Below are 144,179 nucleotides of genomic sequence, written 5' to 3' on the forward strand. Positions count from 1 at the left end.
TCCGCCCCCTGGAGCTGGCCAGCCAATAGACGGAGGAAGGCTCTGCTCCACACCTCTCTTCCTCTAACCAGCCACAGACGCAGTGTTTACTGCGTGTAGCCACGCCCCATAACTCCGCCCACCGCCAGTCATGCCTGGAGTTACCGTAGATGCCAGGCTGGATGTTGCTGCTGACCTCTGGCCCCTTACTTCAGGAGATGGCCAGTCTGTGCCCCCCTGCATCCCCCGATGGACAGCAGAGCGGGGGAGAGAAGAGAGAGATAGCGAGTGAGCTTCAGCCAGAGGGACAGTCACACGAGGGTCAGAAGCACCAGCACAGCAGTATCTGACAGGACGTCTCATGTGAGCAGACAGAGCTGTGTGAGACGGCCCCCCTCCTGATGACAGGAGCAGAGACACAGACACACTGAAGAAGGTAATAGCCGCTGTAAAGTTCGTGTGTCTGCTGCACAATGAAGACCAAGAAAAGCCATGTGCACTGAAAGTCGTGGTCAGCTCTATACTCCCTCCAACCCCCAACCCACAGGTCATAACAAAAGTCCACATAAAACACACCACAGCTAAAAGCAAAGAAGACTATGTGGAAAAATGGAGGAGTGAAATAAAACAGTCACAAAAGCTAACCATATGCCAGTCTCTACAAAGAGAATATAAAATGGCCCCATACCTAGAAAAGCTGCAAAACTCTCAAGAGAGGAAAATCCTGAGTGTCTACAGATTGAGTGCTCACAACCTCGAAATAGAGTCTGGGAGACACAGACAGACGTACAAACCCAGGGATGAAAGCCACTTCCTATTACACTGCCCCAAATATACTGCAACCAGGGACACTTACTTTAAGAAATTGTTGGAACTATTCCCAGACTTTCTCACAATAGAAGATGAGAGAAAAACATATATCCTACTGGGAGAAGATGAATCCACAGTGACAATCGCTGCACACTATGTCACAGAATGCCACAGACTGAGAGGAGCATAACAGAACTGTAAACCTAAAAATGTCCACAGCCTGCTTAGCCATTGTCCCCCTACCCCACCCCCTCCCATGTCCCCTATTTCCCCTTGCTTTGGCAATACCTGTAATGAACTTTGGTTATGCCAATAAAGCTATCTTTGATTTGATTGATTTGTGTCTGGCTGCTCTGTGTAATTTCCCTGCTGGAATCTGTTCCCATATACTCCATCTCCCTCCCCCTCTCTCCCTCCCTCCTCTTGTATTCCAAGTGCTTCAACATGCCCCTTCAAACAGGACCACCTGTGGTGAGACACAGCTGTCTCTCACTCATTAACCTCCCTGGCGGTTTATTAAAATCCGCCAGGGGGCAGCAAATACGTTTTTTAAATTTTTTTTTTCTCATGTAGCGAGACAATGTCCCCCCAGCCCCTCCGTCCCGTTCACAGAACGGGATCTCTTGGAGGGCTTCCCCCGTCGCCATGGCGACGGGGCGGGATGACATCATCGACGTCGTGACGTCAAAGGGGAATCCGATCCACCCCACAGCGCTGCCTGGCACTGATTGGCCAGGCAGCGCACGAGGTCTCGCCTGGGGGGGCCCTGCATCGCGGCGGGTAGCGGCGGATCGGCGGCGGCGATCGGGTGAGACACGCAGCAAGCAAAGTGCTTGCTGCGTGTTTTTAAAAAAAAAATATTCAAATCGGCCCAGCGAGGCCTGAGCGGCGACCTCCGGCGGTAATGGACGTAACAATGCGTCCATACCGCTAAGGAGGTTAACATCTCCTCCATTTTCCAACATCTCTCCCTCCTCTACTTATTTTCTTTCCCACTCTCCCTTTCCTGTACCCAGGGGTGCCTATGAAACGCTGCCCACATTACGATTATTTTCTGGTGATAGATTGCTGCATTGCAATTATTTTCTTGTGATAGATTGCTTCATTACAATTATTTTATGGTGAAACATTGCTGCATTACAATTATTTTCTGGTAAAACATTGCTGCATTACAATTATTTTCATGGAGGGGGGGGGGGGGGGGGCACAGATTTTCTCGCCTGGAGTGACAAAATGGCTAGAGGCGCCCCTGAATGGGGCCCTAAACTTCTTTGGATTTAATACCTCTAGTGATTTGATTTTCAGCTCTAATCTTTACCAGCCTAATTTTGTAACAACTTTTATTTCACTCCTTCTAATTGCTTAAGGGTTACTGATGTAAAAAAATAAACTAAAAAAAAATCAGTTTAACTTACCTGGGCTTCTTGCAGCCCCCTGGAGTCATCCTGTGCCTGCACTGTCCTTCTGAGGCCCTCCAGTGAGCATCAGCGACCACTTGAAACCTGGCCAGTCGTCATCAGTCTGAGGCTACTGCGCATGCACGGCCTTTTACCACACACGCCCTGATTGGGCTGCCACTACCAAGAGGGGGGTTAAGGGTTAGTTGTTAGGTACCATCAGGTGGAGAGGTTAATTCTTAGACACCACCAGGGGGGAAGGGGGGCGTACATAGAGCTTTGGTGCACAGGGCTTTTTGGCACAGGGTGAGACGAATGATGGCTCCCCCTGCTGCTGCACAAATTTGGTCACAAGTCGGAGGGAGAGGTATTTTGGGTTCCGGCAATCGCCAGATCCCCACATTACCTGTGCACTGGTGCAGACTATAGCATTACTGCTAAAGCCTCACTAAGCTTCGGTGCTACGTGGCATGTTCCAAAAAGCCCTGCTTCGGAGAGGGGGGGGGGGGGTTAAGGGTTAGTCACCACCAGGGGGGAGGTTAAGTGTTAGATACCACCAGGGGAGGGTTCTGTGTAAGAGTAGGGAGAGTTTAGGTCATAGAAATATATTGGTAACTATTCCCAATATTTTATTATTTGAATGAAGTGGTAGAATATCGGTAAATGTACAGATATCCTAATACCACTATCCTGCGCCATTTTAAACAAGCACCTTATTCAAATCTATGCCTGTTAATCACCAAAACAAATATTATGTTGTGATCACTACTCCTCAGATGTTCTTGAACCTGGACATTTGATACATATCTGATCTATTTGTGATTACTAAATCCAGCACACTTCTAGGAGTAAGGCCTGGAACCCACTGGAGCGATTTTGTGAGCTCAGCTATGTTAATGGATGGGCCAAATTCCACTGGAGCGATTGCGATTACCAAAACACAGGACATGCAGCATTTTTAGCGTTAGCGTTTAGCATTAGCGTTTCTGCAATGTAAAGTATATAAACGCTGGCATAATAGCTTATCAAAACCTACACAGAGACATTTTGCTAGTGTTTTGAAGTTACTGCACACTGTAAAATAATTAAAATTAATTGAAAGGACCAATCAGAATTAAAAACCCTAATCGCTACACAATCGCTAGCAAAAACCTTGCACTTTTTAAAATTGCTGCCAAAAACGCTCATGAAATCGCTTACAAAACGCTCACATAAAACGCTAGCGATTGCGATTAGCGATAGCGTTTTGTAGTGGGTTCCAGGCCGAAAACAGAAAGGAACACCAAGAGCCCAATATAGTGTAGTATGTAGTATAACCAGGTCATGGAGAAAGACAAAATATGTGCTGTTATATTCACAACTGTGGGTTACCTCAAAAACAACCACTGTATAGGTGGGTGGGAAACATTAGGACCTGACCCCACTCAGATTAAGAAGTTGCTCACTGTATATAGGAGACAAGGGTTAACACCCCTCCACCGAGGGTGGAATCGAGAATGTAGCAGGGATGTAACAAAGGCGCCAATAACAGGATAACAAAGTTCAAAACCGTTTACAAGAGGAGGGAGTGGTGGACTTACCTCCCCAGTAAGTAGACACTGAATTGGTTGATTTAATAGTCAACAATGAGATGTATTTATACACTCCACAATGCAATGTGTTTTGCAGGATTAAACCTGCTTCATCAGGCAATAACAGGAGCAATAACTAGTACTAGTCAGTGTAGCTGCCAAGCACCTCTTTAGCTGCCAAGTAGCTCATCCTCTGTAGTTGGTTCAGTTACAATTTGAGTCAAGTAACAGTCCTGTAGTGTTGCCAGAAATCTGCCACTTTTACCAAATGAGTAGCCTCAATACCCCAATTAGATGTCTGGATAGTTGAAATCACCCATAACTATAACCTCACTTTTACTTGCAGCCTCTTCAATCTGCTGTAGTAGTTGCAGTCAGTGGCATTCCTACCATTAGGCGCAGGGGGGCGTGGCACACCGGGTGATTGACAGCCAGGGTGTGTCGCCACGACCCCCGTGGTAGGCAGAACAGGAGGTAAAGTAGCGCTATAAGGAGGAGCAGCGGCAAAATATCCCCCCCCCCCTCACCTGGGTCCCTTCCTTCAGCGCTTTCTACCTCCAAAATGTGGCAAACATATCCCCCCCCCCCCCCCCTCACCTGGATCCACTCCTTCAGCTCTCTCTATCTCCAAAATGCGGCAAACAGGCAGGCCGGCCGGGCTAGGAGGAGAATAACTCACCTCACTTCCGCGTTCCAGCCGTTGGAACGCTGCGTTGCCGTCACGTGCCACTTCTGGGTCTTCAATGCCGCCCACTGTGCTACCTTATGAGTGGAAGCACAGTGACCGGCATTGAAGGCGGAGATGTGGCACGTGACGGCGACGCAGCAGAGGAAAAAAAAACTCAAAACCTACATGGCCCTGTGTGAAAAAGAAATTGCCCCCTGAACCTAATAACTGGTTGGGCCACCCTTAGCAGCAAAAACTGCAATCAAGCGTTTGCGATAACTTGCAATGAGTCTTTTACAGCGCTCTGGAGGAATTTTGGCGCACTCATCTTTGCAGAATTGTTGTAATTCAGCTTTATTTGAGGGTTTTCTAGCATGAACCGCCTTTTTAAGGTCATGCCACAACATTTCAATAGGATTCAGGTCAGGATTTTGACTAGGCCACACCAAAGTCTTCATTTTGTTTTTCTTCAGCCACTCAGAGGTGGATTTGCTGGTGTGTTTTGGGTCATTGTCCTGCTGCAGCACCCAAGATCGCTTCAGCTTGAGTTGACGAACAGATGGCCGGACATTCTCCTTCAGGATTTTTTGGTAGACAGTAGAATTCATGGTTCCATCTATCACAGCAAGCCTTCCAGGTCCTGAAGCAGCAAAACAACCCCAAACTATCACACTACCACCACCATATTTTACTGTTGGTAGGATGTTCTTTTGCTGAAATGCTGTGTTACTTCTACGCCAGATGTAACGGGACAAAAAGTTGAACTTTTGTCTTGTCGGTCCACAAGGTATTTTCCCAAAAGTCTTGGCAATCATTGAGATGTTTTTTTAGCAAAATTGAGACGAGCCTTAATGTTATTTTTGCTTAAAAGTGGTTTGCGCCTTGGATATCTGCCATGCAGGCCGGTTTTGCCCAGTCTCTTTCTTATGGTGGAGTCGGGAACACTGACCTTAAAGAGTAACTGTTAGCCCCCAAATTGAAATTTAAAACACTATTGCAATGTTTTATTTATTATATAAGTGAGCCAAAAAGCCAATGTACAAGTTAAAAATCAATCTAATTTTGTTACTATCTAACCTTTTCCCCCAGCTCCGGATGCAAGCCGCATATCAGATACTGTAGCATGCAGAGCATGCCTATGTCTGGCCGACCCCCCTCTCCCCCCCAGGACCAGGTGCCAATATATTCTCCCCACCGCAGCTGACCGCTCTGACACGGAGAGAGCGGCAGCACTTCCAGAGCAGCACCGCAGAGCAGCCAGCGCCGTGCATCTCTCTCACATGTGATTCTCTCACATGTGACTCGGCGGCGGCTGCTCTGCGGTGCTGCTCTGGAAGTGCTGCCGCTCTCTCTCCGTGTCAGAGCGGTCAGCTGCGGTGGGGAGAATATATTGGCACCTGGTCCTGGGGGGGAGAGTGGGGTCGGCCAGACATAGGCATGCTCTGCATGCTACAGTATCTGATATGCGGCTTGCGTCCGGAGCTGGGGGAAAAGGTTAGATAGTAACAAAATTAGATTGATTTTTAACTTGTACATTGGCTTTTTGGCTCACTTATATAATAAATAAAACATTGCAATAGTGTTTTAAATTTCAATTTGGGGGCTAACAGTTACTCTTTAATTGAGGCAAGTGAGGCCTGCAGTTCTTTAGATGGTGTCCTGGGGTCTTTTGTGGCCTCTCGGATGAGTTTTCTCTGCGCTCTTGGGGTAATTTTGGTCGGCCGGCCGGCCACTCCTGGGAAGGTTCATCACTGTTCCATGTTTTTGCTGTTTGTGGATAATGGCTCTCACTGTGGTTCGCTGGAGTCCCAAAGCTTTAGAAATGGCATTATAACCTTTACCAGACTGATAGATCTCAATTACAGTACTTTTGTTCTCATTTGTTCCTGAATTTCTATGGATGTTGGCATGATGTCTAGCTTTTGAGGTGCTTTTGGTCTACTTCTCTGTGTCAGATAGCTCCTATTTAACCACTTGAGGACCACAGTCTTTTCGCCCCTTAAGGACCAGAGCCTTTTTCTCCATTCAGACCACTGCAGCTTTCACGGTTTATTGCTCGCTCATACAACCTACCACCTAAATGAATTTTACCTCCTTTTCTTGTCACTAATACAGCTTTCTTTTGGTGCTATTTGATTGCTGCTGCGAGTTTTACTTTTTATTATATTCATCAAAAAAGACATGAATTTTGTCAAAAAAATGACTTTTTTAACTTTCTGTGCTGACATTTTTCAAATAAAGTAAAATGTCCTATACATTTGAGCGCGAAAGTTATTCTGCTACATGTCTTTGATAAAAAAAAAAAACATTCAGTGTATATTTATTGGATTGGGTAAAAGTTATAGCGTTTACAAACTATGGTGCCAAAAGTGAATTTTCCCATTTTCAAGCATCTCTGACTTTTCTGCGCACCTGTCAGGTTTCATGAGGGGCTAAAATTCCAGGATAGTACAAATACCCCCCAAATGACCCCATTTTGGAAAGAAGACATCCCAAAGTATTCAGTGAGAGGCATGGTGAGTTCATAGAAGATTTTATTTTTTGTTACAAGTTAGCGGAAAATGACACTTTGTGACAAAAAAAAAAAAAGTTTCCATTTCTTCTAACTTGCGACAAAAAAAAAAAATGAAATCTGCCACGGACTCACTATGCTCCTCTCTGAATACCTTGAAGTGTCTACTTTCCAAAATGGGGTAATTTGTGGGGTGTGTTCACTGTCCTGGCATTTTGGGGGTGCCTAATTGTAAGCACCCCTGTAAAGCCTAAAGATGCTCATTGGACTTTGGGCCCCTTAGCGCAGTTAGGCTGCAAAAAAGTGCCACACATGTGGTATTGCCGTACTCAGGAGAAGTAGTATAATGTGTTTTGGGGTGTATTTTTACACATACCCATGCTGGGTGGGAGAAATATCTCCGTAAATGACAATTTTTTAATTTTTTTTACACACAATTGTCGATTTATAGAGATATTTCTCCCACTCAGCATGGGTATGTGGAAAAATACACCCCAAAACACATTATACTACTTCTCCTGAGTACAGCGATACCACATGTGTGGCACTTTTTTGCACCCTAACTGCGCTAAGGGGCCCAAAGTCCTATGAGTACCTTTAGGATTTCACAGGTCATTTTGAGAAATTTGGTTTCAAGACTACTCCTCACGGTTTAGGGCCCCTAAAATGCCAGGACAGTATAGGAACCCCACAAATTACCCCATTTTAGAAAGAAGACACCCCAAGGTATTCCGTTAGGAGTATGGTGAGTTCATAGAAGATTTTATTTTTTTGTCACAAGTTAGCGGAAATTGATTTTAATTGTTTTTTTTCACAAAGTGTCATTTTCCGCTAACTTGTGACAAAAAATAAAATCTTCTATGAACTCACCATACTCCTAACGGAATACCTTGGGGTGTCTTCTTTCTAAAATGGGGTCATTTGTGGGGTTCCTATACTGCCCTGGCATTTTAGGGGCTCTAAACCGTGTGGAGTAGTCTTGAAACCAAATGTCGCAAAATGACCTGTGAAATCCTAAAGGTACTCATTGGACTTTGGGCCCCTTAGCGCAGTTAGGGTGCAAAAAAGTGCCACACATGTGGTATCGCCGTACTCAGGAGAAGTAGTATAATGTGTTTTGGGGTGTATTTTTACACATACAGATGCTGGGTGGGAGAAATATCTCTGTAAATGACAATTATTTGATTTTTTTACACACAATTGTCCATTTACAGAGAGATTTCTCCCACCCAGCATGGGTATGTATAAAAATACACCCCAAAACACATTATACTACTTCTTCTGAGTACGGCGATACCACATGTGACACTTTTTTGCAGCCTAGGTGCGCTAAGGGGCCCAACGTCCTATTCACAGGTCATTTTGAGGCATTTGTTTTCTAGACTACTCCTCACGGTTTAGGGCCCCTAAAATGCCAGGGCAGTATAGGAACCCCACAAGTGACCCCATTTTAGAAAGAAGACACCCCAAGGTATTCTGTTAGGAGTATGGTGAGTTCATAGAAGATTTTTTTTTTGTCACAAGTTGGCGGAAAATGACACTTTGTGAAAAAAAAAACAATACATATCAATTTCCGCTAACTTGTGACAAAAAATAAAATCTTCTATGAACTCATCATACACCTAACAGAATACCTTGGGGTGTCTTCTTTCTAAAATGGGGTCACTTGTGGGGTTCCTATACTGCCCTGGCATTTTAGGGGCCCTAAACCGTGAGGTGCCCCTTAGTATTAGTACCTAATACTAAGGGGCACCTGTAGCTACCTGTGATGGGCAAATGAAGTAAGGGAGAAGTGACAGCTGGGCCAGTTCGGTGGGGGTTTGTAGGTTCAAGGAGGACAGTGTGTCAAGAAGTCTCGTGTGCCAGGACATCTGTGCCTATAGGCTCCTGTGAGATAAATCTGGGCCTGACTTAAACATAAAATGTGGTGGTAAAAAACTGTAGTGGGTAAAGAGTAAGAAGGTATGAAGAGAGGTAAAGCGAGGTTTGATGTGAATGTAGTGAATAAGATAAAGAGAGAAGGCCGGAGAGAATGGAAGGGGGGTGGAAGAGATTGAGTGAAGTGAAGATGGAGAGAGTGACAGGAAGAAGAACGGTGGGGACTGAGATTAAAAAATAATGTATGGATTACACCACAAAGTTTGTGTTCTTCCTCCCCTTTTGTGCCTGTTCTAACACCTGCTTATAACACCTATGCTACTTGTCTCAAGCCCCTCAAGCATTTGTATAAAAATATCTGCTAAACCAACTTACCCCTTCCTTACCAGCAGTCTCTGGCCCCATAAGGAACAGAGACTGCTGGTTTGGAAAAAAAAAACGTGCTTGGCGAAGTCACGCTGCATTGACCCACGGCTACTGCAGTTCACCTGTCGCCATAGCTTTACTCTGCCGTCCCTATGATAGCAGAGCTTGCTGAACTGGTCAGGAGCCAATTTCAATGGCTCCTGACCTTGTCATCAATGTGAGCCAATGTGATTGGGGGCTGCAGCAGCGAGAGAGCGGCACAATTGGTGGTAGCGAGCGGCAGGGATGATTGAAATCTACACCCTGGCTGGAATAATGGGTTCCAAATAGGGCGTAGGTTTCAATCAGCGCGGTCTGAAGCGGTTAAGATCCATTGCAATTAAAAAAGCTATATGTGTTTCAGGTTTATTTCACTGTGTTCTGTTTGGACAACAGTTCAATACTCACATGGCTTTATCTTTATTGTTGAGTACCCTGATATTGTTATTCCTGAATAGAGATGGCTGAACCTCCAATTTTGGGTTCGCGAGCAACTCCGCAAATGTTTGCGAACTTGCGAACGTTCGCGAACCACCATAGACTTCAATGGGGAGGCGAACTTGAAACATTTGAAAAAATTATGCTGGCCAGAAAAGTGATGGAAAATACGTTTCAATGCATCTAACACCTGGAGGGAGACATGGTTGACTGGGATAGATGTCAAAAGTCCCGGGAAAAAAATGTTAGTTTTCACACAAAGCAGTGGGGCAGAAATCACATTCAATGCTAAATTGCAGGCCTACACTAGTGCATGTGTATACATCAATCAGGGAGTGTAATCCTTCCTCCCCCTCCGGAGGAGTAGGATCTTGTCTTGTCCAGGGATTTGTAGGATGTCAAAAGCACGCTCACATACATTGGCCAGGAATCAAACCCAGGTCAACTGCTTGGTGGGCAGCTGTGCTCACCACTATACTACCAACACTACAGGCTGAAGCCAGCCTAGCTGGCTTGGGAAGGATGAAAAGCTAGGTGGCCATGCAACCATTCCTGCTAACCTAAAGCTTACTTGTGTCTTACAACACATTGGCTTAAGACTTTACCAAACCCAATGCTCCAATATGGTGAAGCTTCTCTGTTTGCTGTTTTTTTATTTTATTTTTTTTAAGTGTGGTGTCACAGTTCACTCATCTCTTCAACTACAAGAAAGGCCCAGGAGTAGCCTTAGCTACCGTAATATCTATGTTACGGCAGGGCCCTTATTACACTTTCTCTTACAGGGCTATGGAAACCATTTTGCCCATGCGATAAAGCTAGGTGCAAATATGAAATCATGCCTAGCAGAGGATGGTTTCGATCCATCAACCTCCATCAATGTAACTATTTCAACTAATGTACCCTTCTTAAACTTAACCACTTTGTCCTCCTTGACGTATAAAAACGTCAAGGAGGACAGGCGCGCTCCCGCGGCCGATTGCGCGCGTGCACGCGCACTCCCGGCCGCGGAGTCGGTAGCCACGGAATCAATGTATCAGGCTATGGAGCCCGATCATTGATTCCTCTCCCCCGCTGAAAAAGCGACAGCTTCTCTCGGAAGCTCCGCTCTTTCTGAAGCTGTGTCCCTCTAAGCGTACATTGTACGCTTAGAGTGACGTCATGTAAAAAAAATCGAGATTGCCATCTTGTGGCCAAAAAGTAAAACTACAAGTAAATACCCAAAAACATTACAATACACCAATATTTCCCCAAATAAAACACTTTTATATCCCACCCTCCCAAAAATGCCCACATAAAATGTTTAATAAAAAAAAACAAAAAACATTACTATTAAAAAAAAAAAAAACACAAATATTTACCTAAGGGTCTAAACTTTTTAACCTCCTTGGCGGTAATCCCGAGCTGAGCTCGGGGTATGCCGCCGGAGGTCGCCGCTCAGGCCCTGCTGGGCCGATTTGCTTTCTGAAAAAATCAGCACACGCAGCCGGCACTTTGCCAGCCACGTGTGCTGCCCGATCGCCGCCGCTCCGCGGCGATCCGCCGCGTGCAGCGGCGAAAGAGGGTCCCCCCAGCCGCCCGAGCCCAGCGCAGCCGGAACAAACAGTTCCGGCCGGCGCTAGGGGCTGGATCGGGCGGCTCTGACGTCAGGACGTCGACTGACGTCCATGACGTCACTCCGCTCGTCGCCATGGCGACGAGGAAAGCGAAACAAGATAGGCCGCTCATTGCGGCCTATCTTGTTACTTTCGATTGCCGGAGGCGATCGAAAGTACGCTTCCGGAGTGCCCTCTAGTGGGCTTTCATGCAGCCAACTTTCAGTTGGCTGCATGAAATATTTTTTTTTTAATTTAAAAAAAAACCCATTTCAGCCTCCCTGGCAAAATAAATAGACCGCCAGGGAGGTTAAATAACTATGTAAAGATGAAATATTTCTCTCAATTTTTTTTTATAAGCTTGTAAATAGTGATGTATGCAGAACGGAAAAAATGCTCTTTTATTTCCAAATAAAATATTGTCGCGATACATTGTGATAGGGACATAATTTAAATGGTGAAATAACCGTGACAAATGGGCAATAACAATACGTGGGTTTTAATTATGGAGGCATGTATTATTTTAAAACTATAATGGCCGAAAACTGACAAATAATGAATTTTTTCATTTTTTTTCTTATTCTTCCTGTTAAAATGCATTTACAGTAAAGTGGCTCTTAGCAAAATGTACCCCCCAAAGAAAGCCAAATTGGTGGCGGAAAAAACAAGATATAGATCAGTTCATTGTGATAAGTAGTGATAAAGTTATAGGCTAATGAATGGGAGGTGAACATTGCTCGGATGCATAAGCTGAAAACGACTGAGATGTTAAGTGGTTAAAGATTGTATACGAATGTAAGCAGACTGCAGAGTGGCGCAGCGGAAGTGTGCTGGACCCATAACCCAGAGGTTGATGGATCGAAACCATCCTCTGCTAGGCATTATTTCATATTTGCACCTCGCTTTATCGCATGGGCAAAATGGTTTCCATAGCCCTGTAAGAGAAAGTGTAATAAGGGCCCTGCCATAACATAGATATTACGGTAGCTAAGACTACTCCTGGGTCTTTCTTGTAGTTGAAGAGAGGAGTGAACTGTGACACCACACTTAAAAAAACCAAAAAAAATAACAGCAAACAGAGACGCTTCCCCATATTGGTGCATTGGATTTGGTAAAGTCTTAAGCCAATGTGTTGTAAGACACAAGTAAGCTTTAAAGAGACTCTGTAACGACAAAAAGATCCCCTGGGGGGTACCCACCTCGGGTAGGGGAAGCCTCAGGATCCTAATGAGGCTTCCCACGCCGTCCTCTGTCCCACGGAGGTCTCGCTGCAGCCCTCCGAACAGCCGGCGACTGTGCCGACTGTTCAATTCAATATTTACCTTTGCAGGCTCCAGCGGGGGCGCTGTGGCTGCTTTCGCTCCGAAGGAGGCGGAAATACCCGATCTCAGTCGGGTCCGCTCTACTGCGCAGGCGCCGGAGACTTGCGCCTGCGCAGTAGAGCGGACCCGACTGAGATCGGGTATTTCCGCCTCCTTCGGAGCGAAAGCAGCCAGAGCGCCTGCGCAGGAGCCTGCAAAGGTAAATATTACGTCACCGCTGTACGGAGGGCTACAGCGAGACCCCCGAGGGACGGCAGACGGCGTGGGAAGCCTCATTAGGATCCTGAGGCTTCCCCCATCCGAGGTGAGTACCCCCCAGGGGACGTTTTAACGTTACAGATTCTCTTTAAGTTAGCAGGAATGGTTCCAGGCCAGCTAGGCTGGCTTCAGCCTGTAGTGTTGGTAGTATAGTGGTGAGCATAGCTGCCCTCCAAGCAGTTGACCGGGGTTCGATTCCTGGCCAATGTATGTGAGCGTGCTTTTGACATCCTACAAATCTCTGGAAGACGAGATCCTCCTCCGGAGGAGGAGGGAGACGGGAGCTGTTGTGGAGTGCTACATAAGGAATAACAATCAGCCAGGAGCAAGCTAACAAGCCTACAAGAGCCTAACTAAGCTTTCCTTAGCAGAGTCTGTCAGCAGCTATCCCTTCACTGATTACTGTAGGCAGACAAGTGAGTAAAACGGCCGGAGAACCTTGCCTTTTATAAGGGGGAGTGGGGCTCCAGGAGTGAGTGTAGTCTGATTGGTGACAATGTGCCTGCTGACTGTGATGTAGAGGGTCAAAGTTGACCCCAATGGAGCATTATGGGGGCGAACCGAACTTCCGCAAAAGTTCGCCTTCGCTGGCGAACGCGAAACACCCAAATGCCTGGAACCGTTCGCGGGCGAACTGCACTGGGAGCCCTTGGGCCAGTGGGGCACTGAGGGGCTCCCCCCTCAATGGCAGTATTAGCTATTTATTGGTCCTGTGTTGGTAATGACCACTTCTATAGATGCTTTTAATAGTGGTAATTATGAACAATCTTTTCCTCATCCATTGCTTGCACCTTTAATACTGCAGATGTCCTTGGCAGGTTTTGTTATGCCATATGAATTTATCTGTACAGAATGTTATTGGGGGGGGGGGGGGGGGGGCAATATAAAACTTGCACTGGGGCCCAAAGATCCTTAGCTACACCACTGCCTGAATGAGGGAGGCTATGACTCCGAGCTGCAATTGCTATGCGGGTGTATATAATGCAGAGATAATGAAAAACCATGGCACTCCATTCCGGGAAAGGTAGTCATGCAACAAGACTGCACTCACCCTCCCAAGCTGTTGAACCATTACTGCAGTCTGGATGTGCTCATGGCAAAGTCTGAGAAGATCAACATGTTGACAAACCAGCAAAAAAAGATCTGAGCACTGTCCAAGCAAATCCAATTTATTGCAGTTGTGAAGGTCATAACAGAGTGCAGAGCCCACACACTTATATCACCAAGTGGATGACAGATGGGTGGGAGCTAAAAAATGCAGACAGACCGGCACTACAGCCGCACTACGGCCGCTTCCTGTCCAACAGGATGCTTGTTCGCTTAGTGGTCTGGGTGGATAATGGCCATAGTGCCTGTCTATATGTACTTTCAGTCCACACCCTATGAGCCATTTACTGTGAAATATTATGAAATAGAGCATGAATCTCATTGATGTCGATAAACAGGTGTCAGTAAATAAACGAATGCTGTTATGGCTATGAATTTAACTACATAAAGCAGATCTTTAGTAGGTGGTTCCTATTCACATTTAGAATGGTGTGTTTCAGGAAGGGAGATACCAAAAGCACTTTAGTTTCATGCAATCTTTCCTTCCGCTTACATTGTCAGAAATGACTGACTGGCTCATTGCTAATAGAGATTTTTTTGTGCACACAGTTATCTGTGCCCATTTATGAAAACACAGATGCCACAGTCAATTGAAATATATTTGCCATTGATTACACAGATATATTATATAGAGATATGAGAAATCATTCAGTAAATCTAGTTCATTCGAGCTGAGAAGCTAATTAAGAGAAGAAAAAAATGTCAAACCTGACAAAAAAATCTTAAATATCACTAAAATGTTAAATATTTTGTTTGGTCTGAATGCATTTATTCTGAATCTGTAATTAAGGAGCCCATCTTCTGTGTGAGTCAGGTGACATCTGTTGTCGGCAAATTTTAGGGGACGCATTTCACATCGGTGCAGGCACAGCTTTTTGCAGAAGTGATAAATATTTTAAGGTTGCTCTGACCACCTGGGCAGGTCAATTCAATCTCGATCTGTGAACTTGCAGTTTCAATACAGCATTCACATGTTCTTTCCATTTTCATTGAGGTACTTGAAAACCTGCATGTAAACAATAATGATATCAGATACGCAGAAATGCAGAGAGAGTTTTTATCTTACCACTCAGGAAACTGACTACCGATGACTTAACAGGACATTCAATCTGCTCACCTTTATGTAAATTCTACTAAATTAGGTTTTGCAATGGTGTTATTAATTACAGGAACATTTTTAAAATATCAGATCCCTATGCAGGCAGACAGATTCACTATAGGATAGAAGTCAACCTGGTATGTAAAAAATACATTTTTGATAGACCCCTTGGCTTTGCATTGTTCTGCACACCAAATAAGGGCTCGTTTCATTTTGGAGATATTCAGTTACTGCTATCTCCAAAATGAATGGCTGGGCCAGCACTATCATTAAGGCAAATGAGGTAATTGCCCTAGCATCCCTCTGTGCGCCAGACCACTTAGGCAATCTCTTCCGACTGCTACTGAGTCCCCAGGGCCCCTGCACAATGAGTGGCTACATTGTAATAACTCACCAGCCTCTTCTCCATGACCCGGCACAAGTTAATTATGCATAACATGAGCTGCATGGAGATGAGGGCAGCAGGGCGGAAGACAGAGCACAGGCAAAGCAGCGCACTGGATCAGGTAAGCTACCGTATTTCAATGCAGCCACACATCAAGAAGGGTCCCCATGGAGCAGTTGGAAGTAGACTACCCAGTTGGGGGGGACAGTTTGTTAATAGCAGCGGGCTCATGGGCCCCAGGGGCACCTGTGCCGCTTAAATTAGTCCTGATGGAATGGTTCATTCACAGCCTGCATCAGAAGTAAAAAGGGACAGTAGTCATCATTATGAGTTGGAAAAGGAGGAGGATGAGGAAGATGATGACCATGAGTAAAAACCATTGACATTTGGGAGGACAGCGACAGAGGTGGCGAGGCAGCACATATGGTGTCACAAGGCCGATTCCTGAAAGATTTCATGCTGAAATCGATTGGAAATCGTCCGTGGGTGTATGAGCAGCCAAAAGAACTCTCTCTGACAAGTGATTCCAGTGGCCAGTGCAGCCCTCTCATCTCCCGTGCAGCCCACCCTAGTAAAGGCTTCCGCTTCTGGTGGTGCCAGCCTCTGTTTCCTTTTTGAGTTAACTATATTAAACACAGGGGAGTGGAAGAAACATGAGGGGGGGGGGGGCAGGAGAAGACACATGGGGCAGGAGGGGGAACAGGAGGAGACATGGGGGGACCAGAAGAGGACACAGAGGAAACAGGAGGAGACATGGGGGGCCAGGAGGGGACACAGAGGGACAGGAGCGGTACAGAAGGAGACAAGGGGAGGCAGAAGGGAACACAGAGGGGCAGGAGGGGACACAGGGAGGGCAGGAGGAAACACAGAGGGGCAGGAGGAGACACACATGGAGACAAAGTGGGACACACAGGGGGACAGCAGGAGACACACAGGGGGAGCAAAGGAGGACATAGTGGGACACACAGGAGGACAGAAGGGGACACACAGGGGGAGCAAAGGAAAACACAGTGGGACACACAGGAGGACAGAAGAGGAAACACAGGGGGAGCAAAGGAGGACACAGGGGTACAGAAGAGACACATGGTGGACAGAAAGGGACACAGAAGGACACACGGGGACACAAGAGCGAAGCAGGTTACTTCGGCGCACATCGATCAGCGCTGAAACTGGATGCAGTCATAGCACTAGTGCTATGATGTGCGCCCCGTGCAAGAGTAATTTGGGGATCCGGCACTTGCCAGAGCCCGAATTACATCTCCCTCTGAGTTTTTACAACTCAGAGGTGGAAAATTATTTAAAGCTGCTTGGGAGATTAGCGAGAGCAGGGAGAGCCATCATTCGGCTAAACCTGGGTCCAACTCACTAGCGGCCAAACAATATGTACGCCGCAGGAGGACAATGGTTAGGAGAGACGCTCTACAAGACACTCAATTTTTTGAGAAGATCCTGTATACAGTGGCTTGCAAAAGTATTCGGCCCCCTTTAAGCTTTCCACATTTTGTCATATTACTGCCACAAACATGAATCAATTTTATTGGAATTCCACAATGATAGACCAATACAAAGTGGTGTACACGTGAGAAGTAAAACGAAAATCATACAGGATTCCAAACATTTTTTACAAATCAATAACTGCAAAGTGGTGTGTGCATAATGGACTTTGGATGGGCCATTCTAACACATTGATATGTTTTGTTTTAAACCATTCCATTGTTGCCCTGGCTTTATGTTTAGGGTTGTTGTACTGCTGGAAAGTGAACCTCCACCCCAGTCTCAAGTCTTTTGCAGACTCCAAGAGGTTTTCTTCCAAGATTGCCCTGTATTTGGCTCCATCCATCTTCCCATCAACTCTGACCAGCTTCCCTGTCCCTGCTGAAGAGAAGCACCCCCAGAGCATGATGCTGTCACCACCATATTTGACAGTGGGGATGGTGTGTTCAGAATGATGTGCAATGTTAGTTTTCCGCCACACATAGCGTTTTGCATTTTTGCCAAAAAGTTCAATTTTGGTCTCATCCGACCAGAGCACCTTCTTCCACATGTTTGCTGTGTCCCCCACATGGCTTATGGCAAACTACAAATGGGACTTCTTATGCTTTTCTGTTAACAATGGCTTTCTTCTTGACACTCTTCCATAAAGGCCAACTTTGTGCAGTGCACGACTAATAGTTGTCCTATGGACAGATTCCCCCACCTGAGCTGTAGATCTCTTCTGATCAGCGCTCTCCTTGTTTGGCCTGTGAGTTTAGGTGGATGGCCTTGTCTTGGTAGGTTTACAGTTGTGCCATACTCCTTCCATTTCTGAATGATCGCTTGAACAGTGCTCCGTGGGATGTTCAAGTCTGTGGAAATCGTTTTGTAGCCCAAGCTTGCTTTTAAATTTCTCAATAACCTTATCCCTGACCTATCTGGTGTGTTCTTTGGACTTTATGGTATTGTTGCTCCCAATGTTCTCTTAGACAACCTCTGAGGCTGTCACACAGCAGCTGTATTTGTACTGACATTAGATTACACACAGGCGCACTCTATTTAGTCATTAGCACTCATCAGGCAATGTCTATAGGCAACTGACTGCACCCCACTTTGCAGTTATTTATTTGTAAAAAATGTTTGGAATCATGTATGATTTTCATTCCACTTCTCACATGTACAGCACTTTGTATTGGTCTTTCATGTGAAATTCCAATAAAATTGACTCATGTTTGTGGCAGTAATGTGACAAAATGTGGAAAACTTCAAGGGGGCCGAATACTTTTGCAAGCCACTGTAATATGTGTTATATATATATATATATATATATATATACACACACCATATATATGTATTTATTTATTTTTTATTATTATTTTTTTTCCCTGATTTTTCCAGAGTGTCTTAAATTTTGGAAAATAAAGTACACAGACTGACAAATTTTATGGACAGTCCGGTCTTTTTTAAAAAAAATATGTTAAGTAGAGATTCGATTATATACACACTATCCTTTGTGGAATTTTACATAGAATATCTATATTTTACTTACTTGCTTAAACTTGGACAAAATCCATCACAATATGAAATGGAGATATTAGCACTGCAGCCGTTCTGTGAAATTACAGTAAATTTTGATTGCACCAAACAGGATTTTGGAGCTGAAATTTTGAAATGAAATTCTTTATTATTAACTACAACATAAAAGCAGAGCTGTAAGCTTTTTTTTTCTAAAGTATTTTAGATACACATGTGCTAGTTATACAGCAGCATTGTGTGGTAAGATTTTGCACAGAGAAGGGCAGTAGTGGAGGGTTTGCAGCAATAGGCATGGGGAAGGTGGTAGAGCTGCAGAGAATAGAGACAGATTTCCTGGTGTATGACATCTACACACTGCCGCTGGCAGAAAGTGTTTGTAGAATATGTGGGGTTGTGTACAAAAAACTGCATAATAAATCACTATAATTGAATCTGTGAGCTCTGTCTGATCTGTGCCAGGGTGTGCCTTCAGACAGGCCATATGTTAACACAGGAGGTTAAAGGAAACCAGAGATCACATGAAGTAAATATTTGATTTTATATACAGAAGACCCAGACTGGACGCGACTGAGCTGATGAGGGGGCTGATCGCGGATGAAAGGCAGACCGCAGCAGGATGGCGTGGGACTCACATGTGCTTATGGGGCTGCAGGAAGCCCCGGGTAAGTATCAAATCTATACTTCTTGTGATCAATGGTACACCTCGACCCTGCATATATTTCCAGCAAACTAGGAAGTAACTACACTGCAGCATCTCTGAGGAGTTCTGTAAACAGTAGCAAAGAAATGTTTATCTGTAAAGCATATTATACCGTTGCTTATCTGTTAGAGCAGAGTAGAAGTCCTGGGTTTAGGTCCACTTTGGGCAGAATTCCGTGCAGTCTTCTCATACAATGAGTAGAGCAGAATGCAATATATGACATCAGGGGTCGAGTGGGGCGTGGACGCGGGTGGACGACGTCCACCTGCTATTTTCAGAAGACGTCCACCCTAGCATGTGTGGAGGGAGAGAGCGCAGAGAAGAGGGATCGGTGGGCACAGCAGGGAAGGGGGGACGCCCCCCCCCCTCCCTCACTCTCTCCCCCAAGAACTAAAATGTGCGGGGGGCTGGCCGCAGGCGGGAGTCGGAACTTACTTCCATCTCGTTCCAAGCGCTGGGTAAGTAGTAATGTCCGGTTCATTTGAGCCGGTTCTTTCCTTTGAGTTGAGTGATCTGGCTCATCACACTGAACCGAATCAGTTCAGTGGATGAGACAGGAACTGCAGCTGAACACAGTGTGCTGCTGCAGTTCTTGTCGCATCCACTGAACTGATTCGGTTCAGTGTGATAAGCTGGATCACGCAACTCACAGGAAAGAACCGTCTCAAATAAACCGGACATCGCTACTTACTCAGCGCTTGGAAGGAGGTAAGTCCTGCCGCTGCCAGCACCCTGCAAACTTTGGTTCTGGAGGGGGAGAGGGAGGAAGGGGGAAGCCCTGAGGGGGGAGGAGACATTCCCCGCTGTGCCCACCAATCCCTCTTCTCTGCGCTGCCTCCCCTCCTTGTGGGGACATCTGGCTACCTATTCTGGGGGCACCTATAGACCTGGCTATATTGGGGGCACCTATAGACTAGGGATGATCATTCGGATTCCGCGGAAATGAAATTTCCGAAATTCCGATCGGAAATTGCATTTCCACATCAGAATGCGGAAAACGGTAATGAAAGTGCGGTAGGTGGATTTCCGCCGGAAATCGCAGAAATTTCTGCCGACTTTAACATCGATTTTCTCAAAAACTATAAGGTCTTTTTGAAAACTTTTTTTGCATCTTGTTCAAAAGATTCAGTTTAATAAACCCTGAAAATGTGGTGTTTCTAGGACTTACGGGGGCTTTGCTATTAACCGCTAAAGTCGGCGGATTTTTACTGTATTGTAAAATGCAGAAAATCTGCATCTGCCTATTTTCTGCATTTTACATTACAGTAAAAATCCGCCGACTTTAGTGGTTAATAGCAAAGCCCCCGTAAGTCCTAGAAACGCCAAAATCTCGGGGTTTATTAAAACCGAATCTTGTGAACAAGATGCAAAAAAAAAAAACTTTTCAAAAAGACCTTATAGTTTTTGAGAAAATCGATGTTAAAATCGGGCGGAATTTCCACGATTTCCGGCGGAAATTCCGCATTGGAATGCAGAAATTGGTAGTGGAAAGCGGAATCGGTAATTGGCAATGGCGGAATGCGGATTTACCGCGGAATCGGAAATTGGCATTTCCGACCATCCCTACTATAGACCTGGCTACATTTACTGGGGACACTAATACACCTAGCTACATATACTGAGCACATCTATACACCTGGCCACCTTTTCTGGGGACATTATACACCTGGCTACCTATTCTAGGGACAACTATACTCATAGCTACTTATACTGGGGACACCTAGAGACCTGGCTACCTATGCTGGGGGTACCTATTTTGGGGGAACTGCTGTCAGATTATCTGTATTTTCGAGGAACCGCTGTTAACAGATTAAGTGTATTTTGGGGAACAGTTGCAAGATTATGTGTATGTTAGGGGAACGGCTGCTGCCAGATTACGTGTATTTTGGGGAACTGCTGTCAGATTGTGTATGTTTGGGGGACCACAGCTGCCAGATTACATGTATTTTGGGTGTTACGTGTATTTTGGGTGATCCGCTGCCAGGTGTCACGTATTTTGGGGAACTGCTTCGACATTGTGTGCATGTTGGGGGAACTGCTGCTGCCAGATTGTCTATTTTGGGAGAACCACTGCCATATTATCTGTATTTTGGAGAAACTTCTGCCAGATTACGTGTCTTTTTGGTGAAATGCTGTCAGATTACATCTAATTTTGGGGGATACACTACGGCAGAGCTCAAACTTCCCCGGCAGACCTTTTACAACACAGTTAAAGAGGAGCTGTTAGGTATAAGGTCTCAGAGAAAATAAACACATATATCAGTAGCTAAAGATTGGCTGTACTTACATTACATATGCATTTCACTGTCCACGTTTGTACTTCACAGAATTTTTATATAGTATATGCAGAGATTGATGCTCCTGACTGCTCATGGCAGGTTCCATGTTTTTCTGTCTATTATGAAGCCAATTGTGTCGTCATGTCCTGCCTGCTTCCTGATCACAGAAAAGCTCGTACTGAATAACACAGTGTGCAGTGAATATTAATTAGCCATGTGGCTAGGAACAATAGCTGACTCCTGCAGTGTACTCTGCCCGGAGATTTATCAGTGCTACGCGCTGGACTGATTACAAGCTGCTGTAACGTCTCATTAGCAGCCGAGGGGAGGGCCCCAGAATGCTCTGCAGTATAGTATGCGGCTTGCGTCCTGCTTGGGTCTAACAGCTTTGCTGATAAGCACACATCAAAGGTAAGAGAGATTTTTATCTTCACTAATGCCTTTTTGGCTTCCTTCTAAACTGTTTAACACAGGAGAATAGAGGTTTAAATTAGCTTCTGCAGCCTGACAGTTACTCTTTAAGGTCATGTATATTTGGCCCCACCCATGTCCATGCCTACAATATGCTTGACCACACCCATTTTTGGCGCACCGCAGGGGATTTTCGGGCGAGTCCACTCACCGCTTTTCCCAGGACAGACCCCTGTATGACATGCAATGCATTACCCTCTACTCATAGTGTGTAAGACTATTGCATTCAGCCCTTAGTGTGGTTCAGCATAGGAAAATGCACTGCACAGTGTCAAACGATGTGTGACATTCCCATTATTGCTATATATTTCAGTGAGATGTGAGATTGCACTGCTGCAAACATATTTGTGCATTTCTGTGTCCTCCAGTGAGAACGGGCCCATAGACTGTTGTGGACAGCGTGCTTAATATAAATATTACCTTTGCAAATGGTGCAGCAGCCATCAGGTGTAGTTTCCAATTGTCCCTGTGAAGAAGAAGTGTTCATTTTGTAAGAAATATAAAAGCATTAAAATATAAAAGCATTAAAGATGTTTTCTTTCAGTTTTCAGTCTCACTATTGTGACTAGTTTGTTACAGTGCACCCACATTCATTTTCTATGAATTTGTTTTTATATAGTGAGCCAAAGACAAGAGATTTTAGTTGTCCAGTTCAGCTAACCATGTAATGCCTTTCTTGGAATGAATTAGTCATCTTCTTTTGCAAGGAACAGTTGTTTGGACACATAAAATCTCTGTTCCACTTAAAGAGACTCTGAAGTCTCCCAAAAATGAGGTTTTTACTTTAAAAACCTCATTAACATTATTGCCCCTCTTAAAACACTGCAGAACCGTGGCTGAAAACACCCTCAATCACCCTTAACTCACTCCTTACTCGGCTGGCAAAATCCATGACTTTCTTGGTCGTGGATTTTGCTGCCGCCTCTATGCGCGTCAATCAGCGCGTATCTCCGCCTCTCCGCCTCCCTCTCAGTGAAGGAAGACTGTGAGGGGAGGGGGAGAGGCGGCGATCCACACTGATTGATGCGCATAGAGGCACAGCTGCTCTGCCTCTATGCGGAAGGAGCCCGCAATGTACCCCCGAGAGTTTGGGGTGATTGAGGGTGTTTTCACAATAATGTTAACAATAATGTTAATGAGGTTTTTAAAGTAAAAACCTCATTTTTGGCAGAGTTCAGAGTCTCTTCAAGGCTGGGGATGAAACTAATCAATGGCCATACTTCTGTGCTCAGCAAACAGGAGAGGAACGGACTCTGCAACCTTCCAGGGCTGGGGTACAGTAGGACAACAAGCAAGCGGGGTGGTGTGATTGACTAGCAGGGAGCAGAGATTTAGCAGTGGGGAAAGGATGGGAAGGTTTGGTAATAGTGTACTGCATCCTGTAGACGTGCTTTATGCAACAGTTTATCAATGAATTTATACTTTCTTAAAGAGGATCTGTAATAAAAATAACCTCCCTGGGAGATACTTACCTCAGGAGGGGAAGCCTCTGGATCTTAATGAGGTTTCCCCATCCTCTAAGCCATACAATGGACCATGTATACTCATATAGCCCAATCTGTGGAGCCCCACACGGTCCGGGCTCCACAATCTGGGAAAGGCTGAATTCCTAGGAGGAGGAGGGGGAGTTGCATACCCTACGCGCGAGGGTGGTCCTGTAATTAACCATAAGTTCTTACCTTTTCTTAGTCCCTCGACAGTATCCTCGGAAATGATTCAGAGCTATATCCTGTCGAAACCCGAACAATGTAAAACGCTGCTCACATCAATTCCTCCTCTTACAACTGACAAACAGCGCTGCACATGTTGCTCACATTTCCAGCCCTGGACTTGCTACACCAGTGCTGTCCAACTTCACGGGCATGGAGGGCCACTTTTTTTTTCAGACCCCATGGTAGAGGGCCGAAGGTTCTTGCTAAAGCCGCAACACCCCCCCCCCCCCCCCCCCCTCAGGAAAAAAAATGCAATTAAAGGACAATTAGATTGGCAGCACTTTCCACAAAATGCAATTTAAGATTTTGGTGAAGTTGCGTGGCGCACACGGCGCGCCAAAAACCATGGGGGTTCCGTTGTGAGTAGCCGCGCCGAAAAATGGGTGTGGCCATGGACCAGAATGGCCAAAAATGGGTGTGGCCACGAGTGGAGACAAATTTACATGAACTTAGCAATGTGGGACATTAGATTAGGACAGTGGTGGCGAGCCTTTTGGAGGCTGAGTGCCCAAACTGCAACCCAAAAGTCACTTATCTACCGCAAAGTGGCAACAGCAATTTAAACTACATACAAACGTTTTAACTCATACATGAACATTATGGAAAATCCAAGTTGAAAATAAACTCTGAACATAAACGATTTCATCCATCCTACTCCTGAAATTTTTTTTTAGAACCTCCCAGTTTTATTTTCCGTTTTAAAAAACTAAAAAAGGTTTAATGCTATTGTCTCATGATGATGATTCAGCTTTTCCATAGTCTCGCAGTTCGCAATCATGTGACCCCCAACAAGACAAATTCAGCAATCATGAGGCCCCCAACAAGACAAATTCAGCAATCATGAGGCCCCCAACAAGGCACATTCAGCAATCATGAGGCCCCCAACAAGACAAATTCAGCAATCATGAGGCCCCCAACAAATCATGAGGCTCCCAACAAGACAAAATCAGCAATCTTGAGGCCCCCAACAAGACAAATTCAGCAATTGTGATGCCCCCAACAAATCATGAGGCCCCCAACAAGACAAATTCAGCAATCATGAGGCCCCCAACACGACAAATCCAGCAGTCATGAGGCACATAAATAGAGAGCATTTCACATAAATGGGCAGAATGCCCCTTTAATATGGTAGACACCTCTCACCTGGCTTCTGTATTCTCCTCTACTGGCTGCTGTGCCTGGCTGGCCTGGCAATAGTGTTTTTGGCCAGATTGGTGATGATGTGTGGGCTGAAAGGCCTTGCGGTGCTGCTGTGGCCGGGCTGGCAGTGATGCTGTGGTGTGGCCGGATGAGGTAGTGATAGGTGCCCCCCCAGTTAGATAGTGACAAGTGCCCCCCCAGTTAGATAGTGACAGGTGTCCCCCCAGTTAGATAGTGACAGGTGTCCCCCCAGTTAGATAGTGACAGGTGCCCCCCCCCCAGTTAGATAGTGACAGGTGTCCCCTCAGTTAGATAGTGACAGGTGTCCCCCCCAGTTAGATAGTGACAGGTGTCCCCCCCAGTTAGATAGTCACAGGTGCCCCCAAGTTAGATAGTGACTGGTGCCCCCCAGTTAGATAGTGACAGGTGCCCCCCAACTTAGATAGTGACAGGTGCCCCCCAGTTAGAGTGACAGGTGCCCCCCAGTTAGATAGTGACAGGTGCCCCCCAGTTAGAGAGTGGCAGGTGTCCCCCCAGTTAGATAGTGACAGGTGCCCCCCCAGTTAGATAGTGACAGGTGCCCCCCAAGTTAGATAGTGACAGGTGCCCCCCAGTTAGAGAGTGACAGGTGCCCCCCAAGTTAGATAGTGACAGGTGCCCCCCAAGTTAGAGAGAGACAGGTGCCCCCCAAGTTAGATAGTAACAGGTGCCCCCCAGTTAGAGAGTGACAGGTGCCCCCCAGTTAGAGAGTGACAGGTGCCCCCCAGTTAGAGAGTGACAGGTGCCCCCAGTTAGAGAGTGACAGGTGCCCCCCAAGATAGATAGTGACAGGTGCCCCCCCCCCCAGTTAGAGAGTGACAGGTGTCCGCGTTACCTCATTGCAGTGCTGCCCGCCAATGCCTTCTCCTCTGTCCCCGCTGGGTTAGCGCTGCCTCACAGCTCAGACCTCACAGATCGCGGCGACTGAAGCAAGCAGAGTGCGCGCATAACACCCGCGCGGCAGAACGTCACATGCGGAAGTGACTGATTTCACTTCTGCATGTGATGTACTCCGTGCGGGTAATATGCGCACTCTGTTTGCCTCAGTCGCAGCAATCTGTGAGGTCTGAGCTGTGAGGCAGCGGCAGCGGGGACACAGGAGAGGCCACACAAGAGGGAGCAGGCATGGCGCCCATAGCGCACGCCATGCCTGCATCACGGGGAGAGGAGCGGGCCGCAACAGGAGGCCTGGCGGGCCGGATGTGGCCCGCGGGCCGCCAGTTGGACAGCGCTGTGCTACACTAAGTATAGTAAACCCCAGAGCAATGGCATTCTGAACTCTTCTGCAGAATGTTATTTTGCAGACTTTAACCAATTCAGCCTGCAGGTGGTTTCACGTTAAGGACTGAAGCAATTTCCCCCTGTTAGCGCTTCTCCCATTCATTCACCAATAATTTTATCACTACTTATCACAACGAAATGATCAATATTTATTTATTTGTTTATTTATTTATTTTTTGCCACCAATTAGGCTTTCTTTGGGAGGTACATTTTGCTATTAATTATTTTATTCTAAATGCATTTTAATGGGGATAATAAGAAAACAAATAGAAAAAAAAATCATTATCAATTTTTGGCCATTATAGTTTTAAAATAAAACATTCTACTGTGCATAAAACGTACACATTTTATTTGTCCATTTGTCCCAGTTATTGCAACGTTTAAAATATTTCCCTAGTACAATGTATGGTGCCAATATTTATCACTAATTACAACCCCATATAGGCAAAAAATAACAGTAATATACCGTCACAACATACATATTAAAAAAGTTCCTAAGGTAATTATTTATGTATTTTTTTGTTAAACTGTCATTTATTTTGTGGGAAAATTGATGTGCAATATTGCGCTAATTAACACAGGACCAGTGGATATATGGCAATTTGCACTATTTGAGTCGCTCCTCTAACCCGGCTGAGGGGTGTAAAGGTTACTGTAGAAAAAAAAAAAGATGGAGAAGCACTCCATAGTGCATTAACCTTCATATTCTGCGTAATATGGTGGTGTTTTATAAATACAATAAATAAATGAATTAAATAAATAATTGTAATGAACTGCCGGCGATTTCCAGTCAGTGCACACCGCGTGCGCTGAAGCAGAAGGAAATCGCCACAATCAAAGAAGCAAAGTACCCAGTATAGATTTGTAGAGGAGAATTCCAACCAGCAGATGGAGCTGTGGAGTACAGAGGAACAAGTCCTTTGTACAGCCACAGATGCCAGATTGAAATTGCACGATTAAGCAAGACTGGGCAACAAAGTAACAACTCAGAAGAAAAAACAGAGACAGACAATATGAATGTCTACCAATCTAGTCACCACCCTGCGACGGTAGACATATCACATCAGAGCAGACCAGAGTGAGAAAGCTAATCGCAAGAGAGGCGATTGCTATCAGCAACACAAGACTGAGCAAAGACAGAGCATGAACTGAGTAAGGAAGACACAGCAAATAACCACAATCTGAACGCCAAGGAAAATAACAAATGAACTAGCTAAACGCGGTCACCGCACGTTATGCGCAACAGTGACAAAACGCACCAACCCTGACTAACAAATGAACACGGAGAACAAAGACAAACAAATAACGCGAACGCTTGCTAATTGCTTGTCCAACACCAGACAACAGCAAGCGTTCGTTCCAGACAAAACAGACTGAAGGAGTAACCAATAGCAACGGCAGCTAAGGTTAAACTCCAAGATACAGACAAGCGAGATCCACCACCTCTAGAGCTAGGGCAAATGCGATCTAGGAGCAGACCGAACGATTCACTGTCAGCCACCGCAGGTGACAGTACAATCGCAAGGACAGGACGAGACAAAACAGGAATAAACAGTACAAATAATACACAACCTGACTGCACTAGAAGGAGTGCACTCCTCAATAATTAACTACACTAGAATATTCGCAACAAGATATAAAAGAGGCTGAGGCTCCAAGGTTAATCTCACCAGACAGAAACCATGTCAAGCAAGGAATTCTGGGAGGAAGTGACACTTATACTGGAAACCTTCAAAGGAAGCAGACAAGCAGCTTGCAAGATAAGTAGATGCAAATCAGTCAGCCATGCAAACTGACAGAAAGGCCTCTTTTCCCTGGACTGAACTATGCAACCTGCATAGGAAACAAAACTGTCCAGGGAATCAAGGCCAGCAGAGCGGATTCTGACAATAATATTCCTTTAAAAATGCAACATTAAAAACACTTACTAGGCAGTATAGTACAATGAGCTTCTAAGGGTAAAACCCTCATGGTGTCCTTTCGGGGCAGCCTGTTCCTCCTGTGTGGCCAACAACAATTGGTTGTCCCAGATGTCATATGGACTGCATGTGGCTCCGTCGGGTAAGAGCGTGTGCCAGTAGCCTCACTTATTACGCGTTTCGGCGCTCTGCACCTTTGTCAAGTGGGCTACTGGCTGGCATACAACACTTAAATAGGTAAAACATTAATAAACATTATTTTTTACTTTCGGTTTTATGAATCAACATGCCTCGTGATTGGAGGCATGTTGATTTATTCAAAGGGGATCGGTTGGCTCAGGGGAACACGCGTTCCCCTTCCTCAACTGATCCCCTGTAATAGCCTCTGGGACTGAGCTTGCACCCGCTGGGAACGAGCACGCAACCACTGCAAAACCAGATTGTCTCTAACTTGCTCCTAGATATATCCGTCCAAATAGGCTTAAAGAGACTCCGTAACAAAAATTGCATCCTGTTTTTTATCATCCTACAAGTTCCAAAAGCTATTCTAATGTGTTCTGGCTTACTGCAGCACGTTCTACTATCACCATCTCTGTAATAAATCAACTTATCTCTCTCTTGTCAGACTTGTCAGCCTGTGTCTGGAAGGCTGCCAAGTTCTTCAGTGTTGTGGTTCTGCTATGAACTCCCCCTTCAGGCCCCTCTATGCACACTGCCTGTGTATTATTTAGATTAGAGCAGCTTCTCTCTTCTCTCATCTTTTACAAGCTGAATAAATCGTCCTCTGAGCTGGCTGGACTTTCACATACTGAAGAATTACAGACAAGGGCAAAGCTGTTTGCAGGAAGAAACGAGCAGCCTGAAACTTCAGTGCATGAGAGATGCAGGGGGAAAGAAACACACAAATGATCTCTTGAGATTCAAAAGGAAGGCTGTATACAGCCTGCTTGTGTATGAATGTATTTTCTATGTGTGGACATACTGTACATCAATCTACTTCCTGTTTTGGTGGCCATTTTGTTTGTTTATAAACAAACTTTTTAAAACTGTTTTTAACCACTTTTAATGCGGCGAGGAGCAGCGAAATTGTGACAGAGGGGAATAGGAGATGTCCCATAACGCACTGGTATGTTTACTTTTGTGCGATTTTAACAATACAGATTCTCTTTAAGTGGTTAAAAAACATTTTTACTTTGAAGAATTAAAAATGGATTTTCTCACAAACTACAAGGTGTTTTTGAAAAAAAATGTTTCTGACTCTTCTCCTTTACATGCTCTGCAAATTTGGTGATTCTAACATGTATGGGGCCACTGACATCACTTTTAAAAACCATTATAAAAGTACTTGTGTAAAATACATATTTGGGATGAATATTTCAACATTGATCCCCCTCCGCTATGTCACTGTCCGGGTTTTTGGACACTTTGAGATTGAGGGGAATACAGAAGTGGCCATCTGTATTCACTTATAAACAATGCCAGTTGCCTGGCTGTCATGCTGAGCTTTTGGCTTTAGCAGGTTTACAAATCACACTGTAATGAATAGCGGAGATGCCGCCGCATGGGCAAGCGGCAGGGCGGCCATCTCCGCGTTCCAGCCGGAGGCTTCTGCCGCGCGGCTACATGCTGCTGGTTCGCCTGGTCCTTCTAGTGCACACAGGGTGAGAGCTACACGCGCGAGCGCGCCAGGCGACGGGTCCTTTATGCTAGCAGAAGATTAGCTGACTCCAGTTATGCTCTGGATTGGCTGAGTGACTGGGGCGGCACTGTGGAGCGCTTTTGGTATATATAGGACTTGCCTTTCAGTTGCTAGTTGTCTGCTGTTGCGAACATTTACGTGTGAGCGCTCAGACCTGAGGCAGATCCCACAGTGTGTTAGAACCAGCCGGAGCTGGGAATTCACACTGAGTCAGATTCCGTTGATAGCTTTAAAGTACTATTGCTTTATTACTGTTTATGTGTTAGACTAGTTCCCAGGTGTTGAGACCAAGGACCTCACACCTAAGACTAGGAGATTGCTACATTGTTACTGTTTATGTGTTAGACTAGTTCCCAGGTGTTGAGACCAAGGACTTTACACCAAGACCAGGAGATTGCTACATTGCTACTGTTTATCCGTTAGACTAGTTCCCAGGTGTTGAGACCAAGGACCTTACACCTAAGACTAGGATTGTTAATATTACTGTTACCTGTTATGATCTTTGGCTTTCCAGACTACTCTCCTGCTCGCTGATTCGGTACTTCCGCCCATCTGATTATCTGTTGCCAACATTGCCTGTACCTGGATACCGAATCAGTCTTCCTCCTCCTCTATCTGTCAGTGTGTTACCGACCTGGATTGTCTGACCTTTCTGGCTGTCACCTAGCCCTTGGGTAATCAGCCTTACTGTACTATCTGTGACACTTGCTCTTCAGGTGTTTACTAGCTGCAAGCTCAGGCCTGTGGTCACCTGCTCCTCAGGAGACCATCTGCCAACACAGTCAGTGGGTCTCTACCTCTCTAAGGTCCACTGGCTGCAGTACAGTCTGATTCCCTGCTCCTCAGGGAATCACTAGCTGCAGACCAATCATTGTCATATTACTTCAGTCAGTGATCCCTGCTCCTCAGGTATCCACTGGCTGCAGTACAGTCTGATTTCCTGCTCCTCAGGAAATCCTCGGCTGCAGGTCTATCAGTATCACTCATTCCATTACATATCATCCTAGCAGTCCAGCCGGTGATCCCTGCTCCTCAGGGAGTCATCTGGCAGCACAGTCAGTGGGACTCTGCCCCTCAGAGATCCACTGGCTGCAGTGCAGTCTGATTCCCTGCTCCCCAGGGAATCCTTGGCTGCAGTAGTATCTGTATCTCCCGCTTCTCGGGAGATAACCTCTCTGTTTACTGTTGCACCAAACACAATACCACATTGGGTGTCCTGTGTCTAGCTATACCAGTATTATTGGTGATTCTGCAGATCACCACATAATCAGGTATAGCATCTGCATTATTGGTGATACTGCAGATCACCAATAATCAGAAAAATCTTTGTTGCTGACACCAATTGTTACACACACACCTGCGACTAACATGCAGCCAGTCGGGTCCAACCAGAGTCAAAGCATCTGATCTGAATGTTCATTCTGGGCCTGTGAGTGAAAGAATTAGAGGCAGAGCATCAGCACTGAAGTTAGGAAGCTGGCATGGTCTATTATAAAGATGGCACCCTCCGTATTCCTCTCTAATCAGGTCCCCTTAAATGCATCTTGGCCATATTAAAGACATAGTACAACGTGGACTTAGGAGGATACAGCTAGGAACATGAGATTGGAAGAAAGACTTGGGAGTACGTTTACAAAAGGTTAATAAGTTAAGCAACTATATTCAGTGCAAAGCATCAGGAAAGGAGCAAATATTCTAGAGCAATAAGAACCCAGTCATGCTTGATATAAAAACTTTTTTTTTTTACCCCTAGGTCTGTTAAAAAGAAAAAAAAATACATGAACCATGTATGAAAGGACCACCTGTTAAAGGATACCCGAGGTGACATGTGACATGATGAGATAGACATGGGTATGTACAGTGCCTAGCACACAAATAACTATGCTGTGTTCATTTCGTTCTTTCTCTGCCTGAAAGAGTTAAATATCAGGTATGCAAGTGCTTGACTCAGTCCTGACTCAGACAGGAAGTGACTACAGTGTGACCCTCACGGATAAGAAATTCCAACTATAAAACACTTTCCTAGCAGAAAATGGCTTCTGAGAGCAGGAAAGATGTAAAAAAGGTCAATAGTTCATAGATTTTAGCTCTGGCATACTTCAATGAATGTGTCATTGAGAAAAAACAATAAAACATTTACTTAAACTTAAAAAGTAAATTTAAACATAAAATTAAACTGTGGAATATCTTCAAAAGTCATTTTTAGAAGAAGGAAGATAGATACAATTGTTTATTTCATTTGTTTATTTTCGCCTTGGGTGTCCTTTAAGAAAGGAATTCCTCACAGTAAGTGTAATTAATATGTGAAATAATATGTACAAGGGGTTTACCTTTACCTTGTGCTCAGGGAAAAGGGAATAATCCTCCCTCCCACCCAGATACTTAGAAGTAGGACCATGAGGCTAACTTTTGGGAAATCTGGACACCCCTTTTAATAAAAGGGGGGTTCCCAAACATTTGCAACTCCCCAGTTGAATTGAAAGTTGAAAATTTCCTGAAAGTAAAACTGTAGTCTCTCAAAGAAAAAACTTAGATACTTACCTAGGTAGAAGAAAGCCTCTGGGCCAAGGCCCTCGGACAGTTCATAGTCACGCTCCCCGTACTGCACCTGCACCTGCGCAGTAGTACAGAGCTGCTCTTAGACAAGCGGCTTCTGATCATTGCGCAAGTACATCCAAACTCAGACAGGTGCAGAGTGGCCATGCTTGTTTATGAAGGAGAGCGAAGCCACAATATCATATCCAACAAGCCCTTGTCAGATATGTTCAGAGAGTCCCTACGTGGCAAGGGTGGGATCAAGGAGGAAATGGGAAGCCTTTTGGCTATCTAGATCAAACAAATCACATGCTTCTCCATGAGTTCTCCTAGACATGACCATCACTACTGCAACTGCCATAGCTTCAAAATATGGCCGTTGCGTGCCTCAAGGGTATGGCATGTGACTGTTTGTTCATTGTGGGTTCTGAGGGTATTGACAGCAGAGATGTAGCGAACATCAAATTTTCAGTTCGCGAACATCGAACGCACATTTTCGTAAAAGTTTACGAACAAACTGTTCACAGCGGGCTCCATAGACTTTAATGGCAGGCCAACGGCAGGGTATGTGGAGGGGAACAGTGAAAATGAAACCAGTGAAAATTTTTTTTCAAAAAGACCTTATAGTTTTTGAGAAAATCAATTTCAAATGTATCCTTCTGACCGTGGGAAAATTAAACGCCCGCCGACTTTAGCGGTTAATAGCAAAGCCCCCTTAACCACTTGCCGACCAGGGGATTTTTCACTGATCGGTGCTGCGTGGGCTCTGCCCGCAGCACCGATCAGGAGTGCAGCAGGGCGATCAGACTACCCCCTTTTTTCCCCACTAGATGTCCTGCTGGGGGGGTCTGATCGCCGCCGGCTGCAGTTGCTTAGCTCTTCAAAGCCCCCCTCCGCAGCGTTCTCCGCCGTCTCTCCCGCTCCCTCCCTCTCCCTCCCCCTGTGAGCTGCGCAGGATGGATTTCCGTCCTGCGCATTGAAGGATAGGCTTCAGCCTATCATATGCCGGCGATCCCCGGCCAATCAGAGGCCGGGGATCGCTGATCTGCCTTACGGCGCTGCTGCGCAGCAGCGCCGTATGATGTAAACAGCGGGGATTTCTTCCCCGCCTGTTTACATTTTTCCGGCGAGCCGCGATCGGCGGCTCTCCGGCTGTTCACGGAGACACCCTCCGTGAACTGACATGGAAAGGCCACTCGATTAACCCGCAGATGACCAGTTTACGCCAATCGGCGTTAGCTGGTCGTCAAGAGGTTAAATGCCAGAAATACCAAATTTGCAGGTTATGTTAAGAAGAAAAGTGGGAGCAAGGGGAAAAAAAGCCAAAATTCGGTGTGGAGTCGGTTGCGTGGGTCGTCAGAGATCTTTAATCAAGGTAGCAAGTTAGAGGACATTGGCGTGGGACCTTTTCTGAGGATATTGGCATGGGAACATTTTCTTAAAGGCACAGGTAAGTGTTTCTGGTTAATTAAGATTAATAAAGGACTTTTTTTGTTTTTTTATTTCATTTAACCCTTTATGGAAATGGGTAGAGATGTCGCAAGCGGTTCGCCTGCGAACGGTTCCAGGCGAACTTTGGGGGTTCGCGTTCGCCTGCATCAGGCGAACTTTTGCGGAAGTTCGATTTGCCCCATAATGCTCTATTGAGCAAAACTTTGACCCTCCATATCACTGTCAGCAGACACATTATTGCCAAACACACTGCTCGAGGCCCGCCCACCCTCCCTCCTCCAAGCAAGGTCCTTATACCATTTGACTCAGTTGTCTGCCTACACTAATTAGTTATAGGACAGCTGCTACACACTCTGCTAGGGAGATTTTAATTAGCCTCTTGTGGGTCCCCTCCTCCCACCTCCCACCTCCCTCCTAATGGTTAAGGGCTCTGCCTCTGACACAGGAGACCAGAGTTCAAATCTCAGCTCTGTCTGTTCAGTAAGCCAGCACCTATTCAGTAGGAGACCTTAGGCAAGTCTTCCTAACACTGCTACTGCCTATAGAGCATGCCCTAGTGGCTGCAGCTCTGGTGCTTTGAGTCCGCCAGGAGAAAAGTGTGATGTAAATGTTATTTGTCTTGTCTACTTTTTCTCTTGTATTGAGCATAAATGGTAAATTTTAGGCCAGCTTCAGTTACTACTGTTGTGGTACAGTGGTTAGGGTGCTTGCCCACCACGCAGTGAGACCCAGGTTCAAATCCCAGCCAATGTGAGTTGACTTTTATGCTACAAATCCTTAAAGGAAACCTAAACGGAGAAGGATATGGATTTTTCCTTTTAAAATAATACCAGTTGCCTGAATCGCCTGCTGATCCTGTGTCTCTAATACTTTTAGCCACAGCCCCTGAACAAGCATGCAGATCAGGTGCTCTGACTGAAGTCAGACTGGATTAGCTGCATGCTTGTTTCAGGGTGTGATTCAGCCACTATTGCAGTCACAAAGATCAGCTGGACTGCCAGGCAACTGGTATTGTTTACAGGAAACATCCATATCACTCTCAGTTAAGGTTCCCTTTAAGCAACCTAATGTTTCTATTGCATTGAGCATACATGGTAAATTGTAGGCCAGCTTCAGTTACTACTGTTGTGGTACAGTGGTTAGGGTGCTTGCCCACCACACAGTGAGACCCATGTTTAAATCCCAGCCAATTTGAGTTGGCTTTTATGCTACAAATCCTTAAAGGGAACCTAAACGGATAAGGATATGGATTTTTCCTTTTAAAATAATACCAGTTGCCTGAATTGCCTGCTGATCCTGTGTCTATAATACTCTTAGCCACAGCCCCTGAACAAGCATTCAGATCAGGTGCTCTGACTGAAGTCAGACTGGATTAGCTGCATGCTTGTTTCAGGGTGTGATTCAACCACTATTGCAGTCACAAAGATCAGCTGGACTGCCAGGCAACTGGTATTGTTTACAGGAAACATCCATATCACTCTCAGTTAAGGTTCCCTTTAAGCAATCTAATGTTTCTATTGCATTGAGCATAAATGGTAAATTTTAGGCCAGCTTCAGTTACTACTGTAGTGGTACAGTGGTTAGGGTGACTTGCCCACCACAAAGTGAGATCTGGGTTCGATTCCCAGCCATGGTATGATGTAAACTGGTTTTTGAAATAGTATAATTCCCTGGCAGATGAGACCCTCCTCCCTCCGGTAGGAGGGAGGAGGGAATAGGTAGAAGGGTACAAGGGTAGGAGGAGGGAGGAGGGGACCCACAAGAGGCTAATTAAAATCTCCCTAGCAGAGTGTGTAGCAGCTGTCCCATAACTAATTACTGTAGGCAGACAACTGAGTCAAATGGTATAAGGACCTTGCTTGGAGGAGGGAGGGTGGATCCTCCAGCAGTGATGTGTATTTCACTCAATCAGGTGTGCCTTCAGGTATTAGAGCTCTTGAAACATGTTTTCTATCATTTTTCCAGCCAGTAGAATTTTTTTAAATTTTCAAAGTTCGCCTCCCCATTGAAGTCTATTGCGGTTCGCAAACTTTTTCGCGAACCGAACCTTTTGCAGAGGTTCGCAAACAGGGTTCGCGAACCTAAAATCGGAGGTTCGCGAAATCTCTAGAAATGGGTAAGGGGTACTCATTTCTCCTGGGAGGGGATGTGGGCATCTGGAGTTCCCTTCTTAAAGGGGTCTCCCAGATGCCACCATGAACCCCCCCAGGGAATTGTCGTCCCCACCTCCTCCTGGGGCACCGGAGGTGGGAAAGAGCCCCTTGTCCATGGATTGGACGGGGCTTCAGGGGGGAGGGGAAGGCTTGGCTGCCCCTCCCCCCAGAGCCCCCCATACCATGGACCCATGTGGGCTGGTATAGCTCAGGGTGCGAAGCCCCAGTTGGCCGGGGCTCCGCATTCTGGCTTTTCCAGTCTGCATGGGTGACGTGGGGTTAATTATGCTGGGTGGGGGGGGCACGTAATTTTTTCCCCACTCTCTGCACATAAAAAAAAGGAAAAGAGTATTTTTCCCACCATCTTTTTAACATATCCTGCAAATTTGGTGTTTCTACCATGTAAGGGGGCTTTGCTATTAACCTCTAAAGCATTTAAAAGTATACTTTTTTCCTTTGAAATTTTAAAATTGATTTTCTCAAAAAGTATAAGGTCTTTTTGAAAAAAAACAATGCCCCCTTGCCTCCACTTTTCTTCTTAACATCACCTGCAAATTTGGTGTTTCTGACATGTAAGGGGGCTTTGCTATTAACCGTTAAAGTCAGTGGGCGTTCACTTTCCATCAAAGTCTATGGTAAAAATGTGAACGCAATTATTTTTCAAAAAAAAAATTGCGTTCTGGGTAAACAGCCAATGTTTGCAGAACACTGCTGTTTCGCTAGAAGGAAAAATGGTAGTGCGACACTCCCATTCAAATATGCAGTGGAGGGGAAAAAAAAAAAGCAATAAATACTCTCACCACCTCTGGCTGGATCTTTGCTGTCAATCACATTTGGGACGTGTGCTCCGTGAAGTCAAGAAGACCAATTGTCTCTGTGACCAAGTGTCTCTGTGACACGAAACGGCCATCGCTCTCTGCCGTCTTTACCCGCCACCCACCTCCTCCACCACCATTGCCTCACAAGTTGTTTTGTCACCATGAAGACCGCTATAAGGGATCCAATGTGAATGATATATCACTGCTGAAATAAACACGAGTAACAGAGGACGGAAGGTGCACGTATTTTCTTTTCTCCAGTATATTGGTTTGCAGAACACTGCTCACTGGCGAACTGTTCGGGCCATCTCTAATTGACATAGATACATTATTCTTTGGATATGGTGTTGGATCATTTATAAAAAGTTAAGTGTAAAACGTGTTTTTATTTAAATTCATTTTTCTATTTATTTATTATTACTTTTAAATCTTTGTGAGAAGGGATACTTATTATGCAACAACTCCTATACTTCCACCTTGGAAGAATGTTGAGGGGGATGGATTTTGGGGTGTCCCCTTATTATTATATTCCATCATCAATACGTGTGTAGAATATTATGGACCATGTGTGTTCTTTTTGCTTTGGGGCAGGGCCCCATGCTAGCAAGATCCGATCCCCCTAGGCAACATCGGAGTTCAAGTTCAAGTTAAAAGTGTTGTGAAGACCCCATAAGCTTGTATACTGTCACTTGGTATTTTAAAAGTTGCACTTGGTAAAAAAAAACTATTTTTAATTAAAGCAACCAAGGGAACAACTTCTGCAATAAGAATGGGCGTAGGAAGGCAGTTAAGGCCAGGCAGGTGTTGGTGGTAAGGGAGTCTATAATCAGAAGGGTGGATAGGGCAATTTGTCAAAAAGATTGTGCATGCTGTACTGAATGTCGTCTCCTGGAAGAAGCATGTAGCTAATCTTGCCAGATTTGTTTGTCAGAAACACCTAATCTATATGCATGTTCAAGGGCTATGGTTAAACCTAAATGTATTTACAAAGATTTTTAGTGAGGGTGAATGTGCATGACTACAGTTGCACAACTGCTGATTTCATAAATTTACAGCATTTTTGTATTGTGATATGACCCAGATAATACCTGCAAGCTTTTGTCACCTAATAGCTGTAACATTTAAAGGGAACCTGAAGCGAAAGGTATATGGAGACTGACATATTTATTTTCCATTTTGACAATACCAGTTTCCTGATCTCTGTGGCTGCAGTAGTGTCTGAGTCACACACCTGAAACATAAACCTCTGATCCGCATGCTTGTTCTGAGACAATGGCTAAGGCTAGATTCATAGTGGTCAGTTGCATAATGCACGTATTATAATGAGTGTGAACTGCAATGGAAACTGGACATAGACTGTAATTCAAAACCTGCATGCAACAAGTTCGAATAGTGCAGTTACAATGCAGTACTGAGAACAGGCCCATGGAATTGTATGTGCAGTGAGTTGACATGCAGAATTATTTTCCAACGCAACTGAACACTGTGAACTAGCCTTCAATGTATTAGAAGAGGAGGATAGCCAGGCAATTTGTATAGTTTAACATTAAATAAGTACAGTGTATATATCAGCTTATATATCACCATATCGCTCTCACTTCAGTTTCCCTTTAAAAAATGTAGTTCATGTATCCTTGAATAGTTTACTTGTCAGTTGTTGTCTAGCTTTAGGAAATTAATCATGTTTGTTTATATTTGGTGTAAATGGATTATTTATCAGGAATGTGTGCATGAACTATGTTTATTGGATGTATATAAATATAAACTCTAAACACAACTTACAGATTCACAGTCTTCTTCCTGGATCTGAGGACAAGCCTTTGTTGTAACCTTTGTGATAAAGTTATTTTTCATATTTGCACATGTGTACTCTGTGCAGCTGTCTATAATCAATTCCCCAGGCTAAAATCAGAAGAAACAGTAAAGGAGATATTTGAATGAATTAAGCAAACAACAAATCATGACTTAAAATTAAACAGCATCACAAATACAGGCACTATGTAAGAAATACTATACAATAATTCCAGAACAGTTTCTAAACAATGCTGATCTCAGAAAAAAATCTTAGTCTTCACCACTTTGCTTTCCTAAAAACCTTCCTGGTCTACATGGTGCAAAGCTATACAAATTGTTACACTGTGACAATGACAGAGAACAAAAAAATGTTAAAATGGAGTATAGGCGGATCTCTAAAGATGATATATCAACAGTTAAGCAGCAAAGATTTTAGGCCCCGTTCACACTGCACGCGTTTCCAGCCGCGTTTTGGAAACGTGTGCAGGAGGCAGACACGCACGACATCAGACAGTGCATAGAGTGCACTGTCTGATGTTCACACTGCATGCGTTCCAGACCTGTGCTGTCCGGGAACGCATGCTGCACGCATTTTTTGTAAAAACGCGTGGCTGTCCCATTCACTTCTCAGTGATGGGATCAGCCACGCAACGCACACAAACGCGGATGGCGTGCGTTCGCATGTGTTGTGTTCCTCACGCATGGCCATCCACGTTTGTGATGTGAACGGGGCCTTATTCAGCACAATAGACAGTGTTTCATTGAACAGCACCCACTTCATCAGGTTAGAATGAGTTTGAATAGCGGCACATATATGCTTGAAACGCTTCAAGCCTGAAGGGCAGAGCAGTTAAAAATGGAGCAAGATGCGTCCTGTTGAAAAGGGTTTCCGATAAAATAGCAGGCGACCCCAGCGTCTTGTACTTTATGGAGTGCTCTTTTCAGCAGGAGGCCAGTGGATAGTGTTAGGCAATGGCGGGGGGATTGGAGGGGGGTGTCTTTAGTGTAACATCTGTATGTGTATGGGAAGGGTTAGTGTTAGGCATGGAGGGGAGCTTAGTGTTAGGCATTTGGGGTTCAAGGTTAGGCACCACCACGGAGGTCTTAGGGTTGGCTATAGGTAGAGGGAGGGCTCTGCGTAAGAGTAGGGTTAGGTTGGGTCATAGTAAAATATCTGTAAATATTACTAATATTTTATAATATGAATTACGTAGTAGAATATATGTAATTTTAGAGATATTCTACTGACGGCTATTTCCTGTGCCCTTTGTAATGGGTGCCTGTGACATGCTAAGAAAAACGCATACACATATAGTGCTAGCCCTAGTAAGAAATTATCTGAAGTCCCTTTATATTTCCCAGTATAGCAAGAGTTAAAAAAAAAAAAACTGAGTTGTTATCTATGCAAAAGAACTTGCCGACAGCTTGTCAAATTCAGTCCAGTTTCCAGAAAAGTAAATAGTAGCTAAAAAAGTAATATTTGTAAGGGAGAAGGGAGATAATATGGTTTTATTGCAGGAAAGTTCAAAGGACTATTACTTCTGTATCTGTTTTAACTTAACCACTTAGGGACTGCAGTCATAAAACCCCTTAAAGAGAGTCTGAAGCGGGAATAAATCTCGCTTCAGACCTCAGAGTTAGCAGGGGCATGTGTGCTCCTGCTAAACCGCCGCTATCCCGCGGCTTAACGGGGGTCCCTGATCCCCCATATCCCGCTTCCTGGTTGGGGCAGGGCTAACCGCCGCAGCCCTGCCCCACGCACGTCTGTCAGCGCGTATCTCCGCCTCTCCCCCGCCCCTCTCAGTCTTCCTTCACTGAGAGGGGCGGGAGAGAGGCGACGATGCGCCGCTGACAGACGCGACTGGAGGCAGGGCTGCAGCCGTTAGCCCTGCCTCCAGGAGCGGCCAAGTCTGCGACCAAGTGTCGCAGTGGGGGGTTTGGGGGTCAAGGGACCCCCGTTTAGCGGCGCTATTGCGGCGGTTTAGCAGGGGCACACGTGCCCCTGCTAACTATGAGCTCTGAAGCGAGATTTAATCTCGCTTCAGAGTCTCTTTAAAGGAGTTGTCAGGCAAATTTTTATAAAATAAACGCTACTTACCGGGGGCTTCCTCCAGGCCCAAGCTCCCAGGACCTCCCTCGCCGCAGCTCTGCCCGCAGCCGTTTGCCGGAGTTCCGCCCCCGGCCACCGACGATCACATCAGAGCGACCTGGAGGTCGCTCTGTGCTGCGCCTGTGTGATCGTCGCTGTCCATCACCGCCACGTGGGCCGGAGCGGACTGCGCAGGCGCAGAACTACTGTGCAAGATTTGCAGATGCTTATACCCCTGAACAGTCAATTTGAGGTATTTAGTTTCTAGACTACTCCTCATGGTTTTTGGCCCCTAAAATTCCAGGGCCATATAGGAACCCCACAAGTGACCCCATTTTAGAAAGCATACACTCCAAGGTATTCCGTTAGGTGTATGGTGAGTTTATAGAAGATGTTATTTTTTGTCACAAGTTAGTGGGAAAAAAAAACAATAAAAATCAATTTCCGCTAACTTGTGACAAAAAATAAAATCTTCTATGAACTCATCATACACCTAACGGAATACCTTGGGGAGTCTTCTTTCTAAAATGGGATCACGTGTGGGGTTCCTATACGACCCTGGCATTTTAGGGGCCCAATACCATGAGGAGTAGTCTAGAAACCAAATGCCTCAAATTGACTGTTCAGGGGTATAAGCATTTGCAAAGTTTAAAGACAGGTGGTCTATGAGGGGACAAATTTTGTAGAACCAGTCATAAGCAGGGTGGCCTCTTAGATGACAGGTTGTATTGGCACTGAAGTCCTGGAAGCGCAGGATGTTCTCAAATCGTGACCTGGACATGGCAGCAGAGAACATGGGCATGTGATGTATTGGGTGCATAGACCAATAAGACTGCAATACGTTCTTTTTGACTAGACCCATGTTAAGGAGAAGGCCCCAAAAAATGTTACGTTCGGAAACTTGGAGTGGCTTCCACGGAAAAGGGTGGGCATAGTAGCTTCTTGGATTGGCAGTTGCGTATTGTGTGGCATAACGGTTGGTCTCAGCCACAATTAAGTCGTACCAGCAGTGATCAGAAAAAAAAATTCTGTCACTGCGGTGGGGCGAGTGAGGGTTTGGCCGGGTGATCAGAAGCCCGCAGGGGGGCAGATTAGGGCCTGATCTGATCGATAGGAGTGCTAGGGGGTGACAGGTGGTGACAGGAGGTGATTGATGGGTGTCTCAGTGGGTGATTAGAGGGGAGAATAGATGCAATCAATGTACTAGGAAAGTGATTGGAAGGGGGTCTGAGGGGGATCTGAGGGTTTGGCAGAGAGATCAGGAGCCCACACGGGGCAAATTAGGGCCTGATTTGATGGGTAGGTGTGCTAGGGGGTGACAGGAGGTGATTGATGGGTGTCTCAGGGTGTGAATAGAGGGGGAATAGATGCAAGCAATGCACTGGGGAGGTGATCGGGGGTATCTGAGGGGTATCTGAGGGTGTGGGCTGGTCATTGGGTGCCCGCAAGGGGCAGATGAGGGTCTGATCTGATGGGTATGATGGGTAGCAGTGACGGGGTGATTGATGGGTGATCAGTGGGTGATTAGAGAGGAAGACAGATGTAAATAATGCACTGGGGAGGTGATCAGAGGGGGTCTGGAGGGCTATCTGAGGGTGTGGGCAGGTGATTGGGTGCCCTCAAGGGGCAGATTAGGGTCTGATCTGATGGGTAGCAGTGACAGGTGGTGACAGGGGGTGTCGGGGTGATTGATAGGTGATCAGTAGGTGATTACAGAGAATATATGCAAGCAATGCACTGGCGAGTTGATCAGAGGGGGTCTGGGGGGCTATCTGAGGGTGTGGGCAGGTGATTGGGTGCCCACAAGGGGCAGATTAGGGTCTGATCTGATGGGTAGCAGTGACAGGGAGTGACGGGGTGATTGATAGGTGATCAGTAGGTGATTACGGGGGAGAATATATGCAAGCAATGCACCGGCGAGTTGATCAGAGAGGGTCTGGGGGGCTATCTGAGGGTGTGGGCGGGTGATTGGTTGCCCGCAAGGGGCAGATTAGGGTCTGATCTGATGGGTAGCAGTGACAGGGGGTGACGGGGTGATTGATAGGTGATCAGTAGGTGATTACAGGGGAGAATATATGCAAGCAGTGCACTGGCGAGTTGATCAGAGGGGGTCTGGGGGGCTATTTGATGGTGTGGCGGGTGATTGGGTGCCCGCAAGGGGCAGATTAGGGTCTGATCTGATGGGTAACAGTGACAGGAGGTGACGGGGTGTTTGATGGGTGATTGATGGGTGATCACTGTGTGATTAGAGGGGAGAGCAGATGTAAACAATGCACTTTCGGAGGTGATCTGAGGGTGAGTCTGCAGGCAATCTGAGGGTGTGGGCGGGTGATCAGATGCCCACAAGAGGCAGGTTAGGGTCTGAGCTGATGGGTGGCAGTGACAGGGGGTGATTGATTTGTGATTGACAGGTGATTGACATGTGATTACAGGGGAGAATAGATGTGTACAGTACACAGGGGGAGGGGGGGTCTGGAGAGGATCTGAGGGAGTGGTGGGTGATCAGGAGCCCCCAGGGGGCAGTTTAGGACCTAATCTAAAAAGTAGCGTTGACAGATAGTGACAGGGAGTGATTGATGGGTGATTAGGGGGGTGATTGGGTGCAAACAGGGGTCTGGGGTGGGCAGGGGGGGGTCTAAGGGGTGCTGTGGGCGATTGGGGGGCAGATCAGTGTGCTTGGGTGCAGACAGGGAGGGCTGCAGCCTGCCCTGGTGGTCCTTCGATCACTGGGACCACCAGGGCAGGAGGCAGCCTGTATAATACGCTTTGTATACATTACAAAGCGATTATGCGCTTGCATTGCGGCGATCCAGGGGTTAAAAACCCGCCGGCGCTTCCGATCGGCTGGCGGGTTAACGTCGCGGGTGGGCGGAGCCTATTGCCGGCGGATGCATGCGCATCACAGCACGCGATCCCCCGGCCAGCTGGAGACCCAGGACCCGACGCCAATTGGCGTTACGTGGTCCTGGGCATGCCACTTTGCCGCCACACTTTAGCATTGTGCGGTCGGCAAGTGGTTAAAGAGGAGCTTTAGCAAAAAGGGGAAAAATAAATCAATACACTGCAAGTGAGAGGTTGAAAAATAGAAGAGAGATCAAGAAATGATTGATAATCACCATGTAACTTGTTCATATTGTTTGATTCACAATCAGCCTGCAAGTAATCATCTTTACTACTGGCAGACATGAAAAAAACAGACATTATCAACTGATATTATCTATAACCACACCCCCTAACAATGCAATAGGCTAAAAGTTTTTCTTTATTATTTTTTTACAGATATACATATGTACAGGGGGAAATACTGGTTGCTATGCAGTTGGAAACAGATGTTATTTCCCACAAGGCAACAATGTTCCCACAGTGTGATGTTAGGGCTTAGGTCCTCACATCACATTGAAGGAGAGGTTTCACCATAATATCAGCCATACAGACGTCCTTGATGATCTATTCCAGAAAAGGATAACGATTTCTCATGGGAAAAGGGTTATCAGCTACTGAATGGGATGAAGTTCAATCCTTGATTTCCTCTTTACTACCGTGCGCTTTACATACCGTATACAACGCACGGCTGTCAGTTCTCAGCTGCAGCGCCTTTTATATAAGGCGCTTGGAAGCTGCAGCCACCCACCTCCCCACCGATCGTATCCCACAGGACCCGGCAGTACACTGTAGCCGGGTCTCCTGGGTAGTAGAAGAGCAGCCAATTGCCGCTCTGCACGCCCTTGTTCCTGTCACCTGATCACCGTGATAATGTGATCACTGCTGTCATAACAATGGTAGAAAGCTGCACGGACATCTGTCCGTGTGCCTCTCCCGCGGCAGTATTCTACGGGACCCGGCTCTGTACTGTAGCCTGATCTTGTAGCTAGCAGCAGAACGGTCAATCACCTGCTCGGGGGGGATTCACATGATCACAGTAATTATGTGATCACTGTGATCATACTTGAGCTGCAGCCGGCTGAAAACAATCTATTTTCTATAGAAAAAAAAGTTAAAAATAAAAATATAATTAGAAAAAAAAAGAAAGTGGACCTGAACTCTTGCAAAGGACAGACGGAAAACAGAGAAATGCACCCTGTATGTAGAGAGTTTAGCCTGTTAATTCCCCCTCATTTGTGTCTAATCACAAGCTGTAATTTGATCTCGCCCCTGTGTCATCTGACTGCCACGGCAGAGGTGAGAGATAAGCTCATTTGAAAGCTCAGGCTGTTAACAATATGTCTTCCAAGAAAGCAGGAAGTATAAACACAGCAGATTTATTGCAGGATTTGTATCAGCTGTAACAAAGAAATGCGGGTACTCCCTGCCTGACAAGTCCTGCAACGTCCCCTTAACGAAGGTCGTCAGTGATGCCTCTTCCTGCCGGCAGGTGTGCACGACGTCATGCGACGCTACATGTCAGGAGCGAACGAGACTTAAAACGATCACTGTACTTTGCGCGGGAGTCATCAAAGATCTTGGCGTTCAGAACTGCCATGACGGTTGTTATTGCGGCGCAACTCTAAGTTAATGTGGTACTGCGCCTGTACCCACATCGCAATATCGCGGAATTGTCCGCTCGGCGCTGAAAAAATCATCGGTCGTTGGGAAAATGGTGACATGGGTACATAAGCTTTAAGGTTATTATGCTGTCGCTTATCTTTTAGAGCAGAGAGGAAGTTCTGAGTTCAGGTCCGCTTAAAACAAAATTGAAATAAAATAAGTTAAGCCATACATCAGGCAACTTGGCATCAGATTGACCATACAATTTGATTATTATAATCGAATCAGAAGAAAGTTGGTTCCGCCAAGTGTATACCCGATCAATGATGCGACCACTTCCTTTTGAAATTGGTCACATAAATCGGTCGGACATGCTGCAAGATGTCGGGCCTTCGCTGTCTGTCGGGTGCACGGTGGTAACAGCAAGCGATATCGGGACGAGCGACGAAACACCCGACCATGGGAGGGCAGCGTTGGGATAGCGAGGCATCGGATGTGGCATCACAAGGCCAATTCTGGATATATTTCAGCATGAAATTTATTGGGAATCGGCCTGTGGTGTATGTGTAGGCAACATATTTCTCTCTGATCAGATAATTGCGCAGGTGCTGCCAGGCGCAGCGCGTCCTTGATCGGGCGTCTGTGGCTAGGAGCGCTCTGTGCATGCGCATTAGGTAGTTGTAACATAGTGCGCACACACAGAATTGCTCCCGGCTGTGGAATCATTGACGAGCGTCGCCAGGCAGCGCCTGCGGAATCCACACTGACCCTCCGACAAGGAAGTGTGTTTGTGGGGTTGGTATACAGTTACCCGGGGGGGGGGGGGGAGGAGACTGGGGTGGGGAGGGAAGCGGTGGGCATGAATACACATGCTTGCTCCTCCTGTTTTTAAATCTATATTTGCGCAGAGTTATCCTTTTAATTTAAACCCCTTGCCAAATACATTTGGGGATCTAGTTTTGTAGCTGGGGTTATTTTGGGGATATCGAGGGGTCTCGGTACCTTTGCACCACTATAAAAGAAGTACAGTGCAAAAATTCTGCTTCGGATTTTCAGTCCATGGAAATGCACTTAGTCGATTGTGGGCCCCCCAGTTCTCCAACAATTTCGACTGAGGAATTGGTATTTGGTATTCCCATTCACAGGAGACGTTGAGGAATATGTTTTAGGGTGTATTTTGTGACATTCAAACAGTATAAGTACATTATGTGCTTTCAAATTAGCATGTTTGCTCCCCAAAAATGAATGTTTACATGCTACTCCATTTTTCCCAATCAATATGGAGAAAAAACTAGAAGGTCAAATCTCTAATTATACCCCTTGTTGAATATGTTGGGGGGGTGGGGGGTCTAGTTTTCTCGATGGGGTTATTTTGGGGGTATTCAGGGGTCTTGGTCATTTTGCACAAAGTTCTGGCAACTGAATGGAGGAAAGGGCAGTCTTCAAAAAGGCTATGCATAACTCTGAACAAGATGAAGCTGATAGTGTGTGATTGTTTTGAAAAAGCTATTGGTTGGCCACCAACTGGTAGACAGTGGAAGTCCAGGTCAGTCAAAATCAATGCTGCCACCAGCAGGTAGAAAATGGCAGTGCACGTTTCCTGAAACACCCCTCATCAGACCAGAGCATGAAGGGATAGAAAAAAAAACTTATGCCCATTGTGGTACCAACTTTTTGTCAGTAAAAAGATGATTAAAGGTAAAGAAATTATATAGTTGGCTTTGAGTCTTCTTGATTGAAATTAATATTACACATACATTTCAGTTCCTCAAGGTACAACTAGTGATTCTACTGCTATAGTATTTTGATCAAGTGATGACTGCAAGTGACCACAGATCGGTCACGGTTTTGTAGATGATCTGAAAAAGCACCAAATGGCAACCCTCTTTGGTTCCATTCAGTGAACAGATCTGAAACAATGATCCTAACATACACAGCAGCAAATAACTTGAAATAAAGTCCCATAAAACTGCTAACTCTGAAAACCCATACACTTTTTAAGGTATATAGCTGTTCTTATAATACTGTATGTGGTTACAGTTTCAGGAATGATAACGTGGGGCAGCCTACAGCCCCGATCTGCAGACTGACTAGACTGGCAGTAAACTAGCCCTATAAAAGGTTATATAAGAACCCAATTTAAGTGTATGAAAAAGATAAAAGTCTGGGCCTTCCATTCGGTTGGTGGGGGTGGGACAGCTGGTGGGAAGGGGATATTGAGTTAAGGTAGGACTAGGGTACAATGTGAAGCCCTGAATTTTACATGTATGTAGAACCCAAGAGGACTTCTAAGGATTCTGATTGGAGCCCCATAAAAGACATGACACTGCTGAGCTTCATATAGTATTTTCAAGATTTGCTATAGCTTTACAGACATAATGAAGTAAATTCACAAAATTTCTCATAAATGACTTATTTTTCCCCTAATAAAAACAACCTTTTGGCACATTTACAGGCAAAATAATCACTCAAAGTAAGTTGTTCCTGACTAACAATTTCAATATCACTTTTCTTACCTCATATATATACAGTATATATTATTTTTTTGCTCTTTAAGAGTTTTAAAATGTAACATAGATTAGAATCTAATCTATCATCTAATCTAATCATTAGATGAACATTTTTAACATGAAAACATTTTAATAAGTGCTTTGTATAAAATGTAAGTGGAATAAAGTTTTTGTGTTGTTGTTGTGTAATTTATATACACCAAGTACCTGTACAGTGAAAAGTGTTCCATTAGGGGCAACCGCAATACAAGATACTCGAACACATGATCCGCAGCAGCCACTTGTAGGTTGTTCATAGACATAACCCTATAAAAGAATTAAGGAAAAATTAACAATGATATATAATTTAAATGCATACAATTCTTGAAAACCATATTTCAGCAATTGGATGAATTGAGAGTATGGCATAATGGTGTGGATATGTTTGTAGGTATATACATTGTAGAGTTATAAGCCTGGAACTAGGTGCTTAATTGGTTTAGGCAATCAGAAAGCCTCCACATCTGGGGTACCCAATTGAGAGGATAGATGCATTTACACAGAAAAAAAACAGGATGACAAGGGAGACCTTTTCTGTGTAATATTACTGGCAATGTACAAACATAAAGGCCTAGTGCACACCGGAGCGTTTCCGCTGCGGTTTGCGATCTGCTTGCGGGTGCGGATCTGCTAGGGTAATGCATTTCAATGGGGTGGTGCACACCAGAGCGGGTGGCGTTTTGCAGAAACGCATACTCCCGGGCTGCAGCAGATTTTGGATTGCGGATGCGTTTCTGCCTCAATGTTAAGTATAGGAAAAACGCAAACCGCTCTGAAAAACGGCACTTCAGAGCGGTTTGCCAGGCGTTTTTTGTTACAGTAGCTGTTCAGTAACAGCTTTACTGTAACAATACATGAAATCTACTACACCAAAAACGCTACACAAAACCGCAAAACGCTAGCTGAAACGCTGCAGAAAAATAAGAAAAAGCGTTTCAAAATCTGCTAGCATTTTGCGGATCTGCTAGCGGTTTTTGGTGTGCACCAGGCCAAAGAGCTAAAATAAACTAAAACTCACCATGGAAAAAAACCCAATACCATTCAAAACAAGAGATATCCATATAGCATAGGTCAAAATTTTACAAATTCCATACAATGTGTAATAAAGTAATCTTAATGGAGCAGGGACATATCCCAATTAAAATCAATTAAAAACACCAAAACCAGTGCACGGCAGTAGTTGTAGGATTAAAGGTGATATAAGAGTATTGCTGATAAGGTCAATACAACCACGGTAAGCATAAAAATACAAACACAACTATCGTACTAATTACAAAAGAGATATGAAAATAAGAAATAATAAGTAAGTTAGTGAGACTGAACCAAATATGAAGCACTGCCTCTCTACCTTGGCATTTCTGAATTGAATGTTTTGGGGGTATGTCACTGTTCAATAAGGATTTCTTTATTACACATTACATAGAGTTTGTAGAATTTTGATTTATGCTATATGGATATCTCTTCTCTTGAATGGTAATATTACTGAGATGGAATGTTACTGAATTTTAAATGGGGTAAAGGGAAGCATAGAATATTGAAATAAGTTGTGCCACATTGGCTTTCTCCCAGGAGATACTTTTTCATCTTATGTACAATAACTTTTCAACACCTAGCAATTGAAAGAAATACTAAAAAAGTAGGTAAAAAGTATCAAAGTTATTCTTAAGTATTTTCTTGCTTTCCATGGGCTTACAACTTATTTTTTTGATAAGGAGTAAAAACATCTCCTGGGAGAAAACTGAGGAGAAAAAGTGAATTGATAACCAAGGGTATAATGGGCTCAATTCTGGTAGCTATGCAAGGTGATGTAAACAGCAGTAGGGAAAATACCTCATTCGTTGTTTTTTGTTTCTTTGTTAAATTCTGATACAGTTTCCCGCCAACTGCCTATGTGCGCTAAACTACCGACATGCAGGGGGAAACAATGCGGCACTAAGTAGCAAACAGTGAGGTATTTTCCAGACTGTTATGTGCAGAGCCCACCCGATCCTTCCCCCACACCCGAACATTCCCTCCCGACGCCCAGCCAGTGTTCCAATTTCGCCCCCGCACACTCCCTTCCGATGGCCAGCCACTATTTAACTAAAATAACTGAAAGTGCTCCGATACCTAAAGCTGCCGCTGCCACTCAAACCCCCCCTCCTCTCCCCCGCTCGATTCCCTTATGTGCTGTGGAATGGGCATCCACAAGACTACTCACCGTCATGGCTTTCCAGCATTGATCGCGCACCCTCCTACTCCACTGTTCAGCTCCGGGCTACTGTTTACCATACCGGGGACGCGGCTTGATGACGTCATTAAGCCGCGTCCCCCGGTATTGTGAACAGCAGCCTGGAGCTGATCAGCAGAGGAGGAGATGAGGTTCCGCGATCATCGCAGGAGAGAGAGAGGGCCACGGTGAGTAATACGAGTCCTGATCAGTTGTACAGAGGTGCCGGGGCTTTCGGAGGGGGCAACGGGTGGAAGTGGGAGGTAGCGGGAAGGTTGGGGAAAGGAGGGAGGAGCACTCATATCTCTCAGCAGGGGATAGAGAGGGGGCAACCGGAGGTAGCTGGACGGGGGGGGGGGGATGAGATTGGCAGCAGATTTCCCCACAAATTTCCCCCCAGCCACTCATAGTGCTGCAAACCCCCTCCCGACCCCCAGCCTCTCATGGTGCTGCGATCCTCCTCCCGACCCCCAGCCTCTCATGGTGCTGCGATCCTCCTCCCGACCCCCAGCCTCTCATGGTGCTGCGATCCCCCTCCCGACCCCCAGCCTCTCATAGTGCTGCGACCCCCCTCCCGATCCCCAGCCTCTCATAGTGCTGCGACCCTCCTCCCGGCCCCCAGCCTCTCATGGTGCTGCGATCCCCCTCCCGGCCCCCAGCCTCTCATGGTGCTGTGATCCCCCTCCCGACCCCAAGCCTCTCATGGTGCTGCGACTCCCCTCCCAATCCCCAGCCTCTCATGGTGCTGCGAACCCCCTCCCGACCACCAGCCTCTCATAGTGCTGCGACCCCCCTCCCGACCCCCAGCCTCTAAAAGTGCTGTGGCCCCCCTCCCGATCCCCAGCCTCTCATAGTGTTGCGACCCCCAGCCTCTAAAAGTGCTGTGGCCCCCAGCCTTGATGTTGTTATAAGTAAAAGTGCTCAAACCCTCTTCATTTCTACCCCCCCCCCCTCCCGCCACCACACCCCGCACAATCACACCGGATCCTCGGTGTCGGTATCGGTGCTACTACTCATCTTTATGGCTCTCTCCTGTTATGAACGCGCACCCTCCTCCGTACATCTTTGCCCAGAAAATACATGCAATCATGTCGGCAGATTTGCCCAGAAAATACATGCAATCATGTCGGCTGATTTGCCCAGAAAATACATGCAATCATGTCGGCAGATTTGCCCATAAAATACATGCAATCATGTCGGCAGATTTGCCCAGAAAATACATGCAATCATGTTAGCAGATTTGCCCAGAAAATATATGCAATGATGTGGAAGATTTGACCAGAAAATACATGCAATCATGTGGCCAACCTGGCCAGAAAACACTTCAATCATGTAGCAGACCTGGCCAGAACAGTCAATACACCTGCTAATATAAATTAAATAAAAATTTACTCACCTGAAGCCGCAGCAGACCTCCTGTCCCGGCCTCTGTCCGGCGCGCAGCTCCCACGATCCTCTGCAGCCAGCCAGCAACTGAAACTCCTGTGCTGAGAGCAGGCCTACGGGAAAATGGCGCCCAAAGCCCTGCATTGCAGACTCAGTCTCCAGAGCAGGGCTTCGGACGCCATTTTACTGCCCTGCTCTGCCGCTTTTGGAGCTGCGGGCTGCTGCCGTCAGTGAACTGACACAGCGTCTATTAGACGCCGAAAATCAGTTCACGCTGGGGGTGCTTGGACAATATTAGGGGGTGCTTCAGCACCTAAACCACCCCCCTGGCACCGCCACTGCCCCAGTATAGCTAGTATAGTTGCCCCCAGTGTAGCATAGGTGCCCCCAGTGTAGCATAGGTGCCCCCAGTGTAGCATAGTTGCCCCAGTGCAGCATAGGTGCCCCTAGTGTAGCATAGGTGCCCCCAGTGCAGCATAGGTGCCCCCAGTGCAGCATAGGTGCCCCCAGTGCAGCATAGGTGCCCCCAGTGTAGCATAGGTGCCCCCAGTGTAGCATAGGTGCCCCCGGTATGGGGGGAAGCTTATAAGGTGGGGTGGCGGGGAGGGGGGCCAGGCCACCCACCTACCTCACCTGGGTCCCCTCCTTCCGGCGCTTTCCCCCCTCCTAATTAGCAGCAGCCAGCAGCTTAGCGAAGCGGGCGGGGAGGACTTACTCACCTGCTCCTGGTGATGGCGCACAGCGTCATCCTCACGTGACGCTGGTCTCCGACTTCTCTCTCTGTCGCTAACTGTGCTTCCGCAAATCAGGAAGCACAGTGGGCGGTGGAGAAGGTGGAGACCAGCGTCACGTGACGATGACGCTATGCGCCATCGCCTGGAATGCAGTAAGTAGGTGAGTAAGTCTTCTCTGCCCGCTCCTGCCCGCTCATTAGTGATGGGAATTCCGGCTCTTCTCAGAGCATTGGCTCTTCTGAATCGGCTCCCATTAAAGAGCCGGCTCTTACGGCTCTGAATCGGCTCTTCAATAAATATCACTGGATACCACTCAGAATCGGAGTAAAAGCCCCGCCCCCGTCTCCATGACAACTCCAAACTGCTTCTCTGAATGGGGCAATCCCTCCTGCTACTGCTCTGCTCCGCCCCATACACTCCTACAAGCTGGAAGAGGAGGACTACATCTCCCAGCATGCCTCAGCGCCCTTTATTTAAGAGCAAAGCAGAGCTCTGTGGGGCGGCTGAGGCATCGGCTCTTTTAAAACTGAGAGCCGGCTCTTGCCGTTCGCAGCACGTTCGCGAACGACCCATCACTACCGCTCATCTAGCTGCTGCTAATTAGGAGGGGGAAGCGCCAGAAGGAGGGGACCCAGGTGAGGGATGTGGGGAGTACGGCCCCCCTCCCCGCCGCTTTCCCCGCCACCCCTCCTTTCCGTGTTGCTTCCCCCTCCTGTCTTGCACAGGCCTCTGTGGGAGGCCTTGGTGACACCCCCTGGGGCGCCCGACACCCGGTGCGGGGCGCCCCATGCCGCCCTATGGTAGGAACGCCACTGGTAGGCTCCACCCACTTTTCTGAATATTACCTACTTACTGCACCAAGTGCAGTATAAACGCGGCTGGGGAAAACTTCACTTGAAGTCCCAGGGCCGTGAATATGCATCAGCAGCAGTGGGCGGCCGCCTATCGTTCCCCCCGAGTGCTCCTGCGCTTGCTACCGTCGCCACCCGTTAGCAGGGAGATGCATGAATGGGAACGCGAGTTAATGAACGCCGGCAACTTATTATTAAATTAATTATGGGCTATTAACTACATAAAATGTTGTTACTTCCATTTTTGTCATTTGGCACAATTGCCCAGAGGTGTTCTCAGCCCCCACCATCTTCATAGTTACAACAACAACAACAAAAAAGAAAGAAAATGTTCATCAGCCCATCAGTGGTGAAAAATAATTTAATATAGACTGCTACAGATTTTATCAATAGTCACAATATACAAGGTGGCGCAGCAAAAAACAGTCTGTCAGCCTGCCATGAGCGCTAGTTTACAGGAAGGTGCTGACCATCCTTGTCCCTGTGTGCCTTTTACTCTCCCTGTGCTCTGTGTGTGCTCCCTATGTTTACTGAAGCCTGTGCCCAAGTGCATTTGTTGCCATATGGGACATGCAGCAGCCAGTTCAGGTAGACATAGGGTTTAATAAACTCAGAAAGTATACACAGAGCGAGTAAGAGGCACACAAGCATCTTCTTGTAAACTAGTGCAGATGGGCCAGTGTTTGCTGATGAAACAAGATGTAGCATTTCACTAATCACTAGTCTGGGGAGAGCTTAGGAAAGGACAAAGTTCAAGGCAACTTACAGCAACAGATGGAAACATGCACATTATATTCAAATGCATCCACTTCTTGTTTAGTGTTAATGAAAAGGAAATATAAGTGGGCTTGATTATGCGTCTAGCTATATGGAGTACTTACCAGGGAACACTGATCGATGCAACTTATAGCTACACAATTATGTCTATTAAAACCAGTGTCTGGGTCCTTGACATCTGCGCATGTGCAGTTCAGGCATAGTGACTCAATTGTTGGGATAACTTGACCAACCTGTTGAGGACAAGAAATAATAAGGAACTGTTTTCATTTTTGCCAGTTTTATTAAAAAAGATGTTTAAAATGCTTAGAAATGGAATATTGTGAATCATTTGTTATAACTCAGTATTCCAATCATAAATATTATAGTGGATGTAGGACTAAAATGGAATGTGTGCACAAGCACTTAAATGGTACTGCTGCAATCAGCAATACCTATACAGGAGGAGCTCTGGCACTGGAGGAGCAACTGCTGCTGCCAAAGACCATTATGTCAAAGGATATTGCAAAATATATAAGTAGAACATGATGAGCCTCCTCCTCTGTCCTGCCCATTAGAATGCCAGTACACCACTTCAGCACTACTTATCCATGCACCACAAACCAGTTACTGCTTCCATTCTGGCTGCGCTGATCTAAGTCAGCAATGTATGTTCTGTTTTCAGCTCCCGATTCCATGAATCTCATCTAAGCATAGCAGACAGTCACATACAGTACATGCATTTTTAAGCATGCAGCATCAATTAGGCTGTTCTGGTGCTGAATCACTGAAACGGGTCTGCAAAGGGGCCTCAGGCAAATGGTATATAAATAACTGTGAGCTGAGTTGTGATGCAGTCAGTGGGCATTTATAAAAAAGGAACATCACTCTGCCACTTTCAAACCAACACAGCAGGCCTTTTTTCAAATTGTATAAGTCTTTAATTAAGATAGCAAAAAAAGATGCTTCTTCCAAAGATTTGCACCACAACTGCTCCAGAGTGTATAACAGGGAATGAGCCCCTGATGAGTCATTATATGCCAAAACATGTAGGAAGGAGCCTGTAGGTATGCTGGTGCTGGGGACAAGCTTGTGGTTATGGCGGCAGTGATGGGATGGAGGTGTGCTGGCTTGAGTGCGCAGTACAGCGGCACAACGCTGCTCCTGTAACTTCAACTGCCCCGCTGTAAAATAAAAGTTGGTTTTGGATTAAACATTGTGCCAGCCTCCATATTTAGGGATGACTGAGGTTCACCATAACTTACCAGGTCATTCATATTCATTGAACAAGTGTAATGAATAGCGGAGATGCCGCCGCGCGGTCTGGCGGCGGGGCGGCTGTCTCCGCGTTCAGACCGGCGGTTTCTGCACAGCAACGTGTCTGGTTTGCCTGGGCCTTCTAGTGCACACAGATGGAGAGCTGCGCACGCGCCAGAAGACAGGACCTTTATGCCAGCAGGAGAGGTATCAGCTGATCAAGACGATCAGCTGATCTTCAAGGCTAACAAAGAACAGTAGTCCCCTTTAAATACCGCACCACTCCAAAAATTGTAATTAGTTCATCAACTTTATTCAACAAACATAAAAGCACTTAAAACCAATGTGAGCAGCCATGTAATAATATTAAAATAACAGTCCATGATTAATGAATAAATAAATCTCCACAAGATAGTATCAAAAAAACAGTAATGCCCCTGAATGGATATAAAGTAAAAATATTGATGTAAAAATCTACCCTGCTAAGCAAAAAAGTGATCCAGCAACAAGGACAGTGAAAAACATGCTAAAAGTGACCATAGTGCTTGAAGAAGAAAGACCAGTACCAACCAGATAAATTGAAAGTGATACAGTGCATATAATCAGCGTAATAACGCTGTATATAAGGTGCAATTAGCCACAAAGGTGCTGCGTGCACAAAAGAAAAGGACAGCGACTAGCGCTGAGAAGGGAGCTAACGCTTACCAGAGGATCTGAGTGTGGAGATGAACTACCATGGCATACCAAACCTGCCAGGTTTGGTATGCCATGGTAGTTCATCTCCACACTCAGATCCTCTGGTAAGCGTTAGCTCCCTTCTCAGCGCTAGTCGCTGTCCTTTTCTTTTGTGCACGCAGCACCTTTGTGGCTAATTGCACCTTATATACAGCGTTATTACGCTGATTATATGCACTGTATCACTTTCAATTTATCTGGTTGGTACTGGTCTTTCTTCTTCAAGCACTATGGTCACTTTTAGCATGTTTTTCACTGTCCTTGTTGCTGGATCACTTTTTTGCTTAGCAGGGTAGATTTTTACATCAATATTTTTACTTTATATCCATTCAGGGGCATTACTGTTTTTTTGATACTATCTTGTGGAGAATTATTTATTCATTAATCATGGACTGTTATTTTAATATTATTACATGGCTGCTCACATTGGTTTTAAGTGCTTTTATGTTTGTTGAATAAAGTTGATGAATTAATTACAATTTTTGGAGTGGTGCGGTATTTAAAGGGGACTACTGTTCTTTGTTAGCCTTGTATATTTAATTTGTTCCTTTCTGCACACTCGTATAATATTTCCCTTACTCTTGGGGAATGGTTGATGGTGCTTGCCCATTTATGTTTTTAAAGGATCAGCTGATCTCAGCGGGACTCCTGATTGGCTGAGTGGCTGGGGGCTGCGCTGCGGAGCGCTGTAGTATATATAGACCTTGCTTGTCAGTTGCTGGTTGTCTGCCGTTGCGAATACTTACGTGTGAGCACTCAGACCTTAGTTAGATCCTACAGTATGTTAGAACCAGTTGGAACTGGGAATTCACACGTAGCCAGATTCTGCTCTTGATGTTTACTTTGTCATCACTGTGTTATACTTTAGATCAGTTCCAGGGTGTTGAGACCAAGGACCTCACACCCAAGCATAGGATTACCATGTTATTACGGTGTTATACTTTAGACCAGTTCCAGGGTGTTGAGACCAAGGACCTCACACCCAAGCATAGGATTACTGTGTCATTACTGTGTTATACTTTAGACCAGTTCCAGGGTGTTGAGACCAAGGACCTCACACCCAAGCATAGGATACTGTGTTATTCTTTAGACTAGTTCCTGGGTGTCGAGACCAAGGACCTCACACCTCAGACTAGGATTGTGTTTGATATCTGTTATGACCTCTGGCTCTGTTGACCTCTCTCTTGCTTTCTGATTCGGTACCTCTGCCTATCTGTCTACCAGTTGCCAACCTTGCCTGTACCCGGTTACCGAATCAGCCTTCTGTCTCTGTACCTTATCTGCTCGTGTGTTGCCGACCTGGCCTGTCTGACCCTTCTGGCTGTCACTCATCCCTCGAGTGATCAGTCTGTCTGTACTACCCGTGACACTAATCCACCAAGTGACAGTTAGCTGCAAGGACCTCCTGCTCCTCAGAGAGTCCTCCCTGCAGTTCAGCCAGTGGCCTCTACGCCATAGGAGTCCACTGGCTGCAGTACAGTCTGATTCCCAATCCATCTGGGAATCCTTGGCTGCAGTACAGTCTGATTTCCAGTCCATCAGGGAATCACTGGCTGCAAGCTTATCTCTATCTTAAAGAGATAGTCCCTGCACAGCCAGAGGCCACCTGCTCCTCAGGTGGTCACTGGCTGTAGTGGTATCTGTGTCTCTCGCTCCACGGGAGATAGCCTTACAGTTGCACCAAGCACGTACACTTCATTAGGTGTCCAGAGGTTAGTCATACTTGTATTATTGGTAATTCTGCAGATCATCCATAATCAGGTATACATCTGTATTGTTGGTGATACTGCAGATCATCAATAATCAGATACTCTCTGTGTGCTGACACCAATCGTTACAACAAGCAACTATCCCGTGAGTGTAATCATGGTGGGAGGAAAGAACGTTGATTTCTTCCTGGTAGTGGCACATCCCGGGGAGTGCTGTGTTGTTATGCGGGTTATAACTGTGTGCACTATTTGCGGTGTTTAATATTTTTATGCTTTTTAGGGTGATGCCATTGTGCTTTAGAGGTAGAGACTTTTTTGGATTGCAAGTGCAGCCTGCTTTTTGGAATGTTATAACAGGGAATGACTTTTGCAACATAAGTCAAATGAGACACCACCACCACCTCACCCTCAGCACTCACCCTCCCTTAGCAACTGATCTTCAATTAGATGAGTCTGCAGCACATTGGAGTCATTTAGGCCGCCTCCAGCCTTCAAGGACTCCCTTTGGCTGCTTTTGCTTGACAAGCTTTCACAAAATCAACACACCTCCAAATAAACACACTCAGGCCTCCATATTTCATTACTTTAGCCACTATTGCATCACTGCGGAAGTCTGAAAGTAACGCATTGTTTACTTTGTGGCAAGTTGGCGGCCGATTGGGCACTTCCGATGCAACGCAGTAAGTGTGCTAGGCTCCATTGCTTTGCATTGCCATTGCATTACCCTGCAGTGAAACAGGGTAACACGATGCACACTTGCAACAGTGTAAAAGGGGCCTAAAGAAGATATTGTCTAGACTACGTTATATGCTAGTCTAAAACGTTGAGTTTTAAAAGCATGCTAAAACGTTTATTGGGTTGGAGACTTACAGATGAGTTTTGCAAGGGAATCTAAGCAAAGGGGAGAGGCTCATGAGAAGTCTTGTATATGCAACAGTGAGGAGATGATTCTAGCTAAAAAAAGAACAAGGGTGAATATATTGGTTGAGGTGGTATCTGGAAAACGGGTATGAGATGTACAGGGGAGAATTTGGAGTGTATCGACTGGTTCTATTCTTCCTTTCTCCTCTGTATATCTCATATCTAGGTTCCAGATACCACCCCAACTGCCATCTTCACATTGTACGCAATCATCTCCTGTTCTTCACTAAAGACACCTCTCACACTTGCATATACAAGACTTTTCATGCATCTACTTATTGGTAGCCAGTGAGAGCTTGGCAGAGAGATGCAGCAGTTGAAGAACTAGAAGAGAGGTGCATAAGTCGAGTTGCCGAGTTCAGTATAAAATAGAGGAAAGCTAGTCAGTTGGTAGGCTACTACAGAGCAGGTGTTACAATAGTCAAGGCAAAATTTTATTATGCCATGCACTAGCATTTTAGGAGTGTTAAAAATGAAATTTTTCACGATAGTGACCCTTTAACCTGGGGGGAGGGGCTTGGAGAGGTGGCATGGAAACCAGCACAGCATAGCCCACACACAACCTAAAAATTTGCCATTCATCACTGTGAGTGCTGTCAGCGATTTCTGCTGGTTAGTTGAAACTGCCGGTTATTTGAGTTCCGGATAAGCAGGACTCTACTGTACTTCCCATTTACAAAAAGAGATAAAAGTTGCGGGAGGAAATTCCAGGGAAGGGGAGTTGCTTTGAGTTGTTCTTTATACGCAAATACAAAAAGGTTGTTCTAGTGGAGGGTAGGAGTAATCCATGCCTAGAGATGAGGTAGTGGGAGGGCTGGGACCTTTTGGCCTGGGGGGACAACACAAACTAGAGGCCCGTTTCACGCCATCCCCAGCCCAAAGCCATATCTTTCTTGTGTGCGCACTCACTCACTCACTCACACACACACTCACACTCTCTCTCTCTCTCTCTCTCTGATGCCTAACTCCATTTCTCCGCACAATCTGTGTCTGATGCCTAACCTTAAAGGAGTTATCAGGCTTTTTTTTTTTATGAAAATAAGTGCTACTTACCCAGGGCTCGTCCAGCCCCAAGCTCCCAGCATGTCCCTCGCCGCAGCTCTGCAGTCAGCTGTTCGCTGCCGCTGCCTCCCAGCCCCCGGCGATGACGTCAGGCCGACTGCGCCTGTGCGAGCGGCGCTGTCAATCACCGCCACATGGACCAGAGTGTACTGTGCAGACGCAAAACTACTGCGCCTGCGCAGTACACTCCGGTCCACGTGGCGGTGATTGACAGTGCTGCTCGCACAGGCGCAGTACAGGCCGACATCCAGGTCGGACTGGTGCCATCGCCGGGGACTGGGAGGCAACGGCAGCGAATGGCTGACTGCAGAGCTGCGGCGAGGGACATGCTGGGAGCATGGGGCTGGAGGAAGCCCAGAGTAAGTAGCACTTATTTCATTAAAAATGCCTGATAACTCCTTTAAACAACCCCCTCCCCCCCCCACACACACCTACCTACCTGGTGATGCCTAACCCCACTCCTGCCCACCCACCATACAAACTACTTGTCTGACACCTACCCCCCCCCCCTTCCAACTACCTGTTTGACAGTGCCTAACTGCCTGCCTCCCCCCTCCCCTGCCGCCAATCACACCACAAGAAGAAAAAACGTTCCCCCTCAGGCCAGGGTCAGAATGGGGATGATTATCACACAAAAAAAAACTCAGAGGGCACTGGCCTGGGCAGAGAATTGAATTTGACAGCAGTAGCAGGCAGGCAGCAAAGTGTGAGTAACTCAGTGACAAGAAGGGAGAATAAGTACAGAAACAAAATTTATAAAAAAACACCTTCTCCTCTAGCGACCTGGACCCGACCTCCTCTATCCTCCTGTATCCTCAGTCCTACACCTCCTCCTCCTCCACAGCAGCAAGCAGCTATAGGTGGCATCTCCGACTCCCAGCCCCCCGAGTGTCCGACTCCTCCAGCCAGGACAGCCAGCCACTCGTAGCCGCAGCTCCAGGCCCCCAGCCCCCCCAGCACAGAAAGCTGAAGAGTGAGACAGCTCACTCTGACGACACCTCAGGCACAGCAGCACAGGGTAGGACTGTGTCCGACTCCTCCAGCCATGCAAGCCAGCCACTCGTAGCCACAGCTCCAGGCCCCCAGCCCCCCCAGCACAGAAAGCTGAAGAGTGAGACAGCTCACTCCGACGACACCTCAGGCACAGCAGCACAGGGTAGGACTGTGTCCGACTCCTCCAGCCATGCAAGCCAGCCACTCGTAGCCACAGCTCCAGGCCCCCAGCCCCCCCAGCACAGAAAGCTGAAGAGTGAGACAGCTCACTCCGATGACACCGCAGGCACAGCAGCACGTTGCGGGCGGCAATGGCTCCAGGCGGGGGGCGGAGTCAAGCAGGGTCAACCCACCGGGCCGGAGAGGACCTAAGCTATTTGTGTCCTTGTGCCGCTCACATCCACCGCAGGCGCAGCCACGCACAAGGGCACACCACGGCCGGCCGCCTCAGCCCCTTCTCTGATTGGATACTTCAACTTGCCTGGAAATATCGCGCGAGGTTGCGATCCCTACTTCGAACCTGTCACCTGTGGTATGTCTGCGGCCGCTGCGTATAGCAGCGGCTGGCCCTAATTACTTAAGATTCGGGCGGCCCGGGGGGCAATTGCCCCCCGTCCCCCTGGGCCAGTCCTCCCCTGGGGTGGAGTGGTTATTAGACGTCATCAAGAAAATGTATGGATGGGACATATTGTAAAGACCTGTGTAGTTTTGCATTAGAAGATTAACCTTAAAACATTGAACAGCTGTCTATGGACAATGGATAGGAAATCTGACATAACTGTGGCAAGTTATTTTTCTTCTAGACACTCACATTTAAAATGCACATGTATAATCTGTGTGAATATGTTGATAGCTATATTCCTACCTGGTATACCATCTCATTAGCTATACATACATCCATGGGTCCTGTTAGGGAGACAATATGATGTTTATTAGTGCCGTTTATAATTCTTTTTTTCTTTACAGGTGGTATATAAGCCAACATCACAGCCCTTACATAACATACAGTGGTAGGGTTGAACGTTTGTGAATGCTTTACATTTTTCTGGGTAGTGTAATCCATTTGTGCACAATCTAATGATTGCTGATTAGAGATGGTCATGTAACCTTTTCCAACTTTATGGGCAACAACTCTTTTCCTGAAGTGCTCACACAACTCCTATGGTCAAGCTACGACACATCCAAAAAAGTGCCATATGTGTGAACAGGGCAGGGTCGGACTAGGACACTAAGGGCCCACCAGGAAACTTTCAGAAAACATTACATAGTCACACACCTCCAGATAAAATAATTAAGTAGCAAGGTGCCTTACAATGAACAAAATAAATAGCCAGGAGCATCAAAATAAAATAATTTAGTAGCCAAATGAGCCCTGTATACATAAATTAAGTAGCAATGTTCCCCAGAAAACAGAATTAAGTAGCCATGTGCCCATATATATCAGTATTAGGTAGCCAGTGCTGGCTGAGGAGGGCTGGGTGCTTTTCTAGGTGATACTGCCAGCAATGCAGGATGGCCTTAGAGTATGCAGGGCCTGAGGCAAGTGTCATATGAAGGGCCTAGAGCCTGAGTATAGTTGCCCCCAGTATAGGTAGCCAGCTATAAGTGTCCCCAGTATAGGTAGTTAGATATAGGTGCTCCCACAATAGGTAGCAAGTTATAGGTGTCCCCATTATAGGTAGTTGGCTATAGGTGCCCCAATATAGGTAGCAAGTTATAGGTGTCCCCAGTATAGGTAGCCAGGTCTATAGGTGTCCCAGATTAGGTAGCCAGGTCTATAGGTGTCCCCAGTATAGTTAGCCAGGTCTATAGGTGTCCCCAGTTTAGGTAGCCAGGTCTATAGGTGCCCCCAGTATAGGAAGCCAGGTCTATAGGTGTCCCAGATTAGGTAGCCAGGTCTATAGGTGTCCCCAGTATAGTTAGCCAGGTCTATAGGTGTCCCCAGTATAGGTAGCCAGTTCTATAGGTGTCCCCAGGGTCGGACTGGGACACTAAGGGCCCACCAGGAAAGTGTCAGCCTGGGACCCACCCCCCCCCCCTTCCCCGTGGCACGGGATCACCCCCACATTTTGAGCTCACATATGCATGTACACCAGAAATTTTGCACTATATAAATACATCATTTGTTAGGACATTAGATTATGGTAGGGAATAGATTGTGAGCACTTCTGAGGACAGTGCAGGGATACAGACACGTGATGCGCACAGCGCGCCGCAGCAAAACAAGAGTGGGTTTCACCATGCACTGGAACACGAGAGTGGCCATGATGGGTCATTGGCACTGTGTCTCCATAATTGCCGGCAGCTACCCCATGTAAGGCTCGGGGTTATCGATCTGAGGTGTGGATTTCCGGCCCGAGGCTGACTCGGGATTACTGCTAGGGAGGCTAATGATTACCACTATTCGAAGCATCAATAAGTTGATCAGACTGCACTCCAATAATTTCCATATTAATTAAAAAGACACATGATAAGACACAACAGTGACGTTTCGGAGGAATGCGTCCTCCTTTCTCAAGCTTCTATCCGTGTCTACACAAAATACTGAATCACAAACTCTTTATATATACATAAACTGGAGAATTAACCAATCATATGTCAGCGCCAAATTATGGCGACCAATCCCCTCCCGTCTCACCTGCAGACCTTGTGGGGAACTGCTTCTTAATATGCAAAAGGACATGCGCACACATAGACATCTCATCCCATGTGACGGGGCGGGGGCGAAACTCCCGAGCGCCACACGCATACCCACCCGCCGACCAATGGTAGAGAGTCAGTAGATGACATCACCCACAGGTCACGCCCATCGAAATACGGCGGACCTAATGGGGAACTGGCTCACTCGCGGCTGACGAGGCCGCCGCCCACTGGTCTGACGTGCTAACTCATGTGAGATAAGATGTCACTCGCTCACGTGATAGCTAGTATACGTATCGGCATCTCAGGCACGCCTTCCGCCCCGCCACATAGCAACGGAGCAAGCACTCACCTAGCAACCAGAAGATAAACAGAGCACAAAATAATCATGTTAAGGAACATGACAGGCCAATTCAATTTTTATAAAAACATCATGGGGACACAACAGGAGGAGACTCAAATAACGACCTCCGTCAGTACAATAAAGATGCGCGTAGTCACACCGCCACACGCACATAGAATTTACCTCACTGGTGACATATCATATTCCCTATTGAGTCCTTCGGGTTCCAAGGTGTCTAACCTACGTATCCACACTGCCTCTCTATACAGTAACTGTTTAATCCTATTGCCACCTCGTCTAGCTGGCTTCACCTGTTCCAAAACTTGGAACCTCAATTGATTGACAGAGTGTCTAGCATGAACAAAATGCTGGGGAACTGTTAGTTCTAGGGCAGGTTTTCTGATAGTACTTTTATGGGCAGATAATCTATCTTTTATCCTCTGTGTGGTCTGCCCAATATAGAGCAGACCACACGGGCATTTAAGGGCATATATCACATATCTAGAATTACAATCATAATGGCCATTAATGAATTTTTTTTACCACTATAGGGATGTGTAACATAACTACCCCTAATTACACTATTACAATGCACACACCCCAAACATGGGTATGTGCCATTGGGTCTAGTGGATCTACATATCTCTACTCTTTAGGAACCTAAATCTGCGTGCACCAATTTATCCTTAAGAATTGGTGCTCTTCTATAAGACATCAGACGTGGAGTCTGAAATTCACTAATCTGTGGAAAACTATCCTTCAAAAAATGCCAGTTTTTCCTCAGTATCTTAGCTATATCCTCACTATACACATTAAACTGACTAACAAATGGAATCCTCTTGTTGTGTCCCCTCCTACGACTAGTTCTGTCTGTCCTATCTGTCCTCTCAATATCCTGTCTGGCCCTGTCCAGTAATGGTCTTGGATAATGTCTCTGGAATTTAATCTGCATCTCGGCAAGCCTATCTCTACATAACTCCTCATTGTCAACAATACGTTTCACCCATTGAAACTGGCTACCTGGAATAGATAATTTGGTACTAGGAGGATGAAAGCTGTCATACAGCAAAGTGGAATTGGTATCAGTAGGCTTAACATAAATGTCAGTACTGAGTTTCCCATTTTGGAGTCTCACCATCACATCAAGATAGCTAACCTCATAATCATGTACATGCACCGTTAGTTTGATACATGGACACTGCAACTCCAATTGTGCCACCAGCTGCATGAGGCTCGAACGTGGCCCCGCCCACACGCAAAATATGCCATCAATGTATCTCATCCAGCAAACTGCATATTGCAAAAAATTGTATTAGTATAAACAAAAGTCTCTTCATAAGTATTCATGAACACATTTGCGTAGGTAGGGGCCACGTTCGAGCCCATCGCCATTCCCCTTATCTGCAAATAAAACTGATCCTCCACCATGAAATAGTTACAGGTCAACAACATATACAACAATTTGCATAAAAAAACCTTTGTGCCCCAGAAAAATCTGAGGCACATTCCATGATATGCTGAACCGCCTCCACACCTCCATCATGAGGGATGGAGGTGTAGAGGAACTCAACATCCATGGTGACCAACAATGACCCCCCTGGGATATTGGACAACTTTTTAATTTCCTCCAGAAACATGGTGGTGTCCCTTAGGTATGATTTTCCTCCTATAACAAATGGCCTCAGCATCTGATCGAAATATCTGGCTACTGGGGAGAAGATGGAATTGATCCCTGCCACTATAGGGCGGCCTGGGGTGTGTGTTCTATTTTGTGGATTTTTGGCCAGATGTAAAATACAGGAACCATAGGATCCTCCTGTATCAGATACTGTTTCAATATGTCGTCAATGATCTTGTCTTGATACGCTTGAAAAACAGTCTCTTTAATATGTTTGAAGAACTCTTCAGTAGGATCTTCCATCAATTTCCTGTAGGTAACAGTATCTGATAGTAATCGATTAATTTCATTCTTATAATCTTCCACATCCATGACGACCACCGCTCCCCCCTTGTCCGCCTGTTTTATAACTATAGATTTATCCTCACTAAGTTCACAAAGTGCTTGTCGTTGTGCCTGGTCAAGATTATGTCTAATCCGACAGTTGGAGCCCATTCCAGAGGTGTCAAACATCTGGTCTATCTCGTCTGTAACTTTCTTCATAAACTTGTCTATAACTTGACATGATGGGGGATTAAAGCTGCTCTTCACATGCAGATTGGTGTCTCTAAGTCTCAAACTCTCCTCACTCCTATCTCGATTTGAGAAAAAAGGCCTCTCCTGAGGCTGACTGAAAAAGTATTTCAAACGGATAGATCTAAAGAATCTATATATATCTATATCTAGATCAACTCGGTTAGGCCAGTTGGTAGGTGCAAATGACAGTCCCTTATCCAGAAGAGCTTGCTGAGACAGGGTCAACTGTTTTGAAGATATATTAACTACTATGCTTTTGACTGGGTCAATTTCTGGCTGCCTGCTCTGGGCTGTCTGGATCGCTGCCTCAGGCGCTCTTTTATGTTTCCGCTGCCTGCCACCCCGACGGTTTCTTCGCTGGACACATTGTCTGATGATGCTGTCTGTACCAAAAAATCAGTCAATTCTCCTCTATGTTCACCTTGTCAATATTCATTAGGTTTGATCCTCACAATTCTTCTCCTTTTTGACACAGGCTTTTGCCATGAATATACATAACCAGTGGTGTAGTCTACTGCATCTCTTTGAAATTTCTCTCTGTTGATGTTCTGTATTTGTTTTTTATGTTGTTCCGGACTATTACTCAAATCCACCACATATTTGGCATATTTATCTGTTGGTGTATTATCAAACAGCCTTTGTTTCAGATCACTAATCTGTTGATCAAGTTTCGGTATTTCCATCATGATGCTATCAATTGTCAATGTCATGGAATCAAAAGATTAAAAACAATGGTGCATGAGCCAGCCTGGGGCCCCGGGAACTCTCACTGCCCGGGGCCCCAGAACCACCATCTAACACCATGTGTGTGAGCGCAGCCAAAACCTTGGAGCTGCCACCTCCAAGGCCTGTCTCCTACTGCTCTAAAACTTACCAAACACACAATTGGAGAAACTCACTCCCAAACAGTTCTCTGCTGCTTTATAAAGCCTGCAGGCTGCTTATAAGCCAATGAGAAGTGCACACATAATACACCTAGCTTGCAGTGATAATCAAGCAAAAGCTGAGCAAGTCAGCCAATTAGTAGGAGAGGGCTTCAGTTGCATATAGACAATGGCTATATGACCAGCAGGGGGCACCAGCGTGCAGGATATTCCCTCTCATCTGCCCCCCTCCTAACTAAACTGCATGGGATACTACAATAATTAAAAACAATGGTGCATGAGCCAGCCTGGGGCCCCGGGAACTCTCACTGCCCGGGGCCCCAGAACCAGCATCTAACACCATGTGTGTGAGCGCAGCCAAAACCTTGGAGCTGCCACCTCCAAGGCCTGTCTCCTACTGCTCTAAAACTTACCAAACACACAATTGGAGAAACTCACTCCCAAACAGTTCTCTGCTGCTTTATAAAGCCTGCAGGCTGCTTATAAGCCAATGAGAAGTGCACACATAATACACCTAGCTTGCAGTGATAATCAAGCAAAAGCTGAGCAAGTCAGCAAATTAGTAGGAGAGGGCTTCAGTTGCATATAGACAATGGCTATATGACCAGCAGGGGGCACCAGCGTGCAGGATATTCCCTCTCATCTGCCCCCCTCCTAACTAAACTGCATGGGATACTACAATAATTAAAAACAATGGTGCATGAGCCAGCCTGGGGCCCCGGGAACTCTCACTGCCCGGGGCCCCAGAACCACCATCTAACACCATGTGTGTGAGCGCAGCCAAAACCTTGGAGCTGCCACCTCCAAGGCCTGTCTCCTACTGCTCTAAAACTTACCAAACACACAATTGGAGAAACTCACTCCCAAACAGTTCTCTGCTGCTTTATAAAGCCTGCAGGCTGCTTATAAGCCAATGAGAAGTGCACACATAATACACCTAGCTTGCAGTGATAATCAAGCAAAAGCTGAGCAAGTCAGCCAATTAGTAGGAGAGGGCTTCAGTTGCATATAGACAATGGCTATATGACCAGCAGGGGGCACCAGCGTGCAGGATATTCCCTCTCATCTGCCCCCCTCCTAACTAAACTGCATGGGATACTACAATAATTAAAAACAATGGTGCATGAGCCAGCCTGGGGCCCCGGGAACTCTCACTGCCCGGGGCCCCAGAACCAGCATCTAACACCATGTGTGTGAGCGCAGCCAAAACCTTGGAGCTGCCACCTCCAAGGCCTGTCTCCTACTGCTCTAAAACTTACCAAACACACAATTGGAGAAACTCACTCCCAAACAGTTCTCTGCTGCTTTATAAAGCCTGCAGGCTGCTTATAAGCCAATGAGAAGTGCACACATAATACACCTAGCTTGCAGTGATAATCAAGCAAAAGCTGAGCAAGTCAGCAAATTAGTAGGAGAGGGCTTCAGTTGCATATAGACAATGGCTATATGACCAGCAGGGGGCACCAGCGTGCAGGATATTCCCTCTCATCTGCCCCCCTCCTAACTAAACTGCATGGGATACTACAATAATTAAAAACAATGGTGCATGAGCCAGCCTGGGGCCCCGGGAACTCTCACTGCCCGGGGCCCCAGAACCAGCATCTAACACCATGTGTGTGAGCGCAGCCAAAACCTTGGAGCTGCCACCTCCAAGGCCTGTCTCCTACTGCTCTAAAACTTACCAAACACACAATTGGAGAAACTCACTCCCAAACAGTTCTCTGCTGCTTTATAAAGCCTGCAGGCTGCTTATAAGCCAATGAGAAGTGCACACATAATACACCTAGCTTGCAGTGATAATCAAGCAAAAGCTGAGCAAGTCAGCCAATTAGTAGGAGAGGGCTTCAGTTGCATATAGACAATGGCTTATAAGCAGCCTGCAGGCTTTATAAAGCAGCAGAGAACTGTTTGGGAGTGAGTTTCTCCAATTGTGTGTTTGGTAAGTTTTAGAGCAGTAGGAGACAGGCCTTGGAGGTGGCAGCTCCAAGGTTTTGGCTGCGCTCACACACATGGTGTTAGATGCTGGTTCTGGGGCCCCGGGCAGTGAGAGTTCCCGGGGCCCCAGGCTGGCTCATGCACCATTGTTTTTAATTATTGTAGTATCCCATGCAGTTTAGTTAGGAGGGGGGCAGATGAGAGGGAATATCCTGCACGCTGGTGCCCCCTGCTGGTCATATAGCCATTGTCTATATGCAACTGAAGCCCTCTCCTACTAATTGGCTGACTTGCTCAGCTTTTGCTTGATTATCACTGCAAGCTAGGTGTATTATGTGTGCACTTCTCATTGGCTTATAAGCAGCCTGCAGGCTTTATAAAGCAGCAGAGAACTGTTTGGGAGTGAGTTTCTCCAATTGTGTGTTTGGTAAGTTTTAGAGCAGTAGGAGACAGGCCTTGGAGGTGGCAGCTCCAAGGTTTTGGCTGCGCTCACACACATGGTGTTAGATGCTGGTTCTGGGGCCCCGGGCAGTGAGAGTTCCCGGGGCCCCAGGCTGGCTCATGCACCATTGTTTTTAATTATTGTAGTATCCCATGCAGTTTAGTTAGGAGGGGGGCAGATGAGAGGGAATATCCTGCACGCTGGTGCCCCCTGCTGGTCATATAGCCATTGTCTATATGCAACTGAAGCCCTCTCCTACTAATTGGCTGACTTGCTCAGCTTTTGCTTGATTATCACTGCAAGCTAGGTGTATTATGTGTGCACTTCTCATTGGCTTATAAGCAGCCTGCAGGCTTTATAAAGCAGCAGAGAACTGTTTGGGAGTGAGTTTCTCCAATTGTGTGTTTGGTAAGTTTTAGAGCAGTAGGAGACAGGCCTTGGAGGTGGCAGCTCCAAGGTTTTGGCTGCGCTCACACACATGGTGTTAGATGCTGGTTCTGGGGCCCCGGGCAGTGAGAGTTCCCGGGGCCCCAGGCTGGCTCATGCACCATTGTTTTTAATTATTGTAGTATCCCATGCAGTTTAGTTAGGAGGGGGGCAGATGAGAGGGAATATCCTGCACGCTGGTGCCCCCTGCTGGTCATATAGCCATTGTCTATATGCAACTGAAGCCCTCTCCTACTAATTGGCTGACTTGCTCAGCTTTTGCTTGATTATCACTGCAAGCTAGGTGTATTATGTGTGCACTTCTCATTGGCTTATAAGCAGCCTGCAGGCTTTATAAAGCAGCAGAGAACTGTTTGGGAGTGAGTTTCTCCAATTGTGTGTTTGGTAAGTTTTAGAGCAGTAGGAGACAGGCCTTGGAGGTGGCAGCTCCAAGGTTTTGGCTGCGCTCACACACATGGTGTTAGATGCTGGTTCTGGGGCCCCGGGCAGTGAGAGTTCCCGGGGCCCCAGGCTGGCTCATGCACCATTGTTTTTAATTATTGTAGTATCCCATGCAGTTTAGTTAGGAGGGGGGCAGATGAGAGGGAATATCCTGCACGCTGGTGCCCCCTGCTGGTCATATAGCCATTGTCTATATGCAACTGAAGCCCTCTCCTACTAATTGGCTGACTTGCTCAGCTTTTGCTTGATTATCACTGCAAGCTAGGTGTATTATGTGTGCACTTCTCATTGGCTTATAAGCAGCCTGCAGGCTTTATAAAGCAGCAGAGAACTGTTTGGGAGTGAGTTTCTCCAATTGTGTGTTTGGTAAGTTTTAGAGCAGTAGGAGACAGGCCTTGGAGGTGGCAGCTCCAAGGTTTTGGCTGCGCTCACACACATGGTGTTAGATGCTGGTTCTGGGGCCCCGGGCAGTGAGAGTTCCCGGGGCCCCAGGCTGGCTCATGCACCATTGTTTTTAATTATTGTAGTATCCCATGCAGTTTAGTTAGGAGGGGGGCAGATGAGAGGGAATATCCTGCACGCTGGTGCCCCCTGCTGGTCATATAGCCATTGTCTATATGCAACTAAAGCCCTCTCCTACTAATTGGCTGACTTGCTCAGCTTTTGCTTGATTATCACTGCAAGCTAGGTGTATTATGTGTGCACTTCTCATTGGCTTATAAGCAGCCTGCAGGCTTTATAAAGCAGCAGAGAACTGTTTGGGAGTGAGTTTCTCCAATTGTGTGTTTGGTATGGAATCAAAAGATGCCTTGTTCCAAATTAAGGACCATATATGGCAGAAACCGTTGTCATCCGGGAACAAAAGCGGACTAACATGAGAGCGCAGACCTCTAGGGATTCTCCTGTTTTTATGATATTCCGCTAGTGTAGATGCATGTAGCTCCAGGGATATCCTTATTTTGGAGATCTTCTCCAACTGTCTCTTCAGTGACAGGCAGTGTGGATACGTAGGTTAGACACCTTGGAACCCAAAGGACTCAATAGGGAATATGATATGTCACCAGTGAGGTAAATTCTATGTGCGTCTGGCGGTGTGACTACGCGCATCCTTATTGTACTGACGGAGGTCGTTATTTGAGTCTCCTCTTGTTGTGTCCCCATGATGTTTTTATAAAAATTGAATTGGTCTGTCATGTTCCTTAACATGATTATTTTGTGCTCTGTTTATTTTCTGGTTGCTGGGTGAGTGCTTGCTCCATTGCTATGTGGCAGGGAGGAAGGCGTGCCTGGGATGCCGATACGTATACTAGCTATCACGTGAGCGAATGACATCACAAGATTCTACTCTGCCACCACAGAATCTATACTCTGCTCTTCCATCCTAGTCTGGTACGCTGGTTCCTCCGTCAGCGACAGACAAAAACTCCAGAGGGTCATTAGATCAGCAGAGAGAATCATTGGGAAACCCCTCCCTCCACTTGATCTACTCTACAACTTGAGACTACACACTAGGGCGCTGAAGATAGCCATGGACCCCTCACACTTGGGCCACTGCTACTTCAGTCGCCTGTGTTCAGGGCGAAGATTCCGGGTCATCCCCACCAGGACTACGAGGCATAGGAACTCTTTTTTTCCCTTCAGCAGTCAATCTCCTGAACTCCACCCACGCCTCACCACCACCCCATCCTTTTTAGGTTCGCAGACGTGCTTGGGACTTATGGACCGAGCCCTCATAGCCTGCCTTTGCTTTCTGTTGTATCTTGCTAAATGCTATCTGTTGTATCTTGTTAAATGCTTTATCATGTATGTCTCTTGTTTTAGTTCCTCAAGCGTCCAGGAGCACCACCAAGGCTCAGTATAAACAGCTAGCGTGCCAAGGTCCTCACCCCAGTACCAAGGGGCCACAGTCAGCAATCGTTCGAAAAGGACCGGCACCACTCCGTAGGATTATAGCTCTTTCACAGCTTTATTATGTAAGCATGATAAGCATGTTCTCTTGTTTTAGTGCACTATTTTTCATGTCCTTGTAGATGTTGAGCTCTGTATGTGCCAAACCCAATTCCAGGCGTGATCCTGTCATGCTTGGCGAAATAAATGATTCTGATTCTGATCTTAGCTCACGTAAGTTAGCACGTCAGACCAGTGGGCGGCGGCCGCGTCAGCCGCGTCAGCCGCGAGTAAGCCAGTTCCCCATCAGGTTCGTCGTATTTGGATGGGCGTGACCTGTGGGTGATGTCATCTACTGACTCTCTACCATTGGTCTGCGGGTGGGTATGCGTGCGGCGTTCTGGAGTTTCGCCCCCACCCCGTATCATGGGATGAGATGTCCATCTGTGCGCGTGTCCTTTTGCATATTAAGAAGCAGTTCCCCACAAGGTCCGCAGGTGAGACGGGAGGGGATTGGTCGCCATAATTTGGCGCTGAAATGTGATTGGTTAATTCTCCAGTTTATGTAACTATAAAGAGTTTGTGATTCAGTATTTTGTGTAGACACTGATAGAAGCTTGAGAAAGGAGGACGCATTCCTCCGAAACGTCGCTGTTGTGTCTTATCATGTGTCTTTTTCATTAATAAAAGAGCTTATCAATAGATGGTGCTGGCTGCTACCTATTTTTTGCACTATTCAAAGCATATACAGTATAGCATAGCACATGTTGGTGCAAAAGGGGTTAAATTCTGTAGAGTAGAACTTAAGTTGGTTTGCAATAAACCTTGCATGCATGACCTTCAGCAACTCAAATGCAGAGTACAACTTCATAATAGTGTAAATGGTTTCCCTGGGTCTCTACCTAGAATTAAATGTAATTTACATTTTCTGAAAACATTGTGAAGGACTCAGACAACAGTGTAAACAAGTGTTACCTCAGCTGCCCCAGGAGATGTAAGTACTGCCGATTAGAGATGATGTGTTCACTGGAGAACAAATTGCTTCTCATCATGCAGGTGCTATAGTAACTGCTGCCCGCTGCACATTCATTTTCCAGAGCTGAGAGCAGGCAACAACATTCAACTTACGACATCTTCATGCATGATCCTGCTCTGCCTGCCGCTGTTCCGGTCTGGTCTTTTCTGCTGTCCAATCCCGCTCTCACTGTGCTTCCTGTGAGAGAGTGATTGGACAGCAGAGAATAACAGACCACAGCAGTGGCAGGCAAAGCGGCATCATGCAGGAAGACGTAGTAAGTTGTATGTTGTTGCCCGCCCGCTGCACATTGTAGCTTGGAGGGGGAGCGGTGAAGGGGGAGCCCCCAGGTGAGGGAGGGGCTTCCCCCCTCCCCGCTGCTCTGTGCCCGCTGCTGCTCCTCCTTCCTGCACTGTGCCCGCCTCCTGCATTCCTGGCGGCCCCCGGGGGCAACTAAAAGGGAGGCCTACCGGGCAGAATCCTGAGCTCCCGTCGGCCTTGTCCGTCGCTGGGTGTCCCCAGTTTAGTCAGGTCTATAGGTGTCCCCAGTTTAGTTAGCCAGGTCTATTGGAGTGCTCAGTATAGGTAGCCAGATCTATAGGGGTCCCCAGTTTAGGTAGCCAGGTCTATAAATGTCCCCAGTTTAGGTAGCCAGGTCTATAAATGTCCCCAGTTTAGGTAGCCAGGTCTATAGGTGTCCGCAGTTTATTTAGCCAGGTCTATAGGTGTCCTCAGTGTAGGCAGCCAGGTCTATAGGTATCTCCAGTATAGGCAGCCAGGTCTATAGGTGTCCCCAGATTAGTTAGCCAGGTCTATAGGTGTCCCTAGTTTAGTTAGCCAGGTCTATAGGTTTCCCCAGACTAGGCAGCCAGGTCTATAGGTGTCCCTGTAGCCTGGAAGGGGGAGCAGTGGGCACAGAGCAGCAGGGAGGGGGGCAGGCTTCGCCCCTCCCTCACCTGAGGTCAGCCCTTCCACACTCCCCCCTCCAGACCAGAATATTGTGCAGGGCAGGCAGCGGCAGCGAGCGGGAAACAACTTACTTCTTCCTTGTTCCAGGCTTCTCGGTCTGAGTGCTGCTCCTCTGGTCTGGTCTTTTCTGCAGTCCAATCACGCTCTCACAGGAAGCACAGTGAGAGCGTGATTGGACAGCAGAGAGAGAAGACCAGACCAGAGCAGTGGCACGCAGAGCGGGAACCAGGAAGTAGTAAGTTGTTCGGTTCCCCGCTGCGGTACAGTCTGGTCAGGAGGGGGAAGCGTGGAAGGGGGCCCCCAGGTGAGGGGGGGGGATGACCTTCCCTCACCACTGCTCTGTGCCTGCCGCTGCTCCTCCTTCCTGCGCTGTGCCCCCTCCTGCAGTGCTCGAGTAACCCCCGGGGACACTAAGAGGAGGCCTACAGGGCAAAATCCCGAGTTTCCGCTATCAGGGCTTTTTCTGGATCTTAATTCTTTACATAAAGCGGTGTCTTCCACCAGGGGGTGCAGAGGTAGCGACCGCATCTGGGGCCCTTGGGCCTGAGGGGCCCTCCCTCAACTACAGTATTACAGTCCTCTGCTCATTATAATCATTTCTATAGATGGTTTGAATAGTAGTAATCATTAACAAACTGCTCCCCATTCCCTTCTTGCGCCTCTTACACCATAGTTGCCATCGGTAGGTTTTGGTGCACCGTATCAATTGTTAGGTATAGAGTGCTTGCAGGGCCCCAATATAAAGCTTGCATCGGGGCCAACAGCTCCTTAGCTACGCCACTGCTTTATAGTTTGCATTAATCGCAAATGGTGACCATTCCCCGGGAACTATTTGCCGGGCGAACTATTCAGTCATCACTAATGCACATTGCTTGGCTGTTCTACTGATCCACTGCCTCTTATACTTATACTAGCCATAAACCCTTGACAAACAAGCAGATTGGACGTTCTTGACAAAAATCTGTCAAGATTAGTTGCATGCTTGTTTCAGGCATGTGATTCAGACACTACTGATGCCAGAAAGATCAGTAGGATTGCTAAGCCACTGGTACTGTTTAAAAGGCAATAAATATGGCACCCTCCATATGTCTTTCAGCTTGGGTTTCTTTTAAAGCTAAAACTGAAGGACGTCTTCTTGGTCAATTGTTGTAAGACATTGTCACCAAATGAGCTGAATCAGGGTTATGACTTTTTTTTTATTTTTATTTTTTTATTTGTATAATTTTTATAACATGCCAGTAATGTCCCTGTGTAACATTATTTCAAGTTGTAATGTCTTACCCATCTATCGTACAGCATCTCATAATATGTTAGTGCTCTATAAATAATGTATAAATAATAATAATAATTTCATTTTGAATACCTGGTTATTTTTCATGTATAATGTCCACTCAATATTCTTACAACGACTGGACTGATTTGTGACTGCGCTTACTTTAACCTCCTTGCCGGTTATCCCGAGCTCAGCTCGGGGTAACCTGCGCAGGAGGATATCTCAGGTCCCGCTGGGCCGATTTGCATAATTTTTTTTTTGTTACAAGCAGCTAGCACTTTGCTAGCTGCTTGTAACTTTCGATCGCCGCCGCTCGCCGCCGATCCGCCGCAATCCGCCGCGCCGAGTCGCTCCCCCCGCCCCAGAGCCCTGCGCTGCCTGGCCAATCAGTGCCAGGCAGCGTTGAGGGGCGGATCGGGATTCCCTATGACGTCCCGACGTCCATGACGTTGGTGACGTCATCCCGCCCCGTCGCCATGGCGACCGGGGAAGCCCTGCAGGAAATCCCGTTCTCAACGGGATTCCCTGCATATTCTGATCGCCGAAGGCGATCGGAGTGGGTGGGGGGATGCCGCCGCTTAGCGGCTATCATGTAGCGAGCCCTTGGCTCGCTACATGATTTAAAAAAAAAATTTTTAAAAAATGTGCGGCGCTGCCTCCTTGCCAGATTTTTTAGACCGGCAAGGAGGTTAAGACGCATGCATGACTCTAATTTTATATAACTATTTCCTCAATTTTTATGTTCTTGGCAACTCAGGTAACACTTCCTGTAAGCAATGTATTATAAGCAATATATTATAGTGTAGAAATTTTGCTGCCCCAAGCAAATATTGTGAGGCAGGGGCGTAGCTAGAAATGACTGGGCCCCATTGCAAAAAAAAATGACCCCCCCCCCCCCGACCTTCCAACCCCATGGACCTCGGACCTCCCACCCAAACATTTTGTGGGGAAATCTGATTTCCCCACAAAACGCAACCAGATTGTCGGCAGATTTCCCCACAAAATGCAACCAGATTGTCGGCAGATTTCCCCACAAAATGCAACCAGACTGTCGGCAGATTTCCCCACAAAATGCAACCAGATTGTCGGCAGATTTCCACACAATATGCAACCAGATTGTCGGCAGATTTCCCCACAAAATGCAACCAGATTGTCGGCAGATTTCCACACAATATGCAACCAGATTGTCGGCAGAATTCCCCACAAAATGCAACCAGATTGTTGGCAGATTTCCCCACAAATTGCAACCAGATTGTTGGCAGATTTCCCCACAAATTGCAAACAGATTGTGGGCAGATTTCCCAACAAAATGCAACCAGATTGGCGGCAGATTTCTGCACAAATTGCAACCAGATTGGCAGCAGATTTCCCCCCAAAAAATGCAACCAAATTGGCAGCAGATTTCCCAAAATAATGCAACCAAATTGGCAGCAGATTTCCCAAAATAATGCAACCAGATTGTTGGCAGATTTCCCCACAAATTGCAACCACATTGGCGGCAGATTTCCCAAAAAAATGCAACCAGATTGTTGGCAGATTTCCCCACAAATTGCAACCAGATTGCTGGCAGATTTCCCCACAAATTGCAACCAGATTGTGGGCAGATTTCCCAACAAAATGCAACCAGATTGGCGGCAGATTTCCCCACAAATTGCAACCAGATTGGCAGCAGATTTCCCCCCCAAAAAATGCAACCAAATTGGCAGCAGATTTCCCAAAATAATGCAACCAGATTGTCGGCAGATTTTCCCACAAATTGCAACCAGATTGTTGGCAGATTTCCCCACAAATTGCAACCAGATTGGCGGCAGATTTCCCAAAAAAATGCAACCAAGATTGGTGGCAGATTTACCCACAAATTGCAACCAGATTGTCGGCAGATTTTCTCACAAAATGCAACCAGATTGTCTGCAGATATCCCCATAAAATGCAATCAGATTATCGCCAGATTTCCCGACAAAATGCAATCAGATTGTCGCCAAATTTCCCAACAAAATGCAATCAGATTGTCGCCAGATTTCCCCACAAAATGCAGTATATGTAGCCAGGTCTATAGTGGGCTAACATTAATTACCTGGAGGGAGGGTGGTTGGGCAGGCTGGCACGCTATTTGCGGTGCAGGCACTGCACTGGGTAGGCAGTTAGGTAGCTGGGTGGGAGGGTGGGCAATTAGGTATCCAGGTGGGCAGGCGGGCAGTTTTGTAGCCGGATGGGAGGGTGGGCAGTTAGGTACAAGGGTGGGAGAGCGGGCAGTTTGGTAGCCGGGTGGGAGAGTGGGTGGTTAGGCAGCTGGGTGGGATGATTAGGTGGGTGGGTGGGTGATTAGGTTGGGTGATTAGGTGGGTGGGTGATAAGGCAGCTGGGTGGGTGGGTGGGTGACTAGGCAGCCATTGATTAGGCGGGTGGGTGATTAGGCAGCTGGGTGGGTGGGTGGGTGATTAGGCAGCTGGGTGGGTGGGTAATTAGGCAGGTGGGTAATTAGGCAGGTGGGTAATTAGGTGGGTGGGTGGGCAGCTGGGTGATTGGGTGGGCAGGGGATTAGGCAGGTGGGTGGGTGATTAGGCAGCTGGGTGGGTGATTAGGCAGGTGGGTGGGTGATTAGGCAGCTGGGTGGGTGGTTAGGCAGCTGGGTGGGTGGGTGGTTAGGCAGCTGGGTGGGTGGGTTATTAGGCAGCTGGGTGGGTGGGCGATTAGGCAGCTGGGTGGGCGATTAGGCAGCTGGGTGGCTCACCTGGGGTCCCCCCTCCTTTTACGAGTGGCGGGAGGTTCGGCATATTCAGCAGGCTCCGGCGGGGTAATCAGAAGCTAGAAGTTCAGCTGCCTCCTGGGCTACGGTGTCTCCTCTGTATGCCGCGCGCAATAAACTAGGAAGCAGTGGACGCCGCATACAGAGGAGACAGCGTAGCCCGGGAGGCAGCTGAACCTCTAGCTTCTGATTACTCCGCCGGAGCCTGCTGAATATGCCGCACCTCCCGCCGCTCGTAAAAGGAGGGGGCCCACCGAGGTGAGGGAGGGGGGGGGGGCCGGGGTGGCAGTATAATAAAAAAAAAAGTCCTCTTAGGCAGCTGCAGGCCCCCTGTGACGTAGGGCTGCCACAGGGCCCCATAGCAATGGCTATGGCTGCTACCCCCATTGCTACGCCTCTGTTGTGAGGACACCAGCTGAGTCACTGTCCACTTAACTTACTTGCAGTGTGGCTGGCTGGACTGGCCAGGCGGCTGCACCATTACATAGTCAAGCCTTTGTGGACGGTGACGTACAAAGATCAACGTGCCCAAGAGCAGAATGGTCTTACACATGTTCAGTCAGTCACATTCACTCACACCTCTGTGATGCGGTGCAGGCCATTACATACTCACCCTCCTGTAAGTGCCTGTGTCTCCTCCTGCTGGCCATTGGCCACCTCCTCTTCCACACCATGTCCTCCTCTTACCGTCTATCAGACTCCTACTGCTGGTGGGCATATCTTCATCTGTTGACCACCTCCTATTTCACCACACTGTTCCATATCTTTCCCTCTTGGATGTCCTGCATTCTCTGCTTCATGTGCTGCCCCATAAATGCTGCTGACCTGAATCACATGACTCTTAGGTCGTTTCCTGGTAGGGCCATTCCTGAAGAGCAGTGAATGACTGCAGTCATTCTTATTTTTGCTTTTAAAATAACTAAATAACTTAAAATGTGCTTACTATGCACTTTGGAGAGAGGTGAGGAGATGTCATGATAATGAAGAGCATGCAAGCGAGCTGCAACCACTTCCAGACCTTGGTAATTGAAATCTATGCCGTGTATTGGACCTGTTATCCTTGCCAGGGTGTAGATTTCAATTAGCATGTTGCATGCTCTCGCTGTTTGCACTGCTCATCTATCACTGCAGCCCATTTGCTCTGCCTTCGATATGACAGCAGAGTTCCGTGAGCTAGTCAGGAGCTGATTTAATTGGCTCCCAACCCTGAGTGGCTCACACTGATCACAGGGTCAGTACCCAGTGAAATCAGCTCCTGACCGTCTCTCGGAGCTCTGCCGTCATACCGGCTGCAGTGAGGGGAAAGCAGCGCAATGGTAAGAGTGACAGGTCTGTACAGTGTGATGTCATTGAGTTCTGTTTTTTAACCCAAAAATCTCTGGTCCTTAAGGGGCCAGAGACTACTGGTAAGGAAGGGGTTAATGGAGCAGAGATGGGAGCACATATGCTGGTATGCTTGCCATTTGGGAAAGGAGGTAATGTGGAGGCAGATGGAAATCCTTGACAAGTGAAGGGTGGGAGGGGCCCAGAGATCTGTACTAACCCCCCTGGTAAACAGTTAATAGTGTGGTATAAGTAGGTTGTGGACAGAAACAAGACTTAATAAGATGGAAATGTGCATTCAATTCCTGGTACCGTTCACTCTTAAATCAGACAGCAGCAGCTTCACTCTAGGAGCCTGCTGTTAGCTGTTTTGGCAGCTGAGAAAAACATAAGCTACTATAAGCTACTATATCCTATTATAGTGAATTTACATAGCGCTGGCATTTTCTATGCAAGAGCTCAGGTATCATCTGTGTACATGTACAGACTATTATTACTATGCACAGAACATTACTGCTTTGTTCCATTATGAATTTAAATCAAGTTCTTGCTATGCTTCTTTTGCTTTAATAATTGTTCATATCCCAATAAACCTTAATATACAAAGAACTTACTGCAATCAACAGTGACACAACAACCATTTTCTGAAGTTCCTAAGATAGGCTGGTATCCCATCTGACAGGTTGGTGGTGGAGGGCACCGTGAAGCGTCACATTCTGAGAGAGAAAAAAAATGAAAAACAAATATATTACCAACAAAATAGGAGTCATCAAGTCATCTTCTGTTCTAGGAGATGATGTACGGAGATTGGAGAGCAGTGGAGAATATTGGAGGCATGATCCAGAAAATCTGGACTGCATTCTTTAAAAATGTCTGCTATTCCTTTCTGAAGGGTGTCATTGGAATAGAACAGGGATTGCTGAAAGGTATCAGCAGCAAGAATGTGTAAATGAAGAACAGCCTTAAATTAAGGGGGAAAAAAAATTACTGCAGATACATTCTTAGACTGCAGTCCCACGACTCCTAATTTACGAACTGGAGAAAAAAAATATATTGCACACATTACACAAAGACAAGAGGTAAAGGGTAGATCTGACACTGTAATATACATTTAGCAATAAGTTCATGTTCGCAACAAGATCTACAAGATCCATGTGTAAGAGCCACCTTCCTAATAAATAGGCCAGCTTCAAAGCTTTGACTAGCATCTGTGAGTATGAAGGACAGGGCCTGCTGTCTTTCCAGATGTCTGGCTGTATCATCTTCTCTCACCCTTCGTGAAGCCCACAAACTCCTTATAGTGTCAGCAAACTTATCAAAGTTTCTTGTGTAGCTTCTATGACTTCAACCTCAATATTCAATTCACTTGTATATTTCCTCCAATCTGTTTTCGGGAACTTGAATCTGCGTAGAAAAGGCATCAATATTTGGCTTGACTGCTGCATGGACATTACTCTGTTTCATCTGTGCTATATGAAGATCAACAGTGTAAGGAAAGAAATGTACAGTATATGTGGATGGTTAGTTTTAAATAACTCCTGAACTGTTAATTTACTGTTTAAAAAAAACTAAAGAAAAAAACAAAAACAAAAAAAACACTTCATTACTTACCTACTATGTAATCTACTCATTGCAGTTTCAATGCGGTTATTGCTGCTATTCCGCAGGAAGTGTCCTCTTATATAAGTGTGTGTGTGTGCAGGGGCGGACTGACCATTAGGGCACTCGGGCACGGACCGAGGGCCCGTGGTCAGGGGGGGCCCGCCACCCGCCAGAGAACCATGAGCAGCCAGGAGGGGAGACAGCCAGTGAAGGAGGGCGATGGGCATAGCAGCGAAGAAGGGGGGAAGTTTCCCCCCCTTCTCTCACCTTGGGGCCCCCCTTCCTGGCTCTCCCCTCCGTAATCTGTAATGTGTTGGACAGCTGGAAGCGGCTGACAGCGGGCGGAGACGCTGTTCAGCCACCGGAGGGATCGCTGATCTGTGTGCAGCTAGTGTGGGCTTGAGAAGCCCAGACTAGCTGCACACAGATCAGCGATGCCTCCGGTGGCTGAACAGCGGTAAGTCTCCGCCTGCTGTCAGCCGCTTCCAGCTGTCCGACACATTACAGATTACGGAGGGGACAGCCAGGAAGGGGGGCCCCAAGGTGAGAGAAGGGGGGGGGACTTCCCCCCTTCTCTGCTGCTATGCCCATCGCCCTCCTTCACTGGCTGTCTCTCCTCCTGGAGACACCTACAAGCCTGGCTGCTTATACTGGGGGCACTTATAGACCTAGCTACATATACTGAGGGCACCTATAGACCTGGCTTGACTGGGGAGACCTATACACCTGGCTGCATATACTGGGGAGACCTATACACCTGGCTATACTGGGGAGACCTATACACCTGGCTACATATACTGGGGGCACTTACAGACCTGGCTATACTGGGGAGACCTATACACCTGGCTGCATATACTGGGGAGACCTATACACCTGGCTGCATATACTGGGGGCACTTATACACCTGACTACATATACTGGGGGCACTTATAGACCTAGCTACATATACTGGGGGCACCTATAAACCTGGCTATACTGGGGACACCTATACACCTGGCTGCATATACTGGGGAGACCTATACACCTGGCTATACTGGGGAGACCTATACACCTGGCTATACTGGGGAGACCTATACATCTGACTGCATATACTGGGGGCACCTATACACCTGGCTGCATATACTGGGGGCACCTATACACCTGGCTGCATATACTGGGGGCACCTATAGACCTGGCTATACTGGGGACACCTATACACCTGGCTACATATACTGGGGACACCTATAGACCTGGCTATCTATACAGGAGACACCTATAGACCTGGCTATCTTAACTGGGGACATCTATAGACCTGGCTATCTTAAATGGGGACATCTATAGACCTGGTTATCTATTCTGGGGACACCTGTAGATTAGGCTACTTATACTGGGGACACCTATAGACCTGGATACCTGCACTGGGAAAACCTATAGACCTGGATACTTCCACTGGGGATACCTTTTGAATTGGTTACCTATACTGGGGGCACCTATTTTGGGGGAACTGCTGCCAAATTAACTATTTTTGGGGAACTGCTGCTGCCAGATTAAGTGTATTTTGAGAAACAGCTGCCAGATTATGTGTATTTTTGGGGAACCGCTGCCAGATTGTGTATAACGGGGAACTGCTGCTACATGTATTTTTGGTGATCCGCTGCCAAATTATGTGTATTTGGGGGAACCGCTGCTGCCAGATAACGTCTATTTTGGGGGAACGACTGCCATATTATCTGTATTTTGGAGGAACCTCTGCCAAATTGCATGGATTTTTGGTGAAATGCTGTCAGATTACATGTATTTTGGGGGGAAACACTATGGCAGAGTTCAGACTTCCCCGGCAGAACTTTTACACCACTGCTAAGGTCATGTATATTTTGCCCCACTCATGACCACGCCCACATTCTGTTGCGTGACCGCACCCATTTTTTGGCGCGCCGCGCTACGCACAGCGCAGAGGTTTTTGTCAGTGTACAATATCTCAATATAACATATTTACTGTTGTCAATAAATGATTATATCTTAGTCTGTAAAAATATAACGTGAAAGGTGGGAAACACTGGTATGGGGGCCCCATAATCTCCTATTGCCCGGGGGCCCCATGAGTTGTCAGTCCGCCCCTGTGTGTGTGTGCGCGCGTGTTTGTTGGGGGGGGGGCGGGTAGTGTTGGGCGAACATCTAGATGTTCGGGTTCGGGCCGAACAAGCCGAACATGGCCGCGATGTTCGGGTGTTCGACCCGAACTCCGAACATAATGGAAGTCAATGGGGACCCGAACTTTTGTGGTTTGTAAAGCCTCCTTACATGCTACATACCCCAAATTTACAGGGTATGTGCACCTTGGGAGTGGGTACAAGAGGGAAAAAAAATTAGCAAAAAGAGCTTATAGTTTTTGAGAAAATCGATTTTAAAGTTTCAAAGGGAAAACTGTCTTTTAAATGCGGGAAATGTCTGTTTTCTTTGCACAGGTAACATGTTTTTTGTCGGCATGCAGTCATAAATGTTATACATATAAGAGGTTCCAGGAAAAGGGACCGGTAACGCTAACCCAGCAGCAGCACACGTGATGGAACAGGAGGAGGCGCAGGAGGAGAAGGCCACGCTTTGTGAGACACAACAACCCAGGCCTTGCATGAGGGCAAGAAGCGTGCGGATAGCATGCTTTGTACCGCCATGCAGTCATAAATGTAATAAAGATAAGTGGTTCAATAAACAGGGACCACGCGGCAACGCTAACCCAGCAGCAGCAGACGTGATGGAACAGGAGCAGGAGGAGAAGGCCACGGTTTTTGAGACACAACAACCTAGGCCTTGCATGAGGACAAAAAGCGTGCGGATATAGCAGCAATGCTTTTTGCCGCCATGCAGTCATAAATGTAATACAGATGAGAGGTTCAATAAACAGGGACCGGAAATGCTACACCATCCCAGATGTTCATTGGTCATGTTACTTGGTTGGGGTCCTGGAGTGTTGCGTAGTCATTTCCAATCCAGGATTGATTCATTTTAATTTGAGTCAGACGGTCTGCATTTTCTGTGGAGAGGCGGATACGCCGATCTGTGATGATGCCTCCCGCAGCACTGAAACAACGTTCCGACATAACGCTGGCTGCCGGGCAAGCCAGCACCTCTATTGCGTACATTGCCAGTTCGTGCCAGGTGTCTAGCTTCGATACCCAATAGTTGAAGGGTGCAGATGGATTGTTCGACACAGCTACGTCATCTGACATGTAGTCCTTGACCATCTTCTCCAGGCGATCGGTGTTGGAGGTGGATCTGCACGCTTGCTGTTCAGTGGGCTGCTGCTGCATGGGTGTCAGAAAATTTTCCCACTCCAAGGACACTGCCGATACCGTTCCCTTTTGGGCACTAGCTGCGGCTTGCGTTGTTTGCTGCCCTCCTGGTCGTCCTGGGTTTGCGGAAGTCAGTCTGTCTGCGTACAACTGGCTAGAGGAGGGGGAGGATGTCAATCTCCTCTCTAAAGTCTCCACAAGGGCCTGCTGGTATTCTTCCATTTTGACCTGTCTGACTCTTTCTTCAAGCAGTTTTGGAACATTGTGTTTGTACCGTGGATCCAGAAGGGTATAAACCCAGTAATTGGTGTTGTCCAGAATGCGCACAATGCATGGGTCACGTTCAATGCAGTCTAGCATGAATTGAGCCATGTGTGCCAGAGTCCTACCAGAATCCTCATCATCCTCTTGTGAGCGTTGTGATAGTTGTTGTGATGCATCATAGTCGTCACCTTCCTCCTGGTCTGCTTCTGCTGACCATTCGCGTTGAATTGTGGAAGTCCAACGTGCACCGCTCTGGCCCTCGTCAGTGGTGGCATGAAATTCCTGCTCCAACTCCAGCTGTTCCTCCTCCTCTTCTTCGTCATAGCTGCTGGGGCCAGCGTTCCCTGAGGCGGATGGCCTGATGTTGGTACCATCACGCTGATCGTTTTCTCCTTCAGATTCCCCCAGTTGCATCATGACAGCTGTTTCCTTGATTTTCAACATTGACCTCTTCAGTAAACACAGCAGTGGTATGGTAATGCTGACTGAAGAGTTGTCACTGCTCACAAGCAACGTGGATTGCTCAAAATTTTGGAGGACTTGGCAGAGGTCCAACATGTTGGCCCAATCGGATCCACAGAAGCTTGGCAGCTGTCCGGATGCGCCTCGGTACTGCGCCGTCATGTACTGGACCACTGCACTCTTCTGCTCACAAAAGCGTGCTAGCATGTGCAGCGTAGAATTCCAGCGCGTAGGGACATCACACAGCAAGCGATGGTGGGGGAGATTGAAGCGCTCCTGCATCTTGGCGAGTGCCCCCGAAGCAGTACTGGAATTTCTACAATGTTTGGCCACTCGACGCACCTTCAACAGAAGATCGGCCACGCCTGGGTATGTCCTCAGGAACCGCTGAACTACTAGGTTCATCACGTGCGCCAGGCAAGGGATGTGTGTCAGCTTAGCCAACCTTAAAGCGCGAATGAGATTACTCCCATTATCACACACAACCATGCCCGGTTTCAAGTCCAGCGGTGCCAGCCACAAATCCGTCTGTTCCTTTATTCCCTTCCAAATTTCCTCCCCTGTGTGCTGCTTATCCCCAAGGCAGATCAGCTTCAGCAACGCTTGCTGACGCATGCCAACAGCTGTGCTGCACTGCTTCCACGATCCTACTGCTGCTGGGTTAGCGTTTCCGGATGAGGTACAGCTTTGAGATGCGTTGGAGGAGAAGGAGTCAGAGAGGTAGGTGCTGCTGTTGTTATCCAGTGGGAGGGACGGCGGTGCAGCTGTTTGCGGCGTGGGCAACACCCGCGCCGTAGCAGGTGAGGAATCGCTGCCAGGCTCCACAAGGTTCACCCAGTGCGCGGTAAGGGAGATGTATCGACCCTGGCCGAACGCACTCGTCCAAGTGTCAGTGGTGAGGTGAACCTTGCAGGCAACGGCATTCTTCAAGCTTCGGGTTATTTTGCTGACCACGTGCTCATGCAACTTAGGCACTGCAGAGCGCGCAAAGTGGTAGCGGCTGGGAACCACGTAACGTGGGATGGCCACTGACATCATGCCCTTGAAGCTGTTTGTCTCCACCACTCGATATGGCAGCATTTCGCAGGCCAGAAGCTTGGCTATGCTGGCTGTTACTGCCACGGCCCGGGGGTCATTTGCTGGCAATTTCCTCTTGCGCTCAAACATCTCCGACACAGACAACTGAACCGTAGCGCTGCACACGGAAGGGCTGTTGGTTGTTGTGTTTGATGAACACTGGGAGACCTCAAGAGCACTACTCCGGAAAGTGACAGTGTCAGCGTCGTCTGATGTTTGTGAATGTTGTGAACCACGCAATGGCTGGGCTACTGCTGCTGCTGAGGCGGGTCTGGTGGTGAGTCTGGTGAACCCAAGGGAGGCAGTGTTGCTGGTACCCTGTCCTGCCGCGTTTGCCCACAGAGTGGGATGTTTGGATAGCATGTGGCGGCTCATGCTGGTGGTGGAGAGGTTGTTAATACTTTTCCCCCTGCTCAGGCGAGTCTTGCACACCTTGCAAATCGCCATGGTAACATCCTCAGTGCAGTCTTCAAAGAAAGCCCAGACTTTGGAGCACCTGCCTCCTTGCTGGCGATTTCTGTTTCCTCCTCTTTTGCCTCTCACTCTAACTTCCACGCTTGTGGTGCCTGAAATTGCGCGCCGCCTACCTTGTGGCACAAGGCGAACTCGTGCAGCAGTGGGTTCTTCAACAGACTCATCTGTGCTGCTGCTACGACGGCGATGTTCTCGTTCACAAATAAAATCTGGGTCTCTGTCCACATTGTCCATACCCTCCTCTTCCATCTCCTCAAACTCGTCATATGTCATTGTGGGGGGCCGCCGCCGTGGAGTAGAGCTCCCCAGAACAACCTCTGCGCAGCTCACTCCAACGTCGTCTTCCAGATCTTGTCGGCCGACCTCCTGCAATTGCAACCCCTCCTGCCCAACTTGCTCTGGGATTTGGGTTTCCGAGTCCTCCTCGGACTCGCCTTGTATTTCAGTGCGCGGTGCATTTCCCATAGTTAATGGTTGTGAATCCGGGCACAACATTTCTGGCTGTTCCTCCATTGACCTTTCATAGGTGGAAGTTTGTTGGGCTGGGAATAGCTCCTGCGAATACCCCATTGTGTCCTGAGGTAATTCATAGGACTGGTTATCTGGCAGTTGTGTGCGTGGTGTCGCTGCCGGTTGTGTCAGCTTTGTGCCCACTGGCTCCTTGTAACTGGCTGAGGACTCGGACCTCGTGCGTGATGTGCTGGTGCTGCTTAACCCACTGCTGGACGCTTGAGAGGTCATCCAAGTAATTATTTGGTCCTGTTCTTTTGGATTTGTGAGGGTTGTTGTCCTGGACAACATGGGCGGTATTGAGTGGGTTTTCTTGGGTGCTCCCCTGTGGCCTGTACGTGAACCGTCAGGGGAAACACCTCTTCCCTTGCCTCCTTCCTCTTTCACCGGATTTCTTCCTCATTTCACTTATCCTTACAGTACACGCTGACTGGCAGCAGTACAGTGGCAGTACAGAAATGCTATACAGTACCACTATTCCCAGCAGCGACACAGAGCACAATGCTATACAGTGGCGGGTGAGCGGTGTACTACTGTTCCCAGGCCCAGCAGACACAGAGTGGAAGTAAACACAATGCTATATAGTCTGGCTGAGCGGTGTACACAGAGTGGCAGTACACACAATGCTATATAGTCTGGCTAAGCCGTGTACACAGAGTGTCAGAAAACACAATGCTATATATAGCGTGGCTGAGCGAGGTGCACAGTGGCAGTACACACAATGCTTTATTAGTCAGGCTAAGCTGTGTACACAGAGTGTCAGTAAACAATGGTATATAGTCTGGCTGAGCGGTGTACACAGAGTGTCAGTAAACAACGGTATATAGTCTGGCTGAGCGGTGTACACAGAGTGGCAGTAAACACAATGCTATATATAGCGTGGCTGAGCGAGGTGCACAGTGGCAGTACACACAATGCTATATAGTCAGGCTAAGCCGTGTACACAGAGTGTCAGAAAACACAATGCTATATATAGCGTGGCTGAGCGAGGTGCACAGTGGCAGTACACACAATGCTTTATAGTCAGGCTGAGCCGTGTACACAGAGTGTCAGTAAACAATGGTATATAGTCTGGCTGAGCGGTGTACACAGAGTGGCAGTAAACACAATGCTATATATAGCGTGGCTGAGCGAGGTGCACAGTGGCAGTACACACAATGCTATAGAGCCAGGCTAAGCCGTGTACACAGAGTGTCAGAAAACACAATGCTATATATAGCGTGGCTGAGCGAGGTGCACAGTGGCAGTACACACAATGCTATATTAGTCAGGCTAAGCCGTGTACACAGAGTGTCAGAAAACACAATGCTATATATAGCGTGGCTGAGCGAGGTGCACAGTGGCAGTACACACAATGCTATATATAGCGTGGCTGAGTGAGGTGCACAGTGGCAGTACACACAATGCTATATATAGCGTGGCTGAGCGAGGTGCACAGTGGCAGTACACACAATGCTATATTAGTCAGGCTAAGCCGTGTACACAGAGTGTCAGAAAACACAATGCTATATATATAGCGTGGCTGAGCGAGGTGCACAGTGGCAGTACACACAATGCTATATATAGCGTGGCTGAGCGAGGTGCACAGTGGCAGTACACACAATGCTATATATAGCGTGGCTGAGCGAGGTGCACAGTGGCAGTACACACAATGCTATATATAGCGTGGCTGAGCGAGGTGCACAGTGGCAGTACACACAATGCTATATTAGTCAGGCTAAGCCGTGTACACAGAGTGTCAGAAAACACAATGCTATATATATAGCGTGGCTGAGCGAGGTGCACAGTGGCAGTACACACAATGCTATATATAGCGTGGCTGAGCGAGGTGCACAGTGGCAGTACACACAATGCTATATATAGCGTGGCTGAGCGAGGTGCACAGTGGCAGTACACACAATGCTATATATAGCGTGGCTGAGCGAGGTGCACAGTGGCAGTACACACAATGCTATATTAGTCAGGCTAAGCCGTGTACACAGAGTGTCAGAAAACACAATGCTATATATATAGCGTGGCTGAGCGAGGTGCACAGTGGCAGTACACACAATGCTATATATAGCGTGGCTGAGCGAGGTGCACAGTGGCAGTACACACAATGCTATATATAGCGTGGCTGAGCGAGGTGCACAGTGGCAGTACACACAATGCTATATTAGTCAGGCTAAGCCGTGTACACAGAGTGTCAGAAAACACAATGCTATATATATAGCGTGGCTGAGCGAGGTACACAGTGGCAGTAAACAATGCTATATATAGTGTGGCTGAGCGAGCGGTGTACTACTGTTCCCAGCAGCGACACACAATGACTGGGGGGGACCCTGGCTAGCGTGGCTGGAGAGCGAACTACCCTGCCTGCCTACCCAAAGCTAAACCCACAGACAAATGGCGGAGATATGACGTGGTTCGGGTATTTATTTACCCGAACCACGTGACCGTTCGGCCAATCAGAGCGCGTTCGGGCCCGAACCACGTGACCCGTTCGGCCAATCACAGCGCTAGCCGAACGTTCGGGGAACGTTCGGCCATGCGCTCTTAGTTCGGCCATGTGGCCGAACGGTTTGGCCGAGCACCGTCAGGTGTTCAGCCGAACTCGAACATCACCCGAACAGGGTGATGTTCTGCAGAACCCGAACAGTGGCGAACACTGTTCGCCCAACACTAGAGGCGGGATGCTGTAAAACATTTCTGTTAATGGACCAAAAACAAAAAAAATCCATCACTTAAGGTGGCCACACACCATACAATTTTTTAAAATATCTGTTCAAATTAAGAATTGCAATCAATTTTTCTGACTGATTGTAACATTTCAAAAATATGACCAATGTACCACACACAGTTCAATTGCAGTTCAATTTTTTCCCCCCAATTATGTTAAAAATGATTGGAAACGCTGAGAAAATTGCTAGGATGTGTATATTAATACATTGGCAATCTACCACACACCACACAATCTTTAGAAAGATTGAAGAACAATATCTGGCATTCCGGATCGATAAAAATAGAAGAAAATGGGAAATCCGATCGGATTTTTCAGTCAAATGGAAAAAAAAGCTTTAGATTTTTTTCGGGAGATCCGATCGTTTTTAGCGAATTGCCGTAAAATCGGATAATTTTATTGTATCGTGTGCTGGCCACCTTAAGGGTTGCCTGGATCTCTGCTGCAATGTGTATAAAGGTGGCCACACATGATACAATAAAACGATCTGATTTTACGGCAATTCAATAAAAACGATTGCATCTCCTGAAAAAATTGAAAGCTTTTTTTTCATTCGATCATATTTCCCGTTTTCTCTGATTTTTATCGATCCGGAATGCCAGATATTTGTCTTCATTCTTTCTAAAGATTGTATGGTGTGTGTTAGATTGTGAATTTATTAATACACACACCCTAGCAATTTTGGCAGAGTTTCCAATCATGTTTATCATAATTGGGGAAAAATTGCACATACGTGTGTGGTACATTGGTCATATTTTTAAAATGTTACAATCAGTCAGAAAAATGGATTGCAATTCTTAAATTGAACAGATATTTAAAAATTGTATGGTGTGTGGCCACCTTAAGTCCAAATGATTTTTTTCTTTCCAGAGCATAACAGATATTGCTTCTGGTAAGGAAGAATCTTAATGGTGGACATACATGGTACAATTTTTTCATACAATCTTACCATTTCTATGTAATATAAGAGAACTGCCTAAATTATCCTTTCAGTATATTCACTTAATTTACCCTTATACTACATAGAAATGGTAAGATTGTATGAAAAATTGTACCATGTATGGCCACCATTAGGATGATCCACAGTGGGTCTTGAAAATTTCTTTTGGGCTGTTTGGGGGAAAGACTTAGCTCCCTCATTGACTTCAGTGCATATCACGGCAAAAAAAAATCAGTTAACATTTTTTAGTATGAGTGTTTGTTCACTAACTGTGTGGCAATTCTTGCCTTGGACTGAAAACCATCAACCCTGAATAGCAAATTATGCTTTCTAACTTTTTATTTTCTTTTGTAAAAGATTGTTCTTTTCTAGCTATTGTAGGTTATATTAATGATTTTTTTTCCCTAATTCATAACAGAGCTGTTATAAAGTGACCAACATAGCTTTTCCTTTTTAGACACATCACTGAGGTCAGTCAGTATTGGACAGTGATAGGGTATGGCTTGTAGTAGGCATTATAGTTATCCCAAAGATTTACAAACGAATTTACCTCCGGGCTCTGTGCAGGCCACTCATGTTTTTCAATACCAGAAAGGTTTATCTGTTTATTTATTGATGCATCTACTATATGTATAGATTTGCCATTTAGAAACTGAAAAAGGCATCTTCCTAGTGATTGCCACAAAGTTGGGAGCACACAACTCTTTTAAAATTTAAGTCTAAACAAACTTTTAAGGAAACAACTTGAAATAAGAAGTTCCAAAAAAGATAGAAACATTTAATAAAGTGCAATGAAGTCATTAAAACAATTCTAACAATTCTACAGACCCTGAATCCTGAGATAAAAAGTAAAACTGTGCATAGTCAGCCATAATTAAACAAGTTGCTATCATTGCAACCAGTAGACATAAAGTGACCACTCCAAAGATTTCTCATAAAATATATATATATATATATATATATATATATATATATATATATATATATATATATATATATATACCGTATATACTCGCATATAAGCCGACCCGCATATAAGCCGACCCCCCAACTTTTCCAAGAAAAAAACAGGGGAAAATGATTGACCCCCATATAAGCCGGGGGTAGGAAATGCTGGATTGGTGCAGGCCGCGTAATCCCCCCAGTGTGTCCCAGTATAGCTAGTATAGTGCCCAGTATGGGTAGGTAGTGCCCCAGTATAGCTAGTATAGTGCCCAGTTTAGCTAGTATAGTGCCCAGTTTAGCCAGTATAGTGCCCAGTTTAGCCAGTATAGTGCCCAGTTTAGGTACCGTAGGTAGTGCCCCAGTATAGCTAGTATAGTGCCCAGTATAGCTAGTATAGTGCGCAGTATAGCTAGTAGAGTGCCCCAGTATAGCTAGTAGAGTGCCCCAGTATAGCTAGTAGAGTGCCCCAGAATAGCTAGTAGAGTGCCCCAGAATAGCTAGTAGAGTGCCCCAGTATAGCTAGTAGAGTGCCCCAGTATAGCTAGTAGAGTGCCCCAGTATAGCTAGTAGAGTGCCCCAGTATAGCCAGTATAGTGCCCCAGTATAGCTAGTATAGTGCCCAGTTTAGCTAGTAAAGTGCCCAGTTTAGCTAGTATAGTTCCCAGTATAGCTAGTATAGTGCCCAGTATAGGTAGGTAGTGCCCCAGTATAGGTAGGTAGTGCCCCAGTATAGCTAGTATAGTGCCCCAGTATAGCTAGTAAAGTGCCCAGGTTAGCTAGTATAGTGCCCAGTTTAGCTAGTATAGTACCCAGTATAGTTAGGTAGTGCCCCAGTATAGCTAGTATAGTACCTCGTATAGTGCCCCAGTATAGCTAGTATAGTGCCCAGTTTAGCTAGTATAGTGCCCAGTATAGGTAGGTAGTGCCCCAGTATAGCTAGTATAGTACCCAGTGTAGGTAGGTAGTGGCCGGTATAGTGCCCTGCTCCCTCCGCTGCTATTACCTGCAGCGGCTTCCTGGTCCCCGGCGGCGCTTCCTCTTCCCCGCTCTCATGCCTCTATGAAGAGATCACAGCAGCGCGCCCGGCGCTGCTGCTCTGATGATGCAGGGGGCAGGAAAGAGCGCGGCTCCCTGTAGCGGCGATCTGTATCGCCGTTACCATGGGAACCGCTCTTTCCTGCCCCCTGCATCATCAGAGCAGCAGCGCCGGGCGCGCTGCTGTGATCTCTTCATAGAGGCAAGAGAGTGGGGAAGAGGAAGCGCCGCCGGGGACCAGGAAGCCGCTGCGAAACAAGTAATAGCAGCGGCAGCGGCGGCGGTGGGAGCGGGGAGGGGGGAGCGGGGGCCGCGGACCACGGACCACCAGGGAAGACTCGCATACAAGCCGACCCCCCAACTTTTGACCCCCTTTTTGGGGGTCAAAAATTCGGCTTGTATGCGAGTATATACGGTATATATATATATTTGCAATACAAAGTATGTGAACACTTTAGAATTATATGGATCTCTGCACAAATTGGTCATAAAATGTGATCTGGTCACAACAATAGACGATCGCAGTCTGTTTAAACTAATACCACACAAATAATTGTTTCCATGGTTTTTTTTTAACACACCATGTAAACATTCACAGTGCAGGTGTAAAAAGTATGTGAACCCTTGCATTTACTTACTGGTTGAACCTCCTTTGGCAGCAATAACGTCAACCAAACGTTTCTCTGAACATGTTGGCAACATTGAATGGCGAATCCTGTTCTCCTGTTGCCAGGCATTTCAGAGAAGTACATGGAGGCAGTTTGTCTGGCCTACGTTTTGTTGGGCTAGACAGAATACATCCTACTATTCGTGGTGGAAATTATGACCGCTTACTTCTCCGCCGAGAATCCAGATGGATTTATATCCTGAGGGCCTGTGAGCCCCCAGGTCTTAACGATCATCTGAATTTCGCGTATTTCTTGCCAGATTGATATGTGCGTGCTATCGTTCACCCTATTTCCTGGTTAGTCGCCTTGCTGACCAGTGCGGCTACTTGGAATCATTTTTGGGTCTTTTTTTCGTATATAACTAGATTACTTAGGGCTGGTGATAGCCCACTACTGGCATATCTTGTTATTAATTACAAGTATGCCAACTTTGGTGACTTCAGTTAATATTTTGACAATAGACCCCTCTCTTTATGATTCTTTTTATCTATAAAATGCAGAGTTTCATTATTGATTGATTTTTCGAGACAGGAAGTTAGGTGGATGGGCGGTGAGGGATGTGTGTGTTTTGTTAATGGGATGTTCACCTTTGCAGACGGCGGCGGCTGTCAGCTCTGGAATCCCTTGTATTTCCTTCCCCAGTGGTTTACATTTGTGATGATCAGGTAATCCCGCACCGCCCAGTCACATCCAATTGGAGACTGTTGATATGAATGAACAGTGACGAGTGAGTGTGGCCAGGCCCCCCTGAGGAAGCCAGAGAAACCGTTGGGAGACGCTTGCTCGTTCGCTTCATGGGACGCCACGCCACCCTGCACATGTGGTGTCACGGAGATACTGGCTTTACCATCTGCCTGGTATGACCGTCTGTGCAGTGCCTCTGGGCTGTCATTACCTTCCCCGGAGCACTACCCTCCAGCACATTACAGCACAGCCGCCCACCTCCCAGTTAGTGTATGGTCCCCATTGAACTGCACATCTTGGATTAGTGAAATCTATCTACCGATGCACACTGGACACGAGCTCTGACATTGGGAACTGGTGAGATGGTTCAATGTTTTGACATGCTCCTTATCTGCTTATCTATGCCGCTTTGTCTGGCTTTGCGCTTATACTGCTGATGCTGCTTTGAGTCCGGATGGATCTGGAACTGGGCTATTGCAATTGTTTATTACAGTTTTAGCAGAGATTTTGCATGTTACAATCAATTTGGGCTGAGCTACGCAATCTCAATTCTCCATTGACTGTGCGGAATAACATCCATTAAATCCAATATCAAGGACCCATGTATTTTTGGCCTGTGTGGGTGGTGTACCTGGTGTGTTGCATGAGGTCGTGTGCATGGTCAGGTGGCCATCCCATGCGTTTTTAAAATGGTTAGATTTTAATATTGGTACAATAAAATGTATTACTGATAAGACGAAGATTTTAGGCTATTTAACAATTAATTATCACACTAGTCAGTTTATTACATACCATATCACTTCCTTCTACAGTTGGATTTACAGATGGCCTTAAGTTCTCCTGAAAAATGTCTTGATAGACATGGGAATGCACTTTTCCTCTGATTATAGCAATCCGTCTAGGCTCACGTAGCAAAGCAGCCCCAAACCATGATGCCCCCACCACCATACTTCACAGTTGGGATGTGGTTTTGATGTTGGTGTGTTGTGCCTCTTTTTCTCCACATTGTGTTGTGTGTTTTTTTTAAACATCAAAACTTTGGTTTCATCTGTCCACAGAATATTTTGCCAGTACTGCTGTGGAATATCCAGGTGCTCTTTGCAAACCTTACACGTGCAGCCAGGGCCGTGCAGAGGGTCCTTATGTGGGGGCTGCTAAAATGTAGTACCTACAAGTGGTGGGTGACCTTCCCCCCACCCAGCCCCCTTGCCCTGCAGTGACATGTGACCTTCACCCCCCCAGCATCCAACTGTCTCAAACCATCTCCCTGAGCCCCTCCACTTGACACATACATTCAGTCACAGAAACGCTGGCTGCAGTCAATGGTGTGGAGTCAGTCAAACCTGTCACCGGTGGCCGGCCGCACGTTCTCTCCTCCTCGTTTCTGGCTAGGGGGGTTCTGGTGGCCATGTGGGTGCTGAATGCAGATGCTGGGTGCCATGTGGGTTCTGCGTGCAGGTACAGGGTGTCATGTGAGTTCTGGCTATGGGTGGGTATCAAGTGGCATATGGGTGTTGATTGCAAGTACTTAGTGCCATGTGAGAGGTGGGTGTGTGTACTGTAAGTCAAGTGGGTGCTGGGTGCAGGTTCTGGGTGTGACATGGGTGCAAATACTTGGTGCCATGCCTGTACTAGGTGCTGGCTATGGGTGGGCATTGGGTGTCACATAGGTTTTAAATGCAGGTACTTTGGGTGTGAGTACTGGTTAAGTGGCTGCTTGGTGCAGATAGTGGATGCCATGTGGAGGCTGTATACAGGTGTGAGTACTGGTTGCAATGTTAGGCCTGGGTGCAGGTACTTGCTGTCATGTAAGTTTGAGTACTGGGTGCCAACTATGGGGAAAAGGGTGTGGGTGGATGTTGGAAGAAGTAAAGGTCAGTGTGGGTGCTGCAGGGAGGAGAAGTAATTGGGGGTGCTGGGGAAGGGAAAGGTCACTGGGGGAGGGAGAGGTCAGTTTAGGTGCTAAGGGAGGTCAATTTGGGTGCTGCTGGGGACAAGAATAGTGCCATTGGGGGAGGGAGAGGTCAGTGTGGGTACTGGGGGAGGCAGCATCACTGCAGTGCTAATGCTGGGGAGGGAGAGGTCAGTATGAGTCCTAGTTGAAGGGAGAGGACACTATGGGTGCAGGGTTAAGGGAGAGGTCACTGTGAATGCTGGGGAGGGGAGAGGTCACTGCTGTCAGGAAGACACCATCTTACCTGCTCCCACACAGCTGCAGGGATGGTTACACTAGGAATCCTGTATGGGACCTCTGTACTCCAAAGAGTCCCAAAGGGGAAGTAGCTTTCTGTGAGTGGTGGGTGGGGCTTCCCGCGTGTGGTGGGCAGAGCTTATCATGGCTGTGGCTTATTTTTTGCAGCCAAGGGGCTTTTTTATGTGAATTTTAAAAGGGGGGGTGCTTGGGCGCCCAGAGCCTCCCCCATCTGCACGTGCCTGCGTGCAGCAATGTGTTCTTTTTTTTTTTTTTTTGGGGGGGGGGGGGGGGAGGGGGCAACAGTGGATTCCTCTGTGGTATCCTCCCATGAAGTTCATTCTTTTTTTGTTTTGTTTTTTTACAATTTTTTTTTATTAAAGTGTTTAACGACATTATAACAAAGATAACAGTCGAATAACAACTGAGTAACAATTGAACAAGTTTGTATCAAATACATTAGACAAGAGATAGGAATATTTACTCCTGTATAAAGAGTTGACTAGTTGCAGAAAATACAATTACAATAGTACTTGCAATAACGGGCATACCCCAAAGTTGTTATATAATTAAGTATAGGAGAAATTTGGGTTTGTGAACTAATACCTGAAGGGGGGGGTATGCTGGTACTGTTATGGAGTACCCTCCGACAGCTTGTAATGTTTTAGATTGACTGAATAGAAAGTGGCCTCCAGCGAAGCACTAGGTGGTGGGGGTTCATTAAAAGGGAACTGTAGTGAGAGGTATATGGAGGCTGCCATATTTATTTCCTTTTAAGCAATACCAGTTCCCCATCAGCCTGCTGATCTATTTGGATGAAGTAGCGTCTGAATCACACCAGAAACAAGTATGCAGCTAATCTTGGCAGATCTGACAAAAATGTCAGAAACACCTGATCTGGTGCATGCTTATTCAGAGCCTGTGGCTGAAAGTATTATGGGCAGAGTATCAGCAGGATAGCCAGGTAACTGGTATTGCTTAATAGAGATGGCCCGAACCTCCGATTTTAGGTTCGGTATTGGGGTACGCGAACTTCTACAAAAGGTTCGGTTCGCACAAACTTTCGCGAACCGCAATAGACTTCAGTGGGGATGCGAACTTTGAAAACTAGAAAATGCTGGCCACAAAAGTGATGGAAAAGATGTTTCAAGGGGTCTAACACCTGGAGGGAGACAAGGTTGAGTGGGATAGATGTCATAAGTCCCGGAAAAAAAATCTGGATTTGACGCAAAGTAGTGTTTTAAGGGCAGAAATCACATTAAACGCTAAATTGCAGGCTTAAAGTGCTTTCAAACATCTTTCATGTGTATACATCAATCAGGTAGTGTAATCCCTCTTCCTCCCTTCCTTTCTCCCCTCCTCCTGTGTTGTCTTGTCTTCCAGGGATTTGTAAGATGTCAAAAGCCAGCTTACATACATTGGCCGGAATCAAAACCAGGTCAACTGCTTGAAAGGCAGCTATGCTCACCACTATACCACCAACACTACATGCTGAAGCCAGCCTAGCATGTTCCATTGTGATATACCCAAGATAAAAATGAGCTTGCTTAGGGATTTGTAGGATGTCAAAAGCAACCTCACATACATTGGCCAGGAATCAAACCCAGGTCAACTGTTTGGAAGGCAGCTATGCTCACCACTATACCACCAACACTACATGCTGAAGCCAGCCTAGCATGTACCATTGTGATATACCCAAGAGAAAAATAAGCTTGCTTAAGGATTTGTAGGATGTCAAAAGCAACCTCACATACATTGGCCAGGAATAGAACCCAGGTCAACTGCTTGGAAGGCAGCTGTGCTCACCACTATACCACCAACGCTACATGCTGAAGCCAGCCTAGCATGTACCATTGTGATATACCCAAGAGAAAAATGAGCTTGCTTAGGGATTTGTAGGATGTCAAAAGCAACCTCACATACATTGGCCAGGAATCGAACCCAGGTCAACTGTTTGGAAGGCAGCTATGCTCACCACTGTACCACCAACGCTACATGCTGAAGCCAGCCTAGCATGTACCATTGTGATGTACCCAAAAGAAAAATTAGCTTGCTTATTTGCCTAATTTGCTAGATGAAAGCAGTGGGACACATGGTGATACTGCTTACAGGCTTCAATTCAAGACTTCAGAAAGATCATGTGCCCCCCTGGATGATGCTGGTGTAACACACACAGCAAAGGACAGCAATTTGAAGTCTGGAAGATTCCAGGGCAAGGGTGGGAAGGATGAAAAGCTAGGTGGCCATGCAACCATTCCTGCTAACCTAAAGCTTACTTGTGTCTTACAACACATTGGCTTAAGACTTTACCAAATCCTATGCTCCAATATGGGGAAGCTTCTCTGTTTGCTTTTTTTTTTCTTTTTAAAAAGACACTGAAGCGAAAAAAAAATGATGATATTATGATTTGTATGTGTAGTACAGCTAAGAAATAAAACATTAAGATCAGATACATCTGTCTAATTGTTTCCAGTGCAGGAAGAGTTGAGCAACTCCAGTTGTTATCTCTATGCAAACAAGCCATTAAGCTCTCCGACTAAGTTAGTCGTGGAGAGGGCTGTTATCTGACTTTTATTATCTCAAGTGTTATTGGACTATTTACTTTTCCTCTGGCAGAGGAGAGGTCATTACTTCACAGACTGTTCTGAAAGGCTCATTTTGAATGCTGAGTGTTGTGTAATCTGCACATATTAGAGAATGATGCAATGTTAGAAAAAACACTATATACCTGAAAATAAAAGTATGAGAATATTTTCTTTGCTGCTAATCTTCTAGTAATTATTCATAGTACACAACCAATTCACTATATCATATTTTTTTTTCGCTTCAGTGTCTCTTTAAGTGTGGTGTCACAGTTAACTCATCTCTTCAACTACAAGAAAGGCCCAGGAGTAGTCTTAGCTACCGTAATATCTATCAGGGTCGGGCCGAGGCAGAGGCTGGAGAAGCTCCAGCCTCAGGGCGCAGTGTAGGAGGGGGCGCACAATTCATTCAGTTGTCATTCCCAATTGTGTTTGAAGCAGAAAGAAATAGGAAAAGGAGATACATGGCAGTGACTGCAAGTCAGATAACTAGAGATTAAGGTATTGGGGAGGTTGGGGGCCCTGGGGCGCCTCTTAGTCTAGTAGCAATCAGTGTGTGACAGCTGGGGCGGAGGGATGGAGGGGCGCACTTTGGTGTCTCAGCCTTGGGTGCTGAAGGACCTTGTCCCAGCTCTTATATCTATGTTACGGCAGGGCCCTTATTATACTTTCTCTTACAGGGCTATGGAAACAGTTTTGCATATGCGATAAAGTGAGGTGCAAAAATGAAATTATGCCTAGCAGAGGATGGTTTCGATCCATCAACCTCTGGGTTATCTGCCCAGCACGCTTCCGCTGCACCACTCTGCTTATGTTTGTATATACCCTTCAAGTTTAAGAAGGGTACATTAGTTGAAATATTTACACTACTATCTATGTTACAGCAAGGCCCTAATGACACTTTCTCTTACGGGGCTATGGCCACCGATTGGCCCTTGTGGTAAAGCAAGGTGTAAAAACCAAAGTACACCTAGCAGAGGATGATTTCGATCCATCGACCTCTGGGTTATGGGCTCAGCACGCTTCCGCTGCGCCACTCTGCTGCTGTACAGCAGATGCTTCATTGTAGGAAAAAGTGAGTGAGACTGCTTAGCCGTACGGAAAAATGGGCACTCCTTTGCCTACTTCTTTCATGCCTTTGTCATCATGAAAGGATCATAAATATATATGTAGACATTTGATATATACAGGTTTTGTTTAAAGTGGCGTTAAACTTCTTGGAGCAGACTTTTTTCCTCCCTCCACAAGACACACATGCATCCACATAAAATCGTTTGCCAACAACTGTGTGCACAGCCTCTGTGGTGCAATCAGTTAGCATGTTCGGCTGTTAACCGAAAGGTTGGTGGTTCAAGCCCAGAGAAAGAAAGAAATGATTCTACATGGCTATCTGGGGTTCTCTTTGGACAACTGTTGAATGCAAAAGGCAAGGCTGTCCCTGGGTGGGCTTGAACCACCAACCTTTCGGTTAACAGCTGAATGTGCTAACCGATTGTGCCACAGAGACTGTGCATGCAGTTGCTGTTGAATTATTTTATGGGGATGTATGTGTGTCTTTTGGAGGGAGCAAGTAAGTCTGCTCCAAGAAGTTTCAGCAAATTTGTGTTGGTGGTACAGTGGTGAGCATAGCTGCCTTCCAAGCAGCTGATCTGGGTTCGATTTCTGGCCAATGTATGTGAGCTGGCTTTTGACATCCTACAAATCCCTGGAAGACAAGAGAGGAGGAGGGAAGGGAGGAGGGTGTGGGTGTTCAAAGGTTATAAGGGATAGTGAGTTGGGTTGAAAGCACTACTGCAGGGGCTAAGCCAACTACCTCTTGAGTGCTTGCAAAACGGCTGTGATAACCTGAAAATAACCTTTAGATTAAGGTTTTTGATGTGAGCCCTAGGTGTCCATAAATTAATGAGATATAAGGAGATGTCTGTAAATATTTTAGTACCAACTTAGGGATATGTTGGCATGAACCATAACAAGTAACAGATAAAACTTAATCCGAATAAAGGGTTCTATTAGTAGACCACTTAATTTGAGCTAATAATAAACAAAATAAAATAATAATAATAAAGGAAGTAAACTGAGAATGAGTATAAAGATAAAGATAGATATACATTTGAGTCATCCTGATTAGTACACTCAAGAGAAAAATGTTTAAACTAGCAAATTAAGAGATGAATACCTAGGTAACACCATAAGCATTCTTATAGATAAAAGGTAAGAACTAGCGCCTTTGTCACCAAGGCCTAAAGGAGAAAATACAACATGTATAATTTGTGTTGGTTCTCTCATTTGGACCATACATGAGATAGAGGACGGTGTGTGTCGAGTGGAGTGTTTTGTAGTCGCACAAAGAGGAGGGAGTTGAAGAAGCGTAGGAATATTTTGTGTAGAGATTGTGGACTATAGATATGGATTATATGGAACATATAAGATGAGTAATTAATTTCCATGAAGTCCATTCTTGTTTAGTGTTTTATGTATCGTAGATTCACTAACAGGAATGTTAGCCTATGCCAGAGACTTTTGTAAGTCTTTAGCTGACACTCTAGTATTCTTCTTCACCTCATTGAGCATTCCGCACTCAGTGGTGCTCATCCGGATTCCGGATATCCGGGTAACCCGGATATCCGAACTATTTTCAGCTATCTGACCTGATTCGGATTCCAGATACCTGGGCCCAAATCTGGATAGCACTATGTGGATATTTGGTCGCATACTCGAATATCCGTGGATATACGGCTGATATCCAAATACTGTAACTAAGGAGATGACATCATTGAGCCAATTAGAGGGCTCTCAGCAGAAGCCCTAGCAACCAATCACAGAAGGGAACCTTGGCCAGCCCCACCTGACCTCATTGAGCCAATCAGAGGGCTCCCAGCCTAAGCCCTGGCACCCAATCACAGAAAGGAACCCTGGCCAGGCCCTCCTGTATAATAAGGAGGGCGGCCATGATGAGAAATATCGTCCTTGCTTGTGAATGCTCACTGAGAGACATGCTCCAGTGCTGCTGGCCTAGCAAGTGCTGTATACAGTGATAAACCTAAAGCCGTTCAGTGATTAACCCCTTCACTATCACTACACTATTGTTATATTGTTAATTAGGTAGCTAGCTTGATTTCATTCAGTGACAGTCAGAGTGTGTGCTGCAGGGCTGCTACAGGCAGCTGCTATGTGTCTGTGTGTGTGCTGTGCACACACCAGGCCAGCTGCTGCCTGCTGGCTTGCTATTAGCCTTAGCTACAGTATAGGTTAGGTTAGGGAATAGGATTACTGTGTTATTGTGTAGTTAGTACTGTAGTACTGCAGTCAGTGCTAGTTAGTTGTTAGAGCCGAGTAGCAGTACTACTGTGTTAGCTTACTACAGAACTGCTGTGCTGTGAGCAGTGCCATTGTGACAGTTAGTGTGCACTAGTGTCTTCTCCTCTGCTGTCTGACTGTCACTCGGCACTTGGCACATGACACTTTGCACGTGGCACGTACCAAGTGCAAAGTGCCACATGCAAAGTGCCACTTGCAAAGTGCCAAGTGCCAAGTCAAGTGCCAAGTGCCATTGCCAAGTGCAACCTCCGGCATGCTCCTGGCAGATGTTACACCTGCTGCTGCTGCATTGCCCTGCTCCTGCTGCCTTTGTTGCTCCCACCCCCAGGGTGCCACAGGCCACTGCTGCTGTGCTGATACCACCTATATTTAACCCAAAACACAATTGCTGCATAATTTTTTGGAGGTGTCTGGGCTGAAAACTATCATGTCCCAGATGTGCGGTTGGACTTTGGACACAATGTGGGCTGCACGACCGCTGTCTGGAACCTAGTCCTGATGTTGACAGCCATTTTTTTTTGGGGGGGGGGGGGGATTTTAAGTCCCTACATCATCAATTAGTGTTTCCTTTAAAAAAAAAACATAATGATGCATGCCTCATTTACCCTAAACTTCCGGTTTTTCTATCCGGATGTGAGGATCCGCTCAGCTGGCTGCACAGGCAGACAGCTGTTTGACCATTCCTCTAGTCTGTGGGCTGCAGGTCTCTGGAAGAGAGACCTGTTTTTCCATTGCAAGTTTCTGATCTGTTCTACTGCTGAGGAATTTGCATACATTCGTTATGCAAATCCCCTACCTGCCTCCTTTGATGACTGGCACTATAAGAGCTTTCTGCTCCCAGAATGCTTTGCTGGTCATTCCTTCAGGGTTTGTAGTAAACACTCCTAGAGTGTCAGCCAAGCTACTTCTTGTTAAAGGTATCTTAGAGTAATTCTTGGAACTGTACTAGGCAGTTCCTAGTGCAGTTAGATTGCATATCTATTTTGTCTGTCTGTTGCGATTGTCCTGTCCCAGCGGTGGTCGACAGGAAATCGTTCTGTTTGTCTGGGTGCTAACTGGGGCAGCGGTTGCTACCGGTAGCCCCTTCTGATGTGCCTTGCTTGGATCACACTAGCCTCTAGCGGTAGTGGCAGTGGATCCTTCTGATCTATGTTGCTTGGATCACACTAGTCTTGCGCTAGCGCTGTGGATCCTTCTGATCTGTCTTGCCTGGATCGCACTAGCCTTGCGCTAGTGCTGTGGATCCTTCTGTTCTGTTTTCCTGGATCGCACTAGCCTCTAGCGGTAGTGCTGTGGATCCTTCTGATCTGTCTTGCCTGGATCGCACTAGCCCCTAGCGGTAGCGGCTGTGGATCCTTCCTAGCTTATTCCTGTTTTCTGTTTGTCTGTCTTGTCTGATACGAACGCTTGCTGTAGGCTCGGTGAGGTAACCGTTAAGCAAGCGCTCGCGTTCTCCGTTTCGTGTTTGTCTGTCGGTGGTTAGTTAGGCGTGCTTGTCTCTGTTGTGCTTAACACGCGGAGGCCGCGCTGTAAACGTGTTCGCTGTTGCGAATGAGTGCGGTGTTCGCGTTTAGTTAGCGTTTGTTATTTTCGTTACTTCTCATTGTCGTTTGCTGTGCCTTTGCTCCTCTCGTGTTCTGTTCTTTTCTGTCTTGTGTCACTTCTGGCGATCGCCCTTCTCGCGATCGCGTTCCTACTTTTGTTTCTGCTGATGTGTGTTCACTGTCGCAGGGTCGCGACTAGATTGGTGAACACACATTCATCCTGTACCTGTGCTCTTTCTCTTTAAGGGCTGTTCAGCCCCGCATTGTCTTGATCTGTACAATCCCCATCTGGCATCTGTGGCCGTGCAGCGGTTGTACTCGTCTGCACTCCACAGCGCCATCTGCCGGTGGGAATTGCCCTCTACTGGTGCTTGCACCAAAGCTGGGTTCCCCCCTTCATACCCTTGTGGAGGATCTCCGCCGTATCAGCGCACGCCTTGTGCGTTGATCACGGAGATATCCCACAATCGTTACACCGGATATCCGAATCCGCCCGGATATCCCGGATACTGGGGTCAGATCTGAGATTCTGTTCGGATCCCGCAAATTTTGGATTCGGATATCTGATCTGGATATCTGGGTATCCGGATCCCGATCAATTCGGATTTTGAAAAGGAGTATCCGAGCACCCCTGTGAGTTTTTGCAGTCATCTTTACAGGATGGCCACTCCTAGGGAGAGTAGCAGCAGTGCTAAACTTTCTCCGTTTATAGACAATTTGTCTTACTATGGACTGAGGAACAGCAAGGCTTTTGAAGATACTTTTACAACCCTTTCCAGCTTTATGCAAGTCAGCAATTCTTAATAATAGGTCTTCTGAGAGCTCTTTTGTGCGATGCATCATTCACATCAGGCAATGCTTCTTGGGAAAAGCAAACCCAAAACTGGTGTGTGTTTTTTATAGGGCCGCTGTAACCAAAACTTCCAATCTCATCTCATTGATTGGACTCCAGCTGGGTAACACCTCACTCCAATTAGCTCTTAGAGATGTCATTAGTCTAGGGCAGTGATGGCTAACCTTGGCACTTCAGCTGTGGTGGAACTATAAGTCCCATGAGGCATTGCAAATACTCTGACAGCTTTAAGCATAACTCGGGGAGGCAGATGCATGATGGGATTTGTAGTTTTATCACAGCTGGAGTGCCAAGGTTAGCCATCACTGGTCTAGGGTTTCACATACCTTAGATGAAGATTAGATCACATTTTATAACCAATTTGTTCAGAAATCCATATAATTCCAAAGGGTCCACATATCTGTATTGCTAATATATATATATATATATATATATATATATATATATATATATATATATATATATATATATATATATATATATATATATATATATATATACATATATATATATATATATATACATACTGGGATGCGAAAGTTTGGGCAACCTTGTTAATTTTCATGATTTTCCTTGATTGTTACGATAAAAAGGTCAGTTACATATATCATATAGGAGTCACACACAGTGATATTTGAGGAGTGAAATTAAGTTTATTGGATTTGCAGAAAGTGCGCAATAATAATAAATTTTAATAAAATTAGGCAGGTGCATACATTTGGGCACTGTTGTAATTTTATTGATTCTAAAACCTTTAGAACTAATTATTGGAACTCAAATTGGCTTGGTAAGCTCAGTGACCCCTGACCTACATACACAGGTGAATCCAATTATGAGAAAGAGTATTTAAGGGGGTCAATTGTAAGTTTCCCTCGTCTTTTAATTTTCACTGAAGAGTAGCAGCATAGGGGTCTCAAAACAACTCTCAAATGACCTGAAGATAAAGATTGTTCACCATCAGGGTTTAGGGGAAGGATACAGAAAGCTGTCTCAGAGATTTCAGCTGTTTCCACAGTTCGGAACATACTGAGGAAATGAAAAGCCACAGGGTCAGTTTAAGTTAAGGCTTGAAGTGGCAGACCAAGAAAAATCTCGGATAAACAGAAGCGACGGATGGTGAGAACATCATCATCTTGCTGCAGATGGAGTCACTGTGCACTTTTCAACCATGCGGCACACTTTACACAAGGAGATGCTGTATGCGAGAGTGATGCAGAGGAACCTTTTCTCCGTCCACAGCACAAACAGAGCCGCTTGAGGTATGCTAAAGCACATTTGGATAAGCCAGCTTCATTTTGGAATAAGGTGCTGTAGACTGATGAGTTATTTGGACATAACAAGGGGCTTTATGCATGGAGGAAAAACAACACAGCATTCCAAGAAAAACGCCTGCTACCTACAGTAAAATATGGTGGTGGTTCCATTATGTTGTGGGGCTGTGTGGCCAGTGCAGGGACTGGGAATCTTGTCAAAGTTGAGGGACACATGGATTCCACTCAGTATCAACAGATTCTGGAGACCAATGTCCAGGAATCAGTGACAAAGCTAAAGCTACCCCAGGGCTGGATCTTTTAACAAGACAACAACCCTAAACACTGCTCAAAATCCACTAAGGCATTCATGCAGAGGAACATGTACAACGTCCTGGAATGGCCATCTCAGTCCCCAGACCTGAATATAATTGAAAATTTGTGGTGTGAGTTAAAGAGAACTGTACATGCTCGAAAGCCATCAAACTTGAATGAACTAGAGATGTTTTGTAAAGAGGAATGGTCCAAAATACCTTCAACCAGAATCCAGAGACTCTCATTGGAACCAGCAGGAAGCAATTAGAGGCTGTAATTTCTGAAAAAGGAGGATCTACTAAATATTGATTTCATTTATTTTTTGTGGTGCCCAAATTTATGCACCTGCCTAATTTTGTTTAAACAATTATTGCACAATTTCTGTAATTCCAAGAAACTTCATTTCACTTCTCAAATATCACTGTGTGTGTCTCCTATATGATATATATAACTGACATTTTTTATTGTAACAACTAACAATTTATACAGGAAAATCATGACGATTAACAACGTTGCCCAAACTTTCGCATCCCACTGTAAATTAAAGCCTATAGTATAACTATTCAATCATGATTCAAAGGCAGAGATCAAAGATCAGAGTCAAAGTTCCTTGTAGTAATACATGTTGCTACCTCATAGCTTAGTTTCTTAACCACTAATAAAAAAGGTTAAAAATACACCCTACATACGACATTCAATGTGTAAGCAACATCGATTTCCTGTTGTCGTGTTATAAGGCTTCAACCCAGGTCCGTCACAAAGTGTGTCATTTTGAGGCTTGCATTGAATGGGATTGCAGAAAATCTGGAGCAAGTCCCTGTCACAGAAACAGGTTTGGCAGTTCTCTTCCCAACTTTGCCCAGGCTAAAAAGATTGGGAAAAAAAATAGAAATGAAGGCATGTAATTGCTAAAAGTGAGTGTTTGTTATTAGAGCTGAGTTTAGTTTTGTTTGTTTCCTATCTCTAGAATGTAAGCTTGCAAGAGAGCAAGGATGTACCCCTAGAGTTTCCTGTTAATGTGCATTTTTCAAATGAACATGTAACAGCATTGACAATGTGTTCAAACTGCACATCAACTGTATGTATTTGTACTTGTAACAGTGGATGTCTTCATTTTACAGTGTGTTAAAAATGCTCATGTATCTACGCCCCCACATATGTGACTTCCTCTCCTCTCATGTTCATTCTGGGCCCGTTTCCACTAGAAGCGGTGCGATGTGGCTACATAGCTGCCTTGCACCGCGGGTGTCCTGACACTCATGCACGGCAATGCAATAGTTTCCACTGCGTGCATGTTGTGCGGATAATGATGTGAATGCGGCTACCTAGCCGCATCGCATCACTTCCGCAGGTGCCCGTGTCACTTCCACAACTCCAGATGCGGAACTCAATTGAAATGATGGGACGCAGCTGCGGGCGGCTGCGGGCGGATGCGGTCGTGCAAGAGTCTGCAGCATGCTGCAGATTCTCTGTTCGCTCCGCACAACATGCACGTAGTGGAAACTATTCCATTGCTATGCATGTGTTTCAGGACACCCAAGGTGCGATGCGGCTATGTAGTCGCATTGCACCGCTTCTAGTGGAAATGGGCCCTAAGTGATTGTTTCACTAATGCTGGAGAACACCAGAGGTCTAAACGTGTGCAACAAACCTGAACTGACTTTCTTTCTTTACTTAAGGGACAACCATCAAAGTTAACTAAAATTCTAAATGCCACATATATTTCCAAAGGCTTTTTTTCATGTTTTATATAAAAACAAATGATATTTACAGAGAACAGTTCTCACTGTGGGAATTACTATGGAGGACTGTGCTTAGCACATCCAGCATACAGAAACAATATTCACTGGCATCTGTTCAGAATGATAGTAAGCAGAAATATAGCTTCAAATGTGTGTAAATAATCATCAGCTGCAGCTCTGTGTTCCTGTCTGTGTGTATCTGCCACACAGTATAAAGTAAAGCTCTATAGGTACATGGGGTCTACAGAAAAACAGTTTCTTTGATAGTTATTCTTTAAGGAACGCAAGGCTCAGTCCCTTTAACCAGCTGGGCGGTATGGACGAGCTCAGCTCGTCCATCACCGCCGGAGGCTGCCGCTCAGGCCCTGCTGGGCCGATTTTCATCACTTTGCCAGCCGCGTGTGCTGCCCGATCGCCGCCGCTCTGCGGCGATCCGCCACGAGCAGCGGCGAAAGAGGGTCCCCCCAGCCGCCTGAGCCCAGCGTAGCCGGAACAAAAAGTTCCGGCCAGCGCTAAGGGCTGGATCGGAGGCGGCAGACGTCAGGACGTCGGCTGACGTCCATGACGTCACTCCGCTCGTCGCTATGGCGACGATGTAAGCAAAACAAGGAAGGCCGCTCGTTCCTTGTTTATTCTGGGCGCCGGAGGCGATCGGAAGAACGCCTCCGGAGCGCCCTCTAGTGGGCTTTCATGCAGCCAACTTTCAGTTGGCTGCATGAAATAGATTTTTTTTTATTTAAAAAAAACCCTCCCGCAGCCACCCTGGCGATTTAATCAGAACGCCAGGGTGGTTAAAGGACAAGTCTGAGGTTTAAAAAAAAACAAGATCTACTTACCTGAGGTTTCCTCCAGCCCCTGGCAGCCTATCTGTCCCTTGCCGCAGCTCCATTCCCAGCCAGTGTCCCCTCGATAGCAGATGCCGACTTCGCCAGATGAGCATCTTCTGCACCTGCGCGAACACGTGGCCGAGCCACTCGTGGTCGCTATTATGTATCCAGGAGCGTTCTGCACAGGCGCATAAGTATTCCATCTGCGCAGAACACTCCTGGCTAGAGAAGCGCAACTGTGAGCAGCTTGGCCACGCGCTCCCGCAGGCACAGAAGACATCTGCAATGGAGGAGGCCCCGGCACACATGCTGGGAGTGGAGCTGTGGCGAGGGACAGATAGGCTGCCAGGGGCTGGAGGAAGCCCCAGGTGAGTACCATAAGTAAGTTTTTTTTAAAACCTTGGATGTGTCCTTTAAGTACAAATTTTGCTCACTCAATCTTTCTCACTTGTGCAGTTGTACGGTGAGTGAATATTAGAGGACAGGGAAGAGGGGTGTCAGCTTGAAATCGAAGGCTGCACAGTGATGAGCAAACGTTCGGCGCAGATCAGAGGTTGAACGACGAACTCATGTTTATATCAACATTTGCAAGTTTACAAATCTTCAAGCAAGAAGTTTGTCCATCATTTTAGCTTGGTGACCCCAAGCACTAGAAGTTTACCCATTACTATTGGCCAGTAATCCGCATCATGGTGTTCTATGACCCAGATAAGGGGTTCCAAATATCTGCCTCTTATAGCAGACTTTTTGGGGAAAAAAATCCATTACAGGTTTCCTGTATCATTTATTTTCTCCAAAAAACGTTTCGTGCTCCCTTTGGTAGAATATTCCAATATCAAACCAACAAATGTTAATTTAGGTGATACCTTTAAAGCAAACCTAAAGCAAAAAAAACTTATGTTATAATGAATTGTATGTGTAGTACGGATAATGAATAGAACATTAGTAGCAAAGAAAAGCGTCTATTATTTTTAGTTATAAAGCTTTTTTTTATAACATTATTATTATTATTATTTAGTATTTATATAGCGCCGACATATTACGCAGCGCTGTACAGTGTGTATATATATATTTCTTGTCACTAACTGTCCCTCAAAGGAGCTCACAATCTAATCCCTACCATTGCCATATGTCTATATTATGTAGTGTAAGTACTGTAGTCTAGGGCCAATTTTAGAGGGAGCCAATTAACTTATCTGTATGTTTTTGGAATGTGGGAGGAAACCGGAGTGCCCGGAGGAAACCCACACAGACACGGAGAGAACATAAAAACTCTTTGCAGATAGTGCCCTGGCTGGGATTCGAACCAGGGACCCAGCGCTGCAAGGCGAGAGAGCTAGCCACTACGCCACCGTGCTGCCCCATAATATGGCATCATTCTGTCATATTTGCAGTTTACAAACCAAACTCTGTATTTAACCTATAAAACAGACCAGAGCTAATGACCCTTTGAACTTTCCTGTAGTAAAACTTTATCTCAACCTGTCTTTCACGGTTTCTTTTTTGTTTAAGTGCTTCAGAACACAGGACTGTCTTTGACCCGAGTTAGGTTGAAGAGCTCAAAGAAGCTCCTTTGCATAGATAACAACTGACGTTTCTTACCTTCCTGTACTGGAAAACAATATAAAACGCTTTTCTTTGCTACTAATGTTCTATTTTTTTTTAGCTGTACTACACATACAATTCATTATCTCACAAGTTTATTTTAGCTTCAGGATTGCTTTATTGATTAACTGTATATCCCTGACTCACAAACCCAGACCATGCCTCACTCACAAACAGAAAGGGGCACGCCTGGCACAGATATGCATAGTGATGTAGCGAACATCACATTTTCGGTACGCGAATGTGAATTTACCGCAAATGTTTGTGAACCAACAGTTTGCAGCGGGCTGTATAGACTTTAATGGCCTGGAGAACTCCAAAACTTTCAGGGCATCTCTGCAGCCACAATTTCTTTAAAAAAAAGTTTTAAAAAACTGTACCAACACCTGGACGGTGGCATGGCAGAGGAAGATCAACTGCGAATTAGTCACCAAACCCCCCCCCCCCCATATTTTGTGGAAAAACACTGTTTTAATGGCTGTTTTTAAAAATTTAATGGCCACCGACCAGTGGTGTTCGGATACCCCCAATAACAGATTCAACTTATTCGGCTGTGATTGAAAAAAATTTCAGAAACGATGTGATTAATTTCCATATTTGAATTCGACTCTGATTTTTCCTGTGAATGAGGCAATCACGACTAATCACGGCCGTGATCACGGAATAGGGTTAAAGCTATTATTAAAGGCCCCATACATGCTACAATCCCCCACATTGCATGGATTATAAAGGTGATCAGGGGCTACATCTTAATCAAAAAAAAATCCAAAAAGAACTTCGTTTTTGAGAAAATGGATTTTAAAGTTAAATCAACACTTTAAATGGGGCTATTAATTGTTAATAATTGGTTTTAAACAGGGAAATACACTTTAAGCAATCGCAGAAGTGATGGCGAATCCCAATGGCACCTGGCAGTGGTGTGGTACCACTGGAGGAGGATGAGTGGGCGATGCCACAAAAACACACAGAGAGGTTTTTGTAATTTTTTTTTCTTGCATCGATAGCAATGAACTTATTGAAGACTTTAGTAGTGAAATAGAACATCAGCGGCAGCAGGAGGAGGACTAAGGACTCAGTCAGCAGCAGCACTTAAAGGGGAACTGAAGAGAGAGGTATATGGAGGCTGCCATGTTTATTTCCTTTTAACCACTTGCCAACCGCCCACTATATAATATAATATAATATAATACAATAACATTTCTATAGCGCTTTTCTCCCATAGGACTCAAAGCGCTTAGGCTCTCTCAGATTCAGTAGTTGGTAGTAGGATGAAATATTCACACAACAAAAGTTATAATTCTGCAAATGCCAAACTGAACAGGTGAGTTTTCAGTCTGGATTCAAACACGGCCAGGATTGGAGCTGTCCTGATCTGTTGAGGTAGGGAGTTCCAAAACGTAGGGGCAGCATGACAGAAGGCTCTGGGACCAAAAGTTTCCAAGTGGACTCTGGGTATGACTAGATTATTAGAACCTGTGGATCTGAGAATGCGGGGATTGCTACGCAGCTGCAACATATCTTTCATGTATCCAGGGCCCAGATTATTCAGGGATTTAAATGTCAGTAGGCCGATCTTGAATAGGACCCTCCATTCTATAGGTAGCCAGTGAAGGGAGTGCAGGACTGGCGTTATGTGGCAGTGACGGGGTTGGTTGGTTAGCAGTCTGGCAGCAGTATTCTGTATCAGCAGTAGGCAGTACAAGACCTTTTTTGGAAGGCCAGTGTAGAGAGCATTACAGTAGTCCAGTCGGGATGTGATGAAGGCATGGACTAAGGTTAGCAGATCTTCTGGGGGGGATGAGGTGCTTGATTTTTGCAATGTTCTTCAGGTGAAAATAGGATGATTTCACCACAGCAGAGATTTGAGTTCTGAAGTTTAAATTCCCGTCAATTAGAACTCCCAGGCTACGCACATGATCAGAGCTGCGTAGATCCGTGCCTCCTATTCCCAGTAATGAAGACTGTGAGTTAAGTTGTTTTGTTATCATGCTCTGCCCTCCAATCAGAAGGACTTCAGTTTTGTCTGCATTTAGTTTCAGCCAGTTCTCATTCATCCATTGCTGTAGTTCACGTAAGCAGGCGTTTATAGTTAGAGTTGGGTCTGTCACACCAGGCTTGAAGGAAAGATATAGTTGGGTGCCGTCTGCATAGCAGTGGTATGTCAGGCCATGTTTTTGGATTAGTTTTCCAAGCGGTAACATGTAAATTGTGAGAAGCAGGGGAAAGAGGATTGAGCCCTAGGGCACCCCATACTTAAGTGATACAGGAGTGGACAGGAAGGGCCCCATAGACACTCTGTGGGTTCTGCCACTCAAGAAGGATTGGAACCACTGAAGAACTATGCCATCAATGCCGCAGTATTCCTTTAGCCTGTTTATCAAGATGTCATGGTCAACTGTATCAAAGGCTGCAGAAAGGTCTAGCAGTATGAGGATCGAGCACTCTCCTCTGTCTCTTGCCATGAGCAGGTGGTTGCATACTTGGATGAGGGCAGTTCAGTGCTGTGGTGTTTCCTGAAGCCAGACTGGAATGGGTCATAACTGTTGTTTTGTAGGATTTTGGCTTCTAGCTGGAGGTAAACAGCTTTTTCAATTAGCTTGCCCAGAAAGGGGAGGATAGAGACAGGTCTGTAGCTGGTCATTGCATCTGGGTCCAGGGAGGGTTTTTTGAGGAGAGGCCTGATGATTGCTTCCTTCAGTAAAGCAGGAAATATCCCTGATTGTAAGGAACAGTTAACAATTTTGAGGAATACCGGTATGAACAGGTCGGGGCAGTTCAACATGAACTGTGTTGGGCCAGGATCCAGGTCACAGATAGTTAGGCGGAGGTGAAGGAGGATGCTTGATGTGACTTCTTTATCAATTTCTTTGAAGTTTGACCAAGGTGTTACATTGTCTCTGCTAATCGTCTTCGGCGCTATATTAGGCTCAGATGCTGTAAGTTGGATGGCAGACCTTATAGCGGAGACTTTGTCTGTGAAGAAATGGGCAAATTGGTCACAGAGGTCCTTTGAAGACTCGATATTAAGTTTTTGACATGCCGGGTTGCAGAGTTTTTCCACTGTGCGGAACAGTTGGGCTGGTTTGTTAACTGCATTTGAAATCTCTTGTGATAGAAAAGATGATTTTTTTCCTGTGATTACCTTTTGGTAGTTCTTCAAGTGGAGGATTAAGGCATGTTTGTCTTCTGGGGACTGAGATTTGCGCCACAGTCTCTCAAGTTTTTGGCCTTGTCTTTTCAGCTCTTTTATAGCGTTATCAAACCACTGTGCATGATGGTGTGGAGTAAGATATTTGGTGCACGGAGGAGCAATGGTCTCAAAGGTGGAGGACACACATTTGTTGTATTTAAACACCAGAGTATCAGGGTCCAAGCTGGAGTCAGTCAATTCATCAAAGCTAAGGTTATCTCGGATATGTTGAGGTGTTAGCCCTTTTAAGCGGCGGTATTTTATTTGATTCTTGACCTGGTGTTTGACAGCTGGTATTTAGAGGGAGAAGTGGATAGTGTGATGGTCTGACCAGGCAACAGGATTAATTTCCACATTGGCTATTGACAGCCCAGTATGGAATATAAGGTCCAGAGTGTGACCTTTCCTGTGAGTAGCAGAGCTGATTGATTGGAGGAAGCCCAGTTCATGTAAGGCACGAGGTAGCTCTATTCCAAATTGTGAAGAGGAGTCATCCACCCATGTATTGAAATCTCCAAGAACAATTCATCTGGGGTGTTTCAGTGTTAGGTTGCATAGGAGGTCTACAAGTTCCTTAAGGAAGTCTGAGTATTTTTCTGGTGGGCGGTAGATCAGCAATATGTTGTTTTTCTCAGCTGAAAGTTGCACCCCCAAGCATTCAAACGAGTTGATAGGTCCTACAGTAAGTGGTCTGATTTTCAAAGCTGATCTAAAGCAAAGGGCAACCCCTCCACCCCTGGGTTCTTTCCTGTTGCAGTATATCACGGAATAGTTTGTTGGCACGGCGGCCTCCAGGGTGGGGCCAACTGGTTTAGAAAGCCAGGTTTCAGTCAGGCAGGCCAGATCAGAAGACTCTATTAGATCATGTATGATTGCTGTTTTGTTGTTTATTGATCTGACGTTGCAGAGGACAGCCTTGATGGGGCTACCCTGGGAGCTAGGGTCTGAGATTGAGGGCTCCAGGACAGAACAGTCTCCAGATGTGCTGTCATCTCTGCTGGACTGTGCTGGGGCTATTAGGGTTGTTGCCTGGGTGTACTCTGTAGATTTTGTCACAGAGTTATTTTGGTTCTGCAGTGAAGAACGTCTTTTCCCACGTCCTCTGGATCCTCTTGTTGTCTTTCTGAAGATTCCAACAGACTTAAGTAGAATTATTGTTGATTTGTCAATTGGATAAATATTTCTTGGTTGGTATACAGCTAGAAGTCTCTCTGCTGAATATTGATGTTTACACATTAGGATGGACAAGAGACAGCTCAGGGTGCCTGCTGAGAAAGGCCCTATTTAGAGTCAAGGTGTGAACTTTCTCAGCTGTGGCTGGTATCCTGCAGAGATCAAAGGGCCTCTATAGACTGAATTGTCCTTACACAGTGATGTATGGATGGACAGCATGGATTTGAAAACGCAGTCCTTTGTTTAGGAGTTTGAAGATATAGTATATGTAGAAAAATATCGTCTATTGAGCATAGATGTTGTAGATAATCGATGAAAATTACTCACAGGGTGGGAGAGGGCGGGCACAAAGAGGTAGAAAGTCTTTAAGGATCTCAGGTCAATTCCAAGGAGGGTGTGCAGTGTCCAGCAGTGTGTGATCTCAAGGAAGATCCAATCCAGCTTAAATCTTTGCCATCCCAAGTAATCCAGGTGTTCAGAAAGGTTATAGGTGTTGCTGGAGAAGTGATACATTAGAATCCACTGCAATTTCGGTCCAGTCTTTCCATTAAGAGGTTTAAAGTAGCAGAAATGAGATGTAATGTCTGGAGCAGCCTTAAAGAGCAGCAGCACCAGTCTGGGCGCGCTCAGTAGTCATTCATCAGTAGTCATTCACTACCTATGGGCGGCGACAAAGTGGCATGCTCAGGACCACGAAATGCCGATGGGCGTCGGGTCTTGGGACTCGTTCTGGCCGGGGGGTCGCGCGCTGTGATGCGTGCGCATCCACTGGAAATAGGCTCCGCCCACCTGCGACGTCAACCCGCCAGCCGATTGGAAGTGCCGGCGGGTTGTTAACCCTGCGATCCCCGCTACAAAGTGTATAATACACTTTTGTAATGTATACAAAGTGTATTATACAGGCTGCCTCCTGCCCTGGTGGTCCCAGTGATTGAGGGACCACCAGGGCAGGCTGCAGCCCTCCCTGTCTGCACCCAAGTACACTGATCTGCCCCCCCCCCCCGCCCCCTGATCGCCCACAGCACCCCTCAGAACCTCCCCTGCCCACCCCCCAGGCCCCTGTTTGCACCCAATCACCCCCCTAATCACCCATCAATCACTCCCTGTCACTATCTGTCAATGCTATTTTTAGATTAGGTCCTAAACTGCCCCCTGGGGCTCCTGATCACCCCCCCCCCCACACCCTCAGATCCTCCCCAGACCCCCCCCCCCCCCCTGTGTACTGTATACTTCTATTCTCCCCTGTAATCACCTGTCAATCACAAATCAATCACCCCCTGTCACTGCCACCCATAAGCTCAGAACCTAACCTGACCCTTGTGGGCACCTGATCACCCGCCTACACCCTTAGATTGCCCGCAGACCCATCCTCAGATCACCTCCGAAAGTGCATTGTTTACATCTGCTTTCCCCTCTAATCACCCAGTGATCACCCATCAATCACCCAGTCACCACCTGTCACTGCTACCCATCAGATCAGACCCTAATCTTCCCCTTGCGGGCACCCAATCACCCGCCACACCCTCAAATAGCCCCCCCAGACCCGCACTGATCAACTAGCCCGTGTTTGCATATACTTTGGAATGTCTTCTTTCCAAAATGGTCATTTAGGGGGTATTTATACTATCCTGGAATTCTAGCACCTCATGAAACCTGACAGGTGCTCAGAAAAGTCCTAGATGCTTCAAAATGGGAAAATTCACTTTTTGCACCATAGTTTGTAAACGCTACAACTTTTACCCAAACCAATAAATATACACTGAATGGGTTTTTTTTAATCAAAGACCTGTAGCACAATAAATTTCGGACAAAAATGTATACAGAAATTTTACTTTATTTGACACATTTTATCACAGAAAGTTAAAAAAAAATCGTTTTTTGACCAAATTCATGTCTTTTTTGATGAATATAATAAAAACTAAAAATTGCAGCAGCAATCAAATAGCACCAAAAGAAAGCTGTATTAGGGACAAGAAAAGGAGGTAAAAATCATTTAGGTGGTAGTTTGTTTGACCGAGCAATTAACCGTTAAAGCTGCAGTGGTCTGAATGGAAAAAAAGTGTCTGGTCCTTAAAGGGGCACTATTGCTAATTTGATCTTTTTCAGACCCTTTAACATACATATGTCTCTTTGTAGTAATGTTATGGCACAGTATATAGTCCAAGATAAATGTAATTGTTCACTGCCACTAATGATTTATAGCCAGGCAGTCACGTCAGCAGCTTTCCCTTTCCGACGCCAATGCAGGACTATACCATTGTATAGTAGGGAGGCATCTGTTATTGATGGTAAGAGCTGCCGTTATTTGAATCCCCTCTGGGCAGCTTATTTACCTTTCTCCGCCTTGTAACTGCACTAATGTGCAGTTACTCTGCTCACAGCAGCTGCCGTAAAGCGTAGGACGCTGCCTCCTCCGTACAGCGCTGGCTGTGTGCGCTGTGTGGTGATTCGCTGCCCAGCCACCAAGGACTGCACAGTGCAGAAGTGATCGGGTTACCATAGAAACGGACAACAATAGGTGGCTGGACAGCGAATCACCACACAGCGCACACAGCCAGCGCTGTGAGCAGAGTAACTGCACATTAGTGCAGTTACAAGGCGGAGAAAGGTAAATAAGCTGCCCAGAGGGTAATCAAATAACGGCAGCTCTTACCATCAATAACAGATGCCTCCCTACTATACAATGGTATAGTCCTGCATTGGCGCCGGAAAGGGAAAGCTACTGACGTGACTGCCTGGCTATAAATCATTAGTGGCAGTGAACAATTACATTTATCTTGGACTATATACTGTGCCATAACATTACTACAAAGAGACATATGTATGTTAAAGGGTCTGAAAAAGATCAAATTAGCAATAGTGCCCCTTTAAGGGGTTTTATGACTGCAGTCCTTAAGTGGTAAAGCAATACCAGTTGCCTGGCAGCCCTGCTGATCCTCTGCCTTTAATACTATTAGCCATAGCCCCTGAACAAGCATGCAGCAGATCAGGTGTTTCAGACTTTAAAGTCAGATCTGACAACACTAGCTGCATGCTTGTTTCTGGTGTTATTCAGATACTAATGCAGAGAAATAGACCAGCAGGGCTGCCAGGCAACTGGTATTGATTAAAAGGAAATACATATGGCAGCCTCCGTATACCTCTTACTTCAGTTCCCCTTTAAGAGCATGGTACCTAACTGGTGGTACCTCAGCATAATTGTGCCCAAAAATTGTATGCATCCGTGGAACCCGGCAGTGGGAACACAGACTTTAGTATTACATTCTAACATCAGCAGCAGGAGGAGGTGGACTAACTCAGCAGCAGCACAAAAATGCAAGGCATCTCACTGGTGGTACCTCAGCATGATAATTGTGCCCAAAAATTGTAAACATCCGTAGACCCTGACAGTGGGAACACAGACTTTAGTAGTAAAATCCAACAGCAGCAGCAGTAGCCGAAGGAGGAGGAAGACTAATCACTCAGCAGCAGCACAGAAAGGCAAGGCACATCACTGGTGACACCTCAGCATAATAATTGTATGCATCCATGGACCCTGCCAGTGGGAACAGAGACTTTAGTAGTTAAATTGAGGAGCAGCAGCAGGAGGATGACTAAGCAGTCAGCACAGCAGCAGAGAACAACCATGGCACCTCACTGGTGTCACCACAGCAAAAAATGAACTGAACCAAGCCAATTATGACTGCCATGCAGGTTCTAACTTGCTTTGAAAAGGCAGGCATTGTTAAAAAAATTCAGCAGCCACTTCATGTCCCCCAGTGGCCGACAGCAGGGGCCAGGAACTCACCTTCCACTCAAGCCTGGTTAATTTTCAGAAAGGGGAGTTTGTCCGCAGAGGGGTTGGACAACCGAACCGGACAACCGAACAAACTTCTCAGTGACCACGCCACCGGCCGCACTGAAGCATCTCTCACAGAGGACACTAGAAGGGGGGCAGGACAGGACTTCCAGGGCGTACTGGGCAAGCTCCCTCCAGATGTCCAGTCTCTTGATCCAGTACTTCATGGGATCCATGGGACTGTCGGTGTCAAGCCCACTGTATGACCCCATGTATTCAGACACCATTGCTGGTCAGTCACTGCAGGTGCGGGTTGGAGAAGGATGCTGTGTCTGGCACCTCTGCTCTGGACAGCTGCACTACATACAGGCTCTTGTTTAGGCTCAGCAGGTCTCCGGGGCGCCGGCTGCTGCTGTTGTTGCTGGTGGCGGCTGCAGGCACCTGTTGTTGGGTTGGCAGAACAGCAACAGTGAGGGTGGAAGGCTGGGGGAATGTATCCAAGAGTCTGCGCACAAGGGCCTTCTGCAACTCCCTTGTGCATTGCTAGGTGGTGGATGGCGACATAAACTCCCCAGCTTCCCCTTCAGACGCGAGTCCAGCATCAAGGTGATCCAGATGCCCTCCCTTTCACGCATCTGGATCACCTGGGGGTCCCTGCAAAAGGCAGCACAACATGTGTGCAGCCATGGGGAACAGGTGGGCATTGGCAACAACATCTTTGTCCCCGAGGACATGCTAGTCATCCTCTACCTGCGGAGTGTCCTCCACCTCAGTCTGCCACCCCCGTACAACGGCAGCGGCGCTCTGCTGCTCCCACCCAGCATTCAGGTTAGGGACCTCCAATTCCTCCTCCTCCTCCAGTATTGCCTGTGAGGTGGATTGTGCTGCCTGCTCCTGATCCAGCTGCCGCAGGGCTGCCTCCCCCTCTTTCATTAGATCAGACATTGCCCTGTCCAGCAGGCAAACCAAGGGCTCACAAATAGATGCCCGCTCCCGGCTCACTATTTTGGTTCCCTGCAGGAAGGGAGTCAGGACCAGGCACACTTGCTGCATCTGTGTCCACTGAGCTGCGGTGATGATCACTTGGAGTCAGTGGCGTTCCTACCTAAGGGCGCAGGGGGGCGGGGCGCACCGGGTACCAGTCAGCCAGGGGGGTGTCGCCACGACCCCCCTACACCTGACTAAGGAGGGGAAGAGCAGCGCTAGGAGGAGGGGTGACAGCAGGGATAGCGGCGGGGAGGGGGAAATATCCCCCCCTCCCTCACCTGGGTCCCCTCCTTCTGCCTCTCTTCTCCCCCCAAAAATGCGGGCAGCGGGCCGGTGGCAGTGGGCAGCGAGCAGGCGAGCGCGGAGTATACTCACGTTACTTCCGCGTATCAGCCTGGAACGCTGCGTCACCGTCACGTGCCTCTTCTGCGCCTCCAATCATTGGAGGCGCAGTAGAGGCACGTGACGGCGACGCAGCGTTCCAGGCTGATACGCGGAAGTAACGTGAGTATACTCCGCGCTCGCCTGCTCGCTGCCCGCATTTTTGGGGGGAGAAGAGAGGCAGAAGGAGGGGACCCAGGTGAGGGAGGGGGGGATATTTCCCCCTCCCCGCCGCTATCCCTGCTGTCACCCCTCCTTCTAGCTACACGGGGGGAAACTATACTACCTAAACTGGGGGCCACTATACTAGCTGGCAGCTGGGGGCCACTATACTGGAGGCAGCTAAACGGGGGGGGGGGGGGGGGGGCACAGGGCACTATACTAGCTACACTGGGGGCATCTATGGGGGCCACTATATTACCTATACTGGGGGGGGGGGGCACCATACCAGCTACAATGGAGGCAACTATACTATCTAAACTGTGGGCCACTATACTAGCTATACTGGGGCAACTATGGGGGCCACTATACTAGCTATACTGGAGGGCAGCTCTACGGGGGCCACTATACAAACTACACTGGGGGCAGCAACACTACCTACATTGGGGGCAGCAGCCATGCTGCCTATCCTGGGGGCAACTATACTAGCTATATTGGGGCAACTATACTACCTTCACTGGGGGCAACTAGCTACCTATACTGGGGGCAACTGCTAGCTACCTATACTGGGGGCAGTGGCGGCACGGGGGGGGGGGGGGTGCTTTAAAATTCCCCTCAAAATTCTCCAAGCACCCCCCAGCGTGAACTGACTTTCGGCATCTAATAGACGCCGTATCAGTTCACCGCAGCGGCAGAGCAGGGCTATAGTAAAATGTCCGAAGCCCTGCTCTGGAGACTTTGGGAGTTGCTGGCTGCAGAGGATCGTGGGAGCTGCGCACTGGACGGAGGCCGGAACAGGAGCTCTGCTGCAGGTGAGTAAATGTTTTTTTTTTTTCTTTTTAATTTATATTAGCAGCCAGGGGTAGCATTTATGTTCTGGCCAGGTCTGCTACACGATTGAAGTGTTTTCTGGACAGGTCTGCCACACGATTGCATGTATTTTCTGGGCAAATCTGCCGACATGATTGAACGTATTCTCTGGGCAAATCTGCCGACATGATTGCATGTATTTTCTGGGCAAATCTGCCGACATGATTGAACGTATTCTCTGGGCAAATCTGCAGACATGATTGAACGTATTCTCTGGGCAAATATGCAGACCTGATTGAACGTATTCTCTGGGCAAATCTGCAGACATGATTGAACGTATTCTCTGGGCAAATCTGCCGGCATGATTGAACGTATTCTCTGGGCAAATCTGCCGACATGATTGAACGTATTCTCTGGGCAAATCTGCCGACATGATTGAACGTATTCTCTGGGCAAATCTGCCGACATGATTGCATGCATTTTCTGGGCAAATCTGCCGACATGATTGCATGCATTTTCTGGGCAAATCTGCCGACATGATTGCATGTATTTTCTGGGCAAATCTGCAGACATGATTGAACGTATTCTCTGGGAAAATCTGCCGACATGATTGAACGTATTCTCTGGGAAAATCTGCCGACATGATTGAACGTATTCTCTGGGCAAATCTGCCGACATGATTGAACGTATTCTCTGGGAAAATCTGCCGACATGATTGAACGTATTCTCTGGGCAAATCTGCCGACATGATTGCATGTATTTTCTGGGCAAATCTGCCGACATGATTGCATGTATTTTCTGGGCAAATCTGCCGACATGATTGAACGTATTCTCTGGGCAAATCTGCAGACATGATTGAACGTATTCTCTGGGCAAACCTGCAGACATGATTGAACGTATTCTCTGGGCAAATCTGCACACATTACGTGTATTTTCACCCGGGTTCACGTCAAATTACAGTTAGCTCCGCCCTCATCCGGTCATGGCCACGCCCATTTTTTTGCCGCGGCTATAGCGCCACCCATTTTTTGCCCCTTTACCTTTTTTTTTGGGGGGGGGGGGTGTCTTATAATACCCTGCACCGGGTGTCAAATGCCCTAGGTACGCCACTGCTTGGAGTTGCAGGTTGTCTTGATGACATATGTAGTTGGTAAGAGCCGTCCTGTGCTGCCACAGCCGTTCCACCATCGCCAGTGTTGAGTTCAAGTGAGTTGGGACATCAATAATTAGCCGGTGTGATGGCAGGCCCTGGTTCTGCTGCAGGTGGGCCAATTTTGCAGACGCAGTGTTGGAGCAGCGGAAATGGCGCACCACGCTTCGGGCATCATCCAGCAGCTTCTCCATCCTGGGGTAGGTGCGCAGGAAGTGGTGCACCACTAAATTAAGCACATGGGCCAAGCAGAGGATGTGTTGGAGGTTTCCATGCTGCACTGCGGCCACCAGGTTGGCCCCATTATCGTCCACCACATTCCCTGCTTCCAGGCCTCTGGGGGTCAGCCACCTCCGCTCCTGCACCCTGAGGGCAGCCAGGATTTTGGCAGCCGTAAGTTTTACCATCCCCAGGCTGAGTAATTTCAGCAGTGCCAAGGCTTGGCACTGCTGCTGCTGAGGCGGTCTTGCTTGCAGGGTGTGGAGGGAATGGGATCAGAGGAGCCTGCTGCATTCCCCCTGATCCCACGTTGGGGCACCACCAACTGGGCTGCTGCTGCTGCACTCTTGTCCTCCCCCCCTTCCACCAATGTCATCCAGTGTGGCGTAAAGGACAGATAGCGGCCTGTCCCATACCGGTTACTCCACGAGTCCCTGGTGATGTGGCTCGCACACGGCGTAGTTGAGCGAACGGGTCACATTTCCTACCACAAACTTGTGGAGTGCTGGGATGGCTGTCCTTGAAAAGTAATGGCAGCTTGGGATTTGCCATTCCGGGATGCCAAACTGGAGCAGCGTGCGGAGATCATTTCCCTCCTGCACCAGGGAGTGGAGGAAGGAGCTGTGATGCCATGGCCCGGGCAAACAAGCCATTTAATTTCCTGAATCGCCTGTGACCAGGAGGCAGAGGCTTGGTTAGACCCTGAAAGGTGTCGCTCAGCAGGGTCTGATGCTGATGTGCTGCAGGGGAAACAGAGGAGGCCAATAACGAGGACTGGCTGCCAGCCTCAATGTCTGTGTCCTGAGTAGCCGAGAGTTCACTGGAGGTTGAATAGGGCTTGCGTGCTACTGCGGCGGGGGATTCACTGCCCTGATGGAGGGATGATGCTGTGGTGGTGAGTCTCCAGCTATGACCTCCCCCTTTCTGGTCTATCAGCCTCTTAAATTCTGCTTAGTCATTGCAGTGGGTGCTCTTCAGGTGGGCCCGGAGGGAAGAGGTACCGATCTTTGACAGGTTGCGCCCACGGCTCATTTTTTTACTGCAGGAGTTACAGACCGCATATGTTTCGTCCTGGCTTGACACTGTGAAGAAATTCAAGATTGGGGACGTAAATAACCCGGGGTCCCGTCCCCTAAGGCACGCAGAGGGTTCAGCAGCTCTACCTCTGGGTGGTGGTTGCGGGGTGGTGGTGGTGCTGCTGGTGATGGTGCTGGCTGAAGCAGCAGCCTGTCTTCCACTCCCACTGCTGGACCTGCCCCTGCCCTTGCCTGACATCTGGCAATACAATTGCCTACTATCCTCCTCCGAGCTGTCTTCCGGGGCCTCAGGCACATACAGACGGTCCCGATCATCATCATCATAAAATAACTTTTCTCCGGACCCCCCCCCCCCACCACCACCACCACCTCTTCCGCACCAACATCCCCAGACAAGGACCCCTCATCGTCCTCAAAAAAACTTGGGATGCTGACCCGAGCCCAACCTCCTCCCAGGGCCGGATTTCTGGGCAGGCCTCCAAGGCCGGTTCCTAGGGCGGAGAATTCTTAGGGCGACTGTGAAGCAACTTGTGTGTCCCACCATCACCTCAGTTCCTTCTGTCTGTAGCCGCCCGCATTGCTTAGCACATTGCAGCATGTTGTGTGTGTGCGCAGCGGGCGGCTAGGCGGAAGCCAGGGAAGTTAGCAGGATCAGCTGATTAGAGCAGGCAGCGGCAGCATAGAGTAGTGCTGCACGGAGGTCTCACCACGCTGCTGAGGCAGTCAGAAATCCCAGAGCGCTGGCAGAGAAGGAGACAGACCTCTGTGCATAGCCACAGCAATTTGTGTATACACTCCCCCCTCCCTCCTTTCAGTACCAACAGCAAAGCACGGGGGAGGGAGAGAGTGCTGAAATCATCCGAACTGCACGTGGGGAGAAGCTGAAGCAGGACTCTGTACAGATAGAATAGATCAGGAAGCTGAAGGATCCGGTGTCTGGCTCTTACAATAACTTCTTCTGCTGCAGACACAGTGACTTCAAGCCTGTGTGAGTACCTACCTGATCCTGACCTCCCATCCAGGAAGCAGCATTAGATGGTGACCCCTTTGTCCCCTTGACCCACCATAGAGGCACTACAGCTTATAGCATGCTCCCCTGTATAGATGCACTACAGCTCCTAGCAAGCCCCCTCTATAGAGGCACTACAGCTCCCAGCATGCCCCCCTCTATGGAGGGACTACAGCTCCCAGCATGCCCACCTATACAGAGGCACTACAGCTCCTAGCATGCCCCCTCTACAGAGGCACTACAGCTCCCAGCATGCCACCCTCTATAGAGGCACTACAGCTCCCAGCATGCCCACCTATACAGAGGCACTACAGCTCCCAGCATGCCACCCTCTATAGAGGCACTACAGCTCCCAGCATGCCCACCTATACAGAGGCACTACAGCTCCCAGCATGCCCCCTCTATAGAGGTACTACATCTCCCAGAATGTCCACCTATATAGAGGTACTACAGCTCCCAGCATGCCCCCCCTCTATGGAGGGACTACAGCTCCCAGCATGCCCACCTATACAGAGGTACTACAGGTCCCAGCATGCCCCCTCTATAGAGGCACTACAGCTCCCAGCATGCCCACCTATACAGAGGCACTACAGCTCCTAGCATGCCCCCTCTACAGAGGCACTACAGCTCCTAGCATGCCCCCTCTACAGAGGCACTACAGCTCCTAGCATGCCCCCTCTACAGAGGCACTACAGCTCCCAGCATGCCCCCCCTCTATGGAGGGACTACAGCTCCCAGCATGCCCACCTATACAGAGGCACTACAGCTCCTAGCATGCCCCCTCTACAGAGGCACTACAGCTCCCAGCATGCCCCCTCTATAGAGGCACTATAGCTCCCAGCATGCCTACCTATACAGAGGCACTACAGCTCCTAGCATGCCCCCTCTACAGAGGCACTACAGCTCCCAGCATGCCACCCTCTATAGAGGCACTACAGCTCCCAGCATGCCTACCTATACAAAGGCACTACAGCTCCCAGCATGCCCCCCTCTATAGAGGTACTACATCTCCCAGAATGTCCACCTATATAGAGGTACTACAGCTCCCAGCATGCACCTCCTTCTCATAGTACTGGGGTGTTCCCCATCTCCCCAGAGCCAGCTGGTAGACCCCTTCCCTCTATGTGTATAGTCATCCATGATGCTTTTGCAGAGTATTCGCAGTGGAGTGCCCTCATCTGTCCCTCTGACGCACTCTTCTGGGTGCCTCAGTCTTCATCCACGCAGACGCCTTATCTCCATGACCCAGGTGCACATGAGTAATGTACATGCCGCCAGGTCATGGAGATGAGGCATCCACAAGGATGATGCACACAGACTGAAGGAGGAGCATGCCGATTGGACAGGCGAGTGCTCCCCACTGCGAATACTGTGCAGGGGCACCGTGGACCACTATACACATTGGGGGTTAGGGTCGGCAGCCTGCTCTTGGGCCCTGGGGACACCCCAATACTATATGGAGGGGAATGCTGGGAGCTGTGGTGCCTCTATGGAGAGGTGGACCATGCTGGGAACTGTAGTGCTTCTATGGAGGGGCAAACTGGAAGTTGTGGCGCTTCTATAGGTGGGGGGTGCATGCTGGGAGCTGTTTGCTCCTATGGAAACAGGGGCCCTGGCTAGCCCTTCAATTGTTACCATCCCCTACCCTGGCTGACTTATTTACCCTGAACACCCCCTCAGTTCTGACTGTCCTTCTCTATCTTCTCTATCCTTTCTTACCTCACCCCAGCCTGACTGATCTCTCCTCACCATGACCACCTCTTCAGTTTTAACTGCCCCTTACCTACCTTACACCAGCCTTTCTGTCCCTAATGCCTGGTACACACAATGAGATTTTCTGGCAGATTTACTGTCAGATCGATTATTTCCAACATGTCCAATCTGATTTCCGATCGATGTTCCATAGAAGTAAACGGAAAATCGATCAGAAATCATATTGGACATATTGGAAATAATAAGTCTGACAGGAAATCTGCCAGAAAATCTCATTGTGTCTGCCAGGCGTTAGTTCTGTCCCTCTGCATGCATACAGCTCCTCTAGTTGACCTTCCTCAGTTCTAACTGCCTTATTCCATACACATGCACACACACATACACTGTGGCCAAGCGTATCTGTACTGCACACGTGCAAATAAGGTTTGCATATGCTCAGTAAAATGAAATGCTTGTGCATGGAGGAAAAAAAAACAGTACACAAGTGCCTTAGTTCTACTGAGCATGTGCCAACTTTACTTGTGCATGCCCAGTATGGACACACTCGCCTACAGCCAAGCTTGAACACTGCAGAATCCCATTTGACCAGAGAGGGACCCAGTGCTGAAACGGTGGGGTGTAAGATGATTTCTACAGTAGTTTCAGTTAAAGTTTTGTGTTTGCTGGGAAGAGAAAAGTGTGTGTGTGGTTGATGAGGATGCTGTTAGGAGGGGAAGGGGGGTGGGGGCGGCCGGTTACAGCGGGCCTTGGGCGGCAAAAAGTAGAAATCCGGCCCTGCCTCCTCCTCCACATCAGGCGCCATCATCTCCTCAATGGCAGCCATCAATACTCGCCCAGATGCGGACAGAACGCTCTCGTCCAGGGAGGGCTGCTGACTAGAGTTGGGCCGAACCTCCGATTTTAGGTTCGCGAACCCTGTTCGCGAACTTCCGCGAAAGGTTCGGTTCGCGAAAAAGTTCGCAAACCGTAATAGACTTCAATGGGGAGGCGAACTTTGAAAGTTTTAAAAAATTCTATCAGCTGGAAAAATGATAGAAAACATGTTTCAAAAGGTCTAATACCTGGAGCCACACCTAATTGAGTGAAATGCACATCACTGCTGGAGGACCCGCCCACCCTCCCTCTTCCAAGCAAGGTCCTTTATACCATTTGACTCAGTTGTCTGCCTACACTAATTAGTTATGGGACAGCTGCTACACACTCTGCTAGGGAGATTTGAATTGGCCTCCCTCCTCCCACCTCTCTCCTCCCTCCACCCTCCTCCCTTCTCCCTCCTCCACCCCCACCCTCCTCCCTAATCCAGTCTGACTTCAGTCAGAGCACCTGATCTGCTTGTTCAGGGGCTGTGGCTAAAAGTATTAGAGACACAGGATCAGCAGGCGATTCAGGCAACTGGTATTATTTTAAAAGGAAAAATCCATATCCTTCTCCGTTTAGGTTCCCTTTAAGGATTTGTAGTATAAAAGCCAACTCACATTGGCTGGGATTTGAACCTGGGTCTCACTGTATGGTGGGCAAGCACACTAACCACTATACCAACTGAAGCTGGCCTAAAATTTACTATTTATGCTCAATACAAGAGAAAAAGTAGACAAGACAAATAACATTTATATCACACTTTTCTCCTGGCGGACTCAAAGGACCAGAGCTGCAGCCACTAGGGCATGCTCTATAGGCAGTAGCAGTGTTAGGAAAAGAGAGAGTTATGAATCTACCTGGCTATCTGGGGTTCTCTTTGGACAACTGTTGAACACAAAAGAGAAGGCCATGTCTGGCTAAATATCTGTAAGCAGTGGCTGCATAGTGTAATGGATAAGGGTGCTGCCTCTGACAAAGGAGACCAGAGTTCAAATCTCAGCTCTGTCTGTTCAGTAAGCCAGCACCTATTCAGTAGGAGACCTTAGGAAAGTCTTCCTAACACTGCTATCTTGTCTAATTTTTCTCTTGACAACTGTTGAACACAAAAGAGAAGGCCATGTCTGGCTAAATATCTGTAAGCAGTGGGAGGAGGGAGGTGGGAGGAGGGAGGAGGGAGGTGGGAGGAAGTGCGCAAAAATTAGTGGACAGCGGTCTGCCTGCACTAATAGAACAGTACAATGTCACTGACTAAACTTAGTGACTGACCAGTGGCAGAGTGGCAGTGACTGCAACTAACTGAAGTTGATCACTGGCTGGCTGGCTGGCTATACAGTAATAGAGCAGTCGAATCAGTGTGGAGTTGAACCTGCCTGCACTAAGCACAGCAAATCATTACACTGGCACTGACTACTACACTGACTACAGCTAACTTAAGTGAATCACTCACTGTCTAGCTAAATACAAGTATACAGTCAGTAATAGAGCAGTAGTAGAATCAGTAAACTGCACTAAGCACAGCAATCAGTACACCCTCTCACTGACAACTACACTGACTACAACTAACTTTAGTAATCACTCACTGCTAGCTAGCTGAATACAAGTATCAAATACAGTATAAGAGCAATGCTACGACTAAAAACGCTATGTTTTTAAGACAAAACACGCTTGCTTTAGCAACAAATGGCCTGGAGATGATCCTCTCAGTGCCACAGTCTAGCAAGGATGGAGCTTTTCATCATGGCCACCACTTTGTATACAGGAGGGGAGGGCATAGCCTCCCCTCCTGTGATTGGTTGCTAGGGCCTTGCTGGGGGGTATCACGTGTTGGCCTTGGGGCCCCGGCCAGTGAGAGAGGTCCGGGGCCCCTGGCCATCGTGTGAACCAATCGTGTGTTTTTAAACGTTTTCTTTCAGCTCTTGGACATGGCGGACAGGTGAGCGGTTAGGGAGGGACCCCTGTGGGAGGGATGCCTGCACGGGGCGGTCCTGCTAGCGACGCAATCTTGCGATGGCGTCCAACTGAAGCCTCCCACCTGAATGCTAATGGCTGCTAGATGTGGTATGGCAGGTAAAGGGTGTATGACATTGCATCCTGATTGGCTGACGAGCACCTGCTGACCACTTGTAAATGTAGCTGGATGCATGTACTGCTGTGTTCTATTGCTTGTGTGTGTTGAATTTAGCATTCAGTATGGAGGTAGTGTTGGTGGGTTTTCTGGATGTGAGAGGTCCAGAGCCTGGGTGTGAGAGGTCCAGGCCCACCTGCACTCCCCTCCAGGTATCACGTGTTGGCCTTGGGGCCCCGGCCAGTGAGAGAGGTCCGGGGCCCCTGGCCATCGTGTGAACCAATCGTGTGTTTTTAAACGTTTTCTTTCAGCTCTAGGACATGGCGGACAGGTGAGCGGTTAGGGAGGGACCCCTGTGGGAGGGATGCCTGCACGGGGCGGTCCTGCTAGCGACGCCATCTTGCGATGGCGTCCAACTGAAGCCTCCCACCTGAATGCTAATGGCTGCTAGATGTGGTATGGCAGGTAAAGGGTGTATGACAGTGCATCCTGATTGGCTGACGAGCACCTGCTGACCACTTGTAAATGTAGCTGGATGCATGTACTGCTGTGTTCTATTGCTTGTGTGTGTTGATCCTCACAATATCCCACATATTCTCTATGGGGTTCAGGTCAGGAGAGTTGGCAGGCCAATTGAGCACAGTAATACCATTGTCAGTAAACCATTAACCAGTGGTTTTGGCACTGTGAGCAGGTGCCAGGTCGTGCTGAAAAATGAAATCTTCATCTCCATAAAGCTTTTCAGCAGATGGAAGCATGAAGTGCTCCAAAATCTGCTGATAGCTAGCTGCATTGACCCTGCCCTTGATAAAACACAGTGGACCAACACCAGCAGCTGACATGGCACCCCAAACCATCACTGACTGTGGGTACTTGACACTGGACTTCGGGCATTTTGCCATTTCCCTCTCCCCAGTCTTCCTCCAGACTCTGGCACCTTGATTTCCGAATGACATGTAAAAGTTGCTTTCATCCGAAAAAAAGTACTTTGGACCACTAAGCAACAGTCTAGTGCTGCTTCTCTGTAGCCCAGGTCAGGCGCTTTTGCCGCTGTTTCTGGTTCAAAAGTGGATTCATGCTTACATCTGCTGAAAAGCTTTATGGAGATGAAGATTTCATTTTTCAGCACGACCTGGCACCTGCTCACAGTGCCAAAACCACTGGTAAATGGTTTACTGACCATGGTATTACTGTGCTCAATTGGCCTGCCAACTCTCCTGACCTGAACCCCATAGAGAATCTCTGGGACATTGTGAAGAGAAAGTTGAGAGACGCAAGACCCAACACTCTGGATGAGCTTAAGGCCGCTATCGAAGCATCCTGGGCCTCCATAACACCTGAGCAGTGCCACAGGCTGATTGCATCCATGCCACGCCGCATTGAAGCAGTCATTTCTGCAAAAGGATTCCCGACCAAGTATTGAGTGCATAACTGAACATAATTATTTGAAGGTTGACTTTTTTTGTTTTAAACACACTTTTCTTTTATTGGTCGGATGAAATATGCTAATTTTTTGAGATAGGAATTTTGGGTTTTCATGAGCTGTATGCCAAAAACACAATATTAAAACAATAAAAGGCTTGAACTACTTCAGTTGTGTGTATTTGAATCTAAAATATATGAAAGTCTAATATCTATCAGTACATTACAGAAAATAATGAACTTTATCACAATATGCTATTTTTTTGAGAAGATCCTGTATACAGTGGCTTGCAAAAGTATTCGGCCCCCTTGAAGTTTTCCACATTTTGTCATATTACTGCCACAAACATGCATCAATTTTATTGGCATTCCACATGAAAGACCAATACAAAGTGGTGTACACGTGAGAAGTGGAATGAAAATCATACATGATTCCAAACATTTTTTACAAATAAATAACTGCAAAGTGGGGTGTGCGTAATTATTCAGCCCCCTGAGTCAATACTTTGTAGAACCACCTTTTGCTACAATTACAGCTGCCAGTCTTTTAGGGTATGTCTCTACCAGCTTTGCACATCTAGAGACTGAAATCCTTGCCCATTCTTCTTCGCAAAACAGCTCCAGCTCAGTCAGATTAGATGGACAGCGTTTGTGAACAGCAGTTTTCAGATCTTGCCAAAGATTCTCGATTAGATTTAGATCTGGACTTTGACTGGGCCATTCTAACACATGGATATGTTTTGTTTTAAACCATTCCATTGGTGCCCTGGCTTTATGTTTAGTGTCGTTGTCCTGCTGGAAGGTGAACCTCCGCCCCAGTCTCAAGTCTTTTGCAGACTCCAAGAGGTTTTCTTCCAAGATTGCCCTCTATTTGGCTCCATCCATCTTCCCATCAACTTTGAACAGCTTCCCTGTCCCTGTTGAATAGAAGCACCCCCAGAGCATGATGCTGCCACCACCATATTTGACAGTGGGGATGGTGTGTTCAGAGTGATGTGCAGTGTTAGTTTTCCGCTACACATAGCGTTTTGCATTTTGGCCAAAAAATTCCATTTTGGTCTTATCTGACAAGAGCACTTTCTTCCACATGTTAACTGTGTCCCCCACATGGCTTGTGGCAAACTGCAAACGGGACTTCTTATGCTTTCTGTTAACAATGGATTTCTTCTTGCCACTCTTCCATAAAGGCCAACTTTGTGCAGTGCACGACTAACAGTTGTCCTATGGACAGATTCCCCCACCTGAGCTGTAGATCTCTGCAGCTCGTCCAGAGTCCCCATGGGCCTCTTGACTGCATTTCTGATCAGCGCTCTCCTTACTCGGCCTGTGAGTTTAGGTGGACGGCCTTGTCTTGGTAGGTTTACAGTTGTGCCATACGCCTTCCATTTCTGAATGATCGCTTGAACAGTGCTCCATGAGATGTTCAAGGCTTTGGAACTCTTTTTGTATCCTAAGCCTGCTTTAAATGTCTCAATAACTTGATCCCTGACCTCTCTGGTGAGTTCTTTGGACCTTATGGTGTTGTGGCGCTTTGAGTCCGCAAGGAGAAAAGCGCAATATAAATGTTATTTGTCTTGTCTTGTCTTGTTGCTCCCAATATTCTCTTAGACAACCTCTGAGGTCGTCACAGAGCAGCTGTATTTGTACTGACATTAGATTACACACAGGTGCACTCTATTTAGTCATTAGCACTCATCAGGCAATGTCTATGGGCAACTGACTGCACTCAGACCAAAGGGGGCTGAATAATTACACACACTCCACTTTGCAGTTATTTATTTGTAAAAAATGTTAGGAATCATGTATGATTTTCATTCCACTTATCACGCGTACACCACTTTGTATTGGTCTTTTATGTGGAATTCCAATAAAATTGATTCATGTTTGTAGCAGTGATGTGACAAAATGTGGAAAACTTCAAGGGGGCCGAATACTTTTGCAAGCCACTGTAAATGTATTTTTTTTAAATATGTTCAGAGTGTGGGAAATAAAAAAAATAATGTGGGGTTCCCTCTCCCAAGCCTCTTTAACCCCTTGTCCCCTACGCAGGCTGGGATAGCCAGAATGTGGAGCCCCAGCTGCACCCTGAGCTATACCAGCCCACATTGTCCATGGGGAGGAGGGCTCTGGAGGTAAGGGTATCCAGACCTCCCACCTCTCCCACAGAGCCCTTGTCCAATCCATGGACAGGAGGCTCTTCCCCACCTCCGGTGCCCCAGGAGGAGTTGGGGCCAAAGAAGGGGACCCCCAGATGCCAGCCCCTCCCCAAGAGAAATGAGTATAAGGGTACATAGTACCCCTTACCCATTACCCATTATATAAAATAAAAACATAACCACAAGAAAAGTATTTTAATAGTCTTAATTAATCATGAATACTTATCTTTAAAAAAATGTTCCCACACTTATATTCTCAGTTAGCTTGATTGAAGATCTTCACACACCGGCTGCCACATGTGCTGATCCTCACCGCAGCTCTAAAGTACAGCTAGAGAAAAGCATCTTCAAATTTCCCTCCAAAGCTCCCCATTGGTCTATTAACTGTGGGTCTATTAACTTTAACTTTAAATGTAAAGATGCTTTGCTTTAGCTATACTAAGTATTGCTAGAGCTCTGCTCCGTCCTCCCTCCTGCACAGCTACTGCTCTCCTCCCCGCCCACTGCTCCAATTGCGCCCACCCATGCTGATATCAGGGTGCTGTGGGTGCTCCAGGGTGATGGTGTGGGTAGCCACTAGAGATGTGGTGTGTGTAGGAGGAGAGTGGGAGCCCCACAGGAGGGAGGATAGAGCAGAGCTCTAGCTATACTATAGCTATCGTAAGTATAGCTAGAACTGCGGTGGAGAGCGGCGTGTGTGGTGACAACCAGCAGAGATCTCCAATCAAGAGGATATTGGCATGGGACTTTTCCAAGGAAATTGGCATGATTTTTTTTAAAGGTAAGTATTAATGATTAATTAAGACTATTAAAACAGTTTTGTTGTGGTTATGTGTTTATTTCATATAACACTTTGTGGAAAAGCGTAAAGGGTACTATGTACCCCTATACTAATTTCTCCTGGGGAGAGGGCTGGCATCTGGGGGTCTCCTCCTTAAATGAGACTCCCAGATGCCCCCATGAATCCCCCCAGGGCGTCGTCGGCCCTCACCTCCTGGGGCACTGGAGGTGGGGAAGAGCCCCTTGTCCATGGATTGGGCAAGGGCTCTGGGGGAGAGCCTCTCCAGAGCCCCCCGATACCATGGACCATGCGGGCTAGTACAGCTCAGGTTGCAAAGTCCCACATGGCCGGGGCTCTGAATTCTGGCTATCCTAGTCTGCATGGGGGACAAGGGGTTAAAGAGGCTCAGGAGGGGGGACCCCAAGTCATATACAGTGGGATGTGAAAGTTTGGGCAACCTTGTTAATTTTTATGATTTTCCTGTAGAACATGTTGGTTTTTACGATAAAAAATGTCAGTTAAATATATCATATAGGAGACACACACAGTGATATTTGAGAAGTGAAAGTGAAATTAAGTTTAATGGATTTACAGAAAGTGCGCAATAATTGTTTTAATAAAGTTAGGCAGGTGCATAAATTTGGGCACTGTTTAAATTTTATTGATTCCAAAACCTTTAGAACTAATTATTGGAACGCAAATTGGCTTGGTAAGCTCAGTGACCCCTGACCTACATACACAGGTGAATCCAATTATGAGAAAGAGTATTTAAGGGGGTCAATTGCAAGTTTCCCTCCTCTTAAGTTTCTCTGAAGAATAGCAACATGGGGTCTCAAAACAACTCTCAAATGACCTGAAGATAAATATTGTTCACCATCATGGTTTACGGGAAGGATACAGAAAGTTGTCTCAGAGATTTCAGCTGTCTGTTTCCACAAGAAGATGCTGTATGCGAGAGTGATGCAAAGGAAGCTTCATTTTGGAATAAGGTGCTGTGGACTGATGAAACTAAAATTGAGTTATTTGGGAATAACAAGGGTCGTGTAATAGATAGCGGAGAGGCCGCCGCGGCGGTGAGCGGCATGGCGGCCGTATCCGCGTCTCAGCCGGTGGCCTCCGCCGTGCAGTTACATGTTGGAGTTTTGCTTGGTTCCTCGGTTGCACATAGACTGAGGGCTACGCACGCGCGCGCCAGAATGACAGGACCTTTATGCAAATAGAAGGGGAGTCAGCTAATCAGCCGGTCAGCAGACTCCAGTAGTGCTCCGGATTGGCTGTGGAGCGCTCTGAGTATTTATAGGACCTGCCTGTCAGTTGCTCTTCATCTGCTGTTGCAAATGCTACGTGTTAGCACTCAGACCTTAGTCAGATCCAAAAGTGTGCTAGAACCAGCAGGAGCTGGGGATCCACACTTAGCCATATTCTGTTGATAGCTTAAAGTACTAATTGAATTGTATTATTTGTTATGACCCTCTGCTAGCCTTGACTACTCTTCTGTCTTCTGATTCTGTGCCTATGCCTATCTGATCTTGTTGCCGACTCACTCTGATTCAGTCTTCTGTCTTTGTACCGTATCTGTCCGTGTGTTGCCGATCCTGCTTGTCTGACTCTTCTACCCTCACCAGTGAGCTTAGTTCTGGTGAGGGATTCTCAGTTTAGGAATCACCTGCTCCTCAGGTTGATAGCTGCAGTACAGTCTTAATCACCTGCTCCTCAGGTGACTAGTAACTACGGTACTGTCCTTATCACCTGCTCCTCAGGTGATCAGTAGCTGCAGTATAGTCTTGATCTCCTGCCCCTCAGGTGATCACCTGCTGCAGTACAGTCTGAATCACCTGCTCCACGAGTGATCAGTATACGTTGTCTTACTGTGCATCACTCGCTCCTCCTGTGAACCGATCACTAATTCATCTGTGTCTCCAGCCTGCTGGAGTACTGATTCCAGTGTTCTATAGAGATACCTCCCTCTACCAGCTCCTCTGGGATAGTGGGTATCTCTATCTATATTTACTGTTGCACCAAACACTTATCTAATGGCCCATACTCACGAGGGACAATTGTCGCCGCAACACGCGGGGCGCGCGTGTTGCGGCGACAGGTCGCCCGTGAGTATGGGCCGCGTGCACACCGAACTGTCGCCCGTCGCTGAAGTCGCCAGGCGATTGAAATGTTCAATCGCCTGGCGACAGTCGCCGCCGCAACTCCACCGCAGCTGTCGCTAGTCCGCGTGAGTACGCGGACTAGCGACAGCAACCTCCATTGAGGTACGCAGAGCTTCCGGCGAGCTTCCGGCGGGGGGAGGAGGAACGTCGGCGACAGCTTCCGTCACGCCGCTGGTCCCTCTTCCGCGTGTGTACGCGGAGGGACCTGGCGAGGAGCTGTCGCCCGCACGCTCACGTGTGCTGGCGACAGGCCACTTTTACCGCCCGTGAGTATGGGCCATTACACCTGAGTGTCCTTTGTGTTGCTATACTTGCATTATTGGTGATTCTGCAGATCACCACATAATCAGGTATAACATCTGTATTATTGGTAATACTGCAGATCACCAATAATCAGAAAATCTGTTCTTGCTGACACCGATCGTTACAGGGCATTATGCATGGAGGAAAAACAACACAGAATTCCAAGAAAAACACCTGCTACCTACAGTAAAATATGGTGGTGGTTCCATCATTCTGTGGGGCTGTGTGGCCAGTGCAGGGACTGGGAATCTTGTCAAAGTTAAGGGACGCATGGATTCCACTCAGTATCAGTAGATTCTGGAGACCAATGTCCAGGAATCAGTGACAAAGCTGAAGCTGTGCTGGGGCTGGATCTTTCAACAAGACAACAACCCTAAACACTATTCAAAATCCACTAAGGCATTCATGCAGAGGAGCATGTACAATATTCTGGAATAGCCATCTTAGTCCCCAGACCTGAATATCATTGAAAATCTGTGGTGTGAGTTAAAGAGAGCTGTCCATGCTCGGAAGCCATCAAACCTGAATGAACTAGAGATGTTTTGTAAAGTGGAATGGTCCAAAATACCTTCAACCAGAATCCAGACTCTCATTGGAACCTACAGTAAGCATTTAGAGGCTGTCATTTCTGCAAAAGGAAAATCTACTAAATATTGATTTCATTTTTTGTGGTGCCCAAATGTATGCACCTGCCTAATTTTGATTAACCTTCCTGGCGGTAACCCCGAACGTAGTTCGGGGTAAGCCGCGCAGGAGGTTTTCTCAGGCCCTGCTGGGCCAATTTACTTAATTTTTTTTGACGCAGCTAGCACTTTGCTAGCTGCGTCAGCACACCGATCGCCGCTGCCCCGCGTTCGATCGCCGCTATCCGTCACGCCGCGCACTCCCCCCAGACCCTGTGCGCTGCCTGGCCAATCAGTGCCAGGCAGCGCCGAGGGGTGGCCCGGGACTCCCAATGACGTCACGACGTTGGTGACGTCATCATGGCGACGGGGGAAGCCCTCCAGGAAATCCCGTTCTTTGAACGGGATTTCCTGATCGGAGATCGCCAAAGGCGATCGAAGCAGGTGGGGGGATGCCGCTGAGCAGCGGCTATCATGTAGTGAGCCCTAGGCTCTCTACATGATTTAAAAAAAAAAAACTGCTGCGCTGCCTCCTGGCGGAAATAATTAAACCGCCAGGAGGGTTAAACAATTATTGCACTTTCTGTAAATCCAATAGACTTAAATTTACTTCTTAAATGTCACTCAGTGTGTCTCCTATATGATATATTTAACTGATATTTTTTATCGTAACAACCAATGATTTATACAGGAAAATCATGAAAATTAACAAGGTTGCCCAAAATTTCACATCCTATATATATATACCCGTTGCCAGGGATCCTTGTACAGCCATATTGCGGCTGTATAGCGGTCCCTGGCCAAAGCGTTGCCACTTCCACAGGGTCTCCAGGTGGACCATACACACTGCTTATGGACCCCCCTGGAAACCCAGTCATAAAGTTCACTGCTCTTTCTTTTGATATATGTAATTTTACACTACCGTTAGGTTGATAAATCATGTGTCTTTTACCGCATTTAAATATACCGTATATACTCGTGTATAAGGCACCCACTTTTCCTTTGAAAAACGGGATCAAGTGATTGACTCGCATATAAGCCCCCTCCCCCAGTATAGCCCCCTCCACAGTATAAATAGAAAGGAAGTTCTGAGTTCAGTACCATTTCAACCCTTTATATGATTAAAATGAGAATCTGGCTAGCAGGATCGGGATAAGGACAACACATCTGGACTGGCAGGCTGGCATGACAAGGACAACAAGTTCAGATTGGAATGGCTGGCTGGAATGTTAGGGAGAAGGACAACACGTCAGAGGTGTATCTAGGGAAAACAGCGCCTATGGCAAGCACTGAAATTGCGCCTCCTCCCTCCCATAGGAATTAATGCTAAAAAAGAAAATCAGATAAAACACAGTAGAGAATCTTCAGAATCTTATATATAGCTCAGAGTGTAAGCATAGGGTCCTATTAGATAGCAAAAGACAAACAGGAAGCCTCCCTAGCAAACAAACAGAGAGGTTATAACTGGTCCACCAAGAACCGATGAGAATCCTTCCTGGTGCTAGTGAGGATTCCCATTGGTCTTTTGACACACAAGTGGAAAGTGTGCCTAAAGGACATCCACGCTGAACAAATGTCAGGAAATTGCGTACATACGTGTGTGCACAATGCTGGATGAGTACTGCGCCCTCCCTCCCAATCCTCTGTTCCTCTGTATTTACTCCAGTTCTAAGTCACTTTTAGTACTGGTTGGGATCTTTTGAACCAGATATAACAGGCTGTGTACATGCGCAGTTGGGTCCATTACTTTACTGTGGCCATACTCTTGGCTGCCTCCTGAGTGCACCGCGTTCAGGAGGCCCCCGAGAGCATTGCCACAGCGGCCTCATGGACCCAACTGCGCATGCGTGCAGCCTATTATATTCAGTTTAAACTTCAAAGGTCACAACTAGTACTAGTCTGGGCCTAGAAAGGGAGCAGATAAGGGGGAAGGGAGGACACTTGTATGTACTCTATTTTCTGCTGATTTTTCAGCTCAGACATCCTTTGACATAGGAGCCCCCTATATGTCTGCTTATGTATTGTTCTTTTACATACCTGGGGCCTCTTCCAGTCTCGTAGTTCCATAACTGACCTCCAGGTCTTTATCCTTGATCTGCTGAGTGGCCCAGTAAAGTGTGAGACATTGCTAAGAGGCACACTACTGCCCATGCACTGGCCGATCACGTGGCCAGGATAATTCTGTGCGAGTACATAAAGCTCTATGGGAGTGCGATCAAGGAGCTGCGCAGCCAGCATATGCCCAGTAGTGCACGACTCCGCTAAGCCTTAGTCACACAGTTTACCGGGCCAAACAGCGAATCAAGGATGAGGACCGGTAGAACAATGAGGGAACTACAAGATTCCGAAAGAAGCCCCAGCTGAATAAAAGGAAACAATCTTTATTTTCAACTTGCACACATTTATTATTTCAATTCTACAGCAGGCCACTGACTGTTTTTCCACATTTCAACTCTTACAATTTCCATCCATTCTACAGCAGACCACTGCTTTCTCACATAACTTCAGTTCTGGGATAATCCCATACGAACTGAAAAACTGAAAAAGCACAGCCACAGTTCAGAGGAGAGACAGGAATGCTGATGTCATGATGGGCACATCTGGCTAACTAATACTTCTATCTTCTTTGCCCGGCCGGACAAAATATGTTTATAGGGACTGGAGGTGAACGGCAGGTACTCAGGAACGACACTCCCGCAGCGGTGGGCGGACAGACAGACCTGGCTGGCAGGGAGGAAGGGAAGAGTCACCAGCAGCCCAATCTATCCCATTCACTCCTCACTGATGCGCCCCCCTTGGAAGGGGTGACTAGAGGCGCCTATGGCAGATGCCCTACTTGCACCCTGCAGGATGCGCCTCCACAACATGTGGACTGGCAGGCTGGACTGGTAGGCTGGTATGGCAGGGACAACAATAACAAGTGTGGACTGGAGTGTCTGGCTAGCAGGATAAGGGATATGGTACAACATGTCGACTGGACTGACTGTCAGGCTGGCATGGCGTGTAACCACTAGCTCAAGGGGACTTACTAGTGTAAGGGATCATGCAATGATCCCCCACTCATGTGCTGCTCCCCCCCCCTCTTATGTCCCTGCACCCCCACGGCAACATAGAGTGTAGCCCAGCACTACAACTTACCTGTTTCCCCTGATAAGTTGTAGCAGAGAGAGAGAGAGACTTCATCACTGCCCCACAGACGCACCTTCAAAACAAAGTTGCCTCTTCCTCCAGGGCTCCCCGCTGTGTCCATTTCCATGGTGTCTAAGTTAGAAGCAGTGCGGTGTATCAGAGTCACGTGCAGCTCTGGGGATTCCCTTGCCTCTCTATCCCGCTCGCTGTGTCTCATATGACGCTATCTAGTGGTGCTTTGAGAAACAGCGAGGGGGACAGAGAGACAAGGAAATCCCCAAAACTGCATGTGACTCTGATAGACAGCACTGCTTCTGACCTACCATGGAAATGGACACAGCGGGGAGCCCTGGAGGAAGCGGCAACTCTGTTTTAAACTGTGCGTCCATGGAGCAGTGGCGATGTCTCTCTCTCAGCTACAACTTACCCAGGGGACACAGGTCAGTTGTAATGCTAGATTACACACTGTTGCCGCGGGCGTGCAGGGACATAAGAGAAAGCCAGGGATGCAGCACACGAGTGTGGGATCATTGCACGATTCCTTACACTCCACAGTGACTACCCGGGAGGGCACCCGGGGGACATTGACTCGCGTATAAGCCGAGGGGGAGACTTTTGAGCATAATTTTTGTGCTCAAAATTCGTAACTTTAAAATCGATTTTCTCCAAAACTATAAGGTCTTTTTGAAAAATTTCCCCTTGCTCACACTCTCCTCCTCCACATACCCTGCAAATGTGGTGTTTTTAGCACGTACGGGGGCTTTGTTATTAACCGCTAAAGTTGGCGGCCATTGACTTTAATGTAAAATGCGAACGCAATTTTTTTAAAATTGTGTTAAATGCAAATGGGGAACAGCCCAAGTTTGCCGGGAACTGTCCGCCGGCGATCTGCTCAGGCTATCTCTAGTTACGTAACTGTGTAATCCTCCCCCCCCCCCCCCACCAACTCCCAATATACTGAATGCTAAAAGCCCCCATGCTAAATTCTAGAGCCTGGCAATATACTAAAACGTAGGAGGCTGAACAACATATCAAAAAATAAAAGGGATTTTGTAATTGGTTCTTGATTACATTTGGATATTTTTTCTTTTGGGAAAACAGACATGACCAGAAAACAAAACTCCCTGGTAATAAAGAAATATTTACAGAATCATCTCAATACTTACATATTTTGATATCCGGTTAATCCACACACAACCTGAAAGTAGAGAAAATTTATTTAGCACTATTTATTTAATTTTGATAGACAGATAAAGGAGTAGGCTTACAGCAATACAACAAGAAAAGTAATTGTCACAAGAGATAGTAAATGAAATGGCAATCCAAATTGACAGGAAGTGAGTTTTATTGGCCCAATTCTAAAGGCTCATAGACACATCAGACCATAGTCTTTGGAAAATTTAAGATCACAGACCAATTTTACCCCCTTCCATGTAGTATGAGAGCCATACCTACACAGTCTATTCTATGGAGCTGAACTCCCCATCAGACAGAAATCTTTGCAAGATGCTGCACACAAAGATGCTGTAGACATTCAAAAGATCAGTATCTGCAAAAGATCTGTTCCTGCAAAAGATCCATTCCTGCAAAATGCATTCATAGTCAATGATATCTGCAGATCATCATACACACCTTGTTTAACAGACATTTATCTGTAGATCAGATCCACCAGGATGGATTTTCAGATCTGCAGATGAATGTCAGTTAAACAAGGCGTGTATGATGATCTGCAGATCTCATAGACTATGAATGCAATTTGAAGGAACTGATCTTTGGCAGGAACAGATATTTTGCAGATACTGATCTTTTGTGTCTGTACAGCATCTGTGTGTGCAGCATCTTGCAAAGATTTTTTTTCTGATGGGGAGTTCAGCTCCATAGAAAAGACTATGAAGGTATGGCTCTCATACTACATGAAGGGTGGTAAGATTGGTCTGTGATCTTTCATTTTCCAAAGACTATGGTCTGATGTGCGTATGTGGCCTAAGCCTCAATTAGCATTAATTTTGCATGTAAGCTTTACTTGCAACTCATTGACCAAATAATATTCCTGTTTGAATAGTTCGAACTGTCTTTAACCACTTAACGAACGCCTAATGCTGATAGGCGGCGGCAGGTCGTAAGTGGTTTTGCATGGAAATGGCCGCTCGTTCGAGTCACCTTTCCATGTCAGTTCACGGAGGGTGTCTCCGTGAACAGTCTGCGAGCCTCCGATCGCGGCTCGCAGGGGAAATGTAAACACGCGGGGAAGAAATCCCTGGTGTTTACATTATATGGCACTGCTGCGCAGCAGCGCCGTAAAGGAGATCGGCGATCCCCGGCCTCTGATTGGCCGGGGATCGCCGCCAGATCAGATGCGGTGCAGGATGGATCGCCGTCCTGCGCCGCCCAGGGGTAGGAGGGAAAGAGGGAGGCCCAATATCGCTGCGGAGGGAGGCTTTGAGGAGCCCCCTTCTCCCCCGCAACACGCAGATAGCCGGCGGCGATCAGACCCCCCAGCAGGACATCCCCCTAGTGGGGAAAAAGGGGGGAAGTCTGGTCGCCCTGGCTGCAACCTGATCTGTGCTGTGGGCTGGACAGCCCACGCAGCACAGATCAGCACAAAATAGCATGGTCCTTATTATTATTATTTAGTATTTATATATAGCGCCGACATATTACGCAGCGCTGTACAGTATATATATATATATATATATATATATATATATATATATATATATATATATATATATATATTGTCTTGTCGTTAACTGTCCCTCAAAGGAGCTCACAATCTAATCCCTACCATTGCCATATGTCTATATTATGTAGTGTAAGTACTGTAGTCTAGGGCCAATTTTTTAGGGGGAGCCAATTAACTTATCCGTATGTTTTTGGAATGTGGGAGGAAACCTGAGTGCCCAGAGGAAGCCCACACAGACATGGAGAGGATATACAAACTCTTTGCAGATAGTGCCCTGGCTGGGATTCGAACCAGGGACCCAGTGCTGCAAGCGAGAGAGCTAACCACTACGCCACCGTGCTGCCCATCCTTATGTGATGAATGGAAACTGGTAAGTGGGAAAAAAAAGTTAAATAGTTACCCACCAAAGCAGGGAAAAAGGGCGCCCAAGGTGCCATGGAAAAAAAGGTACTGCCATTCATGGCAATAATAAAAGCTGTAATTAGCATCAATAGGCAAAAATGTGGGCGCCCGGAGGCACCTGATAATATAGCAGGCCCGGGGGCTTCCTGCTATGCAAATGTCATTAATAAATAGTGTATACGACGCTAATCACGGCTTTGTGGCATTTCTCCCAGAGTAAAATGCACTATAAATTAAGTTTTGCTTATGTTACATTAAGTAATCATGTAAGTCAACAGTAGGCAGTAACAGATCTAACAGATTTTTGACTAGTCCATCTCCTCTTGGGGGGGTTCTCAGTATCTCTTACAATCTTACAATTCTTTTATTCTTAAAAAAAGCATTATTGTAAAGAAAACCCTGAGAATCCCCCATGAGGAGCGTGTCTGACAGGGTGCAGATAGGGCAACTGCCATCGGCGCCCTTATCACTCACCTCTCAGGTGGTGCAGTGAGTGAGCACGTTTGTCACACCCTCCCAGACAGGTTCAACTCAGCCCGCACCTCCCTATTAAGCTGGCCGGCTCTCCACTCTGTACTGTGTGTGTGTCTTTGTGATGATTAACTAATTGCACACAAAGGGGTCAAAGAACTGCCAGTAGCATCCGCAAAGCAGAACACAGCTCTGGCTCACATGCACGCAGAATCCTATTTCCTCCTCTCAATGTGTGCCAGTCATTATTGTAGCCACGCCCCCTGACTCGCTCTGCTAGAGGTACTGTTCATCTCCTCTACTCCCAGTTCTTCCGAGACTTCATCTCTTTTCCCAGCAGTCTACTCCACAATGCCACCCCCTCTTCATTCACAGTGACAAGCAGGCAGTGAGGCAGACTAGCATTTACTACACTGAGGCCAGTAAATATTAATGAGTGATTCACACTGGCATGTTGAAGTAATGCTGAAATCAGAAAGGGGGTGGGGAGTTAGGATACTTAACGCTGAGGGAAAACTCTGTATCCTCTAAAGCAGGACTGCCCAATAGGTCAATCGTGATCTAGCAGTAGATCGTGACCACCTGATCGGTAGATCGCGGCCTCCCATTAAATTTTGCAGCCGGCAGCTGTAGAACGCAGCCAATCAGGGGAGGAGAGAAGCGCGGCTGAGAGCCCAGGGGCGGGACTGGAAGTAACATTTTCGCTTCCACTCATGCTGCCCGCCAGAGCACTCCCTCAGCCGCCGGATTGCACATCTGCCCTCCAGGCAGCGGCGGCTGAGGGAGTGAAGACCAGGTTGCATTTGAACCTTCGGTAGATCTCCTGGCCTGGGCGAATTTTAAAGTAGCTTGCTAGCCGAAAAAGTGTGGGCATTCCTGCTAAAGGCTTCACCGATTCTCTACAACCCCTCCGTTGCTGACTTGCACCCTCTTCCCGTTCACAACTTCACTCCCCTCCATGTCCAAGCACAGGAGCACTGCACATGCACCAGTGGGTTCGCGCTTGCACAGTAGCACAGAGCTGCTTGTGCATAGAGAAAAAACATGCACAATTGGCATAAAGCATACACGCGTTGCTTCCAGGACGAAGTGGCAGCATTGATCAAGTACATATCACAGCCCTCCCTCAGCTACTCTGCCACAATGAGTTAAAAATATTAAAATGAAGGTAGCTCCACACACAGCGGTGAAGCTACTAGTACTGTTGCTTGCTGTTAGTGTTATCCTTCTAATACTTGTGAGCACAGTGCAATAATCTCTGTCAAACTCTGGTCAAGCCTGTCAGCTCAGCTGAAATGCATAGCGTCATATTCTAACATCTCTGCCACTGAGTGACTTCATTCTCCACTAAACGTCCGCAAAACAGTCCTTGTGCATATGTTGTGGATAATGATGGGGGGTGAAAATGACAAGTTTCAAGAAAATGTGTTTTTTTTTTCATTCCATTTGGTAAGGAGGGGTTTCTCATATCTATAGACTACAATGCATTATGTGAGGAGGAGTTTTCTCATGCCTATACACCTCTCTGCATTTGGTGAGGACTGAGGAGGTGTTTTTGTCACTATGTTAGAACACAGTTTTCAGCCTGACTTCAACAATCTTGGAGCACTCATTTGTAGGAGTTTTGAGAACAAAGGAGATGCAAGGTCCTATCTCCTCCTCTCTGTACACCTCTTTGTTGCATAGACCGTCACTAGCACATGCCAAGAAATGAAGAGGCGATGGGTTGCGTGCGTTTGAAACTTGGATGGCGAGGCATAGAATGTTGCTTTAGTCTCCCCCTCGTTCTCTTCCCCTTCTGCCCACAATAAATTCACACCATTTTATACTTTGCAGCAGGCTTACCTCTCCCCAATTATCTCTAAATTCAGCAGGAAACTGCACTTCATTGTCCTAAATGTAATCTTGCTAATACTAACTTCTGGCTTCTTTTATGGGCATGTCTA

General features: G+C 46.8%; 1 protein-coding gene across 1 annotated transcript; it reads right to left on the reverse strand.

Moving 5' to 3' along the window:
- Positions 1-14,683: 14,683 nt before the first annotated feature.
- On the reverse strand, positions 14,684-106,160 carry LOC137537715 (intestinal mucin-like protein). The gene is made up of 9 exons (XM_068259656.1): positions 106,088-106,160; positions 79,311-79,412; positions 61,023-61,063; positions 53,606-53,734; positions 47,713-47,811; positions 38,410-38,529; positions 22,300-22,345; positions 18,443-18,551; positions 14,684-14,942 (listed from the first exon to the last, which is right to left on the reverse strand). The coding sequence occupies exons 2-9, from the start codon at positions 79,369-79,371 to the stop codon at positions 14,774-14,776; spliced, it is 774 nt and encodes a 257-aa protein (XP_068115757.1). The 5' UTR covers positions 79,372-79,412; positions 106,088-106,160; the 3' UTR covers positions 14,684-14,773.
- Positions 106,161-144,179: the final 38,019 nt, after the last annotated feature.

This window comes from Hyperolius riggenbachi, chromosome 11, assembly GCF_040937935.1.
Source record: "Hyperolius riggenbachi isolate aHypRig1 chromosome 11, aHypRig1.pri, whole genome shotgun sequence".
Lineage (NCBI taxonomy): Eukaryota > Metazoa > Chordata > Amphibia > Anura > Hyperoliidae > Hyperolius > Hyperolius riggenbachi.

Bases quoted from the DNA above. Each gene is read 5' to 3' on its own strand.
- LOC137537715 (XM_068259656.1), bottom strand. From the start codon at position 79,371: ATGGGATACCAGCCTATCTTAGGAACTTCAGAAAATGGTTGTTGTGTC. The intron at 47,812-53,605 runs GTAAGTACTCCA...ATTCTTTTATAG, and splicing joins GCATCGATCAGTGTTCCCTG to GGTTATGTCTATGAACAACC. The intron at 18,552-22,299 runs GTAATATTTATA...TCAAAATTTCAG, and splicing joins CTGCTGCACCATTTGCAAAG to CTCCAAAATCCTGTTTGGTG.